This window comes from Elephas maximus, chromosome 7 (assembly GCF_024166365.1).
Source record: "Elephas maximus indicus isolate mEleMax1 chromosome 7, mEleMax1 primary haplotype, whole genome shotgun sequence".
Classification (NCBI taxonomy): domain Eukaryota; kingdom Metazoa; phylum Chordata; class Mammalia; order Proboscidea; family Elephantidae; genus Elephas; species Elephas maximus.
In genome coordinates this window covers 136454343-136595329 of record NC_064825.1, presented here as the reverse complement: position 1 = coordinate 136595329, position 140987 = coordinate 136454343, and the positions used below count along the sequence as shown (strand labels likewise).

The 140987-nt window shown below is 54.8% G+C and overlaps 1 protein-coding gene across 21 annotated transcripts; it reads left to right on the top strand.

The window, feature by feature from the left end:
* The first annotated feature begins 55738 nt into the window (after nt 1-55738).
* On the top strand, nt 55739-138303 carry BRSK2 (BR serine/threonine kinase 2). Of its 21 annotated transcripts, none has more exons than XR_007518313.1 (23): nt 55739-56026; nt 107419-107513; nt 110458-110543; nt 113619-113759; nt 114661-114777; nt 116018-116051; nt 116211-116279; nt 116772-116918; nt 118765-118796; nt 119149-119313; nt 119898-119995; nt 120093-120243; nt 122242-122307; nt 123405-123428; nt 124033-124093; nt 124895-125102; nt 125668-125716; nt 130577-130700; nt 132125-132305; nt 132391-132480; nt 132642-132736; nt 135579-135626; nt 137111-137146. XR_007518313.1 is itself a non-coding variant. In XM_049892860.1 (23 exons), exons 3-23 carry the CDS (start codon nt 107508-107510, stop codon nt 136890-136892), a joined length of 2109 nt encoding a protein of 702 aa, XP_049748817.1. In that variant the 5' UTR covers nt 94364-94656; nt 103429-103466; nt 107419-107507; the 3' UTR covers nt 136893-138303. The 21 variants fall into 21 exon arrangements, 17 of the variants coding, with proteins under 17 accessions (XP_049748825.1, XP_049748812.1, XP_049748815.1 ...); XR_007518312.1 differs by lacking the exon at nt 137111-137146 and adding an exon at nt 136681-136715; XM_049892860.1 differs by lacking the exons at nt 55739-56026; nt 132642-132736 and adding exons at nt 94364-94656; nt 103429-103466 and having other exon boundaries at nt 136681-138303.
* Nucleotides 138304-140987: the final 2684 nt, after the last annotated feature.

Genomic DNA, 140987 nt, shown 5'->3' with positions numbered 1-140987 from the left:
GGAGTTTCTTGGTTAGAAAATCAATAGTATCAGGTATCAACCCAAGACTAGAACACTGGGTGTAGCAATCAGAAGTCAACCCAGACAGGGAAATTAAAAAAAAAAAAAGCAAGATTAAAAAAAAATGCTCAAAGCAGGGTAACAGCGATGTTATTATATAAAAGAAGACAACATTAAAACAATAGAGGGACTAAGAAATATAATCATAGATCTTCCATATGGAGAGGAAGATGTGGTGATACAAAGAAATAAAAGTTAGGCTTAAATTGAGAAAAATAGGGGTAGATAACAAGGCAACCACAAAGGAGAAAAACTATCCTACTCATCAAAATAAAATACAAGGGAAAAACACAGACTCAGCAGAAACAAAATCAACAACAACGAATATGAGGAAAGGACAATATATAAAGATAATCTACTCAGCACATAAAATTAAGTGGGAAAAAGAAACTGTCAACAACACACAAAAAAAGACATCAAAATGATAGCACTAAATTCATACCTATCCATAATCACGCTGAATGTAAAGGGACTAAATGCACCAATAAAGAGACAGAGAGTGGCAGAATGGATTAAAAAACAAGATCCGTCTATATGCTGCCTACAAGAAACACACCTTAGACTTAGAGACACAAACAAACTGAAACTCAAAGGATGGAAAAAATATATCAAGCAAACAACAAGCAAAAAACAGCAGGAGTAGCAATATTAATTTCTGATAACATAGACTTTAAAGTTAAATCCATCATAAAGGTTAAGGAAGGACACTACATAATGATTAAAGGGACAATGTACCAAGAAGATATAACCATATTAAATATTTACGCACCGAATGACAAGGCTGCAAGATACATAAAACAAACTCCATCATTATTGAAAAGTGCGATAGACAGCTCCACAATAACAGTAGGAGATTCACCACACCACTTTCGTTGAAGGACAAGACATCCAGAAAGAAGCTCAATAAAGACACGAAGATCTAAATGCCACAATCAACCAACTTGACCTCAAAGACATATACCGTACACTCCACCCAACAGCAGCCAAGTCTCCTTTCTTTTCTACTGCACATGGAACATTCTCTAGAACAGACCACATATCAGGTCATAAAGCAAGCCTTAGCAGAATCCAAAACATTGAAATATTACAAAACATGTTCTCTGACCATAAGGCCATAAAAGTGGAAATCAATAACAGAAAAAGCAGGGAAAAGAAATCAAACACTTGGAAAACGAACAATATCCTGCTCAAAAAAGACTGGACTATAGAAGACATTAAGGATGGAATAAAGGAATTCATAGAATTCCTATCAGAGCCTTTGGGACACCAGCAAAAGCGGGGCTCAGAGGTCAATTTATGTCAATAAATGCACACATCCAAAAAGAAGAAAGGACCAAAATCAAAGAATTATCCCTACAACTTGAACAAATAGAAAGAGAGCAACAAAAGAAACCCACAGCCACCAGAAGAAAACAAATAATAAAAATTAGAGCTGAACTAAATGAAATAGAAAACAGAAAAACAGTTGAAAGAATTAACAAGACCAAAAGCTGGTTCTTTGAAAAAATCAACAAAATTGATAAACCACTGGCCAAACTGACAAAAGAAAAACAGGAGAGGAAGCAAATAACCCAAATAAGAAATGAAATGGGAGATATTATAACAGACCCAGCGGAAATTAAAAGAATCATATCAGATTACTATGAAAAATTGTACTCTAACAAATTTGAAAAGCTAGAAGAAATGGATGAATTCCTAGAAACACACTACCTACCTAAACTAACACAAACAGAGATAGAACAACTAAATAGACCCATAACAAAAGAAGAGATTGAAAAGGTAATCAAAACACCCCCAAGAAAAAAAAAGCCCTGGCCCAGACGTCTTCACTGCAGAGTTCTACCAAGCTTTCAGGGAAGAGTTAACACCACTACTACTAAAGGTATTTCAGGGCATAGAAAAGGACGGAACACTACCAAACTCATTCTATGAAGCCAGCATATCCGTGATACCAAAACCAGGTAAAGACACCACAAAAAAAGAAAATTATAGACCTAGATCCCCCATGAACATAGACGCAAAAATCCTCAACAAAATTCTAGCCAATAGAATTCAACAACATATCAAAAAAATAATTCACCATGACCAAGTGGGATTCATACCAGGTATGCAGGAAAAAAAAAAAATTTTTTTTTAATGCAAGGATGGTTCAACATTAGAAAAACAATTAACGTAATCGATCACATAAATAAAACAAAAGACAAGAATCACAAGATCTTATTAACTGATGCAGAAAAGTCATTTGACAAAGTTCAACACCCATTCATGATAAAAACTCTCAGCAAAATAGGAACAGAAGGAAAATTCCTCAACATAATAAAGGGCATTTATACAAAGCCAACAGCCAACATCACCCTAAGTGGAGAGAGCCTGAAAGCATTCCCCTTGAGATCGGGAACCAGACAACGATGCCCTTTATCACCACTCTTATTCAACATTGTTTTGTGGGTCCTAGCCAGAGCAATTAGGCTAGATAAAGAAATAAAAGGCATCCAGATTGGCAAGGAAGAAGTAAAATTATGCCTATTTGCAGACGACATGATCTTATACACAGAAAGCCCTAAGGAATCCTCAAGAAAACTACTGAAACTATTAGAAGAGTTCAGCAGAGTATCGGGATACAAGATAAACATACACAAATCAGTTGGATTCCTCTACACCAACAAAAAGAACATCGAAGAGGAAATCACCAAATCAATACCATTTACAGTAGTCCCCAAGAAGATAAAATCCTTAGGAATAAATCTTAGCAGAGATGTAAAAGACTTATACAAAGAAAACTACAGTACACTTCTGCAAGAAACCAAAAGAAACTTACATAAGTGGAAGAACATACCTTGCTCGTGGATAGGAAGACTTGACATTATGAAAATGTCTTCTCTACCAAAAGCGATCTATACATTTAATGCAATTGCGATCCAAATTCCAACAACATTCTTTAATGAGATGGAGAAACAAATCACCAACTTCATATGGAAGGGAAAGAGGCCCCAGATAAGTAAGGCATTACTGAAAAAGAAGAACAAAGTGGGAGGCCTTACTTTAGCTGATTTTGGAACCTATTATACCGCCATAGTAGTCAAAACAGCCTGGTACTGGTACAACAACAGATACATGGACCAATGGAACAGAATTGAGAATCCAGACATAAATCCATCCACATATGAGCAGTTGATATTTGACAAAGGCCCCAAGACAGTTAAATGGGGAAAAGACAGTCTTTTTAAAAAATGGTGCTGGCACAACTGGATATCCATCTGCAAAAAAATGAAACAAGACCCATACCTCACACCGTGCACAAAAACGAGCTCAAAATGTATGAAAGACCTAAAAAAAAATCTAAAATGATAAAGATCATGGAAGAAAGAATAGGGAGGACGTTAGGAGCCCTAATACATGGCATGAAGAGTACACAAAACATTACTAAGAATGCAGAAGAAAAACTAGATAACTGGGAGCTCCTAAAAATCAAACACCTATGCTCATCCAAAGACTTCACCAAAAGAGTAAAAAGATTACCTACAGACTGGGAAAAAGTTTTTAGCTATGACATTTCTGATCAGTGGCTGATCTCTAAAATCTGCATGATACTGCAAAAACGCAAATACAAAAAGACAAATAACCCAATTAAGAAATGGGCAAAAGATATGAACACACACTTCACTAAAGAAGACATTCAGGTAGCTAACAGATACATGAGGAAATGCTCATGATCATTAGCCATTAGAGAAATGCAGATCAAAACTACAATGAGTTTCCGTCTCACTCCAACAAGGCTGGCATTAATCCAAAAAACACAAGATAATCAATGTTGGAGAGGCTGTGGAGAGATGGGAACACTTATACACTGCTGGTGGGAATGTAAAATGGTACAACCACTTTGGAAATTGATTTGGCGCTTCCTTAAAAAGCTAGAAATAGAACTACCATAAGATCCAGCGATCCCACTCCTTGAAATATATCCTAGAGAAATAAGAGCCTTTATACGGACAGATATATGCACACTCGTGTTTATTGCAGCACTGTTTACAACAGCAAAAAGATGGAAGCAACCAAGGTGCCCATCAAAGGATGAATAGATAAATAAATTATGGTATATTCACACAGTGGAATACTATGCATCGATAAAGAACAGTGATGAATCTGTGAAACATTTCATAACATGGAGGAACCTGGAAGGTATTATGCTGAGTGAAATTAGTTGCAAAAGGACAAATATTGTATAAGACCACTATTATAAGAACTTGAGAAATAGTTTAAACTTAGAAGAAAACATTCTTTTGTGGTTACTAGAGGGGGGAGGAAGAGAGGGTGGGAGAGGTGTATTCACTAATTAGACAGTAGATAAGAACTACTTTAGGTGAAGGGAAAGACAATACATGGGAGGTCAGCACAACTGGACTAAACCAAAAGCAAAGAAGTTTCCTGAATAAACTGAATACTTTGAAGGCCAGCGTAGCAGGGGCAGGGGTCTGGGGACCATAGTTTCAGGGGACATCTAAGTCAATTGGCATAATAAAATCTATTAAAATATTCTGCTTCCCACTTTGAAGAGTGGCATCTGGGGTCTTAAGCAAGCAGCCATCTAAGGTGCATCAATTGGTCTCAATCCACCTGGATCAAAGGAGAATGAAGAACACCAAGGACACAAGGCGATTGATTAAGAGCCCAAGAGACAGAAAGGGCCACATGAACCGGAGTCTACATCATCCTGAGACCAGAAGAACTAGATGGTGTCTGGCTACAACCGATGACTGCCCTGACAGGGAACACAACAGAGAACCCCTGAGGGAGCAGGAGAGCAGTAGGATGCAGACCCCAAATTTTCATAAAAAGACCAGACTTAATGGCCTGGTTGAGACTAGAAGGACCCTGGTGGTCGTGGCCCCCAGACCTTCTGTTGGCCCAGGACAGCAACCATTCCCAAAGCCAACTCTTCAGACATGGATTGGACTGGACAATGGGTTGGAGAGGGATGCTGGTGAGGAGTGAGCTTCTTGGGTCAGGTGGACACTTGAGACTATGTCGGCATCTCCTGCCTGGAGGGGAGATGAGAGGGTAGAGGGGGTTAGAAGCTGGCGAAATGGACACGAAGATAGAGAGTGGAGGGAGACAGCAGACTGCCTCATTAGGGGGAGAGTAATTGGGAGTGTGTAGCAAGGTGTATATAAGTTTTTGTGTGACAGACTAACTTGATTTGTAAACTTTCACTTAAAGCACAATAAAAATTAAAAAAAAAAAAGAAAGAAAGAAATCAAAAGACCCATTGCATTGGGCAAATCTGCTCCAAAAGACCTCTTTAAAGTGTTGAAAAGCAAAGATGTCACCTTGAAGACTAAAGTGCACCTGACCCAAGCCAAGGTGTGCTCAGTCACGTCATATGCATGTGAAAGCTTGGCAATGAATAAGGAAGACCAAAGAAGAATTGATCCCTTTAAACTGTGGTGTTGGAGAAGAATATTGAATATACCATGGACTGCCAAAGTGTTAGCAAATCTGTCTTGGAGGAAGTACAAACAAAATGCTCCTTAGAAGCAAGAATGGCAAGACTATGTCTCACGTACTTTGGACATGTTATCGGGAGAGAACAGTCCCTGGAGAAGGACATTATGCTTGGCAAAGTAGAGGGCCAGCGAAAAAGAGGAAGACCCTAAATAAGAGGGATTGACACAGTCACCGCAACAACAGGCTAAAGGCTAAAAAGGATTGTGAGGTTGGCAGAGAACGAGGCAGTGTTTCGTCCTGTTGTGCTCAGGGTTGCTGTGAGTCAGAATTGCCTTGATGACACCTAATAACAACAACTATATATATGCATTACATGAAATGTGCCACTTTAAGTGTATAATTCAGTGGCGTTAATTATATTCACAACGTTGTGCAAACATCACCACTATCTATTTCCAAAACTTTTTCATCACCCGAAAAGGAGATCTGTAACCATTAAGCAATAACTCCCCATCCATCCCACCTGTCCTTGGTGACCACGAATCTACTTTCTGTCTCGATGCATTTGCCTTTTCTAGATAGCTCACATAGGTGGGATTGTACAGTACGTGTCCTTTTGTGCTTGACTTATTTCACTCAGCATAACGTGTTCACGGTTCATCCATGTCATGAGATGTACCAGGACTTCATTTCACTTTATGGCTGAGTAATACTCCATCATATTGTTGGACCACGATGTGTTTGTCCATTCACCTGTTGGTGGACTCCTGGGCTGTTCCCATCTTTTGGCTATTGTGAACACAGGTGCTGTGGATATCGGTTTATAGTTGTCTGAGTCTTCTTTGATTTTTGTTTCTCTAAACTTCTCAGGTGAACAGCACTTAGAGTAGAGACAACACGGCTTAATACTTAATTTTATCTTACCTCAAAACTGCTGTTTTATTTATTTGTTTTATCTCCTTTCAGGGCAGGGCCCATTTTAAAGCTAGCATTTATCGTGCACTTACTGTATGCATAGCGCTGTCAGAAGCTATCTTACCTTTTCAGTGTACCTGTCCCTGCCCTGGATGGTTATGGTTGTGTGTCAGCTTGGCTGGGCCATGGTTCTCAGAGGTTTGGCTGTTATGATGTAGCTTCGCAGTTATGCAATAGTGTAATTTGGCAGTTATATGATGATGGTAATTAGCTCCATGATGAGATCTGCTATGAACAGCCAGTCAGTTGAAAGGGAGATTCCTTGGGGATGTGCCCTCCTCCAATATATAAACAGATGTTCCAGCAAGGCTCTCACTCTGGATCCTGCACCCGGCTCATCATCATCTGACCTCCAGTTCCTGGGACTTGAGCTAGTAGCTTACAGGCAGATCTTGGGATGTGTCAGCCTCCACAGCCTATGAGCCAGAGGCCTGTGGTCTGAGCTGCTGATGTTGGATTTATCAGCCCCTGCAGCTACGTAAGTCAGGAGAAGCCTCCAGCCTGATGCCTGACCCACAGACTTGGAACTTGCCAGCCTCTACAACTACATTAGCCATTTCCTTGAGATAAATCTCTCTCTCTGTTTGCTCTCTCTCTCTCCCTAGATATAAAAAAATCCAAACCCGTTACCATCAAGTCGATTACGATTCATAGTGACCCTGTAGGATGGAGTAGAACCGCCCCATAGTTTCCAAGGAGCACCTGGTGGATTCAAACTGTCAAACTTTTGGTTAGCAGTCATAGCACTTAACCACTATGCCGCCAGGGTTTCTCTCTCTCTCTTTCCTTTATGATTCATAGGGTTTTCATTGGCTGATTTGTGGAAGTAGGTTGCCCGGCCTTTCTTCCTAGACCATCTTAGTCTGGAAGCTCCCCTGAGCGACACTCACAACAACACTGAAGCCTCCACTGGCAGACAGGTGACGGCTGTGCCCGAGGTGCATTGGCCGGGAATTGAACCTGGGTCTGCTGCATGGAAGCTGAAACGTCTACCGCTGAGCGACCAATGTCGCCTCACCCGACACATTACTGTACTCAAAATGTTAACTGTCACCAGTTTTATTACGGTGACTAACATATGTCATTAACTTCCAACTTGCGATCTCCAGCCCGATCTCTCCCCAGGGTCCAGACTCACCTCCCCCCACCCTCAATCTCTGTGAAGGAACCACCGTCCACCCAGTTATTTACACAGAAAGAAAGCTGAGAATTGTCCGGAACTCTGCCCTCTCCCTTGTCATCATTTCCAATCAATTTCCAGGGGCTGAGCAGGTGAGTGGCACCACCTGAATCCTGCATTTCTGCCAGGCGATCAGTTGAGATTCCTTCGATAAAAGCCCAAGTCCTGCCACGCCCTGTGGGAACTGGCTCTGCAAGCCTCTCCCGGCTCCTACACGTCTGTCACCTTCCCCAGGATGCCCCGGCCACAAGGCTCCTTCCTGCTCATCCAGCAGACTGTGGCGGGGGCGGGGGGGGTGCGGTCAAGGGCAGTCACTGGCACCCCTCCTCCCTACGCACAACCTGAACCAGTGAAAACTCAGACCAGACAGTGAGGGTGTGAGGCAGAGCACCACCCACAGTCAGCGGCGCCCACACCTGGGTGCTGGAGGGTGAGTTGCACCCATGACCCAGGGGGGTTGTTTATCGCTTGGGTAGGCAGAGCTGGCTGGTAGCAAAGGAAGGGCAAATGTCTCCAGGTTGAGAGCCCCTCAGAAAAGCCCATCCCCTCTACTCAGGATTGAGCTGTGTCCCCAAAAAGAGACGTGGAAGCTTTGGCACCCGTGAGGGTGATCTTGTGTGGAAACAGGGTCTTTGAAGATGTGATCGGTTGAGTTAACATCAGGCCACACTGGAGAGAGTGGTGCCCTTGTAAAAGAGGAGCTGAGACCCAGAGACACAGAGGGATGGCAGCCATGTGACATCAGAGGCAGAAAGTGGAGTGATGCAGCCACTGGGTTTGCCGAGGACCGCCAGCCGTCTCCAGAAGCTGGAAGAAGCAGAAACAGGTTCTCCTCAGAGCCTCAGAAGGAACCAGCGCCCCCGACACCCTAAATTCAGACTCTGGAACTGTGAGGGAATGAATCTCTGCTGCTTTAAGCCCCCGGTTTATGGTGCTTTGTGAAGGCTGCCCAGGACACTTACATGCCCCCATCTGCCCTGCCAGTGCTCAACCTCCAAGGCCCACCCCACCTGGGGCCAGCGGGTGCCACTCTGAGGGCACACGGGCAGTTTGCAGTTCTTCCCATGGGGGTGGCCGAGCCCAAGTGAGCTCCCATCTGTTTGCTGCACCTCGTGGGCCCTGGGGGGTCTCAGGGGGCCTCAGGGGTCTTGGAGGGCCTTGGGGGGGCCTTGAGGGGCTCAGGGGCCTTGGGGAGCCTTGGTGGGCCTCGTGGGCCTGGTGACTATGGTGTGGACAGCTCTCCCTTCGCAGAGTCTTCAGGTGGGGAGGCCCATGCAGCCCGGTTCCCCTCGCCTATTGCCTCCTCTAATCTGCGGGCCTTTCCTATTAGAATGTAAATGCAATTCAACTGGATGGATGATTTATGGCTCTCTCTGGGCCTAGAGTACAAAGACCCCTGAGTCCCTGGGAGCTCCCCACCTGCTCTGTCTGCCTGGGGCTCCACTCAGGAGATGTGAGGTAAGGATAGCTGGGTGCCCCAGCTGTGGCCTTGTTCCCTTCGTCCCTTCCCTCCCAGGCTGTGGGACTCCCTCCCAGGCCTCTGGGACCCCTCCCAGGCTGTGGAACCCCCTCCCAGGTTTCTGGAACCCCCTCCCAGGCTTCTGGAACCCCCTCCCAGGCTGTGAGACCCCCTCTCAGACCTGTGGGGCACTAGGGCTGGGCCAGGCCAGTTTAAAATGACACTGACCCAGGGCAGTGGGCAGCCTCTCAGGTAAAGCCACCTGCTGGGGACCCTAGGCCTGTCCTCGAGGAAAGGGGCTTTGTGGTCCTGAGGGCGTGGGGCAACTGGCATTTGCTGGTATACAGTGGGGGGTTTCCCTTCTCCCCTCAGCCCAGCCTCCAGGGTGAGAACCAGGCTGCGGTCCCCGGGTGAGTGTCTGTGTGTCCCATGCCTTCAGAAGGAGCCCTTGTGGCCCCTCCTCTCCCCCTGCCTCCCTCCCCCAGGCCATCCAGGGTGACTTCCGTACGGTGGGCATTCTGAATTAGAAGCCTCTCTGCCTGGTACCGTATGGTGGGCATTCGGAGTTCAACCCATCTTTGAGCCAATACTTGCCCCAGGGTCCCCTGGGAGCTGGGGGCAGTTGCCAGGGGACAGAAAGTTGAGCAGAGGCAGACGGTCCCACCCTCAGGAGAGGGTGTGGTCAGGAGGCACACTGCCCCTGGAGCTGGCTCCTGGACCCTACCCTCACCAGGCCCCACCTGGTGCCCTGGGCACAGGTGGGCTGTCCTTCCACTCGAGGGCAGGAGCCCCTCGTTCTCTTCCTTGTCTGGCACTTACCTGCACTTCAGCTTGCAGCCGTTTCACACCTGAGGCTTCCGCAACCTTCTCTGGGTGTTCTGATCTGCCCCCTTCAGGAAAGGCCAGGCCTGGGCACCGGCCCCTGAGTTCAGGTCCCTTAGTCACATTGCTCACCTCAATGGGTGAGGGCTGTAGTGGGGAGAACTGCGGCCCCAAAGATATGTCCACGCAACCCTAGAACTGGGCACGTGACCTCACTTGGAAAAAGGGTCTGCAGATGTGATTAATGAAGGGTCTCAAGATGAGATCATCCTGGATTATCTGGGTTTGCGGGGGCGCTGAATCCACTGGCAGGTGACCTTACAGGAGGACAGATCTGATGCGCAGACACCGGCATGGGGTTGGGGCTGATCCACCTTTGCAAGCTCGAGGTGGTTGGGCATGACTCTGAGGAGCGGCAACAGCCCCCAACCCTGTGATCACTCTGGGTCGGAGACAGCCATCTGATATGAGAGGGGAGTGGCCTGTCCCCCCAGTGGCAGCACTTCCCCAAGCCCAATCCCCCCCACAAGACACACACTCTGCCCTTTCTCGCTCCGTTCCCTTCACCACCACCCCCCCCATGAACCTTCTGGGCCTTGGGATCTGTCCTCTCTCCTGGAGGGTTGTCCCCAGGGGGCAGACGCATTCCACAGTTCATCCAGCAAATGTTGACAAGGTAGGCTGAGCTCAGACCCCCTGCGGCTACCCCATAGAACTGGGTGTAATCCAGGTGACAGCAAGGCCCACAGAGGGACATCAGTGCACTTTCCAGTCTTGTCTGCTCCTGCCCACCCTTCTCTGGCCAAGAGTCTCTTTTCTGGAAGCACCCAAATCCTTCTCAACCCCTTCCTGAGCCTCTTGGCTGGGTGCCAGGGAGTTGGCCTCAGTGTGGCCTCCCCAAAGCCACTACCTCCCGGGGGTCATGGACGGTGGCAGGAGGGACCCCTGGAACCTGCCTTAGGGTTCGAATTCCCACTCCACCCCGTGGGGCCATGTGACGGTAGGTGTCTTTCTGTAAACTTGGGGAAATGATGAACCTCCTTCTCAGAATCTGTGAGGATTAAGTGAATTCGAACATGTGAGATGGTTAGAAGAGCCCAGCCCTGGCAAATGTCTCGGGAATGCTGGCCATGGTCATTTTACATTTTCCCCTCAGCCTTGTGTACAAAATGTTCCCAATTGCATGCTATTTTAACTTAATGCACCATAATTTAGTCAACTACTCCTCTATTGTGGGACATCTGGGTTACTTCCAATTACATTTATCACGATAGCTAATACGCTAACAGTCACCTTAAGCACAGAGTATTTCTCCCCTTTGGAAATATTTCCTTAAAATTTCGTCCCAGAAACTGAACTCCTGAACCAAAGGGTGTTGGTATTTTTATTACTTTTTTTTTTAATAATATTTATTGTGTTTTAAGTGAAAGTTTACACAGAAAGCTAGGTTCCCAATTAACAATTTTTAGATTGTTCTGCGACATTAGTTACATTTTTCACAAGTGTCAGTGTTCTCATTATTTCTCTCCTCTGTGTTCCCGTGGGATATTAGTCCCATGGGCCAGTTTCCTTGAGTCTTTGGTTTCCTTCATTCTCTATTGTTCCTGACAAGTAGAGACCAATAGTTGTATCTTAGACGGCCGCTCAAAAACTTGTAAGACCCCAGACCATACTCACCAAACTAGGATGTAGAGCACTGTCTTTATGAGCTTGTTGTTGTTGTTTTAGGTGCCATCCTGTCAGTTCTGACTCCTAGTGACCCTATGTACAACACTATGACACACTGCCCGGTCCTGAGCTATCCTCACAATCGTTGTTATGCTTGAGCCCATCGTTGCAGCCACTGTGTCAGTCCATCTCGTTGAGGGTCTCCCTCCACCTTACCAAGCATGATGTCCTTCTCCAGGGACTGATCCCTACTGACAACATGACCAAAGTATGTGAAGATGTATTCTCGCCATCTTTGCTTCTAAGAAGCATTCTGGTTGTACTTCTTCCAAGTCAGATTTGTTAGTTCTCTTGGCAGTCCATGGTATAGTCAATATTCTTCACCAACACCACAATTCAAATGCATCAATTTTCAGTCTTCCTTATTCATTGTCCAGCTTTCACATGCATATGAGGCTACTGAAAACACCATTGCTTGGGTAGGCACACCTTAGTAGCTTTCACTACTGTACGTTCAATAGTAAGTTTCGGAGTCTCCTCTGACATCCATTTTGGGCTTTTCTTTCTTTCTTGTCTTTATAAAAGTCCTTTTTCTTTCTTCATGTATGATGTCCTTGATGTCATCCCACAACTCGTCTGGTCTTCGATCATTAATGTTCAATATTCTTGAGATGATCTCTTAATTCAGATGTGATAAACTCAAGGTCTTATTTTGGCTCTTGTGGACTTGTTCTAATTTTCTTCAGCTTCAACTTGAACTTGTATATGAGCAACTGATGGTCTGTTGTGCAGTTGGCCTCTGCCTTGTTTTGACTGATGATATTGAGCTTCTCCATTGTGTCTTTCCACAAATGTAGTCGCTTTGATTCCTATGTATTCCATCTGGCAAGGTCCATGTATATAGTCACCATTTGTGTTGTTGAAAAAAGGTATTTCTAAAGAATAGGTCTTTGGTCTTGCAAAATTTTATCACGTGATCTCCGGCTTCGTTTCTTCACCAAGGCCATACTTTCCAACTATGAATTCTTCTTTCTTTCCAACTTTGATATTCCAATCGTCAGCAATTATCATTGCAACTTGATTGCATGTTTGATCAATTTCAGACTGCACAAGTTAGTAAAATCTTCAATCTCTTCATCTTTGGCATAATTTAGTGCATAAATTTGAATAATAGTCATAGTAACTGGTCTTCCTGTACATGTATGGATAATATCCTGTCACTGACAATGTTGTTCTTCAGGATAGATCTTGAAATGTTCTTTTTGACAATGCATGTGAGGCCATTCGTTCCTCTTCAATTTATCATTCCTGGCATAGTAGACCATATGATTATCAGATTCAAAAAGGCCAGTACCAGTCCGTTTGAGCTCACTAATGCCTAGGATATTGATCTCTAAGTGTTCCATTTCATTTTTGACAACTTCCCATTTTCCTAGATTCATACTTTATACATTCCAATTAGTAATGGATATTTGCAGCTATTTCTTCTCATTTTGAGTCATGCCACATCAGCAAATGAAGATCCCGAAAGCTTGACTCCATCCATGTCATTAAGGTCGACTCTACTTTGAGAAGGCAGCCCTTCCCCATGGTATTTCGAGTGCCTTCCAACCTGAGGGACTCATCTTCTGGACTATATCAGACAATGTTCCCCTGCTATTCATGAGGTTTTCACTGTCCAATTTTTTTAGAAGTTGATTGTCAGGTCTGTCTTTCCAGTCTGTTTTAGCCTGGAAGCTCCACTGAAACTCGTCCACCATGGGTGACTCTGCCGGCACTTGAGGTACCGGTGACATTTCTTCCAGCATCAGAGCAACACATAAGCCGTCACCATGTGACAAACTGACAGACGAGTGGTGCATGTGCTTTGTTAGACCTGTGTACGTGTTTGTGTGTGTTGCATACATGTTCATATAAATAATGTGCTTTATTATATGGAAACCCCGGTGGCATAGTGGTTAAGTGCTACGGCTGCTAACCAAAATGTTGGCAGTTCAAATCCACCAGGTGCTCCTTGGAAACTCTATAGAGCAGTTCTACTCTGTCCTATAAGACCTCTGTGAGTCGAGATCGACTCGATGGCAACAGGTTATTATGTATATGAATATATATGTAGCACACACAAGCATGTATGTATGTATGTTTACAGATACACCCATACATGACATTTTATTAGTCTTAATGAATCTTCCCAGCTTTGTCTTTAAAAAGTTGAGTCACTTTATCCTTGGGAAGAGAATGAGTAAGTCTATCATAGAGCCTGAAGAACACTAGTGTGTGTATAAATTATATACATGCATACATATATAAATATATATATGCCCCAATGTATACCTGCCAATGTTTACAAAAACAAATCCTAGAGTTAATATCCCCCACATGTCTGTCAGTTAGTTGTACTGTGGGGGCTTCTGTGTTGCTGTGATGCTGGAAGCTATGCCGCCACTATTTAGATATCAGCAGGGTTACCCACAGTGGACAGGTTTCAGCTGAGCTTCCAGTGTGAGACAGACTAGGAAGAAGGACCTCGCAGTCTACTTCTGAAAAGAATTAGCCAGTGAAAACCTTATGAGTAGCAGCGGAACATTGTCTGATATAGTGCTGGAAGATGAGCCCCCCAAGTTGGAAGGCACTCAAAAGATGACTGTGGAAGAGCAACCTCCTCAAAGTAGAGTTGACCTTAATGACATGGATGGAGTCAAGCTTCCGGGACCTTCATTTGCTGATGTGGCATGACTCAAAATGAGAAGAAACAGCTGCAAACATCTATTAATAATTGAAACCTGGAATGTACAAAGTATGAATCTAGAAAAATTGGAAATTGTCAAAAATGAAGTAGAACGCATAAATATCGATATCCTAGGCATTAGTGAGCTGAAATTGCCTGGTATTGGCCATTTTGAATTGGATAATCATGTGGTCTACTATGCTAGGAATGACAATCTGAAGAGGAATGGCGTTGCATTTGTCGTCAAAAAGAGTATTTCAAGATCTATCCTGAAGTACAGTGCTGTCAGTGATAGGGTAATATCCATATGCCTATGTCTTAGTCGTCTACTGCTGCTATAACAGAAATACCACAAGTGGATGGCTTTAACAAAGAATTTATTTTCTCACAGTAAAGTAGACTAAAAGTCCAAGTTCAGGGTGTCAGCTCCAGGGGACAGCTTTCTCTCCCTGTCGGCCTTCTCATCAATCTTTTCCCAGACTAGGAGCTTCTCTGTGCAGGGACCCCGGGTCCAAAGGACTCGTTCTGCTCCTGGCACTGCTTTCTTGGCGGTATGAGGTCCCCTGGTCTCTCTGCTCACTTCTCTATTTTATATCTCAAAAGATTGCCTCAAGACACAATCCAGTCTTGTAGGTGGAGTCCTGCCTCACTAACACAACTGCTGCCCATCCTCCTTCAATAATATCACTAACCCAGGATTTACAACATATAGGAAAATCACACAATACCAGGAATCATGGCCCAGCCCAAATGATACACACATTTTTGGAGGGACATAATTCAATCCATGACAGCCTACAAGGAAGACCAGTTAACACTATGATGATTCAAATTCAAGCACCAACCACTAAGGCCAAAGATGAAGAAATTGAGGATTTTTACCAGCTTCTGCAGTATGAAATTGATCAAACATGAAATCAGGATGCATTCGTAATTACTGGTGATTGGAATGTGAAAGCTGGAAACGAAGAAGAAGCCTCGGTAGTTGGAAAATAGGGCCTTGGTGATAGAAATGATGCTAGAGATCACATGATAGAATTTTGCAAGACCAACGACTTCTTCCTTGCAAATACGTTTTTTCACCAACGTAAATGGCAGCTATACAAGTGGACTTCGCCAGATGGAACACACAGGAATCAAATCGACTACATCTGTGGAAAGAGATGGTGTAAAAGCTCAATATCAACAGTCAGAAAAAGGCCAGGGGACAAGTGTGGAACAGACCATCAGTTGCTCATATACAAGTTCAAGATGAAACTGAAAAAATTAGAGCCAAGGTACGACATTGGGTATATCCCACCTGAGTTTAGAGATCACCTCAAAAATAGATTTGTTGTGTTGAACACTAATAACAGAAGACCAGACGAGTTGTGTAATGACATCAAGGCCTCCATACATGAAGAAAGCAAGAGATCCTTGAAAAGACAGGAAAGAAAGAAAAGACTGAAACTTCTCTTGAATGTCGAGTAGCTAAAGCAAAAGGAAGAAATGTTGAAGAACTGAGCAGAAGATTTCAAAGGGCAACTCGAGAAGACAAAGTAAAGTATTATAATGACATGTGCAAAAAGCTGAAGATAGAAAACCAAAAGGGAAGAACTTGCTCAGCATTTCTCAAGGTGGAGGAATTGAAGAAAAAATTCAAGCCTCGAGTTGCAATATTGAAGGATTCTATGGGAAAAATATTGAACAAAGCAGGAAGCATCAAAAGGAAATGGAAGGAATACACGGAGTCACTATACCAAAAACAATTGGTCGATGTTCAACCATTTCAGGAGGTAACATATGATCAGGAACCAATGGTACTGAAGGACGAAGTCCAAACTGCACTGAAGGCATTGGCGAAAAACAAGGCTCCGGGAATTGACAGAATACCAAATGAGATGTTTCAACAAATGGATGAAGTACAGGAAGTGCTCACTCTTCTATGCCAAGAAATTTGGAAGACAGCTACCTGGCCAACCAACTAACTGGAAGAGATCCATATTTATGTCTATTCCAAAGGAAGGTGATCCAACCAAATTCAGAACTAATTAAACAATATCATTAATACCACATGCAAGCAAAATTTTGCTGAAGATCATTCAAAAGCAGTTGCAGCAGTATATCAACAGGGAACTGCCAGAAATTCAGGCTGGATTCAGAAAAGGACGTGGAACCAGAGATATCATTGCTGATGTCAGGTGGGTCCTCGCTAAGAGCAGAGAATACCAGAAGGATGTTTACCTGTGTTTTATTGAGTATGCAAAGGCATTCGACTGTGTGGATCATAACAAATTATGGATAACATTGCAAGGAATGGGCATTCCAGAACCCTTAATTGTGCTCATGAGGAACCTGTGCGTAGATCAAGAGGCAGTTGTTAGGACAGAACAAGGGGATACTGCATGGTTTAAAGTCAGGAAAGGTGTGCGTCAGGGTTATATCCTTTCACCATACTATTCAATCTGTATGCTGAGCAAATAACCTGAGAAGATGGACTATATGAAGAAGAACGGGGCGTCAGGATTGGAGGAAGACTCATTAATGGCCTGTGTTATACAGATGACACAACCTTGCTTGCTGAAACTGAAGAGGACTTGAAGCACTTACTAATGAAGATCAAAGCCTCTGGTATGGATTACCTTTGGTATGAATCAACATAAAACAAAAATCTTCACAACTGGACCAATAAGCAACATCATGATAAACAGAGAAAAAACTGAAGTTGTCAAGAATTGGATCCACAATCAACACCTATGGAAGCAGCAGTCAAGAAATCAAAAGACGCATTGCATTTGGATAAATCTGCTACAAAGGATCTCTTTAAAGTGTTGAAGAGCAAAGATGTCACCTTGAAGACTAAGGTGTGCCTGACCCAAGCCATGGTGTTCTCAATCACATCACGTGCATGTGAAAGCTGGACAATGAATAAGGAAGACCGAAGAAGAATTGACGCCTTTGAATTGTGGTGTTGGCGAAGAATGTTGAATGGACCGCCAAAAGAAGGAACAAATCTGTCTTGGAAGAAGTACAACCAGAATGCACCACAGAATCAAGAATGGCGAGAGGTCAGGAGAGATCGGTCCCTGGAGGAGGACATCATTCTTGGTAAATTACAGGGTCAGTGGAAAAGAGGAAGACCCTCAACAAGATGGATTGACACTGTGGCTGCAACAATGGGCTCAAGCATAACAACAATTGTGAGCATGGCGCAGGACCAGGCAGTGTTTCGTTCTATTGTACGTGGGGTTGCTGAGTCAGAACTGACTTGATAGCACTTAACAACAACACCACCTCCCCAACTATCTGGCATGAATGTGTCATGCTAAGGCATTTAAGATATTTATTTTTTTTATTGCCTCCTGCTGCCAGGTCAAGGAGCCCTGGTGGCACAGTGGTTAAAGCACTAGACTGCTAACCGCAAGGTCAACAGTTTGAGCCCACCAGCTGCTCTGCAGGAGAAAAGATGTGGCAGTATGCTCCTGTAAAGGTTATAGCCTTGGAAGCCCTATGGGGCAGTTCCACTCTGTCACAATCAATGGCAGTGGGTTTTGGCCACCAGGTCGGGTTACCCCGATGTTGTCAATATAGTTAACTGGCATTTTGTCCTGTGGGAAGATCAAGATTGAGGCTCCTGAGCACTACGTTATGGCAAGGCAAGGACAATGGAGTTACGTGAACCCAGGTGCTTTGCCGTCCCGCCAGGTGAAAGCAAGCTTCTTTCTGGGGGTGCGTGTGGAGAAGAGGCTGATGAGAGTTTCCTAATAGAAGCTGTGTTGCTGTGCTCCTTTACATAGCACACATCTGGACGAGCAGCTGTCACTGGACCACCATCTGATGGTGTTTACAATTATCCTGTCATTCTCCAAACCCATCTGTCTCCCTCGTAGGCTGAGTAGGTGAGTTAAAAGGAAATGTGATAGGGGTCTGAGATATTGCCACAGGTGTGTACTGCAAACCTTCTCCTAGACTCCCTTGAGGACTACACAGCCACTTGGCAGCGTGGTTGTGTGCTAACCAGCATGGGGAGGATGATAGACAATGTCCCTGGGCTGCTGATGACTCACACTCTGACGGGCGGGCACTCATGGTGTCACAGTGTTTCAGAGTCCTTCCACAAAGGGAGCGGGCTCTCCCTTCTGGGGCTCTGGTCTGTGAACTAACTGCTCAGTTCCGGACATTGGGGGAGTGGTCGTGACTCTCCCACTGGGTTGATTTAGGTCTTTCTCTGATCATTGAACCTAAAGGTTTTTTCCACTTGTGGAAATCAATGAAAACTTTGGTAGTCTACTCATGTGTCAGTCCTGGGGGTACCATGATCAGTTAGCCACTGCCAGTGATCCTACACATACTAACCCCGTCCCATTACCAATTATGGTAATGACACCCATTGTGTGGTTGACCCTGCCACCTGGCTTCTGCACTGAAGGAGCCCCCTTCAATGAGAGCATCTTCCGCCATCATCCTCAGCCTACAGCACATTTCAAGGATGCTGGTGCTCCCCTACCAACATATTTCTCAATGCCTTTCATTCAAGGAGAAGTTGTTTGGGATGGATGAATGGGTCCATGTACTAAATCTCTCTAATAAATCAAGCCATGGCCTTTTCAACCACCTCATACGCAGGCAAAAGCTGGACAATGAAAAAGGAAGACAGAAGAATTATCCACGCATTTGAATTGTGATATTGGTAAAGAATATTGAATATGCCTAGGGCTGCCAGAAGAATGAACAAATCAGTCTTAGAAGATGAACAAGAATGCTACTTAGAAGTAAGGTTGGTGAGACTTTGGCTCACTTACTTTAGACATGTCATCAGAAAAGACCAATCCTAGAAAAGGACATCATGTTTGGTAAAGTAGAGGGCCAATGAAAATGAGGGAAACCCTCCACGAGGTGGACTGACACAGTGGCCACAATGGACTCAGGCGCACCAAGAGCCCCGTCTTGGCCGTCTAGTGCTGCTTGGCCGTCTAGTGCTGCCTGGTCGTCTAGAGCTGCCGTAACGGAAATACCACGAGCGATGGCCTTAACAAAGAGAAACTTATTTCCTCCCAGTAAAGTAGGCTAAAAGTCCAAATTCAAGGGGCCAGCTCCGGGGGAAGGCTTTCTGTCTCTTTCGGCTCTGGAAGAAGGTCCTTATCCTCAATCTTCCCATGGTTGAGGAGCTTCTCAGCTGCAGGGACCCCAGGCCCAAAGGATGCACTCTGCTCCTGGTGCTGCTTTCTTGGTGGTATGAGGTCCCCATCTCTCTCCTTGGTTCACTTTCCTTTTATCTCTTGAGAGATAAAGGGTGATACAGCCACACCCCAGGGAAACTCCCTTTACACTGGATCAGGGACCTGGTAGGGGTGTTAAAATCCCACTCCCATCCTCTTTAACATAAAATTACAACCACAAAATGAAGGACAACCGCAGAATACTGAGATTCTTAGCCAAACCAAGTTGATACACATATTTTTGGGGGGACATAATTCAATCCATGACAAGCCCCTTGGTCTCTGAAAACCATGCTCTCAATAGGCAATTCATTCCAGAAAAGTACGGTTGATAAGTTTGCTAGTAACTACACCCATGGACTATCTGTATCCTGTTTTCCACTGCTGATAAGGTCATTACTGACATTGAACTTGACCTGGTCTGATAACTAATCCCAGATTCACACCTTTGAGGTTCTACTTTACTGGAAACAGAGCTGCACCAGGGAAAGTCAGGAGGGGGAGCCTCATCAGTGTCTTAGGCTGGGCTCTCTAGAAAGGCAAAACCAGTGAAGCGTAGGTATATATACAGAGAGAGAGAGAGACAGAGACACAGAGAGAGAGATTCATCTCAAGGAAATGGCTCATGCTGTTGTGGAGACTGGAAAATCCCAAAGTCCGTGGGTCGGGTGTCAGTTGGAGGCTTCTGACTCATGTGGCTGCAGGGGCCGAGGAACCCAGAATGAGCAGGCCAGGCGACAGGCTGTTGGCTCACAGGACTGTGGAAGCCATCGAATCCCAAATTCAGCAGATGAGGGAACAGGCTGCTAGCTCAATTCTCAAGAATCAGAGGTTGGATGATGGATGATGAGCTGGAAGCAGAATCCAAAGCAAGCAAGTGAGCTTTCCCAGAACATCCATATATATATTGGGTGCAGACCACACTCCTGGAGAGATGGATTGGCTGATCAGATCACATCACGGAGATGATTGCATTATATCACAAGATGGAGGATGATTACATCAGATCACAAAATGGAGGATAATCATGTAATACTGAGAATCATGGCCTAGCCCAGTGGACACATAATACTAACTATCAAAGTCAGAAAAACTGAAGGCTCTCCAGGTATTTTGAGTAGAAAGGGATTTATTGTAGGGAGTTAGAAAAAAAACAAAAACAAAAAAACCCATTGCCGTCGAGTTGATTCCAACTCATAGTGGCCCTATAGGACAGAGTAGAAATGCCCCATAGGATTTCCAAGGAGCAGCTGATGGATTTGAACTGCCAACCTTTTGGTTAGCACCCAAATGCTTAACCACTGCGCCACCAGGGCTTCAGGGAGTTGGGGGCCTCCACAAATGTTGAGAAGTTTGGGGAGTAGAAGGTCATTTTCAGGAGCTGTGGTTGGTGACTTCAATGGCTAGAGCCCTGAAGTGCCCAGAAGCTGCCCCCAGTGTCCCCAGTCACCTGCAGCACCTCAGGAGCGATACTCCAGACTGGTCCCAGAAGCAAGGGAGATTGCCACGGATGACTACAACGGCCTCCCTGCAGCTGCCACTGGAGAATTAGGGCTCTTCCTTCCCCTCTGCCTCTCAAATCTTGCTCAAGCACCTCTCGCTGTCAGAATGTATACTCAGAAGGGGTTCTGGGAACTCCAGCACAGCCTGCTGTCCTGGGATGCAGAGGAGAATAGAAGGGAGTGGGATTATGCAGAATTACCAATAATCTGGCACTAAGCACAGGGCTTAGTTTCTAAATATATGAGCATTTTCTACTTATCTTTTCTTCCCTGGATTCTATTTTAATTCCGCTCTTGTCAAAGAACACGCCTTGTATGCTTTCAATCCTTTCGCATCGGTCAAGACTTGCTTTATGATTCAATACAGAGTTGTTGCTGCTGTTAGCTGAGGTCAAGTTGCCCCCAATTTATGGTGGCCGTGCGCACAACGGAATGAAACGCCACTGCCCCGTCCTTCTCCATCCCTGTGATTCATTACAGATCAGACCGTTGTGATCCAAAGGGTTTTCGCTGGTTGATTTTCAGAAGTCGATTGCCAGGCCTTTCCTTCTAGTCCATCTTAGTCTGGAAGCTGTGATGAAACCTGTTCGGCATCCTAGCAACGCGCAAACCTGCAACACGCAAACCTGCAACACGCAACCCTGCACTGACAGACGGTGGTGGCTGCGTGTGGGGTGCACCGGCCAGGAATCAAAACCAGGTCCCTCACATGAAAGGTGAAAATTCTACCACTGAACTACCACTGCCCGCATGCCGTTAGCTACATTATTGTTGTTGTTGTCAGGTGCCGTCGAGTCAGCTCCAATTCATAGCAACCCTGTGTACAACAGAAGGACGTACCGCCCGGTCCTGTGCCACCCTCACGATCGTATACTTGAGCCCATTGTTGCAGCCACTGCGCCAATCTATCTCATTGAGGGTCTTTCTCTTTTTTGCTGACCCTCTAATTTACCAAGCATGATGTCCTTCTCCAGGGACTGATCCCTCCTGATAACACGTCCAAAGTGTGCATATACGGATTAGTTTGTATTAACTATAGGGTTGGCTTTTGTAACTGTTACACGAGCTTGTAAAAAATGTGTACTCTCCGTCAGCAGGTGTAGTGCTCTCTCTACGCCCATTAAGTCAAAGTGATTATGTCTCGTTCACACCCTTACCGACGCACTAACTGATATTTTCTCTGCTTATTCCGTCAGTTACTGAGAATTTTGTGTTAAAATCTCTCACTGTGATTGTGGATTTGTCCACGTGTCTTGGAAGCTCTGTGAGTTTTTGTTTTATGCATTTTGAGGACATGTTATTAGGTGTGCAGAAAATTTAAAATTTCCTGTCTCTCTGGGGAAATAGACCTTTTGTCATTATGAGGTGGCCTCCTCATCTCTTGACATGTTTTTTTGTGTATGTGTGATAAATAATGAATGTTTGTTGTTGTCTGAAGCCACTAAATTTAGGAGTAATTTGTTACCCACCAGTGGTTAACTAATACAACGTATATTCCTTGATATGATCCACATATTTAAATGTATTAGGAAAGGTCTTGAGAAAAACCTTTAGGAAAAAAAAAAAGGGGGGGTAGAAAATTGGAATTTTCACTTCTTTTATACTAACATTTTTAAGTGTACAATTCAGTGACATTAATTATTATGAGTTCGAGCCGACTCGGCAGCACCTAACAACAACAGCAATTACATTCATGTTGCCCAGCCATCACCACTATGTACTTCCAAATATTTTTCGTTACCCCAAACAGAAACTCCCCGTAAGCAATAACTCCCTATTTTCTTGTCCCCAGCCCCCGGTCACCACTAATAAATTTTTGTCTCTATGCATTAGCTTGTTCTAGATGTTTCATACAGTACTTATCCTTCTGTGTTCTTCATCAGACTACTTATAAAATCAGTGTTCTAGGGAGTGAATTCGTGTCGTGACCACTGATTCTGTGCCAGTTGTTTGTATTTCCGTCATGTCTCAATAAAGCTGTAAGATATTAAGATAAAAATTTTGAAAGAATATGTAAAAGAAGCCAGACACGGACGACTCCATACAGTTTGATTTCATTTATAGGAAATTCAAAGACAGGCAAGACAACTCTGTGGTGATAGACTTCAGAATGGAGTCCCCGGGTGGCACAAACCGTTACACACTGGACTACGGTCTAAGAGGTTAGTGATTCGAGCCCACCCAGGGGTGCTTCAAAGACAGGCCTGGAGATCTGCTTCGAAAGGGCAAAAGCTTGAGAACCCTGCGGAGCAGAACTGGTTTTTTTTTTTTTTTTTTAATGACTTGGCAACGTTCCAGACCTTGATCAAGATAAGGTGTTGGTTAGGGTTACATGGTGCGTGCATTTATTAAAACCCATCAAATTAAAAAAATTGTATACGATTAAAATCTTTGCATTTCCTAATTCTCATGAATTCCTGACTTCCTAGAGCCATGAAGGTTGGATGAACCCCGAAACTATTGCTCTGAGTTAATCTTTAAACCTTAAACCAAAAATATCGCCTGAAGTCTTCGTAAAACCAAACAATAGTTTAGCTTAACTCATAAAAAATGTCTGCCTTGAGCATTATGCTTTTTTAAGAACTATCTCTATGGGATCAACAAGATGGATTGACACAGTGGCTGCAACAATGGGGTCAAGCATGACAACGATTGTGAGGATGGTGCAGGACCGGGCAGTGTTTCGTTCTGCTGTACATTCGGTTGCTGTGAGTCAGAACCAACTCGACGGCACCTAACAACAACAACGACATATGGGATCAAATTGGCAACAACAACTTGAAAGATTAGAGGACGGTGAATTTACGTCAAAGAGGAGGAACAACTCAGAAAAAAAGGGTAAGAATGGTTACGCAACCCAGCGAATGTAATCAATGTCACCAAATGGTACCTGTAAAACTGTTGAATTGGCATATGTTTTGCTGTGTATATTCTCAACAACAGCTACAAAATAAATAAATAAAATTATATTAATAAAAACCTCTGTATTTCCCTGTATATACATTTTTTCTTAATTTAAGAAACACTGATGAACTAAACGGAAAAGTAGGCAAATTCATATTTGCATTCGGGAATTTTAGCCCACTTCCCACGGTAAATAATAAAACAAGAAGAAAAAAATTAATAATTATAGAAGTTTTGACTCCTATGATAAGTAGACTTGTTCCCAGAAGCTACACCAACAGGACACCCCTCTTCTCAGGTGTAAGCGAACATTCAGCAAAACGCACTGCATTCTGGCCCGTAAAGCGAGTATCTATGGGTCTGAAGGAGCCGGCACCCCACAGAGCTCATTCTCTGAGCACAACCCGGGAAGGAAAAGGCAACCAGGACACACACAACGCCAGTTGCCATTGAGTGGACTCCGACTCACGGGGACCCTGTGTGTATCAGAGTAGAGCTGTGCTCCATAGGGTTTTCAATGAATGATTTTACAGAAGTAGATCACCGGGCCTTTTTTCCAAGTTGCCTCTGGGTGGATTTGAACCATCAACCTTTCCCTTAGCAGCCAAGAGTGCTTTTACTGTTCGCATCACCCAGGGGCTTCTCTGGATATTTGGAAATGGAGAAAAGCACTCAGCGCCAGGTTGCTGGTGTCAGCTCCGCATCTCACCCCTCCCTCCTTGCTCTCAGCCCGTGGTGTCCTTGCTCACCTGTGGACTCTGGATTCTATACCTGTCTGAGCCCTCCTGCCTCCACCTGGTCAGCAGCGTCCTTCTACACAGGGCTGGATGCTGAGTCTCCCCACAAACCTCTCCCCACCCCGTGTCCTTGCTTCCAGGCTGTGCCTAAGTGACCCTCCAGGTCAGCCTCGTTCCCTCACACCTCTGAGGAGTCTGTCCGCCCTGACACACCCTTGCGGCCTTGTCTGTGATTTTACCTCCCTGAACCCCACTGTTCTCACCTTTGAGTTGGAGGCAAGGATGCTTCTGTCTCTCGCAGGGCTGTTTTGAAGAGCAAAATAGTGTAAGAATGCTTTATAAATTCCAGTGCTTGTTCAAGTATACGCCTTCATCCCTGAGGCAGAAATGACAGAGTACCAAGTGAGACAGTGGTGTGTCCTGGGGGTCATGAAGCTTACAGACGAGTGTTGTTGTTGTTGGGTACCATCCAGTAGATTCTGACTCATGACAACCCCAAGTGACAGAGTAGAACTGCCCCATAGGGTTTTCTTGGCTGTGATCCGTATGGAAGCGGATCTCCAAATCTTTCTCCCGTGGAGCACTGGGTGGCTTTGAACCACCAACCTTCCAGTTAGCAGCCAAGCCCCTAACTGTTGTGCCACCAGGAATCAACATCAAGTTCTTAAAAAAAAAAAAAATTATTCAGCAACTATTTTTTAAAAATTTAAATGATGTATACCTCTTTAATGCATTCTTAACACATCTCTATCTTAGGTATCTGGATTACTCAGCTTCCTGAATGGACACCACGATGACAGCTTCAGTGGGGGTTATTGCTTTTTTTCTCCTCCCACCAATTCAACAATTTCTGCATGTACAACTCAGTGGCATTTTCACACCTTCAAGTCGTGCCACTTTCTGAATACCTTTCTCCTAATTATTTCACTGTCATCAACACAAACTCACTGTCCCCTAAGCCTCCCATCCAAACCTTCCGGTGGGTGCTGTCGATTCGATCACAAACAGATAATTCTTCAAAAGAGTGCAATGCTCAAGGCAGGCGTGCTTTTCTAATTAAGCTAAACTACTGCTTGGTTTAAAGATGACTTCAGGGGAAGTCTTGATCCAAGGTTTAAAGATTTCCTCAAGGCAACAGTCTCAGGGTCACCCAGCTCCAATGGCTTCAGAATTTGAAATGATGTTCCACATTTTTCTCCCTTCTGATCAGGACTCTTCCATAGAATCTTTGATCAAAAAGTTCAGGAATGGTGACTGGGCACCATCTAGTTCCTCCAGTCTCGTGGCAAAGGAAGCAGTCATTGTGGAGGCAATTCGACATGAGTTCCAGTTCCTTCTCCAACGTCCAACCCTGCCCTGCTGCTCCAGGTGAATACAGACCAACCGCTGTACCTTGGAGGGTTGCCTACAAGCCCCCACCACCCCAGCCCGTGACTAAGCCATCCATGACTCCACAACTGGGCCATCTTGGGCTCAGGCTGTAAAGTCCGTTTAACGGAGCTGTGTAATTAGAAAATAAATTGTATGAGTTCTTGGAGGAGGGGAGTTTGGTGAGGCCACCAGGTTGAAGAACAGCTGTTCATCAGTGAAAGCTTTGTCACAACCTGCGCTCTGATCCCATCTGCTAGGAACCCAACACCCGTTGGTTCAGTTCCCCCAGGCCCCAGGGGACATCCTCCTGGTAGGAGGTGGGGCCGGCAGCTGAGAAGCCCCCATCCAGAGCACGATGATCCAGCATGGGGTTGAGCTGGCTGCTGACTCCAGGACTTGAAGGATTTGATTTACAAGATTAGGTTGCTTCTTGAGTCAATATTTTTTCAGATATAAAAGAGAGAAGCAAGCAGAGAGCCATGGGGATCTCATACTATCAAGAAGTAAAAGCCAGGATAATAGTGTGCTCTTTGGGCCCTGGGTCCCTATGCTGAGAAGCTACTAGACCAGGGGAAGATTGATGACAAGGACCTTCTCCCAGAGCCAACAGAGAGAGAAAGCCTTCCCGTGGAGCTGGCACCTTGAATTTGGACTTCTAGCCTGCTAGACTGTGAGAGAATAAATATCTCTTTGCTAATACCATCCACTTGCGGCATTTCTGTTATAGCAGCACTAGATAACTAAGACACCTCCCCTTGAGCTTTTGGGACCTCTGGGTGGCCTCATCAGAGCGTCAGAAGGGACGATGAGCAGCTGTCTGTCTCTCTTTCTTTGTCTGTCTGTTTCTGCCCTCAACTGTCTCTTTTCCCTCTGTCTCTCAGTATCTCTCTCTCTTTGGCTCTGTTTCTGTCTTTCTTACTCAGTGTCTCTCTGTCTCTGTCTCTCTCTTCTTTCTTTCTGTCTCCCTCTTTCCCTCACTCTGTCTCTGTCTGCCTCTCTGTCTCTCTCTTCCTAACTCTCTCTCTCTGCCTCTGTGCCCCTCCTTTCTCCCTGTCTCTCCCTTTCTCTCTATCTCTTCCCTCTCTCTCTGTCTCTCTGTCTCCCGCTCTCTCTTCTGCTTGCTTTCAGAACCCAGCCACCTGCCCTGAGGAAGCCCAGGTTGTGTGAAGCCATGTGTCAGCTGACAGCTAAGTCCTCAGCCCAAAACCAGCATCGACCTGCTATCATGTGAGTGGAACCCTCAGAAGATTGCCATGGTCCCGGCCCCAGCCCTGGAGCCTCCCAGCTGAGGCTGCAAGGGTGGTAGACCAGAGATAAGCCATCCGCTGTGCCCTGCCCCAGTTCCTGACCCGAGGCTGTCAGCACAGCACATGGCTAGGTTTTGCCATGATATTTTGGGAAGGCTTGTATGCCGCCAGAGGACAGAGAGTTGGTGCTGAGACCACAGCTGCCGTTCAGTTCGGCTTGAGCATCGATGGGCCCTCTGACCGCCTGGCAGCCCGGGAGGAGTAGGGAAAGTAGGTCAGGGCCCCTTGTCCACCGTGGGCTTGCTGGGCACCCAGGGCTCTGGGGTATTAAACCTGGCCTGTGTGCTCTGGTCCTCCCAGCCCCCATGCTGGGCCAGGGGCATGTCAGCATACCTCAGTTCCCCCAGGCACAGGCAGCACAGAGGGATGGGGTCTGTCCCTGGAGAGGCCTTCTGGGCAGTGGGGCTGTAGGGGGCTGTGGGATGCAGCAGGAGCATTCAGCCAAGAGCCCACAGGGCCCCTGCCCAGGCCTGTCCTAGCTACCTGCCCCAGTCGCTCGTGGGGCTCAGGCTGCACCCACAATCTTCTTGCAACTGGCCTTCGTCCTTGATCACTGGGCAGAGCCTGTGGGGGTCCTGGAGGTGCAGAGAGACAGCAAGGGTCAGCCCATACACAGGCAGTGAGGAGCAGGAGGGAGAGAAGCCCAGGCACAGAGTGGGGTTGGGGGAGTGACTCCCAGCAGGGCCCAAAGCTGGCAGGATGGGCTGCAGAGGGCATGGCCTGGGCGGGGATGGTGCTGTGTTTACCCCAGGAAAGCTAGGGGCCCCCCACATCCTTGGGGGGCGATGCCAGCATGCCCTGAGGAGGCCTTGCCTTAAATACATCCTAGGAAGAACTGTCAGCTGCCCACAGGACAGCAGGCAGTGCTGGGCTGAGTGACCAGGGGAAGGGGAAGGCCGGGGCGGGGGGCTGTGCTCTTCAACAGCAGGAGGGGCCGAAAACAGGGGGCAACGAGACCCTCAGGCAGAGGTAGTGCAACAACGGCAAGGCCCATCTAGCAGAATTAAGACAAAACAGTGCCCCCATGCTCGACCTGAAGTCGGGGTCCCACAGCAGGTGAATGGGTCTGGGTGCTTCCCTTGAGTTTTTACTCCCCATCGAGCCCCCTCACCATTCCTGGCCCCTACCCTCACCTTCTTAGGCCGAAGAGCCTTTAATCTTTGCCATGGTGAACAGACCTCTCCCTGGCTTGCACTGTCTAAGGCATGTAAAAAACCGGGAAATCAAAAAGTTGATGGTTACAGAAAACACAGCATGGAGGGCTGGTGACCGGGTCTGAGCCTCGCTGCTTGGCTTCAGGACAGCGGGAAAGAGCTCCCTGGGCCCACCTTCAGCCCTGCTGCACTCCACCCACCTGGGCCCGGCCATCCACCAGGACTCCCCGGCTCCCTTATCCACAACAGGCAGTGTGGGGCGGGGGGAGGGGGGGCGCGGGGCAGACCTGGCCCAAGCTTCCAGGTCCCTCTCCCTGGTGCCGGCAGACCCCTCCTCAGTACAGAGGGTCTGTCCCCACAAGGAGAGCCCTAGACCCTCCCCGAACCCAGCCAATTGGTCCACACCCAGGGCCTAGGGAGCAGACAGTGCCGGGCATACCCTCTGTGGCTAGGTTACCCTGACCCCTTCAGGGCCGGACCCAATAGCCCAAGGAGGGAGCCTCCCAGGTCCTAGTGATGCCATCGTGGCCTAGAAATTAACCACCTCCCAGCCCCACACACACATGCCCCCCTTATCATGCTAGGGGACCCATGCCCCAGGAATTGCTACATCCCCCATTCCTGATGGGGAGGTGGGAGAAGAACGGGCCTCCCTCACTTGAGGGTGGTGGGTGGGGGTTGAATCCAGCAGGCTGGCCCTGACGCAGGGTACATAACCACTGGGAACCCTGCCTCAGCCAGCACCGTAAAGCCAGGAGCAGCAGGTCTGCCCCCCAGGGCACCCTGCCTCCATCCCGAGGTGCAGAGGCCCAGAGACCCCGGTGCCCCCACTGCTGGCGGCAGACACCCCCCACAGGGGATTTCTCCCCAGCCAGCTGACAGGCCTGCCATCCTTCCTCGTTTCTAATCTGTTTCAGATGAACTTGGAGGTTAAGGTCTATTAATCCCAGTGATTTCATTTCCTTCTTACCAGCGACTTATCTTCTCCTCGTTTAAACCAAATTAGGCTGCACCAGTGCTGGGCAGAGGGTCTCCCCAGGAGGCGGGGGCCTCCGTGTGGGTGCTCTCGAGCCCTGCTCTGGGTGAGCTGCCCACTGATCCTCCTCCTCCAAATCGGACCCCAGGGAGACATCAAGGCATCACTGGGTGGTACCGATGGTTAGTGTGCTTGCTGCTGACTGCAAGGTTGGAGGTTCGATTCCACCCAAAGGCACCTTGGAAGAAAGGCCTGGTGATCTACTTCCGAAAATTCATTCATTGGAAACTCTATGGAGTGCAGTTCTACTTGGACACGATGGGGTCGCCAGGGGCCGGGTCAACTCGACAGCAGCTGGTTACTGGCTGCGATGACATCGGGGCTTCGGTCAGGCCGGTCTGGCTGACCAAAAAGCTGCTACTAAGTGGCACATCTACTAGTGACAGAGGACCCTGCCAGAGAGGGCAAGGGCAGCTGCCATTAGTTTAGCATGGGTGATGTCGGGGCCAGGGACGGGGGGCATTATCTACCTTTCCAAATCCAGCCTGTAAATCTGGAAATAGCATGGCTTAGCAGAACCTCCCTAGCTGGACATCTGTGGCCAGCCTGCATCCCCTCCTGCATCCTGGTCTCCCAGGCCCCTGGCCTCTGTGCAGCACGCACCCCTCCTCAGTCTGCCAGCTCTGGAGGGCAGTGTCTCCAGCCACCTCTTCCTATGGCCCCTCCAGCACCTACCAGGCCAAACACACAGGAGGTCCAGTGTCCTCTGCATGCATGGCCTCAATGGCCACAGAAACTGAAGCTGTCAGGCTCAAGGCTGTGTCCCCATGGTGGAGTGCCTGCCCATAGGAGCTGATGGCTGGCTAGAGTTGAGTCTGGGGTCTGCAGAGAGGCCCTCACGTCTCAGGAGGTCCCTCTGTGGAATGGAGAGGGGAGAGATGCCCAGCCAGGCCCACCGTGCAGCCCAAGCCGCTCCAGCTCAAGGCCCATAGCAGGGAGCCTTGGGTGCACTGCGGCCACCCGCAGCTCTGGGTTCCCTAAGGGCTTCCTCTGCTAACCCTGCGTCATCGGCAAGGTGCCCTGCTCCACACCAGCCGCTCAGTTATCCACACTGTCGCCTTGGCTTCAAACGTGGCCTGGTGGTTAACAAACACAACCACGCAGGCCATATTGGAGGAGCTTCCGTTAAAATGAGAACGCTCTCCATTTTCTTTCTGCTCCGCTGTTCACTTCTTCGAGAAGGAAGATCAGACCCTCTTTGCTGCTTCTGTCGGCGGGGAGTGTTGCTGTTGGTGGACGTGTGGATCTAAGCCATTGAGGACAGTCGGGTTGGACCAGAAAGTGGCAGTGTAACAAGGGCCCCACATGAGGAAACCAGAACTGGGTCAGGCTGGACCCTCCACCTGGGGCTCAGTGGCCAACACACACCTGTCGCTTCCCATCTTGGGACCCAGTGCAGGGGATAGAGGAGAGGTGGGGCCCAAACCCAGAACACCACATGGGTGGACAAGCGGCAGGGAGAGGGGCCCTGAGGGAGACTGAGAAAGACCTGGAACAGAGGAACAGGAGAGGAGAGAGAGCATGGGGGTCTTGGGGCCCCAAGCACCGCAGGACGATGAGCAGAGTCCAGGAGCCAGGAGGGGTGGGGAGAGAGCTGCTGACCCCAGGGCCCTGCCCTCCAGGACAGGCTGGCAAGGGTGAATCCCCCCAGGTGTCAGCGCCATGAAGGGGCATGGTCTACACCTGGGTGCCCTGCCCCCACAGTGCCACCTGGAGGGATGCCTACCTTAGGGGGAGGAGCTGGGATGGGGGCTGGGGGGCTAGGGGAAGGATGATGACTCAGCTCTGTGGATGCAGCCGTGGGGGGGTCTCCCTAGCCCAGAGGCCAGCTTTAGGAAGGAGGCCCTCCTAGGGTCAACCCACTTAGAGCCACTGTGACCAGCTCCCGTTCCAGGTACTGGACTTGCAGGCCCCACCTCAACCTCTCCTTGAAGAGGGCTGTGTCCACGAAAGTGGCCTGGGGACTTATACAGGTTTCCACGCCACCAAGAGTGGCCTCACCTTCAGGTAATCAGAAAATTGTGACCAAACCCAACCCAAGGTACAGAGATTCCACCCCGGGGGCTGCCTGAGTCTCCTGGGGCTGCTGTGACAAAGGACTACAAATCGGAGGGTGGCTCTAAGAACTGACACTCCCACAGATTTGGAGGCTGGGAGTCCAGTCATGGAGTCTGCAGGGCCGAGTTCCCTCCAAAGTCTCCAGGGGAAGAGCCTTCCCAGCCTCTCCCAGCTTCTGGTGGCCCCAGCACTTCTTGGCTTGAAGATGTATCTTCCCACGACCACGTTCCTCTGTGTCTCCCCGCAACTCATGTTCCATCAGGGTTAGGACAGACGCTCCTGTGACAGGACCTTGTGCTAACTTACAGCATCTTCAAAGACCTTCATTCCACACAAGGTCTCGCTCACGGTACAGGGGTTAGGGCTCCAACATGTCCTTTGGGGACACAAGTTACATAACAGGGCCCTGCTGTATTGCTTTCTGAAAGTGTCTGACCTTAGAGCCCCTGGAGCTGCCTCTGAGAAGCAAGGCTACCACCCAGAGCCCCAGGACTCCCTCAGGGTGGGGAGGCTGGAGGACGAGCTGTGTGGCTCGTTCACAGAAAGGACTGGGGTCCAGAGGTCTCAGGGGTGGGGGGATAGGACTCAAGTTTCTCCACCTACTGTGTGTGTTTGTGAGTGTGGGGTGGGGGCAGAGCTCAGTCAAACCAACACACTGCATAGCCCATGACAACAATCCAGGCAGCCTCACACCCACACTTGATACTTGGAAAGTGGGTCAAGTCCAGGCCAAGTGATCGATGGAGGTATCAGAGAGGTACTGAGAAAACCAGGACGAATCCCTTATTAAACACAAGTTTCACAGGGAACAATAACAAGTAAAGAATGGAAATCTACCAGCTATTTACAGAGAATTGATGTGTGTGTGTGTGTGTGTGTATGGGGGGGGACTTGTGACGGAACAGGCAAATTCCAAGAAACATAGGCTCAATCCGTTGAACTACATTAACTTTAATTATTAACATTCAACATAATTATTGGATATTTTTCTTGTGCTGGCGTCGCAGGAAAGCTGTCTCCCTGCTTTGGAGACTTGTGACCTGATTCTGGGGCGAGAGAGTGTTTGATGTACGTCTCCTAATTCTGAAAAACAAATAACAACAGCAGTATAAAAAACAAATTGAACTCATAAATAAATGGTCTCATTAGGAAGTGAGGAAGGTCAGCACAACCCAGGCACCTCTGCTCCGGAGCAGTTCTAGGGCCGGGACCTTTCCGCGGGTCTCAAGAGCCATATTTCATTAAACAAGTAAATACAAGGACAGGCGTACTAAAAATTCATGGAATATTAAAGCCACAATTCATCGGAGTATAAACATCATTACGTCTTGCTGGACCGGTTATCAATCAGACGTGGAGCCTCCACGCCGTGTATTTTCTGCTCAATTGCGCCGGACTCGGTTTCTTTCTACATCAATTCTTTGCGGCGCTCCCAGGACCGAGCGGAAGAGAAAATGCGCATACCCCCTGGCGCTTCCAGCACCTGCATTTACTGCCTTGGCTTAATAAGTATAATTTCAAGCGTGGCCTCCTTCCGCCTTCCTCCCCGGCGGGTGCGGGGCGCATTGTGCCCCGCGCGCGCTCCGCTCTGGTTAACCTCGATGTGCGGCGCCGGCGGCGCGCAGGGAGGAGGGGAGGCAGCAATAGCTCGAGAAAGGGGATTAATGCTCCAAAAATATCCGGCCAGCGCCGGGAGTCGCGGCTCGGAAACAATGCCCAAGCCGCCCGCCCCGCACCCCCGCCGGCCTCGGGGCGTCTGGGCTGTGGGCCCTGCTCCCTGCGCACTGCGCTCCCATGTGGGCGCCGGGTCGGTGGGAGCCTGAGCGCAGGCCCCTGGGAAGTCCGAGAGGCTTGCTTCTAGGCCGGCTTGTGCAGGGGCAAGGAACAAAAGCCCGCTTTTAATAATGTACCCCCCCCGCCCCATTTTTTCCATCCATTTAACTTTCTTTCTTGTTCAAATGCTAATGAAGACACACCTAGGCCTTCCCAGCCTGGGCAGAAATGGGTTAGAGGAAGGCCATGGGAGCTCCCACCTGGACCCTGCAGCGGGGAAGGTCCCTAGCTGTCACCATCTGTCACTCCTTCGCTGCTCCAGCCAGTTTGTCGCCTTCCCCCTACCCCCCCCCCCCCATGCTGGGCCGGGAGCTCGATGCTTCGGGTTCCCAGGGAGTTGCTGGAAAGCCCTTCTGCGTTCTGAGGCCAGATCCACTTCGCTGGAAGTTGTAAGCCTTGGACTTGGGGTTACCCAGGCGCAAGGCTCCCCACCTTTCTCCCGCACTGCCCTCACTACCAGAAGGAGGCAGACACAGATGGTGAGCCCTTCCTGGCTTCCCTGTGCCCTTCCTGCCTGTCCTGCCACTGTGCCAGGCTATTGGGTCTTTGCCAGGAGGCTGCACCTGGGCCGAGGAGCCAGCCGTCACCCTTGGTTGGACTGTAGTTGTGGGGGGAAGTGCTGCTCTGCCCTGTCTGCAGTCCCCTCTCCAGGTAGGCAGAGGCATGAGGGAGGAGTGAGTGGAGGAACTCCCCCTGGAACACCCCCCCCCCCCGCCATGGGGCCAGCCAACCATCAGGCGGAACCCCTGGGAAGCTCTGCTGCACCCAGGGTGACACAGCCGGGGCCCAGCACTTGCTCCAGCCCCTTCCTTCACCACCACTCCCTCCCCGACCCTGAGCTCCAGCGGTGCAGTGGAAGGTGGGGCAAGGAACCAGCTAGGCAGTAGTGACTCATCTAGAAAGGTCCAGTGAGCTCTCCCTTGGGAGCCCTCCCTTGGGGTCACCCCCAGGGTGAGCCGAGGGGGCTATGACATAGGTGGGCAGGGCTGGCCTCTCCCAGATGTTATTTCCCAGCACAGGCAGCTAGCAAGGCCACCAGACAGACCTGCAGCTCTCTGCTCCCTTGCAGGGGTTCCCTCAAGACTCTGGTGTGGCAAGTGACCCACCAAGCTGAGCCCAGCAGAAAGGGGAATGACCTCTAGAATGCAGGACTGGCAGGCGTCCAAGGGCAGAGCCAGGCTTCAGGGACCCAGAGGCACAGGCCAGAGGGATGGCGCTCTCCCTGCTGGATGTCTTCTCCCCCACTCTGTGTACCCCACCCAGCCCTGTGCTCTCTCACCTCTGCACCCCTCGCTCCTCTCTCCTTGGGCCCTGACTTGGCCATCTTCCCCGGGCCCTTGGGGGCCAGACGCCCTCAGAGCTCCCAGCTGGTAGGTCCTCAGTGCAGATGAGCAGCATCGTGGATGGGCAGCTCAGGGACCCGGCCCCAGATGACCAGGAGGGACTTCGGTGGGCCCCGTTCAGGCATGCAGCACCCCTGGGACAACCAGCCTGGCCTAGTCCTAGAGTGGAGGACTAGTGACAGAGAAGGGCCCTAATTTGCAGAGACAGTCTTAAAGGACTCCACCACACTGGGGCATCACAGAAATGGCAAAAAGGCTTGATTGTACAAGCTTTTGAAGTGTGCGACGCAGCCCCACAAATGCTGAGACAAAATGGAAAGTCAACTAACGAGCCAGGAAAGAAACATTTACAACCGGTATGACAGACAGAATGAGTATCTCTTTTATGTGAAAAGGGTCTCACGATCAAGGTGAAAAACCTGAAGGCTGCCAAAGAAAACTGGGCAAAGGATGTGAATAAGTGGTTCATGACAGAAAAGTGCAAGCAGCTACACAATACACAGGGCCAGGAAGGTGGCTGGTCAGCACTCAGCGCCGATGGGAGTTTGAATGAGAAGGAGCCGATGGCAGTGAAATCAGCACGGCTTTTGCAGAGGGTGGCTTGTCGGGGGGGAACAGAAGCCTTATAAAACGTAGTACCCCTGCCCTACCCTAGCAGCCCTACACCGGGGAATTTCCCCTGGGGAAATAATCCAAGAGGCAGGCAAAATGTACAAGAACAAACGTACAAAACAAGGCAGCCTTGTTTATGCGTAGGAGGACATTACCTGTCTTAAGTGTCCACCAAGCATCTGTCAGCGTGTCAGATGTGGTAGCTTGCGTGTTGCTGTGATGCTGGAAGCTATGTGACCGGTACCTCAAATGCCAGCAGGGTCTCCCACAGTGAAGAGGTTTCGGTGTAGCTTCCAGACTAAGGCAGACTAGGAAGAAAGGCCTGGAGATCTATTTCTGAAAATCAGCCAATGAAAACCCTAGGATCACAATAGAATATTGTCTGATACAGTGCTGGAAAAGGAGCCCCTAGCTTGAAGGGCATTCAAAGTACACAGTGACCACAACAATGGACTCAAGCAGTGTTTCGTAACAAAGTACCACAGACTGGGTGGCTTAAAACAACAGAAATTCATTCTCTCAGGGTTCTAGAGACAAGAAGCCTGAACTCGGGGCATCAGCAGGGCCATGCTCTCTCCGAAGGCTCTACGGGAAGATTCTCCTTTCCTCTTTCTAGCTTCCAGAGGCTCCTGGCAATCCTCGGCTTTCCGTAGCTTCTAGATGCATCATTCCAACCTCAACCTCCGTCCTCACATGGCCTCCTCTGCTCTGTGTGTGTGTGCGTGTCTGTGTGTGTGCCTGTGTCTCTTCTTCTCTTTTATAAGGACAGTACTTTTTGGACTTAGGACCACCATACTCCAGTATGACCTCATGCTAACTTAACTGATTATCTGCAAAGACATTATTTTCCAAACAAGTTCATGTTCACAGGTAAATGGGGTTAGGACTTGGACGTATCTTTTGGGGGAGGAGGCACATTTCAACCCACAATACAAGCTATGGAAAAAAGAAAAAGTGGAGGAAGTGACAGGGATGAGTGTCTAGTTGGGGGGCAGTTTGCCATTTTCTAAGAAGATTGCCCATGGTGGGCCTCATTGAAAAGCCGACATTTGATGAAATATTAGCAAGCCCCAAGGGAGCAAGCCAAGTGCATGTTTAAGGGAAGAGCCTTTCAGGCCGAGGGAACAGCAGGCAATGACCTGAGGTGGAGCATCGAGAAGGAGCCCGGGTTGCCGAAGTGCTTGAGTCCACAGTTAGGACCTTGACTTTAACCCAGAGTGAGATGGGAGCCATGGGAGGATGTGAAGAGAGGTGGCACAGAATCTGACTTACATTCTTAGATAATCCCTCAGCTGCTGTATTTAGCCTGTAAGAAGTCAAAGGTAAGAGTCAAAGACTGCAAAAGAGCTCTTAAAAATGAATATACAGGTAGTCCTGGAGTTTTGGTGAGGTTCCGTTCAGGTAACTACCCTGTAATGCATAAGTCAGGGGCTACCTGTAAACTGTAGGCCAACAAATTAGATAATTTAGATAAATTGGACAAATTCCCTGAAAGATACAAACTATAGAAACTGACTCAGGAAGAAATAAAAAGTCTGAATAGACATACAACATGCAAAGAGATTGGCTTCGCTGATGAATTCTACTAAATGTTTAAAGAAGACTTAACACCAATCCTTCTCAAACTTTTCTAAAAAATAGTAGAGGGAACAGCTCCGAACTCATTCCACAAGGCTAGTATTACCCTAACACCAAAACAAGATGAAGACATCACAAGAAAACTACAGATCAAGACCCCTTATGAATATATACACAAAAAATCCTCAACGTGACATTAGCAAACTGAGTTCAGAAACGTAAAAAGGATTAAGTACCATGACCAAGTGGGCTTAATCCCAGGAATGCAAAATCAGTTGATGTAATTCACCACATTAACAGGATAAAAAACATGATCATCTCAGTAGATGAAGAAAAAGCCCAACACCCTTTTACAATGAGAATACTTAACAAACTAAGAAGAGAAGGGAAATTCTTCAACCTGATAAAGGACGTCTATGAAAAACTCACAGTAACATCACTGTTACTGGGTGCCGCAGATTGTTAATGGACTCATCCGTAACTGAAAAGTTGGAGGTTCAAGTCTGCCAAAATGCACCTCAGAAGAAAGACCTGAAAATCTAGTTCTGAAAAGTCGACCATTGTGAGCCATCTCACAGGCGCGGGGTCTCCGTGACGTGGGGATGACTCAGTGGTGACCGTTCTGTTGTTGTTTCACGTCACACTTAATGTGGAAACGTTCGATGCCTTTACCCTAAGATTTGGAACAAGACATGGATGTTTGCCCTTGTTACTCCTATTCAACAACGTACTGGAGATTCTAGCCAAGGCAATTAGGCAAGAAAAAGTTTTAAAAAGGCATACAGATTAGAAAAGAAGAAGTAAAACTGTCTCTACTTGCAGATTATGTGAACTTGTATGTAGAAAATTCTAAGGAATACGCTAAAAAGCTGTTAGAACTAATAAGCAATTTAGCAAAGTTGCAGTGTCCAAGATCAATATGCAAAAATCAACTCTTTATATACACTAAAAAAACACTACCAGTGAAAAATCTGAACATGAAATTAAGAAAATTCTATTTACAATACACATTAAAAAAAAAAAAAAAAACATTGCCATCGAGTGGATTCTGACGATGGCGACCCTATAGGACAGAGCAGAGCTGCCCCATAGGGTTTCCACAGGGTGCCTGGTGGATTTGGAACTGCTGACGTTTTAGTTCGCAGCGTAGCTCTCAACTGCTGCACCACCAGGGCTTCCTCACCATTGACAGAAGGGTTTATTTCTGGCCACTTCAGGTTCCATTGATCTGGATGTCTATCCTTACCCCAGTCCCACACTATCTCAATTGCTGTAGCTTTATAGTAAGTTTTGAAGTCTCCAAATTTAGTCTTCTTTTTCAAAATGTTTTGGTTATTCTGAGTCCTTTTCATTTCCATATAAATTTTAGGAAAAGCTTGTCCATTTCTGCCAGAATACCTTGCTGGGACATTGATAGGGATTTCACTGAATCTGTAGGTCAATTTGTGGAGAAATGTCATGTTAAGAGCATTGAGTTTTCCAATCCATGAACATGGGATGTCTCTCCATGTATTTAGAGCCTCTTTATCTCAGCAATGTTTCTATCACAATATTTTAACACTTACTGTGCAGTATTGTAACGGTTGCTTCCCCTCCCCCCTTTTTTTATTATCATAAAACATTTCCCTCAGACAAAAAGTTTCGAGTCACTCAGCTCGAGAGCTAGAACCTGGCAGATGTGACAGCAGCCCCATGTCCCCCTCACCCCAACACCCTTCTCTCTGTGCCCCAGGCCATGGCCAGCAGCCAGAATTTGAGGTCCATCATGCCCACACAGGTTTAGTACGTGCCCATAGATAACACAGGGTATCACTTTGCAGGTTTATACATTTTTGTATAAATGACATCATGAGGTTGGGATGTTTTATTCTCAGCATTGTCTCTGAGATCCTTTTATGGTGATCCTCTTCACCCTAAACCATTCACCGGCATTGCTGTAGGGCGTTCCGTTGAAGGGTGAGTTGTCCTTCATGAAACCGGGTGATGGAAATTTCGCTGGTTCCCTTGTTTTTCTTGGTGTTACTACAGCTCTGAAATGACCATCCTCACACTCAGCACCTTCTGCAGACATGTTAGTGGTTCCTTGAATGGCTACTGTTGTGTTCAACTGTGTCCCCCAAAAGATGTGTTCAAGTCTTAATCCCTGATTTGTGGTGAATGTGACCTTGTTTGGAAATAGGGTCTTTGTAGATGTAATTAGATGAAGTGCTTAGCAGTCTGAGCACAGAGCCCCCCAAAGACCCCAATCTGAGACCATGTTGTCCCTGGAGCCCCCGGTCCAGCTCTCGACCACCTTCAACCTCAGTGTGAGATCAGGAGCAGGTGGGTAGGAGCAGAGAGGACACACAGACTTGGTGGCCATCTGTGAGGCCCTGGCTGGATGAGGATGAGGTGGCCTGTATAAGACACCCTTGAGGGGTAGGATATCTGTGAGCAGGATGGTGGAGCACAGGGGAGAGTAACCAGGCTCTGCACCCCAGGACAGAAGGGCGACCCTGTGAGTGGGGAAGAAAGCCCAAGAGTTGAGTTGGATGGTCAGACGGCAGGAAAAGCATGAAGTTTCCCAATGTCCCCCAAATGAGGCTGGGAACCAGACAGCAGGCCACTTCTCTTCCCTCCCCCTGCACGTGAAGGGTCAAGGACGGGGCTGTGCAAAGAGTCCCAGGATGTGAGGTTACCAGAAGAGGGGTCACACACCATCCAGAGCACTGTTCCTGGTAAGAGGGAGGAGTGGGGCTGCAGGGAGCCCAGTTCTCACCAGCACAAAGGGGCACTGGACCGGGGAAGGCTAGGAGTTCTCTCTCATCCATCTCACAGCATACAGTGTGTGTGAGTCTTGACCAGGCACACTGACCGGTATGACCTATGCTATGCCCCAGGAGTATGCGCACCTGCTGGCCCTGAACGGGCCCCAGGGGCTCCCTGCCTGCCTCCCCCCACCCGCCCCCAGCTCTTCCCTGGCTGTGGGCATGTCTCCCGGCTCAGTGATGCTACCTGTCAAGGTGTCTGTCAGGATTAGTCAGCGTGACTGTCCACCAGATGCAGGGTCAGCAGCAGAGGGGCAGGGCCTGTGACACTATCTTTAAATTCTGGTGTCTAATGAACCTCCTGATCAAGAAGCAGTTGTTCGGACAGAACAAGGGGATACTGAGTGGTTTTAAGTCAGGAAAGGTATGGGTCAGGGTTGTATCCTTTCACCATACTTATTCAATCTGTATGCTCAGCAAAAAATACAAGAAGCTGGACTATATGAAGAAGAATGGGGCATCAGGATTGGAGGAAGACTCATTAACAACCTGCATTATGCAGATGACACAACCTTGCTTGCTGAAAGTGAAGAGGACTTGAAGCACTTATTGATGAAGATCAAAGCCTTCAGTATGGATTACACCTCAACATACAGGAAACAAAAATCCTCATGACTGGACCAAGAAGCCGTATCATGATAAATCGAGAAAAGATTGAAGTTGTCAAGGATTTCATTTTACTTGGATATACAATCAACATCCGTGGAAACAGCAGTCAAGAAATCAGAAGACGCATTGCATTGGGCAAATCTGCTATAAAGGACCACTTTAAAGTGTTGAAAAGTAAAGATGTCACCTTGAAGACTAAGGTGCGCCTGACCCAAGCCATGGTATTTTCAATCACATCACATGCATGTGAAAACTGGACAATGAATAAGGAAGACTGAAGAAGAATTGATGCCTTTGAATTGTGGTGCTGGTGAAGAATATTGAGTATACCGTGGGCTGCCAAAAGAACGAACAAATCTGTCTTGGAAGAAGTACAACCAGAATGCTCCTTAGAAGCAAGGATGGTGAGACTGCATCTTACATGCTTTGGACATGTTGTCAGGAGAGATCAGTCCCTGGAAAAGGACATCATGCTTGGTAAAGTACAGGGTCAGCAGAAAAGAGGAAGACCCTCAATGAGATGGATTGACACAGTGGCTGCAACAATGGGCTCAAGCATAACAATGATTGTAAGGATGGTGCAGGACTGGGCAGTGCTTCTTTCTGTGGTACATAGGGTCGCTATAAGTCGAAACCGACTTGACAGCACCTGACAACAACAATAATGAACCTGCTGGAGGGGGGATGAATGGATGGATAGATGGATGGACGGACAGACGGTTGGACGGATGGATGATTGGATGGATGGATGGATGTGTGGATTGGTGGATAGACGAAGGAATTCTTCAGTCTTCGGACTCAGGTAACAAAGGCTGGGACCAGGAAGCTGGGATCAGTGGGTGCCTCATAAAGAGGGGATGGGAGGGAAAGGGAAAATTAACCTGAGTGACTCTACTTCCAAAGGTGGCAGAATGTGACGGTGGGTGTAACTTATCCAGAGCTCCTTGAGGCTGAGGTGCTACACTTATGCTTCCCCCTCCTCTGGCAACCCCGGCCCCACTACCCTGTGCATGCTGGCAAAGTGTGTGAACCTCCTCTGACCAGCACGTTCTTACTGAGAGCTCTGCTGGGGGCAGCATTGCCTCGGGTGCAGGAAACTCCTAGGCTGGCAGTGGAGATGGGACATCCCCGAGACACCTTCCGTATCCTTCTCTTCCCCTAAGGTCCTCCAGGAAGTCACACATGCTGAATGGCTCAGCCTGTCCACTTTGCTTCTGCGTTAGCACCACCTCTTCCAGGAAGCCGTCTATCATTCACTCATTGTATGAGTTTACTAGGGCTGCCGTAACAAAGAACCACAAATTGGGTGGCTTTAAACACAGAAATTTATTTTCTCACAGTTTTGGAGGCCAAAGTCCAGATTCAGAGTGTCAGTAGGGCCATGTTCTCTCCAAAGCCTCTGGGGGAAGATCCTCCTCGTCTCTCCTGACTTCTGATCACCCCAGAAGTACCTTGGCTTGCAGCTGCAGTGAAACTCCATCTCTGCCTCCATCTTCACATGGACGTTTTTGCTCTATACCTCTATGTATCTTCTCTTTTATAAGGACATCACTCAGATGGGATAGGACCCACCTACTCCAGTACTACCTCATGTTAACTTGATAACATCTGCAAGGACCCTATCACCAAACGAGGTCATGTTTACGGTTACCGGGTGTTAGGACTTCATCATAAATGTTTGGGAACACGATTCAATCCATAATACCTACCCACAGCCTTTGGCCCCTGCATGGGCTGCCATAAACCTCTGGTGGCCACTTAACCATTACACGCATAGTCGTAGACCTCATGGTGGACCCTTCACCACCACACACATAGTCATAGACCTCGCGGTGAACACCTCACCACCACGCGCATAGTCATAGACCTCGCGGTGGACACCTCACCACCACACGCATGGTCATAGACCTCGTGGTGAAATCTGCACCACCACACACATAGACATAGCAAACCCATCTCAGATGTGGACTTTCCCTAACTGGACCATCGGTTCCTGCTATGGATTGAATCGTGTCCTCCAAAAATGTGTGTCAACTTCCTAGGCCATGATTCCCAGTATTGTGTTGTTTTCCACCATTTAGTGATCTGATGTGATTTCCCTATGTGTTGTAAATCCTATCCTGTGTGATGTTAATGAGGCAGGATTAAGGTAGTTATGTTAATGAGGCAGGACTCAATTTACAGGGTTAGGTTGTATCTTGAGTCAGTCTCTTTAAAGATATAAAAGAGGGAAGCAAACAAACAGGGTGGGGACCTCATAGCACCAATAAAGAAGAGCCAGGGGAGGAGACTTCCCTCTGGACCCGGGGTCCCTGTGCTGAAAAGCTCCTAGACCAGGGGAAGATTGATTACAAGGACCTTCCCCCAGAGCCAAGAGAGAGAGAAAGCCTTCCTCTGGAGCTGGAGTGCTGAATTCAGACTTCTATCCTCCTAAAATGGTAGAATAAATTTCTGTTTGTTAAAGCCACCCACTTTGGTATTTCTGTTCTCGTAGCACTGTAGAGCAGCGTTGGAAAACTAAGACAGCTCCCCAGAGCCAAGTTCATTTTCTTCTGGCCAGCTTTATCAAGGTATAATTCACCTACAACAAAATTCACCAATATCAAGTGTACAATTTAGTGAGTTTGACAAATACATACACTTACAAAACCATCACAATCATGACGTAGAACATTTCTACCATCCTAAAAGATTCCATTATGCACTTTTGCAGTCTTGAAATTCTGTCTCAAGACTGCAGTGTCAACTCCTGCCTGAGTTCCCAATCTGTGCCTGACCTACATATTTTGAACTTGCCAGCCCCCATAATCACATGAGGCAATTCTTTAAAATAAATCTCTTAATATATATCCTATAATATATCCTAGAGTTCCTGGTTAACATGCTCAGCTGCTAACAGAAAGGTTGAAGGTTTGAGTCCACTAGAGGTGCCTTAAAAGAAAGGCTTGGTGATCTAGTTCTGAAAACTGAGCCATTGAAAACCCTGTGGAGCACAGTTCTACTCTGACACACGTGTCTGACTCAACCGGAGTATAATGTATATTGGTTATAATTATAATGTATCCAATTGGTTCTGCTTGTCCAGAGAACCCTGACTAATACAGATGTTGGTACTGGGAAGTGGGGTGCTAACTAAAAATGTAGAAGTGACTTTGGAATTTGGTAATAGATAGAGGCTAGACGAATTTTGAGGCATATAATAAGAACAACCTGTAGCTAAAGTGAACAGAAGAAATGATGAAGTAAAAGAGCTGAACAGAAGATTTCAAAGGGCATCTTGAGAAGACAAAGTAAAGTATTATAATGACATGTGCAAAGATCCAGAGATAGAAAAACAAATGGGAAGAATATGCTTGGTGTTTCTCAAGCCTAAAGAAAAAATTCAAACTTTGAGTCGCAATAGTGAAGGATTGTACGGGCAAAATATCGAACAACCCAGGAAACATCAAAAGAAGATGCAGGAATACTCGGAGTCACTGTACCAAAAAGAATTGATCGACATTCAATCACTTAAGGAGGTAGCATATGATCAGGACCAACGGTACTGAAGGAAGAAGTCCAAGCTGCACTGAAGGCATTGGAGAAAAACAAAGCTCCAGAAATTGATGGAGTACCAACTGAGATGTTTCAACAAACGGATGCAGCCGTGGAAGTGCTCACTTGTCAATGCCAAGAAATCTGGAAGACAGCTACCTGGCCAACCGATTGGAAGAAAACCATATTTATGCCTATTCCAAAGAAAGGTGATCCAACAGAATGTGGAACTTATCAAACAATATCATTAATATCACACACAAGTAAAACTTTGCTGAAGATTATTCAAAAGTGGTTGTAGCAGAGCGTTGATAGGGAACTGCCAGAAATTCAAGCCGGATTCAGAAGAGGATGTAGAATGAGGGATATCATTGCTGATGTAAAATGGGTCCTGACTGAAAGCAGAGAATGCCAGAAAGATATTTACCTGTGTGTTACTGACTATGCAAAGGCATTTGTCTGTGTGGATCATAACAAATTATGGATAGCATTGTGAAGAATGGGAATTCCAGAACACTTAATTGTGCTCATGAGGAACCTGTACACAGACCAAGAGTCAGTCAATTGAACAGAAAAAGGGGATACTATATGGTTTAAGGAAACCCTGGTGACGTAGTGGTTAAGTGCTATAGCTGCTAACCAAAAGGTCAGCAGTTCCAATCTGCCAGGCGCTCCTTGGAAACTCTATGGGGCAGTTCTACTCTGTCCTATAGGGTCGCTATGAGTCGGAATTGACTCGACGGCAGTTTTTTTTTTTTTTTTTAAATATGGTTTAAAGTCAGGAAAGGCGTGCATCAGGGTTCTATCCTTTTGCCATACTTATTCAATCTGTATGCTGAGCAAATAATCTGAGAAGCTGGATTATATGAAGAAGAACGGGGCATCAGGATTGGAGGAAGACTCGTTAACAACCTGTGATATGCAGATAACACAACCTTGCTTGCTGAAAGTGAAGAGGACTTGAAGCACTTACTGATGAAGATCAAAAACTATAGCCTTCAGCATGGATTACAGCTCAAAATAAAGAAAACAAAAGTCCTCACAACTGGACCAATGAACAACATCATGATAAATGGAGAAAAGGTTGACGTTGTCAAGGATTTCATTTTATTTGAATTCACAGTCAACACCCATGGAAGTAGCAGTCAAGAAACCAAAAGACACATTGCACTGGGAAAATCTGCGAAAGACCTCTTTAAAGTGTTGAAAAGCAAAGATGTCACCTTAAAGACTAAGGTGCACCTGACCCAAGCCATGGTGTTTTCAATTGCCTCCTATGCATGCGAAAGCTGGACAATGAATAAGGAAGACAGAAGAAGAATTGATGCCTTTGAATTATGGCATTGGCAAAGAATATTGAATATACCGTGGACTGCCAAAAGAATGAACAATCTGTTTTGGAAGAAATAAACCCAGAATGCTCCTTAGAAGCAAGGTTGGAGAGACTACGTCTCACATACTTTGGACATGCTCTCAGGAGGGACTGGTCTCTGGAGAAAGACATCATGCTTGGTAAAGTAGAGAGTCAGTGACAAAGAGGGAGACCGTCAATGGGATGGAGTGACACAGTGGCTGCAAAAAAGGGCTCAAGCATAACAACACTCATGAGGACGGCACAGAATTGGGCACTGTTTCGTTCTGTTGTACATAGGGCTGCTGTGAGTCAGAACCGACTAAACAGCACCTAACAACAACATCATAGGAAAAAGCCTAAATTGTCTTGAAGAGACTGTTGGGAGAAAATATGGATATGAAAGGCAATCTGGTGAGTGCTCAGAAGAAGCGTGAACTAAGAGACAGCTTCTATCGTGTTACTGTTAGGAGCCGTCGAGCTGATCTTTGACTCGTAGTGACCCCATGTAGAGCAGAACTGCCCCATAGGGTTTTCTTGGCTGTAATCTTTATTGAGGAAACCCTGGTGGCGTAGTGGTTAAGTGCTACAGCTGCTAACCAAGAGATCGGCAGTTCGAATCCGCCAGGTGCTCCTTGGAAACTCCGTGGGGCAGCTCTACTCTGTCCTATGGGGTTGCTCTGAGTTGGAATCGACTCGATGGCAGTGGGTTTGGTTTTTGGTTTTAATCTTTATTGGATTAGATTGCCGGGTCTTTCTCCCATGGAACCACTGGGTGAGTTTGAACTGCTGACCTTTCGGTAAAAAGCTCAAAGCTTAACTGTTGCACACCAGGGGTCTTTCTCTATTGTGTTAGAGAATCGGTATATTGTCATGAACAGAATGCTGCTATAAATATGAACATTGAAGGTGCTTCTGGTGAGGGCTTAGGCAAAGAGGAGGAACATGTTATTGGACACTGGAAGAAAAAAGATCCTTTTTATAAAGTGGTAGAAACTTGGCCCAATTGTGTTCTGCCTTGGTTAGGAAGTAGAACTTACAAGAGATGAACTTGGATATTCAGCTGAGATTTCCAAACAAAGTGTTGAAGGTGGCCCGGTTTTTCATCGCTATGAGAGAAAATGCAAGGGGAAAGAGATAAATTGAGGAATGAATGCTCAGCGAGAAGAAACCAACACTCGATGACTTGGGAAATTCTCAGCCTGTCCAGATAACGAGCTCTGGAGACCAGGCCAGGGGCCTGGACAGCCACTCGGCATGTGACTGATGGATCCACTCAGCCATCTCAGCAGAAGCCAGGAGTAGAGGTAGGGTTATCCAGGAAGGACCTGTGGAGGACCTTGTGTCCAGTGGTGTAGATTCCCCCAACACCCACAGAAGACCAAAACGGCTTTTGAGAATTGTATACCAACAGAAACACTGCCAGCCTGGACTGACAGGGACAGAAATGGGACAAGATGGCTCTCAGGGGCAGGACCAGAGATGGTTCTCCAAGGGCAGAACCACATGAGACGAGCTGAGAGGGTGAGAGGGCCCAGAGGGTGGGGCACTGAGTCACAGATGATTACCCTCAGGCCCTGAAACCTGATGGAATTGGCTCTGCTGGATTGAGCACTTATTATTAGGTACCATTGAGTGGGTTCTGACTCATAGTGACCCTATGCACAATGGAACGAAACACTGCCTGGTCTTGTGCCATCCTCACAATTGTTGCTATGCTTGAGCCCATTGTTGCAGCCACAGTGTCATTCCATCTTGTTGAGGGTCTTCCTCTTTTTCGCTGACTCTCTACTTTATCAAGCATGATGTCCTTCTCCAGGGACTCATCCCTCCTAATAACACATTCAAAGTACGTGAGATGTAGTCTTGCTATCCTTGCTTCTAAGGAGCATTCTGGCTGTACTTCTTCCAAGACAGATTTGTTCATTTTTTTCAGCAGTCCACAGTATATTCAATATTCTTTGCCAACACCGTAATTCAAAGGCATCAATTCTTCTTTGGTCTTCCTTATTATTTGTCCAGCTTTCACATACATAGGAGGCAATTGAAAACGCCATGGCTTGGGTCAGGCACACCTTAGTCTTCAAGGTGACATCTTTGCTTTTTAACACTTTAAAAAGATCTTTTGCAGCAGATTTGCCCAATGCAATGTGTTTTTTTATTTCCTTTTTTTTTTTAATTTTTATTGTGCTTTAAGTGAAAGTTTACAAATCAAGTCAGTCTCTCACACAAAAACTTATATACACCTTTCTACATACTCCCGATTGCTCTCCCCCTAATGAGACAGCCCGTCCCCTCCCTCCACTCTCTCTTTTCGTGTCCATTCTGCCAAATTCTAACCCCCTCTACCCTCTCATCTCACCTCCAGAAAGGAGATGCCAACATAGTCTCAAGTGTCCACCTGACCCAAGAAGCTCACTCCTCATCAGCGTCCCTCTCCAACCCATTGTCCAGTCCAATCTCTGACTGAAGAGTTGACTTTAGGAATGGTTCCTGTCCTGGGCCAACAGAAGGTCTGGGGGCCATGACCACCAGGATCCTTCTAGTCTCAGTCAGACCATTAAGGCTGGTCTTTTTATGAGAATTTGGGGTCTGCCTCCCACTGCTTTCCTGCTCCCTCAGGGGTTCTCTGTTGTGTTCCCTGTCAGAGCAGTCATCGAATGTAGCCGGGCACCATCTAGTTCTTCTGGTCTCAGGATGATGTAGTCTCTGGTTCATATGGCCCTTTCTGTCTCTTGGGCTCGTAATTACCTTGTGTCCTTGGTGTTCTTCATTCTCTTTTGCTCCAGGTGGGTTGAGACCAATTGACACATATTAGATGGCGGCTTGCTAATGTTTAAGACCCCAGACACCACTCTCCAAAGTGGGATACAGAATGTTTTCTTAATAGATTTTATTATGCCAATTGACTTAGATGTCCCCTGAAACCATGGTCCCCAAACCCCCGCCCCTGCTACGTTGGCCTTCGAAGCATTCATTTTATTCAGGAAACTTCTTTGCTTTTGGTTTAGTCTAGTTGTGCTAACCTCTCCTGTATTGTGTTGTCTTTCCCTTTACCTAAAGTAGTACTTATCTACTATCTAATTAGTGAATACCTCTCTCCTAACCTCCCTCCCTCCCCCATCTCATAACCATCAAACAGTATTTTCTTTTCTGTTTAAACTATTTCTTGAATTCTTATAATAGTGGTCTCATACAATATTTGTCCTTTTGCAACTGACTAATTTCACTCAGCATAATGCCTTCCAGATTCCTCCATGTTATGAAATGTTTCACAGAATCATCACTGTTCTTTATCGATGCGTAGTATTCCATTGTGTGACTACACCATAATTTTTTATCCATTCATCTGTTGATGGGCACCTTGGTTGCTTCCATCTTTTTGCTATTGTAAACAGTGCTGCAATAAACATGGGTGTGCATATATCTGTTGGCGTAAAGACTCTTATTTCTGTAGGATATATTCCAAGGAGTGGGGTTGCTGGATCTTATGGTAGTTGTATTTCTAGCTTTTTAAGGAAGTGCCAAATCAATTTCCAAAGTGGTTGTACCATTTTACATTCCCACCAGCACTGTTCCAGTCTCTCCACAGCCTCTCCAACATTTATTATTTTGTGTTTTTTGGATTAATGGCAGCCTCGTTGGAGTGAGATGGAATCTCATTGTAGTTTTGATTTGCATTTCTCTAATGGCAAAAAAAAAAAAAAAAATTTTTTTTTTTTTTTTTAATGGCTAATGATCGTGAGCATTTCCTCATGTATCTGTTAGCTACCTGAAAGTCTTCTTTAGTGAAGTGTCTGTTCATATCTTTTGCCCATTTTTTAATTGGGTTATTTGTCTTTTTGTAGTTGAGTTTTTGTAGTATCATGTAGATTTTAGAGATCAGGCCCTGATCGGAAATGTCACAGCTAAAAACTTTTTCCCAGTCTATAGGTAATCTTTTTACTCTTTTGGTGAAGTCTTTGGATGAGCATAGGTGTTTGATTTTTAGGAGCTCCCAGTTATCTAGTTTCTGTTCTGCATTGTTAGTAATGTTTTGTGTACTGTTTATGCCATGTATTAGGTCTCCTAACATTGTCCCTATTTTTTCTTCCATGATCTTTATCATTTTAGATTTTGTATTTAGGTCTTTGATCCATTTTGAGTTTGCTTTTGTGCACGGTGTGAGGTATGGGTCTTGTTTCATTTTTTTGCAGGTGGATATCCAGTTATGCCAGCACCATCTTTTCCCCATTTAACTGTTTTGGGGCCTTTGTCAAATGTCAGCTGCTCATATGTGGACGGATTTATGCCTGGATTCTCAATTCTGTTCCATTGGTTTATGTATCTGTTGTTGAACCAGTACCAGGCTGTTTTGACTACTGTGGCGGTATACCCACCCACTGCCGTCAAGTCGATTCCTACTCATAGCGACCCTATAGGACAGAGTAGAACTGTCCCACAGAGTTTCCAAGAAGCACCTGGTGGATTTCAACTGCTGACCTTTTGGTTAGCAGCCGTAGCACTTAACCACTATTCGACCAGGGTTTCTATGTGGCGATATAACAGGTTCTAAAATCAGGTAGAATGAGGCCTCCCACTTTGTTCTTGTTTGATTTCTTGACTGAGTTGTCTTTGTTGTTAGGTGCCATCGAGTTGAGTCCGACTCATATCAACTCTATGTACGATAGGATGAAACAGTTTCTGGTCCTGCGCCATACTCACAATCGTTATGCTTGAGCCCATTGTTGCAGCCACTCTGTTAATCCGTCTCATTGACGGTCTTCCTCGTGACTGCATAGTCTTCCAGTATATGGATGTTCCAAAGTGTGTTTATCCATTCAGCCATTCAAGACTCTTTTGGTTGTTTGGCAATTAAAAATAAAGTTTCTATGAATATTTGTGTACAAGTCTTTGTGTGAACATAAATTTTCATTTTTTTTTTTTTTTTTGATAAAAGACTCTGAGTAGGATTGTTGGGTCATGTGGTAAGTGTATGTTTAACTTTGTAAGAAACTGCCAAACTGTTTTCTAAAGAGGCTGTACCATTAGGCATTCCCACCAGCAATGTGCAAGTGTTCCAGTTGCTCTGCATCCTCACCAAGACGTGCTGTTGTCAGTCTTTCAAATATTAATCATTCTAATGGGCGTGTATGGAAACCCTGCTGGCGTAGCGGTTAAGAGCTACAGCTGCTAACCGAGAGGTTGCAGCTCAAATCCGCCAGGCACTCCTTGGAAACTCTATGGGGCAGTTCTACTCTGTCCTATAGGGTCACTATGAGTCGGAATCGACTGGACGGCAGTGAGTGGAATGGGTGCGTAGTGGCATCTCGTTGTTGTCTTACCGTGAGTGTCCCTGACGACTAATGAAATTGAACATCAGCGTTCTTATTTGCCATTCTTATGTCTTTTTCTTCTTTCCTTTTTTTTTTTTTTTTAATATGCCTTCTTGGTTGAAGTGTTTTGCCCATTTTTTTTATATTAAGTTGTTTGTGTTCTTATTATTGAATGATAAGAGCTCTTTATATCTTCTAGGCACAAATCTTTTATCAGATACATGTTTTGCAAATATTTTATCCTAATTTGTGGCTTTTTGTTTTCTTAACAATGTCCTTTGAAGTGCAAACGTTTTGATTTTTAATGAGGTCCAATTATTTTTTTTAATTTTATGTTTTGTGCTTTTTGCATCTTAGTTAAGAAATCTCCGCTTAACCCATGGACACAAAGAATTCTCCTGTGTCTTCTTCTAGAAGTTTTATACTTACAGCTCTTACATTTAGGTGCACCATCCAGCTATGGTTACTATTCGTTAATTAACTAGTCAATCTTGTTGATATTTTTCTATGGTGTGAGGTAAGGTTTGAGGTTCTTTATTCACATATGCACGTCTCATCGTTCCAGCGCCATTTGACAGGAAGTTAGGCTTTCTCCACTGGATTGCCTTTGCTGAAAATCAATTGCCATAAATGTAAGGGTTTATTTCTGGACTCTCTAATCTTGTTCTTTGATCTATATGTCCATGTTTAAACTGATATCATACTGTCTTGATTACGGTAGCTTTACAATAAGTCTTGGAATCAGGTATGTGTGTCTCCCAACTGTGTTCTTGTTTAAAATTGTTTTGGCTTTTTTCCTAGGTCCTTTGTGTTTCTTTATAAATTTTAGAATCAACATTTCAATTTATTTTTTTTAAAAAGTCAGCTGGGGTTTTGATTGAAATTGAATTGAATCTATAGATAAATTTTGGGAGAATTGACATCTTAACAATATTCAGTCTTGGAATCCATGAATATGGGATAACATATCTATCTCTCCCAGCAGTGTTTTGTAGTTTTCTGTGTATAGGTCTCATGAATAATTTGTTGTATTTCATGGTTTTTTACTCAATTTGTAAGTAGTATTGTTTTTACAATTTCAACTTCCATTTGTCCATTGTTAGTACACAGAAACCCTGGTGGTGTAGTGGTTTGGTTTTGGTTATGGCTGCTAACCGAAAGGTCAGCAGTTGCAATCTACCAGGCGCTACTTGGAAACCCTATGGGGCAGTTCTACTGTGTCCTATAGGGTTACTACAAGTCAGAATCAACTCGACAGCAACGGGTTGTTGTTGTTTTTGTTGTTAGCTGCCTTCCAGTCAGTTCCCACTCATAGCCGCCCTATGCACAACAGAACGAAACACTGCCCAGTCCTTCACCATCCTCACAATTGTTGCTATCCTTGAGCCCATTGTTGCAGCCACTGTGTTGATTCATCTCATTGAGGGCCTTCCTCTTTTTCGATGACCCTCTGCTTTGCCAAGCATGATGTCCTTCTCCAGGGACTGATTCCTCCTGACAACATGTCCAAAGTATGTGAGTTGCAGTCTCACCATCCTTGCTTCTAAGAAGTTTTCTGCTTATACTTCTTCCAAGACATATTTGTTCATTCTTTTGGCAGCCCATGGTATATTCATGGCATATTCATGAATATGGGGTTAGTACACAGAAACATAGGTGATTTTTATCCTGTAATCTTGCTAAGCTCACTTACTGGTTCTAGGAGTGTTTTGTAGCTTAGGACTGTCCACAGACAATACAGCGTTATGTTGAAAACAAAGCTGGTCTCATTTTTTCCTTTCCAGTTGATGTAACTTTTATTTTCCTTGCCTTACTGCACCGGCTAGGCCCTCTAGTACAAAGTTGAGGTAAAGTGGTGATAGTGGGCATTCTTGCCTCATTCATTATCCTAAGGGGAAAGTATTCAGTCTTTTACCACTATGATGTTAGTTATAGGTTTTTTTGTTGTTGCTTTCTTTTTGTGGTTTTCCTTTATCAAGTCAAGGAAGTTCCCTTCTAGTCCTAGTTTACTGAGAGTTTTTATCACGAATGGATGTTGAATTTTTTCAAATGCTTTTGCTACAGCTATTGGGATGGTCATATGGTTTTTGTTTGAGTCTGCAAGTATGGGGTATTACTCTGATTTTGAAATGTTTCACTAACTTTTCATTCCTAGAACAAACCCCAATTAATCGTATGTATTATTCCTTTCTTTCGTTACTGTATTATTCTTTTCATATATTACTGGCCTTACTTTGGTAATATTTTGTCCAGGATTTCTGTGTCTAGGCTCATGCAGGATATTGAACTTTAATTTTCTTGTAATGTCCTCATCTGGGTTTGGTACCAGGGTTATGACAGTCTCATAAAAGGAGTTGGGAAGTATTGCCTGCTCCTCTGTTTTCTGAAAGCACTGTGTGATCCTGGTGTTATTTCTTCCTTCCATGTTTGGTACAGTCCACCAGCAAGGCCATGTTGGCCTGGCCTTTTGGGTGGGACAGAGCCCTTGTCTAAGGCTGAGCCTGTTCTTCCTGAGACATCTACCTTCTGGCCGGCCCTGGCAAAGCTCTTGCTGACTGATGGTGGCAGAACTCTGGCTCTGAGAGCCTTCCTCGTGCGACCCCTCCTCCTTCAAGCAGGAGCATCGCCCCCTCCCAGTGATGGTGACTGAGCGCTGTGGCAGCCACAGTCATGAGCACTCTCAGCTGCACCCCCTCCCCCAGTACACCCCTTTCTGGAGCGTCTCAGCACCAAGGCCAGCACTGGAGCCTGCTGGGCAGAAGCTGGCCATGAGGAGTGAGTGCTCTCAAACTCACGAAGACAGGGTGGAGAGACGTGGTGCTCTGCTGTGGACTTGTTAAATTGGACAGGAGGGCACTGGTCATTTCAAATCATCCCAAGGGCACTAACATAAACTCAATGCCCCCCCCGTTATGAACCAAATTGTGTCCCCGAAAAATGCATATCAACATGGCTAGGCCATGATTTCCAGTATTGTATGGTTGTCCACCATTTTGTGATCTGATGTAATTTTCCTATGTGTTGTAAATCCTACCTCTATGATGTTAATGAAGCAGGATTAGAGGCAGTTATGTTAATGAGGCAGGACTCAATCTACAGGATTAGGTTGTATTTTGAGTCAATCTCTTTCGAGATATAAAAGATAGAAGCTAGCAGAGAGGAGAGTGACCTCATTCCACCAAGGAACAAGAGCCGGAGCAGAGTGTGTGCTTTGGACCTGGGGTTCTTGCGCTAAGAAGCTCCTAGACCAGGGTAAGATCGATGACAAGGACCTTTCCCCAGAGCGGAAAGAGAAAGCCTGGGTCTGGCGCCCTGAATTCAGACTTCTGGCCTCCTAGGCTGTGAGAGAATAAATTTCTCTTTGTTAAAGCCATCCACTTGTGGTGTTTCTGTTATTGCAGCATGAGATGACTAAGACACCCCTAAGCAAAAACTTCCCTTCTCTCCCTGACCCTGTAACCATTAGTAATCTTTGATTTCTATATGTTCGCTTGTTTCATGTAAGTGAGATGATATGGTTTATTTGTCCTTCTGCAACTGACTTCTTTCAGTATGTTTTCAAGGTTCATCCGTGCTGTGGCATATCCATGAGTTTTAACAAGTGAGTGGGAAGGGAGGGAAGTGACAGGCAGGTGTGGAGTGGGGTGGACAGTGGTTTCCAGGGCCGAATGCCATTCCTGGGCTGGGGGAGGGGAAAAAGAAATGCAAACAGCCCACAGAGCGCTCAGTTCTCGCTGAGCCCCCGCAGGGAAGGATACTGGAACGATAAGGGGTCTCTGGGGTCCACGATGGTTCTCCAGAGGGTGGGCAGAGCAGGGGTGTCCAGAACAGGGCAGGACAGCCAGGGCTGTGCCCAAGAGAACCTTCCAGTGACCCACGGCCGTCCAGAGAGTGATGGTATATCCCGCACCAGCCACAAACCCAGTGCCCTGGGGACTCCAACGCTGCCAGGCCCAGACGCCGACTTGTAGCAGACCCCGCTGCCGGCCCCCACTTCTCTCACTCCCCTCTGCAGCACTAACTTACGGAAACACCAGCGTTTTCCCGCAAGAAACAGGAGAGGTGCCTCCAGGTGCCCTTCTCTCACTCCCCTCTGCAGCACTAACTTACGGAAACACCAGCGTTTTCCCGCAAGAAACAGGAGAGGTGCCTCCAGGTGCCCTGCAGACCCGCCTGGTTTCATTAGAGATTCCAGTGGCTTCTCTAGAGTCCTCTGTGCCCATCTCGCCCCCTCCCCAAGCTCCGTCCCATGAAGGGTCTGGCGCAAAGGCCTGGGAACACCATGGGATGGGGAGACCAAGGCGTGTGACCCTGGGTGAGCTCCTTGACCTCGCCGACCCCCGGGGAATGCTGCCCCCCTACTCCCCGCGGTAGCCTGAGCGGAGAGCAGCGTCTCAGGGCACACCCCTGGAAGCGCAAGGTCACGGGTTCCAGACACCGCAGCCTCGTGCAGGCCCCGCGCCTCTTCCTGCAGTGCTGAGCGCCAGGAGCGGGAAACTCTTTTTTGAAAGCCGGGTGGACGGGGCCTCCGGGGACGGTGCGGAGGGAATCGGTGGCCCGGACAGTCCTTCCCACCCCTGGGCCAAGGCGGCCTTAGAGCTGGGAGTGGGGGCCCGCCACCTGCACCGCTCCGCGCCCGCCCGGCGCTCACAGCGCGCCCGCCCGCTTCCCGGGATGCGCTCTAAGGCCCGGCCGGGCGGCGGCGGCAGCTTGGCCCCGCGCATTCCGCGGCCTGCGGGCGGGTCGCGAAGCCCTCGGGCCGCGGGACCGCGGGCGGCGGGGCGGACTGGCGGCCTCCCGGCCTCGCCCCGGCCTTGTCCGGCCGGTCCTCCGGAGCCGCGCCGCCCCCGAGCGCTCTGGGTGCCCCCGGGGCCCGGGGGCGGGCACTGGCAGGGGCGGCGGGTGCGGACGGCGCAGATTGGCCAGCGCCGCTGATTGGCCACCGCGCGCGCCAGTGGCCGCCGAGGCCCGGCGCTTCCGCCCCGCCGGCTGCGCTCGCTCGGGCTCGGCTCGGCTCGGCTCGGCTCGTGCGCGGCCGCGGGCGGCGGGCGGAGGCGCGGGGGGCGCAGGCGGGGGCGCGGGCTCGGCGGCGGCGGCGGCGGCGGCGGCGGCGGCGGAAGCCTGGTGCCCCGCCCGCCTGTGCTTTCCCGAGCGGACGGCATCGCCGGCCCGGCGCGTCCGGAGCGGGGCGCGGGGGGCGGCGAGGAGCGCGCCCGCCGGGCCGCTACCGGAGCATCGCGGCGCTCACGGACCCACGGACGGACGGACGGCCGCGCCGGCCCCTCCCTGCCGCCCGCCCGCCCGTCCGGGGCGCCACTCGCGGCCGCGGGCCCGGGAGCGATGACATCGACGGGGAAGGAAGGCGGCGGCGGCGGGGCGCAGCACGCGCAGTATGTGGGGCCCTATCGGCTGGAGAAGACGCTGGGCAAGGGGCAGACAGGTGCGTGCGCGGGCCGGGCCGGGGACCGCGCGGGGTCCGCTGACCGCGCGCCGGGCAGGGGGCGCGCCGAGCCCTGGCCTCGCGCCGCCGCGGCTGCCCGGGACCGCGAACAATGGGGGCCCTGCGGCCCAGAGCCGGCTCGACCCGGGAGTCCCGCGGGCGCGCATCCGAGGGCGCCGGGGCGCGGCCCAAGGACACGCGCGGGACTCCAGGTGCGCGGCCCGGAGGCTGCATTGTGCGCGGAGCCGGCCGGGCCATTGTGCCGCGGAGGAGGGGGCCGACGGCGCCCATCTGCCGTCTGCCGCGGCCGCTAATAAGCGTGCTGCCCGAGCAGCTGCGCCCCGGGCCGTGGGACCCCGGCCCACCCCCACCCCGGCGCGCGGCGACGTGTGCAGGTGCGCCGGCCTTGGGGCTGGGAGGCCGCGGCCGCCGTGCGCGTCCTGCCGGGGCCCCCCCGACGCCGCTGCCTGCAGCGGAGGTGCCCGCGGCCCCGCGGTGCCACCCTCCAGAGGCTGGGGCTCCGTGCACTGGTGGGGGTGGGAGATCGCTGGGACTGGCTGGAGGGTTGGGCAGCGCCTTCCTCTGCTCCAGCCTCAGGGCCGGAGCCGGCTGCGACACCGCACTGGAAGCACCCAGGGGAGGGAGACAGTGGCTGGTGCTGGGCCTGGCGGACGTGGATCCCTCAGCCGGAGGCGCAGAAACCAGGCCTGCGGGGGAGGAGGAGGGCACTTACCGGCTGGTCCGGGCTGTCCATCCTTCGGCCATAAGGTTAGGTGCCTGCAGAGGCCCAGCCCAGGCTGGCGGTGACCAGGCTGCCCTTGCATTTAGCCAACTTTTCCGGCCCAGCCGCCGGCCAGCCCCCTCATCTGGTCAGCCAGCCGCGTTGACAGAGTTGCCTTTGTCGGAGGCTGGGCCTCAGCCATTTTCTTTCTTCTCCAAGTTCGGGCCTCTCCTGGCAGCTGGGTTGGTTGGGCGCTTGCTGCTTCTCTCCTTCTGGGGCGGGGGGAGGAAGTTCCTTAGACCCTGGGCAGCAGGGAGCCTAGGGAGGGGAGACCCACTGGAGGCGGGTATTCAGTAAGGAGGCACACTCACTGATGATGCTGCAGGCCCCGGCTCTCCCTGAGCCCCGAGGTGGCCTTTGGGAAGAAATGATGGCCATGCTGGGTTCTTGAGGGCGGCGTCGGTGATGCCACTGAGGCTGGATGTTGGGGGGGACTGGGCTGGGGCCTCGGAGCTGCCCCTTCCCTGCCCTGAACTCGGAGCTGTGTGTGCCTGAGCGAGTGCCAGCCGATGAGGCATGGGGGGGTCCCTGATAGTTCCTTGTGGGAGTGGCGTGGCGTGGGCTCGAGGAGGTATCCGACAGCCCGTGTTCAACTGAGTTCAAAACCCGAGTGTTTCCTGGGAAGCTCAAGTTGGTGAATCCCACAGCGGGGGAAGGGCTCAGGGCAGCGGAATGCAGGAGACAGAAATAATCTAATTGTCTCACCAATAAAATGTTACTATAAGGCAACAACCCTGAGTAAGCGATGACAACAACGAATTAGGTCCGGTGCCCATCTGGGGCCCGGGGCTGGTCTCCGTACTTCTCCTGGGCTGTACGGTTTACAGTTAATTACAGGAGGTTTCCACTGTAATTACCAATAATGAGTACAAAAGGACATGTGTGTGTCAACAGCTCCACAAGGCTCGATACGGACTCAGAGCCCACAGCCTGGCTCCTCCAGGGACCTGGAGGCTGTTTCCCCTTTGTTTACCTGAGACCCCCTCCTTGTTGGTGCGGCCTGAGTTGTTTTTGGCCTCATTAACCGCTTTGGAGTGCTACCCGGCGATTCCAGGGTGCTGTCTTCCAGGAAGGCCTGGGAGAAGGCCCATCCTTGTCTCTTTGGCGTCTGACTCTCCAACATTTCTGAAGGGTAATCTGGAGTTTGGTGGCTGTGGGCTCTGAGGGTGCAGGGCTTGGTTTGGCTGCTGGCTGGCTGGCTTGTTTTTGGCACCACCTGCCGAGTGAGTTTCATTTCCCAAGCCTGCCCTCCACCCCAGAGATTCTCTTTCGACCTCATCTGGGAGATAGGCACTCTGCCAGAAGGCCTGTGAGGAATGTGAGCTGGACTTCCCTCCGCACTGCCCCTCTGGGTCTCCATCCACTGCTGGACTGGGTATGGCGGGGCCCCTGGTTTTGCACCTCAGTGCCGGGTAGGCTCTCCTTGTCTTATGGGCTGACAGCTCCTTGCCCAAATCTTCCCTGTTCTTCTTGACTTCCTCTCTGCCTGGGTTTTTTAAAAGGGAGGCTGTTCCGCTTGAGTTGGGTGTCGAGAGTGGAACGATCTGGGTCTGAGCCCAGCGTGAGTCTCCCACCCCATTTGAGACCGTGTGCCCAATGTAGGGGTCTGCTGCTGGAAGACGGCCTCTGATCTGCTCACACTATGCCCACGGGATCCTGGGTGGGCCGGGAAGCTGCTGGGGGTGGACAGCACCACCTCCCCAACCCCTCGGGGCCTGGGTGGACCTGCTCTGAGAACTTTGTGCATCCTGTTGCATCTTAGGGTCAGAATTCGGCTTTTGTAGCATTGGGCCCAGTGGGTTGGGACTTGCAACTTTACACTGGTTTGGTGGCGCCAGGGTCTCACAGCCATCTTCCCTCTGCTCAGTGGCTGCTCTCCCTAGCTACACTTGAGGCCTAGGGTGTTGGCTTTCTGCGGCCAGAGCCCCCCAGGGTGGCCCAGGCGAGGTGTGGAGCAGGAGCCTCCAGTGGCCCTGGAGCCTCCTCGAGGGCCTATGTGCGTGGTTTCTGGCGACTCTGTGGCAGGAATGGGCAGGCGCTGCTGTGGGGGTTGGGCTGCCTGATTGGGCTTTCCCCTGACTCCAGAAGTGCTCATTAAGCCCCTCCCTGGGCTTGGCTCCCTGCAGAGACTCCATGGGAGGCTCCTGGCCAGGGAGGCGATACCCTGGAGCTGGGAACGGGTGTGTCTGGGTGATGCCAGGAGTGCAGGTGGAGCCAAGGGGGTCTGGAGGTGGGGATGTTGCAGGGCCTCCATCCCTCCCTCCCTCTGTCCAGGGGCCTGGGGAGCCCATGAGATGCAGGAGCACCTGGAGAAGTCCAGGGCCCCGGGCTCTGCTGAGGGCACCACAGTAAGACGGGGGTCCTGCTCTGGAGACTTTCATGTACCTGGCCAGAGACCAATGGGGGCGGCGGCACGGGGCTCTCAGGCCAGGGTCACTGGAGCCAGGGAGGAGACACCCTGCAGCACACCTGGCACTCAGGCTGGCATCGAGCAGGTGGGTGGGCCAGGGGGAGGAGCCTGGGCTGCCACATGGGGGAGCTGGAACCTCCCCTCCAGGTTCAGAGAGAGGAGGCAGTCACTGGGGTGATGGAGAAGGCCTTGGTGTCCTGGGGTGGGAGGGGCCACTGATGATGGGCCAGGTGAGAGGAGGAGAGGTAGGTGACCAGAAGGAGAGTCCAGCCTTGGAGGATGAAAGGTGGGGGGTCTAGGGGGTTGGCAGGCGGAGCTGTAGACCCCCAGTCTGGTCCCAGGTCCCTGCCACGAATTGGAGCACATCCGAGCATCGTCTGCACATGGGAAGGTTTGCCCCAGTCTGAAGCCACTCCATGCCCAGGGGGTCCTTGGAGAAGGGGATGTGCCCTGCAGGGCTGGGGATCCTGGGCACGGGCATGGAAGCAAAGGGAGCAGAGCGGGCAGAGGTGTGGAGAGAGGGGACCTCCAGGGAGCTCAACCCGCCTGTGGTCATGCTGGAGGCCATCCTGATGTGCAGTTAGGCTTCATGATGGCGGTAGGAGAGCAGGCTGGGCAGGGAGGCCTTCTGGAGTCATCCGTGGCTCGTCTCTGCCCCAGTGTCCGCCTAAGCTGGGACATCAAATCTAGAACCAGGGCCAGGCCAGGCTTGCACTTGAATGGAAGGCTCGGCCAACACCCGCTGACGCTGAGCCTCCAGAATTGTTCCTGACTGACCCTCACACAGAGCTCCCAAGGGTCCGAGTGACTGCCACTGGGCCACTGGTGCCTGACTGGACCCTGCATCCTGGTTGCATTGATGAACAGGGGCCTCAGGCTCTGAGGGCTCCAGGTCTTGACTTGCGAGCTCCATCCTACCCTGTCCAGCCTGCTTGTGAGGCCCTGTCCCTTGTTCTGAGGGTGGCTGGGGCTGGCCTGGTCCTCACTGGTGGTTGGTGGGCATGTCTGGCCACTGGCTGCTGTGAGGGTAGGTGGTATGGCCTCAGGCTTCCAGGACCGGCTGCCCACTTGGCCCTTGTCCCTGACCAGCCATCTCAGGGACCACGTGGAGCCCCTGAGGGGCTAGACCACAGGATGCTGGCACTGGCCTGGGCCACTTGTTGGCATGCCGATCCAGGAGTCCCAGTGGGTCTGAACAAGTGTGTACCTTCCCCAGCGGGGACAGTGGCGGGAGCTGGCAGGAGGAGCTTCCACCCTTCTTGGGTCATTTCTTCTGTTTTTCCCTCGGGCATTTGTCTTTTGAGTGACCCCAGGGCCCGAAGTAGTGGGGGGGAGGGGGAAGGGGACGGGGTGGGGGGAAGTGCTTCTTGGGACACAGCACCACCCTGTTCCTCACTTTGCCAGGCAGGAGCCCCATTCTAGCACCTTCTGTGGCTTTAAAACAGATAGGTCCTCCACATGCCAGCTGCCTGGTGGATGGGTCAGTGGCAAGACACCAAGGATGGCCAAGTCCACTGTGCTGCCCCCGTCTGCCAGCACCTCATCAATGGCCGATGTGCCTGGGGCTGGCACTCAGAGGCGCGGTTAGGGGCGCCTTAGTGATTACCTGGGCTTCCGATTCAGAGAGCACCTTTGCCTTCAAGGCCTAGCTGTACACCTCGCTTCTTCTGGGCCCAGGGAAGATGGGCCTGCCCCTGGAATCAGTGCCAGGAGAGGAGGCTGGCTGACCGCTCTGTCCTCCCACCCCATGTGGGGCTGCACCTGGGTCTCTGTGGGCCTGGGGCTCCCCAAAGCCTCTCCGGCCCACTGGGCGGCACTGCAAGTTATGCACGGCCCCTACCTGCCGGTCCTGGTGCCAGCTTCCCCCCGTGGTTGGGAGTGTTACCCTGTGGTCTGTCTGCCCACATGGGGATGGGGGTATTGGCGTTCGGTGTGGGGAACCGGGTCTGGTGACGTGCCAGCTCCATTGAACAGGGTTGTGTGTTCACACCAGGCCACTTGTGCTTCATCCTTTGTTGGAGGGGGTGCTGTTGCCAGACAGACAGGGAGCTCCATAGTGGCCACATGTGGCTCTGGGCACGACACGTCAGGAGAGGGAGCCTGGTGCTGCCTGCCTTGTGGCCCCCTGTCCTCCCTGTGTCCCCCTGTGTGGACTGGCCCCTTCAGCCACATGGGCAGGGCCCTACTGGCTACTTTGGACTTAGTGGGGGTAGCCCTGTGCCTGCGCCTGACCCCAGAGGCACTTGACAGCCCAGAGACAGTGCCCAACTCTGGACACTCGGTAGCCAGGGGGCTTTGCATCTCAGGCCCTCTGTCTGCAGATGGGGCTTTTGAGGAGCTTTGTAAGGCTGCCACACGGAAACGGACATTGGGGCACATCTGCTGTGGGGGTGGGGAGGGCAGCACGCTAGCCTTTGTCGGGCCTGTATTGGGGCTCTGGGGACGGGAGGATGACCCCAATTCCACGCTGTCGGCAGCAGAGGTAGCGGACCTGGGGCCTGTCTGCTCCCTGCCTGGGTTGCCCTGGGCCCCCGCCCCAGGGAGTCTGCCCAGCTGGCTGCCCCTGGCCACACGCGAGCTGCCCAGGCCAGCTGCCTCTGACCTTGGACAAGATGGAGGCTGAGCTGGGTCCGAGGCCGCTGTGTCAGGGGTCACAGGGACAAAGCAGGGATTGTGTGGGCCTAACTGCTGCTAAGAGCCCAGCCCACCCGGGGCAGGCCTTCTTCTGCCACCTCTGAGGGCCAGTGTTCTGGGCCTGGCAGCTGGGGCCAGCACCCTGCCTGCAAGACAGAGTCCCCCATCCTGCAGGAGAGAGCCCCCCAACCCGAGGGATAGAGCTCCCCCCACCTGTGGGTCACAGCCCCCACCCTGTGGAACCAAAGCCCCCAAGTCCACATGCTCTTACAGGGCAACTCCCCTTTCCTTCTTCCCAGGCCTTGCCTTTCCTTCTGTCTGTCCCAGGGCCTAGGCCACAGCTGGGCCTCAGTTTCCCCCTGTACACTGGCTGGTGATAGTGACCACCCAGGAGGGCTGTGAGGACCATGTAGGCTGATGTGGGGCCCAGGGAATGGGGGAGGCCAGGTCCTCTCTGCCCCAGGTACCCACGACAGCACCCACACACCCATCCGAGGGACTGGGACTGGCTGCCCACACCTGGGCCTCCTGCAGGTCCTGCCTGGGGCCTGGTTAAGGGTGAATGGGAGGCTCCAGGCTGGTGGGGAATGGATGAGTGTGGGGAAGGGCTAGGGCCCTGTGGCAGCCTTGGGCCTGCAGTGCTCCATGGCCTGTGCGGGGGGAGGCACGCTGGGCACTATGCCATGGCCACCCACTCAGGGCTCAAGCTGCACCCCAGCACCCTGGGGGCAGTGGGGTGGGCAGCCCCAGTGACGCAGCCTGGCACAGTCACTGCAGGGGTGGGGCCGTACTCCAAGGAATGTGGGATCTGTGAGGCGCCCCTGACCCAAGCTGCTGGGCGGCCCCTTGCTTGGGAAAGGAGCCAGAATGAGAGGGGATGGGCATGGCTGCCTGAGGGCCCAGGGTCCCTCCCCACAGCTGCCTTGGCCTTGACTATAGGCTCCTTTGAGCAGCCACCACAGGGTGTCAAGGGGGGAGAGTAGCCACCCAGCTCGGAATTCAGCCCTGGTGGGCCTTCTGCGGCCAGTGAGTGCACCCCTCCTCCATGCAGGCTGGGGGTGGGGCAACACCAGCATGGTCCACCCCCACAGGCCAGCCAGGGGTGACCACGTCAGTGACCTTAGCCTTCCACGTGGCTGGGCGGGACCTGGGGCGCTGAGGGCAGCCCTGAAGCCCTGCAATTCTACTCTAAGACCTGGGGCTCAGCAGCCAGGTTGGGGAGTGTTTGCAGCCTCCTCCCTGGTGGCCCCTTTATTGCTCCCCTGGCTGGGGGTGGACCCAGGTGGGCAGAGGCCATGAGAAACCCCCTTCTCTAGGCAAGCTGCAGCGCCTGCTGGGCAAGCGCCCCATCTAAGGGTGGGGTCGGGAGCCCTTGTCCCTCTACTGCCCACCTGGGGGGAGGCCTTCAGCCCAGGGCTGGGCGGGGGCCTCAGCTGAGGGGAATGAGGACCTAGTGAGGGGCTGAGGTGCTCTGCCTGGGTGGTCCTCAATGGGGCATGATCCCCATCCTGAGGGGCAGGGACTGGAGCTTGGTGGGCTCTCCAGGACACAGGCGGAGCCCTAGCCCAGGTGGAAGCCAGCATGACCTTGCCCTGTCCCCGCCTGTCCCTGCCCACCCAGGGCACACAGGCACCTGGTGGGGAAGGCGCTGGGCAGGCCACTACCCTAGGCCCTGCCCCAGTCCTACCCGCCCCTGCCCTAGGCCCCACCTCTGCAAAACCCCAGGTTCAGTGGCTCAGTGGGGCATCTGGGGGTCTTGGGTCAGGACTTCCAGGGGGCCCCACCCGCCAGGGTGTCTGGCAGCAAATCTTCATGTTTAGGAGAGCAGACAGCACAGTCGGACCCTCACTTGTGCCTCAGCCTTGGTTTCCCAGACTTTAAAGTGGGGTACCTCCTCCTCTGGCCTGTGGAGCAACGGTAGGGCATTTGCCATGAGGATACAGCTTGCTCCAGGCTGAGGGCAGGCTGGCCACAGGGGGGTGGGTGGGTGCTGCTGCCAGGCCAGTGTCACCCATGGGGCAGGGTCTCTGGCTGAGGGATGGCTGGGTGGCCAGGCCCTGGGTATGGAGTCCACGGTGCTGGGCAGTGGAGCCTTGTGGGGGGTTATGGAAAAGCAAGGACAGATGGAGTCCTGGTGTCTGCTCCTCCCCTGGAGTTGATGGGGTTTTCGGGGGCTCTTGTTTTTTTGTTTGCAGGAGCCTGAGCAGAGGGCTGAGGAGGTTAAGGCAAAGCTGGGCTGGGCCAGCTATGATGGACGGGGCCCCAAGTGTGGGGCCTTGGGAGGGCTGGTCAGTAGCTCCAATGCTTGCCTGAGGTCTGCACCCCTGGCTGTAGCGTCTTAAGCCCTCTGCTGGGTTTCCTGACTCCTCGCGGGTGTCAGCCCCCTGACCTCTGGTCACTGTCATTCCCATCCTAGGCCCAAGGCTTGGCCCTCCCGTAGGGTGTCTCCTTCCTGCTGCCTCCCTTCTCCCCACCCCCTCCCCACTAGAAGGGCGGCTCCTGTGTCCTGCAGCGAGTCAGCCTGTGAGGTGCCACTGCCCGTGTGTGTGTGTGTGTGTGTGTGTGTGTGTGTGTGTGTGTGTGTGTGTGTGTGTGTGTGTGTGTGTGTGTGTGTGTGTGTGTGTGTGTGTGTGTGTGTGTGTGTGTGTGTGTGTGTGTGTGTGTGTGTGTGTGTGTGTGTGTGTGTGTGTGTGTGTGTGTGTGTGTGTGTGTGTGTGTGTGTGTGTGTAGGGGGGTTTGAGTGGAGGGTGCCCTCAGCCAGGACCTCCCAGGCCTCAGGGACTGCACAGGGAAGGAGGCTCACGTTCGTACAGGCGCGATCTGTGTGTGGTGGGATATGTGTGCAGGCGGGACCCGTGTGCAGCAGGATATGTGTGCAGGCGGGACCTGTGTGCAGTGGGGTATGTGCGCAGGTGGGATACATGCATAGGCGGGACCTCCTGTGACCAGCACCCACCTGCAGGTGGGGCCCCTGTGCAGGCAGGATCTACGTGCTGGTGGTAAGATACAGGCTGTGTGAGGCGCAGACCCAGGCCCAGCACTGGTGACTGCCCCGCCCCGTGGACTCCGGGCTGGCAAGTGGGGTGGGTGGGGCGGCACTTACTCTGTCCATTCGCTTCTGCCACGTGTGAGCCTGCAATGACACAGATGCGGTCTAGCTTTGCCTGCATTGCTGGGCGTCCACCTCTGCCTTCTAGAGGTGCATGGGGCGCCTGGGGCAGGGGGACACAGGTCAGCCCTGGGCCCCCAGATTTTCCTGCCGCCATCTGGCCCTGGGCCTCTCTTGGCCTCAGGCTTCCCTCCCCCACACCCTGTCCCTGGGCTGGGGGTGGGGTGGGGCGCTGCCTGAGCTTCACCATCACGGGCCTATGGCTCCTCCAATTACTCCGTGCTGGGTCTTCGCGATCACGGGCTGTTCACACGTAGACAGAGGGAGAGCTGGAAGAAGCCGCCTGTCCACTCAGCAGCTGCAGTGCACAAAGTAGAGTCATTTCGTTTCACGCCTTCCCTGGGTCATCTGGAAACAGTTCCCAGGCGTTGCTAGCTAGAAATGTTTTTGCATGTGTCGCAAAAAGATACTCCACAAAAAAGCCGTATTTCCTGACCTGAGACCCAGAGATGGTCCCCTCTGCACTGCGGCTTTTGGCCATTATCACCTAAAACCTGTGCTACTTTCTGAAAGCAGCAGGAGGGAACCAGTCAGACACTGGATTTTTTATACTTAAAGTGCTGTTTCCTGGAGCTGGAACCTCGGCTGCCAGGCTGCTCCCTCTGCGTCCTGGCCCTGGGGCTGCGGGAGCCTGTGGCCAGAGCAGCTGGCCCCAGGCTGGAGTCTGCCCCTCCCCAGGGTTGTCAAGGGCCAGGTGAAGCCAGGCTGCTGTGCTGCTCCGGTTCCGACCCAGCTGGCCTGTGTGGCCTGGAAGTTTTGTGTTTCTAACCAGTTTGCCAGTTGGGACCCCCATGTGAAGAACTGTGGCTCTGGACAGGCAGGGTCAGGAAGGAAGCCATGGACACATGCCTTGTGCCTGTGTGGTCTGGCCCACTTCTGTATTGACAGAGGGTCTGCCACAGCCTTGGGGAGATGGTGGGCACAGCCCTTCACGCAGGGATCCTCGTTCCTTGGTGCCCAGTGCTGCCCACAGCAAGCCCACAGACCATGCCCTCCCTGGGCTTCTGGGTGCCCATTTCAGAATGTTCTCTGCATGCACACACACACACACACACAAACACACACACACAGGGACAATCTCAGTGGTGGCAAATGCTGACCTGTGTTAGCCCTGCTATGCAGGGTAGGGTGGGGATGGTGGGTTTAGAGAGCCCGGGAGGGGGGTCTTGAGGCGTGGTCACTGGCCACAGGGCTCAGGGTAGGAGCGTGATGGCCAGACACTGCTGTGTGATCAGCACACCAAACCTTTTGCAGAGGGGCCATGTGGCTTGCCCTCGATCCCCTTTCAGGATGGGGTGGGAGCCAGCAAGGATGGAACGAGTGTGGCCATCTGGTCTGGGAGCCAAAACTTGGGGTTCCTCATGGGCTTGGGTCCTCCCAGTCCAGGCTGTGCCCACCCCTGGGAGAAAGGCTGGCCCCTCGGACGTTTAACCTAGCCCCACTGCCTGGGCCTCCCAGTGTCCTCTCCTTAGGCCCAGCTTCTGCTGGACAAATACCAGGTTGTGACCCCCTGCGGCCTGTCGCCTCCTGCCAGTGATCAGTATCCACTGCAGAGTTCAGGCGCCCCGAGGGTCTGGAGCTGAGTGGGGGACCCGACAGCTAGAGCCCCTGTGCACTGTGCCCAGGAGCACTTCTCCCCAGGGCCTGCCAGAGCTGTGCAGCCACCTACCTTCCCTCAGGGTGGCCTGGCGCCTGGGGCTGCACCTTCCTGAGGCCACGCCAGGGCAGCTGGTAGCCGGCCCTGAGACCTCAGGGTAGGAGAGGACCACCGACCCTCCTGCCCCTGAGGCAGGGAGGCTGAGGGACCAGGGTTCTCTCCGAGGAAGAGGCAGAGGGTGGGGAGCTGTCCACCAAGCCGTGCTGAAGTCCTCGGAGCCTGCCGCCCTGCGGGAGGCTGCCTGCAGCAATGAAGTCCTCAGACCTCCTTCAGGCTGCAGAGAGCTGAGTTAGGATGAGGGGTCTTTGTCAAGTTCTGAGTCTTCCTGCTGCCCATGGCTGGGCGCTTTGGTGGTGTCTGTGCTGACAAAGGGGCAGATGGGGCACTGGGTCTGCTCAGTTCCCACTCTGAGGGAGGACCTGACCCCCCACAAAGAGGAAGAGCTCTCAGGGAGTGTGCTGGAGAAGGGGTGGGGAGGGGACTGGGCCCACAGAGCTAAGTGAGTGAGTGCTACCCTCCTTGGCTTGGGGACTGCCCACTGTAGGGGGCTGTCTGTGGAAGAGAGTAGCGCCTCGTGTATGGTTAATTTGGGGTGATGTTTGCCCGATATCTTTGAGGGTGGGCACCAGGATGTGGGCACCTGGCCCAAGCTTCCTGGGATCCACACTCTGTCGGGATGCCCTGAGGGAGGGGCTCCCTGGGAGGAGAGTGGGGGGCTCACGCTCGTGATGATAGCTCTGGGAGACCTGGGGGGCTTCTGGTCCCAGCATGGGGTAGGAGGAGTTTGGGCAGAATGCTGAGGGGTGCTGTGGGGCAGGTGGGGGTCAGACCGAGGAGAGGCTTTATGCCACCAGCTCTGTCCATCTGAGTACCTGTGCTCTCCCTTTGCAGGGAGGGGCAGAGCCACAGAGGGTATGTGAGTACTGACCCCTGGAAAGGTGCTGCCCTGCCCAGCTTTGATACTTCCCGGGCCAGCTTGTCCTTTTGGGGTGACCTACATCTCTCCTGGCTCCTAGAACCCCTCTAGCCCCCTCCCTGCCCTGGGCCGGACACAGGGAGCTGGGGGAGGAGCGGGCAGAGAGCCCCCACCTCCACCAGGTCCTCCCACCCAACTTGCAAAGCCGCCATCCCAAGCAGACTCGGGGAACATGGGCTGGAGCCAGGGTGGCAGTTGGAAGGGAGAGAGGAACCTTGGAGGCCTGGTCCTGGCCAGGGAGGTAAGCCAGGGGTTCTGTGTGGTCTACCTCTGAAGAGACGGGGCGGGGGGGTTGCTCTTCTCAGGCTGGGCATGTGCTGCCTCTCAGCTCCTGATCCCAGGGATTTATGACTGATCTCATAGGGCTCTGATGACCCCTCCTCCAACACAACACCGTGCAGGTGGACATGGATGCAGGTGGTGTGGGTGGCCCGGGTGCAAGCAAGTGGTCTCCTCGTGTGCCTGGCCAAGGATGTGGCGAGCTTGGTCAGGGGTCAGGGGTGCAGGGTTGGTGCCAGCCAGGTGACACCACAGTCCAGAGCCTGGCTGGGATGCCCATCAGCAGAGGCACGTGGTGTCCTCAGTGCCCAAGAGCACCTGCCTGCTGCCCATGGCATGAGGCCTGGCCCCTTGTCTGAGGGGTTTTGAGCCCTTCCCATAGGTGGCTTTGGTGGGTCCCTGGCCATGGGACCTCACTGCACGGCCTTCTGGCTGGCACACCCCTGGGTGTTGTGACTGCCAGTAGGGTGGGACTGGTCAGCTTTGTGGTCTGGGTTGGGAGCAGGGAGCCCAGTCACTCGGGGGTCAGGGACAGTCCGGCCTCATCCAGAGGCCCCAGGAAATGGAATGGAGGCTAACTTCTCCCCCGGCCCTGGAACCATCTGTCCATTGGACCCCTGTAGGCACCGTGCATAGCTCCTGGTGGGTGGAGCTGGGAATGCCCCACTAGGAGGCTGGTCTGGGGAAGGTGAACAGACAGCCAGCAGAGAGGCCTGGGCAGCTGTCTGGGGAGGGCCTGTGGGGGGGTCTGTGTTGTGGGGTCTGGAGGTTTCCAGGTGAGCAGAGGACATGTATCGAGAGCCTTATCTGCTCCTGTCCCAGTCCTGGTCTTGGTCCTGGTCCTGGGCAGTGATGGCAGCAGGACAGGCAGTGTCTGTGGGACTCGGTGATATGAGCTGCTGAGAGTCTCTGAGATCAGGGCAGGGACTCCAAGGCAAAGCTGTTGAGGCAGGGGCCCCGGGGCAGGGATGCCAGGGCAGGGAGTGCTGGGGCGGGGCCGGAGGCTGTACACTGGTTGCTGGTCAGCAAGTGGAGGGGCTGCCCCGTGGAGATGGGCCCCCAGGCTCACCACCAGATTGCCCCCACACCTTGGAGACAGCCGGCGTGCCTTCAGTGTGACACACTGGCCATGTGGGCCTCTGCAAAATCCCTGGCCAGTGGTCTGTGTGGGCTTCTCTGGGCGGGTGCTGCACCGGCCCTTAGAGACATGTTGGGAGCGTGCGTGTCACGACTTCTGCCAAAACAACAAAACCAAGAAAGGATGAGGCAGTGCTCGGAGTCCAGCCCAGACCTGCGGGTTTGGACCCCTTGGGAGGGTGGGCGGGCATCAGGCATGGGCAGAATGGCTCTTCCAGTCCTTTCAGCCTGGCCAGTGCTGGGAGCCGAGGTCACATCTGTCAGAGAAGTTGGTCCTTGGAGCGCAGGAGCTGGTGCCCCAGCCTGTGTCCTGGGCCCCTGGAGAGCAGAGGCTCTGTGGCCAGTTCCAGCCTTTCCTTTCTGCAGCCACCCATGACCCTAACCACCACAGGGGTGAGGGGAGGCCTGCCATCCTGCCTCGAACCCCTCCTGAGCTCCCCTGCAGGGGCTGAGCAGGTGCAGGGAGGCTCCTGAATCTGGAGGACTGTGAGCCCGATCCTCCAGCAGCTGAGCACCCCACCCCCCTCTGGCTTCTGGGTTTCCTTGGTGTCCTGGCCCCTGCTTTCTCCACGTCTCCCCTTTCCCTGCTGCCCTTCACCTGGGTAGGCCCTTGGGGGTCACTGTCTTCCTGTTACCATGTGCCTCCTCTTCAGGGCCCCCCAGTGTTGTTGACCTTGGGGTGTGGGGGTACATGAGGGGCCTCCCTGACACGGGGTATAGGGCTGTGGGGGTTTGTGATGTAGGGGCAGAAGGTTCTGGAAGGTCCTGTTGGCACAGTTCACAGCTTCACTGTGTCTGATGTCACTCACCCTACTGCTTCTGGCCCTGGTCCCCACAGCCGGAGGGGGGGGGACCCCAAGGGAGACCCCACTGAGTGCCCACTTCAGGGAGTGGGGAGGCTCTGGGGGGGCAGAGATGGAGTCTGGCCAACTCCGTGGCAGTGGATGGCTCCAGGTGCCTTCAGGAAATAGCCAGAGCCCATCAGGTTGGGGGATCCTGGTGTTTGGGAGGCCCAGGGAGGCAGTGTGAGTGGTGGGTCTGTCCTCCCTCTTTTCCCTCTATCCTTTCAACAAGCTGCCCACTGCCCACTAAGCGGATTCTGTTATTACCCTGGGCTAAGAGATCATGCATCCACTCTCAGGGCTGGGGTAGGGGTGGGTGGGCTCCACAGAGCTGTGGGGTTTATGGTGGGTAGGGTATCTCCAAGGGTCCAGGTCTGCTTGTCTCTTGGTGTCCTGGTGAGTGATGTTTTGGGGGGTCACCTGCCCTCCTGGCCCCCATGGCCCACCTCCCCCTTCAAAGCTCCCTGCTAGGATTTCAGGCTCACTGTGTGCCTGTCTGTCTGGGGAGCAGACCGCTCAGAGGGACCTGGACAGGTTGGGCTGGCCCCCTGCAGTGGACCTGGGAGGTCCCAGCCAGCTGCCTAGCCCATGCCTGGTCCTGGGCTCCAGGACGCCTGGCATTGCTAACACAGCACCGGGCCTGTGGCGTCAGTCTCCTGCCGAACAGGCTGAGCTCCCTGAGGCCATGTGCAGAAAATGGCCAGAGGGCCCCTGCCAAGATACTCAGCCCCCACCCGGAAGTAGTCAGTGCCTGTGGCTGGGGAGGGGGGGCTGTGTGGGACCGCCCCTTCTCTGTACTGTGTAGCCATGGCTCTCCAAATGCGAGTGGTTGGTGAGTTGGCAACTGCCCAGCCCACCATTGTACAGATGAGGACCCTGCGACTCCTGCAACCATCAGCCAGCCTGCCAGCTCCCGATGCCCAAAGTCCTACCTGGAGCCTCTGATGGGGCTTGGGGATGGCCTTCTTCAGAGGAATCCAGGGTAACGTGTGACTCTGTGGTGTCCAGGAGAGCTGGGGAGGCCACGTCAGAGGAGGGCGTCAGGTCTTTGTCCTCTGCCTGCCCCCACCCACGGACCCCGAGCTCTGGGCTGGCCCAGGGTGGGTGAAGCACCCGCCGTCCTGCTGTGGAGCTGCGTCAGCGTTCTTTCATAAGCACGTGGGGATGGTTGGATAGCAGGTCTTGGTAGCGGGGGAGCGAGGCCGCAGATCTGCACGTCTCTCACAGCCCAGCGGCACCTCCCTTGTGACTTTTTTGGAGACAGAGCTGGGCAGCCCTCCCAGTGCCAGACTACAGGGGTGCATTGGGGACCTGGTGGCGGCAGGTGAGATCCCCACTCACACAGGCCTGGATGCGCGTGCAGTCTCTGCCCTCGAGGGGCCTTGGCTGACAGATGGTGGATGGCAGGAGGCTGCCATGACCTGCAGCTGTGGCTGGGAGGGGTGTCTGCTGAGGTTGGTGTGGGAAGACTCCAGGGCAGGAGGACTGGGGTGACCAGGCTGGGGCGTAGGGAGAGGGCACAGGGTTGGTGCCCCTGACTCCCAAGCGGGTGCCGCCAACTCCCAGCTGGGCCACTATGATGGGTACCACGTCCATAGGGCACAGAGAGGGACACTGAGGCCTCCGAAGCAAGCCATCTCCTGCTGTACTCTCTGTCCCGCTGGGTGTGGTGCCTGTAGGTCTGTGCATATGCCTGTGAGTGTGTATGCACATGTCTGTGTATGTGCGTGTGTGCAACTGTGGTACCTGTGTGTGTGCCTCTGTGTGCATGCACATGTCCGTGTGTGTGCATGCAGCTGTGTGTGCGCCTGTGAATGTGTGCACATGTCTGTGTGCAACTGTGTGTGCACCTGTGAGTGTGTGCACAAGTCTGTGTGTGTGCACATGTGCAACTGTGTGTGTGCCTTGTGTGCACATCTGTGTGTGCATGCAGTTGTGTTTGTGTGTGTGTGCACATGTCTGTGTGCAACTGTGTGCATGTGGCCATGAGTGTGTATGTGCACGTCTGTGTGTGCATGTATGTAGCTGTGTGTGTTTCTGTGAGTGTGCACATGTCTGTACAGCTGTGTGCATGTATGCAGCTGTGTGTGCCTATGACTGCATGTACCTGTGAGTGTGCGTGTGCACGTCTGTGTGTATATGCAGTTGTGTGGGTACACCTGTGAGTGTGCCTGTACACGTGTCTGTGTGTGCACCTGTGAATGTGTGTGCAGCTGTGTGTGCATCCATGAGTGTGTGTGTGCCTGTCTGTCTGCCTGCATGTCTGACTGCACACGATGGCAGGTGGAGGCTCCCTTGGGCTTCCCAGGAAGGCATCCCCAGCCTCATCACCATGGCAACCCCGCTGCCCCTCCCTGGGGCCTGCGGGGCAGGGCTGGCAGGTGCAGAGCGGAAAGAGCCACAGCTTGCTCTGCTCTGCAGGCGTTCGGGAGCTGTGTCTGCTATTGAGCCCCCTGGGCCTGGACAGCAGGCTGCCTGCCAATCCCCTACTCCAGGCCTCATGGCCAGGCCTGCGGGGACTGACTCTGAACTCTCCCCTCAGCCACCTCCCCTCCAACCACCCTTCCAACTACCACTCCATCCACCCACCACTCTGCCCATCCGCCACTCCATCCACCGCCACTCTGTCCATCTGACACTGCATCCACCCACCACTCCAGCCACTGCCATTCTGTGCGCCCAATGCTCTGGCCACCACTGCCTGCCCCACAGCCAGCATGTCCTCCCCAGGGCCCAACCCCCAGCTGTGCCTGCTCTGTTCACCACCATGCCAGGGCAACCACAATGTGACCGTGGCTGAGTAAGACCCTTGTGCCTCCCCTTGGCATAGGGGAGGCTCCTCTGGTTTTCACACCCACCACCCCTACCTCCACCTGCCAACATCGGACTCTGCACACCAGGTGTGCACATGTCTACTCGTGTCGCCGTACCTCCTTGCCTGAGGCTTGACCTTGCTAAGGAAGCCCAGGCATCCCTCCAGAGACCCCCTTCTCTTCCCTGGGCCTCCAGCCCAGTCCCCACTTCCCGTCCCCCAGCCCAACAAATGGCTCGGTCACACACAGACTTAGACAGACACCCTCAGGCAGACACACAGACCTGCCCACACCAGCACCCTGGACACGCCATCAACCTCTGTGTCAGCCTGGGACCTGGACCTCTACCCCCGACTATGCCCCTCAATTCTTAAACTAGGACACCAGCTTAAGGGAAAAAAAATAATTTGTCAGATTGAATTACTGAACAATTACTGGATTCAATCAAAATATTTCATTGGGCTAATTTTACAGTATTGAATTGCCAAAACCAGTTACTAATAACAATCTAATGTGATCCCCTGGCACCACTGGAGTTGGAGATGTGGTCCCCACTGGCTTTGGAAGGCCTGAGCCCCAATAGGTATTTCCCACTATGTGGGTGAGGGGCGGGGAGGGCAGCCAGGGTGGGCCAGTTGGCCGCTTTGTGGCCAAAACTCTCTGGAGCCACTCTCAGACTGATGGCTTCACAGCACTGCACCCCTCCCCCGCCGACAGGGTACTCCTGAAGGTGGCCCATGTCTCCTTGCATCCAGGGCCCAGGCCAGCCTGCGGCTGCCTTGGAAACCAACCCACCTCAAGGGCCTGGCGGACTCATCCACTTCTGGGGGGTGGGCACAAGAAGCCCTGCTCCCTCTGCCAACCCAGCAGTGGGCACCTGGGGCTCAGGGGGATCTCCTGAACCCCTCCTCATGCTCCTGTGTCTGCGGCTGCACACAGTGGGTGGATAGCACACCCTGGGGTCTCCGGCGGGGAGGATGGTGCCCATGCAGGGTAGGTGGCTGGTTCAGGAATCCTTGTGCTGCAGGAGTCGACCCTGGGGGTAAGTGGAGTCCCAGTGGAGCTTTGGCTAATGAGGGGGAAGCTCAGGTGGGGGAGAGGCTGCCCACTGAGCCGCCCTGCCCTTGTTTCCCCCCTCTCCTCCCTCTCCCGTTGCATCCCACCCAGAGGTAGCTTCTCTCAGCTGCCTTCTCCAGTCACCATGGCAACCAGCTGTGTAATTCCTGAGGCTGATCCAGCAGGAGGAGGAAAGGGGGAATCCCCACCTCACCCTCCTGCAGGCTGTGACGCCCGCCCACCTGCTAGAGGAGAGGGGCTGGGGCTGCCCTGTCAGTTGTGGGGATGCAGGGACTTGTGAGGGTCACTTAGTGAGCCCCAGGTCCATCTGACTCTGGACCATCCCCGGGGTCAGGGTGGGGAGGGAGGAAGGCCCCATCTCTCCTGGGTCTCCCTGCCCCTGGCCTGGCTGTCTGCCTCCCCAATAACAGTGAGCAAGGCTGCTCTGTCCCAGGGGTCCCATGGGAGTACATTAGAACCTGGGCCACCAGGGAGGCAGCCTGGTGGGCTAGTGTCCTCAGCTCCTTCTGTCTCCTACACAACTCTTCCTCCAGCCCCCACCTGGCTTTCTGCCCACCACCATGCCCGAGACGTGGGAGGGCTGTGCCAGGCTGCGGTCAGCCCCGTCGCACTTACACCCTGCAGGCCCCTCAGATGCCTTCCAGGCTCACCTCACAGGTGGACGTGAGCATGAGGTGCCGTCCTTGGGACAGGCTGGTAGGAGGAGAGAGGAGGTCCCAGTCTTCGGGCGAATTCCATGGACTGTGAGACTGAACCTTTTTCAGGAGATGTTACCATCTGCATTTCTTCTGAGCGTTGCCTGTTTATGTCCTTGGCTGATACGCATGCAGTTGGAGTGCTTGTGGCTTTTTAAAATTAGTTGTCAGGACTTTTTACGTATGACGGGACCATCGGCTGCCACGGGTCCCCAGTTTGCCCTGGGCCTCTCGCTGAGTTTACGTCGTATTTGGAAGCTCGGAATAACTTCTGCATCTGCCTCTGAGTGGTGTACGTGAGCGGTGTGGCGTGTGTACAGGCGGCTGGCTGTCTCTGCACTACCCGGTTCCGTTTATGTAAAGTTTAGAGAGTGTGAACTACCGGTCCACCAGGACAGACAGCAGGCCCGGGGTTGCCTGGGGAAGGTGAGAGGGACGCACAGGGGCACGAGGACATGTTTGGGGCTGGTCCCGAGGGTGATGGTGGTTTTACAGTGTCCACTTGGGTCGAAACCGAGCCACCTGCACTCTTAATCAGGTGGCATCTGCAGTATGTAGATGACCCCTCGGTGAAGCTGTTGAGAAATAGCTGAGATAGGACGGCTGTTGGTGGAGCCGGCTTCAGGGAGAAACACCAAAGGCTCCCACCGTGTCTGTCACTGTGTCCCACTGTGGTGGCTTGTGTTGCTGTGATGCTGGAAACTAGGCTACCACTATTTCAAATACCAGCAGGGTCCCCCATGCTGGGCAGGCTTCAGAGGAGCTTCCAGACTAAGACAGACTAGGAAGAAAGGCCTGCAGAGCTACGTCTGAAAATCAGCCAATGGAAACGCCATGGATCACAGCAGACTTCCGTCTCAGTCACTTGCTTGGCCACCAGGAGGGATCAGTCACTGGAGGAGGGCATCATATTGGTGAAATAGAGGGCCAGCAGAGGGAGGGAGACCCTTGGTTCCATGGGCTGGCACAATAGCCACAACAATGAACATGCTGATGGTAGTGAGGGGGACACAGGATCAGGCCACGTTTCTGTTGTACGTAAGGTCGCCACGAGTTGGAGTTGACTCGATGGCAGCTACCTACCACAGGCTCGAAAAAAGAAAAGATATGAGCACAGGTCCCAGCGAGGGCTCAGTGCCCTCCCGTGCCACGTCTGCCACTAATGCACTGTGCAACTTTGGGCAAGCCACTTGGCCTCTCTGAGCCTCAGACTCGTTGTAAAGGGGGTACTCATGGCATCTACCTCATAAAGTTGTTCTGAGAATCGAATGAGTCGATGTTTATCAAGTGCCTAGAAAAGTATTGACGCCACCAAAGTGCTGGCGGGAGGGGCCGCGTTGTGTGCGTTTCCGTTGCTGGGACGCTGAGCTCTGCCTGCCTGCACAGAAAGCCCCCAGCTTCTCAGCACAAAGGGGCTGTTTTGCTCTCTCCAGGATCTGTGTCCATCTGGAGTTTATTTGAGGGCAGGGTATCCCCAGAGCTGATCACCTACTCAGCACCACCTGCTGGCCAGCGACCAGAGCTTTCCTGGTCCCTTGGGGATGGGGGGTCCTGTGTGGATGACTGCTCCTGATGGGGGGGGACTTTTCCCGTTGGACTGGCAGACGGACTGCATTTAGCCAGGCCCCTTGTCCTGAGGGCACAGCAAGGGAAGCCGAGGGAGCCCTGAGGCGGGTCAGGGTCCCAGCAGCTACGAGCCAGGCTCTCCACGCAGGTCAGGCCCTGCCCTGTGCAAGCAAGGTGACTAGAGGAGCCAGACGGGGACTCCAAGGGCTGGCTATGCAGAAGGGAGCAGGTCTCTGAGACCGTGGCCCGACACTGGGAGCCGGCTGGCGCTGCAGTCACGTCTTCTCTGAGCCCATGGCCCAGCTGACTGGAACAGGGGAGGGGGAGGGCTCAGGATGCTGCCTGCCTCTGCGCTCCGTCACCATGGCAACAGATGGTGGTTTGGCAGGAATGAGGAGGGGGAGGGCTTTGTAGAGGCGGCTCAGGGTTTGGAGACCAGCTGGGGAGCCTTTGGGATCTGGGGGTGGGGGCTGTGACCACCAGGCTGAGCAGGCCCCTCCCCCCGGCCACAGAGCAGGCCCAGCTCAGAGCTGAAAGCCAGTGGGTGGGAGGGTGAGTTTCGGATGCGGCCTGGGCCCCTGTCTCTGGAGCCCCTGCCTCACTCCCTGCCCCCACATAGCCCACTGCCCCCCTCCCTCCCTTCTCCGCTCCTCCTCACTCCTGGACCTCAGTGGTGGATTGGAAGGAAGCCAGTGCCCCCCAGCTGGACGCCCGACAAACCTGGACGTGGTGGGGGAGGGGCTGCACTGGGCAGTAGGCTCTGCTCACCACCCCACCCCTGGGCCCTGGGATGGGGGAGACTGCCTGCCCTGTGCTGGCCACAGGAGGGGATGAGGTCCCTGCCAGCCCAGGCCCTGGGTCCACCGCTTCCTCTATCAGCTCCACCCTGGGTCAGCTCTCCCTTTGCTCCCCTGGACCTGGGGGCAGCCCTCTGAAGGGGCAGGGTGGGCTTTACAGAGTAATGGCCTGGGCAGCTGAGCCTGAGCCTGTCTACTCGCCCCTCCCTTCCCACCGCCAGTCCTTCCCCACTCACCCTGTAGCAGCTTTCCTTCCCACAGACCCAGCTCAGACAGCCCTCAGCACTCTCTCCCCTGGGCATTTCCCTGTGTGTGTGCCTGAATGTGAATTCGTGTGTGTGTGTATGTGTGCATAAGTGCGTGTGTGTGTGCATGGGTGTGATCATGTGTGGATATGGTTGTGTGGATATGTATCAGTGTATGAGTGTGCACTACTGTGTGTGCGATCACGTGTAGGTGTGAGTGTGTACACTGGGGAGAGAATTTAGTGGCTGAGGGTGCAGACCTCCCTGGGACTGACCTCCTGGCCCTGCTCCCAGCGGAGTCTCCTCTCTGTGACCCTCAGTAGGTGGCCCCACTTGGGCCTGGCTTCCCAGGTCCCACTGTCTCTCCATGTTGGGATGGGGGCAGGACGACAGCAGCTAAGGGCAGAGGCACCAGCTGGCAGAGGAGCAGCCTTTTCATGGCCTGGACAGCGTCCCTGCTGCACCCTCGCCTCTGCCCTGGGGCCCATCTGTGCATGGTGACCACCATCAGGTGCAGCCACTCCCATACTCCAGGGAGGCCAGCTGCGCAATTCCTCCCACTGGAGGCCTGCGCTGGGTCCTTGGGCCTGGCACACCCTCCCCACAGTCAGGAGGCCCCGTGACTGCTGGCTGCCGGTCAAGGCTTGGGTACCCTGCCTGGGGCATGCTGCCCAGGGGGCACAGGAAGCCCTGCCGGTCACCTCGCCCCACCCCACAAGAAACCTTGGCCTTCCCCCACCTCTCTGACTATGCCAGGGACAGGCAGACTCAGTGGACGGGGGCGGGGGGTGCCACTCCCACCAGCTCCAGGGACCCATATGACACCCAGTGTTGGGAGCCGATGGGGCGACCTCTGTGGCATCTCATGGCCCCCAGAGCTCAGGCCTAAGTGGAGCCTTGGGCTGGAGCAGGTGGCAAGATGCCCCCAGAGTGGGCTTTGCTGGCCCCAGCTGCCCGTGAGCATCCCTGTGCCAGTAGGACCCCATGATCCATCAGGGACAGCCTGACAATGCCCCTGCCCCCTCTGCCTCTCCCAGGTTCCCCCCGCCTCCCAGCCTTCAGCCTAGAAGGCCCTTCAGGATATCCTGAGCCCCTGGAATACACCCCAGCCTCACTGTCCATCATTCCCTGGGTGCACGCCCTGACCCCATTGTCCGCTCTCATCCCCTATGAGCCCCGCCTCTGTCCCCTGCTGCTCCTGTCTCCTGGCAGTCCTTGCTCGGTGCGAGGGGACAACCAGGCTCCAGGGCCGCTGACCCTTGAGGTTCTCACAGGGGTGATTTTGCAAGACTCTGGGGTTCCTGTGGAAGGCCTTTGAATAGGGCTGCGGGAGGGAGCTCCGCCAGCCCGATGGCTTTTCCCCCCAGGGCCCAAATGTCCTTGAGCTGCCCTTTGAACTGGGCGGGCACCCCCACATGGCAGTGGCTCTGGCGCCCTGTGTCCTGGACCGGGAAAGTAGGCTCTCTTGGGAGCCCCCGCCCCCTCCTGTTGCATGCTGACTGGTGACCCCTCCTGCTGTAAGCTGACTGTGTGCTGACTGGTGCCCTGACCTCCCGCCGTGTGCCAACTGGTGCCCCCTCCTGCTGTGTGCTGACTGGTGCCCTGACCTCCCGCTGTGTGCCGCCTGGTGCCCTGACCTCCCGCTGTGTGCTGGCTGGTGCCCTGACCTCCTACAGGAGGGTAGGTGGCAGGTGTCAAAGCCATAGGATTGGCCTGGCCCACGTGGTCCCTCCCTCACTCCTACCCAGCACTAACCATAAGAAGAGGCATGGAGGAGGAGGAGGGAGGGCAGAGTAGAGGAGAGCATGAGGGGAGGATTGGCTGCAGCTAGAGGATGACCTGATTCCCATCTCCCCTGCAGCTGCCTGGGGGATGATAAGATGCCCCATCTCACACCTCCAGGCAGATGGCCACTGAGCAGATAAGTGTGATCTGTCCTTGGGGGTTGGCAGTTTGTTGGGAAGCTGGCCTGTCATCTGAGGCCACCTATGGGCAGAGAATGCTGGGTGAGGGCTGGGGGACTCTTGAGGCCAGGAGCCCTCTACACACCAGCAGCCCCCTTGTCCTGGGAATGCCCTGACAGGGTACCCACCTGTTCCTGGGCCAGATGCTACTCCCTCTGGGCTCCACGGCTGAGCCCTGGGGCAGGCTGGAGGGAGGAGCCGTGGGGTGGACCTGAAGGGTCTACTGGGAGGACAGCGTTGCCTGCTGGGTGGCAGAGAGCCCGTGGGACCTGGGTGGGAGGGCATGGAGTCAGCTCCAGTGGCTCCCAAGGCTGGGGCGATGGGGCCAAAGGAGACCCTGGCCCAGGCCAGTCTGGCGGGGTGCAAGCATTTCCCTCATTCTCTCTTCTGAGAAGGTGATCACAGGCAATGCCCCAGGCTGGGGGAGCAAAAGGAATTTCATGGCTTGCTTGGTGAGATGCTTGCCTTCCACGGACGGGCTTAGTTTGACTGTTTTCTGTGGAAGAAAACCATCCCCAGGAGGCAAGAGAAGGTGGCTGGCTAGCGGCAGAAGAGGTTTGATGCAAGAGTCTAGTAATGGGGGGCCGCCAGGGGGGGTTGGGTGCCCAGAGCATCCTGGGTATGTGGGGAGGACTTGGGGACCAGGGTGGGCACTTGGGGACCCCCCCATGCAGCGCCACAGGGTGCAGGACAACAGGGCAGTGGGTGTCTTCCTCTCAGCGAGCTGGCACCCCCTCCCCGTGTCTCCTACTCCCAAGTCTGCCAACACCTGCGCCCCCAGCCCAGAGTGTGAGTCCTGGCTCCAGGGTCCAGATCGGGGCCTCTCTTCAAGTCAGGAGGGAGGCAGGCCTGGGGCGCCAGGGACCTGGGGTCCCCAGGGCTTGAGCGAGGGGCTGAGCATGTCTTCTGAGCTCTCTGAGCCACCCCCCTATCTGCCCCCTTTGCCGGGTCATGAAGTCTCCATCAAACCTTCTCAAGCAGAACTGGTGGGAGCCAGGGGTGGGGCCCAGGACAGAGTCCCGGGCGGGTTGAGGGGGCCTGCCATGCTCCCCTCACTCCTGCCAGCTCCTCAGTCACCCTGCGGGGGCACCAGTGGGTGGAATTGGGTAGCCCATGACCCTCCCAAGAATGCGCAGGGATATCCCACCCCTGTGCGCTTGGCCACAGGGCAGGAGGAGAGGAGAAGGTGGGCAGCCCAGGCCAAGGGAGACGTGGCCAGTAGGCAGACGTCCCGCTGAGCACTAGAGGCCTGGGCAGGGGACCCGTGTGAGCAGGGCCAGGCCAGGCTGCCCAGGGCTCCCACCACCCCTGGGCAGACCTGGGGAACTGGCCCAAGGCACAGAGCCCCAAGGAAGGGGCACCCCTCTCTGGGAACCAGGCATCCACTGCCAGGAGCAACTGGGGCGTCTTTGATCCCAAAGCAGACTTCTTAGCACCCCTTCGCTTTTGTTGATAATCAGTTAAAGCTTCTCTTGATCTACTCTTTAGCTTTAAAACAGTTGATTTAAAAGACAATTATGTTACTTTAAAGAGATGAATAAATGGAAAGATTAAAGCACAATAATTCTCATATGCAGTGAAATTTACATTTTAAAAGAAATCCCACCTTGCAGTTTTCATCATTTAAAATCTTTAACACAAATGGAGTTCACAGAACTACAGAACCCAGGCGCTCAGGTCCTGTTCCTTCGTCTTCATTGTCTGCTGTTCAGGTGCAGGACCACACAGCATCTCAGGGGTGAAGCCATCCACTGCCCCGGAGCGGACTCGGACGATCCCTGAGAGTTCGGAACTTTCTCTCGAAATGAGTGGGTGTAGCTGGGTTTGCGCCTGTCAGAGCCGGCTGATCCATTGGGAGTTCTTGGAATTAACATCTATGCAGAATGCTTGTCTGAAAGGATGTCTTGTTGTTAGCTGTGTGGAGGCGTCCCCTGAGTCATGGTGACCCCATACACAACGGAACAAACGCTGCCCAGTCCTTCACGGTCCCCATGGTCAGTTTCAGATTGGACCGTTGTGATCCATAGGGTTTTCGTTGACTAATTTCCGGAAGTAGATGGCCAGGCCTTTCTCCTTCATCTTAGTCTAGATCTCCACTGAAACACACAGCCTCCACCAATGGAGGGGTGGTGGCTGTGTATGAGATGCTGGGAGTCAAACCCAGGTCTCCTGCATGGAGGTGACAGTTCTACCACTGAACCACTAAAGCTACTTTAAAACGTGTCCGGGTGAAGCTTGTATGTTGTTAGTTGCTGTCAAGTTGGCTCTGACTCGTGGTGACCTTACATACAACAGAAGGAACCACTGCGCGGTCCAGCGCCGTCCTCACTGTTGTTGGTATGTTAGCATCTGTTGCTGCGGCTGTTGTGTCAATGCATCTCAGTGAGGGTTTCCTTCGTTTTCCCTGACGCTTTACTTTATCAGCTGTGAAACCTGCGCAGGTGTTTCTAAAACTCAACAGTGAAGCAATTTTTTACAGCTTAGACCAAAGAAAGACTGAGTTTCGGGGAGAGAGGGATTATTTATTTTATCCCTGACATTGTTTAGAATTGTAGGCGCAGACTGGTAAAAAGCAGACTGACTCTTTATCGGTGTTGTTCTGTTTTAGCCTCCATAGACAGGGTACCCCGTGGTGCCTGCCCGCCTCCACAGGTGAGGCTGCTCCCATGCCCAGCACCCCCCTCCCCCGGCACTCCACACTGACGTGGCTTCTTGCTCTTTTCCTCTGCAGGGTAGAGGATTCCCGGGCTTCCATGGAAAGGTGTGTGACATGTCTGTGATGCTCTAAGGGTGGGCCCTGGTGGGGTCTCAGGGGCCTGGATGTTCCCCTGAGTTGCGCTGTGCCCCGTGGCTGCCTAACACTCCCCTCATCTGCTGTCTCCTGGGAAGGAGGCCATGGAAAGCCCCAGAAGACCCAGCCTTGGCCAGTCCTGTGCTCCCAGCAGTTCTGTGAATTGGTTTTTACAGATTTGGGGAAGTCAAGAGTTTCCATGTCCATTGCCAGCTGGGACCCAGAACCAAGCAAGATGGACAGAGTTCATTACTGGCTCCTGTGGGAACCCCAGGCCTCGTCTGGTGCAAAGGACCTCACAGTGGCGAAGGGCGGGAGCAGGGTAGAGTGCACTGTGGCTTCAGATGGGCTGGAAACCAGGCGGCAGGCCAGACGGGAGAGGTAGGCCAGAGGCGGACACCTGTTTGGGAGGCCTGTGCTCTCACTGGGGCAGAGCCCAGAGGTGCTGCAGGGTCTGTGGCCAGGGGCCTGCAGGGAGATGCCAACTTTCTGGCCAGACACCCAGGAGGCAAGCCAGCCATCCTGGGGGCTGTGGTGGTCTGTTTAACACTCTAGATCCTGCTGTACTGGGGTTTGTCTCATTTTTATCCAGGCGCCATGGTTACAAATCACAAACAGTAGAGAACAGTGCTTCCCAAGCTCCCTGTGGTGAAGGACAAGTTTTTGAAATTTCTGATCTAATACTTCAGTAAAATATGACAAAAAATATTTGCCACAAAGTGAAGTGGAGGGAAAAACACCCCAAAGCCTCCAGTAAGACAAGCCCAAATGCGTCACCAGTTTCATCAGACCTAGGATTGCTCGCTCGGTCAATTGCTGTGCAGGTTTCCGGCGCCTGGTCTCCATTCCTGCAGCACTTTGGTTGCGGTAACAGTGTGCCGGCACCTGGTCTCCATTCCTGTAGCACTTCAGTTGTGGTAACTGTGCCGGCGCCTGGTCTCCATTCCTGCAGCATTTTCGTTGTGGTAACAGTGTGCTGGCCGGCCTGGTCTACAGGCCACACGCGGGGACAGGTCAGAGGACACGGTGGAGAGCTCACTGTCCTGCCCAGCCCTGCACCCTCCCACTCCCAGAGGCCACTCCTTTTTTAAGTTGGGAGGAAATTCACGTAACATAAAACGCACCCGCCCTCACAGTGTCGTACAGCCACTGCCCCTGACTACTTCCACAACATCTTCATCACCCCAGGAGGACACCCCAGGGTTATAGAGCAGCGGCTCCCCATCCTTTCTGCCTCAGCCCCCGGTAACCGCTAATCTGCTTTCTGCCTCCATGGATGTTTCATGTGAATGGAATCACACAATATGTGACCTTTCGTGTCTAACTTATTCCACTCAGCATGTTTTTAATGCTTATCCATGTTCTAGCATGTATCAGCACTTCATTCCTTTCATGGCTGAATAATACTCGGTAAAAACAGCTTGGGGGCAGTGTCTGACCTCCCCCGACTTCACGAGGGGGAAGGAGAATCGGGATCAACAGCCCAAGGCTGCTTCCTATGAGGCAGAGGTCAGACATGCCTCCTCTCTCCGCATTCTTTACCAATTCTGACACCAACCGTCCGTCCGTCCGGCACTCTCTACTTCTCTTCCGGGTTGGATAATTCATTACAGTGGCTACCCAGAACCCACAGACCATACTCACGATTATGGGGCTATTACAATTCAGGGTCAGGATACAGTTCTTCCATCAGGACAGCCTCTTCCCAGCTGTGCTCACAGGCACACCTCTGTCTGGCCCCACGCCCTCTGTCCAGCTCAGGCAAGTGTTACAAAGCTCGTTTAGCTCTGCCAATAAATGCCCAGAGGCACACCACTCTGCCAGTAAACCTAAGCCCCAAGATGCTCAGCTCTCTCGCTCCCTAGGCAGGGAAGGCACCGAGCCCTCTCCTGTGGGTCTCTCCTGCCGCCGTTTCTCTACCACCGCTTCTCACTGTCTTCAGTGTTACAGCCCTCTGACTCCTCAGCCCAGGAGCTTCTCAGTGCAGGGTCAGGTCCAAAGGAGGCAGCGCTGGCTCCTGGCTGTTCTTCCTTTGTGGTGGTGGAGTCCTCTCCTTCCTGCCTCTGGGGTCAACTTGGTGGGCCACAATTACCCTATTTGCACAGTCCCACCCAATCACTTGGGTGGGAGTTACAAGACCATGGAGAGAGAGGCCACACAAAGGTGCTCCATCACGGCGCATAGTCCGTGGTATGGATGGTCCACGTTGTGTTCACCCATCCATCCGTCCGTCGATGACCATTTGGGTGTTTCCATCCGTTGACGATTGGAGTAGTGCTGCAGTGAACATTGGTGCACGTGTATCTGTTTGCATATCTGCTTTCAAGGATCTTGGGTACACACCTAGGTGTGAAATTGCGGCGTCATTTTTTTTTTATGGTAATACTGTGTTTAATTTTTTGAGAAACCACTCAATTGTTTGAGGCCACTTCTGTTAACCATTTCTAGTGTAATACTTTTGGTGGTAAGTGCATATCTCAGTGCCTTGATTGGTCATCTTTAGGCAATTCTGATTGATCTCTGATACGAAAAATGGGAGTCAGGCTCACCCGTCTCCATCTCTCCCCCACCCCACCCCCATGGTAGGTATATGTAGTTCTTTTTAGGTCTTCCTTTGATTTCTTTGTGCCTCTGAAGAACACACTGAAACTTCTAGTTGCAATAGTACCTTTTCTGTGCGAGATGAGCCTATTGATGTCCCTGCCTCTCTCTCTATCAGCTACACTTTTACCTTAACTTTTTAAAGAATAGCATTTCTGTATGTCCTTCTGTTTGCTCATTGGTTGACTCTCAAAAGTGAAAAATAATAAAGGGGGTTTACATCATTGAGTACTGAAACGCTGTTCAGTACTGGGCCAAGTAGTGTGCTAGAATTACCTCTCCTTGTCTGTGGGGTCGGGTTCATGTGACTCACTCCAAGGCAGCTCTACCCATGTTCCTAGGGTTCTGCACCAAGACCAGGTTTTTATGGATTTGGGGAAATCAGAGGCTTTGAAGTCCGTTGGGTGGATTCTCTTTTCTAACATCCCACAAGTTGTTTACATTCACGACACATTCCGCTTGCATCGCCATGACTGTCTTGAAGAGTTCTTTGGTTTTCCTGGAGTTTGAAATTGCCTTTTTTTTTTTTTTGCATTGTTTCCCTCTTTGTTATAAACTTCAATTTTTTTTTTTTTTTAAATTCGGATATGCCATCCGTTCTTATTAAGTCCCTTTTCCTTCATGGATGGCCTCCTTCCCAGGGCCCTCCGAACTCCTGCTCCAAACTGGCCTGTGGTTCCCTAAGAGATCTCCACTGCCCTCCTGTATTGGACCCAGCACTTCCTTCTGGTTTACTTCCTTATGTCGTCAGGTGCCTTCCTAAGAACAGTTACAGGGGAGAGGGGTGTTCCTAGTCTGTTGTTGCTGTTAGTTGCTGCCAAATTGGTTCCAACTCATAGTGACCTTATGTATAACAGATGAAACGTTGCCCAGTTCTGTTCCATCTTCATGACCACTGGTACGCTTGAGTCCATTGTTGCAACTGTGTGTCAGTCCACCTCATCAAAGGCTCCCTTGTTTTTGTTGACCTTCTACTTTACCAAGCAAAGTGTCCTTTTCTAGTGACTGGTTTTTCTTGATGACATGTCAAAAGTAAGCAAGACAAAGTCTCAGCATCTTGTTTCTAAGGAGCATTCTGGCTATACTTTCTCCAAAACTTTTTTTTTTTTTTTTGGCAGTCCACAATTTATTCACCAACACAATTCAAATGCATTGATTCTTCTTCAGTCTTCCTTATTCATTGTCCAGTTTTCACATGCATATGAGGCGATGGAAAAGGCCATGGCTTGGGTCAGGCATACTTTAATTGTCAAAGTGACATCTTTGCTTTTTAACACTTTAAAGAGGTCTTTTCCGGCAGATTTTCCTGGGCTAAACGTCTGAGAATCCCTTCTGTCTGCACTCACATGTACATAGGAAGGTCTTTCCGCCAACACTTGGGACGCTTTGCTCCATTAGCTTCCAGCCTCAAGTGGTGCTGACAGAAGTTGGATTTAGTCTGAGTCACCTGGCTGCCTTTTTCCTTGCCCACTTTTACATCAAAGCTCTTCAAAAATGTTCCTTTTGTTGAACACACACCCTCTCCCTTTCTTCCTTGACCTCGCCACCCTACTGAAAGGACCCACCGTGACTGTCACAGTGCCAAGTCAGTGGTCAGTTCTGTCCTGGATCCATCCACAGCATTCGACACCGTTGAGCATTCTCCTTGAAGGCCTCTCTGCGCTTAGCTTGTGGAACTCCACATTTGTCTGTTTTTCCTCTGCTCTGCCATCCATTCCCCTCTGTCTCCTTTGCTGGACTCTCCTCATGCTGCCAACCTCTCCGTGTGAAAGTACCAGGGTCTTGGGTCTTCTCTGCTGATACACACTTCCTGGGTGGTCTCATCCAGCCCATGCTGCTTGGCATTTGCATGGTAGATCTTTTCCATCCTCTACCTTCAGTCTGTGTGTCCTTTATTTAAAATATGTCTTGTAAACAGCATATAGTCGGGTCTTGGGTTTTTTTTTTTCCCCCAGTTTATAGTTTCTTTTAAACAGAGTATGTAGGTTATTTGCATTTAATGTAATTTCTGATATAGTTTAAGTCTACCATCTTTTCTATTTACTCCCTCTGTCAGTTGTTCATTTGTTTCTCCTTTCCTGTATTCTTTTGCATTAAAACCAAGGAAAAACCAAACCCACTGCCTTCAAGTCAATTCCAACTCATAGCGACCCTGTAGGACAGAGTAGAGCTGCCCTATAGGATTTCCAAGGCTGTAATCTCTACAGAAGCAGACTGCCACATCTTTCTCCTGTGGAGCACCTGGTGGGTTCAAAATCATATACATATATATATATATATATATAAGATATCATGTTGTTGTTGTCGTTGTTAGCTACTGTCAAGTAGGTTCCGACTCATAGCGACCCTACATACTACAGAACAAAACACTGCCCGGTCCAGCGCCATTCTCACAGTCATTGTTATGCCTGAGTCCACTGTTGCAGCCACTGTGTCAGTCCATCTCCTTGTGGGTCTTCCTCTTTTTTGCTGACCCTCTACTTTACCAAGCATGATGTCCTCCTGCAGGGACTGATCCCTCCTGAAAACATGTCCAATTTAAGATGTAGCCTCACCATCCTTGCTTCTAAGAAGCATTCTGGTTGTAAATGCAATGGCAGAGAGAAGGGATTTTCAGATATTTAGACCAGGAAAGTCTACTGCAAAAACTTCTTCATATGTTATATATATATTTATTTATATTGGCTTTTTAGCAATACTTCTTTTACTATTTTTTTAGTGGTTACTCTAGAGGGAGCTTTAGACTAGGGACCCCTTGGGTCCCTGAGATCCTTTCAGGAAAGTCACGAGGCCAAAACTGTTTTCATAATATTATAGGGATATTATTTACCTCAACTAACTGGATTTTTGCAGAGGCTCATGATATGTCTTCTTTTAAGATGGATATTGAAGAGATTTGCAAAGATTTAAAACAATGCTTCTCTTCTCACGAATTCTTTGTTTTGAGAAATATGACTATTTTTCATAAGAGTGTAATTTATATAAATGCGTAATGGGTTTATTATTTTTTAATGGATTAATAAATATTTTTAAAATTTCTCAGTTTTAAATTCTAATGCAATAAACCTCGATGGATATAACTCACATAAATAAAAGCTTTCTGGGGTCCTCAGTAAGTTTTTAAGAGTATAAAGGGGTCCTGAGACCAAAAAATGTTGAAAACTGCTTATTTGGAGATTGCAACACACATGCTTACATATCCTGCTTTGAGGTAGCATTGTCCCGCTCCACAGATAACGTAAGGACCTCACGCTAGTGTCATCCCATCCATCGCTCTGTGCCCTTGGTGCTACCGTTGTGCATGTTATAAGTCCTGCAGTACTTTCTACTGTGTTCATGGAATTGATCTTTTTTAAAAATAGATTTTCATTTGTATTTGTGTATTAACCTTTTGGTCCATTTCATTCCTTCCTGTGTTTCTGGGCTTCCATCTGGGATCATTTCCCTTCAGCTCGAAGACTTTAATTTAGTGTTTATTGTAGTGTGGATCTGTTAGCAACAAATTTCTCTCAGCTTCTGTTTAACTAAAAAGTTTTTATTTCACCTTATTTTGAAGGATACTTTTGCTGGGTATAAAATTCTGGGTTTTGTTTATCTCTTAGAAAGTGTTATATCATCGTCTTCTGGTTCTGTTGTTTCTGGAGAGAAGTCAATCACTGATGTTTCCTTGAATGTAATATACACATTTTTTCTCTGGCTGCTTTGAAGATTTTTCTTTTTACCTTTCAGTTTCATCAGTTTAACAGAGATATACCTTGGTGTGATTTTCTGTGTGTTTGTCCTGCTTGAGGTTCAATGAGCTTCTCAGATCTGAGGATTGAATATTTAATACATTTGGGAAAATTCTTTGCTATTTTATCCTAAAATATGTCCTCTGCTCTACTCTTTCTCCTCTTTTCCTGAGACTCCACTTACAAGTATTTTAGACTGTTACTGACTGTAGGTTTCTTCTGTGCTGTTCGTTTTTTCATTCTTTTCTCTCTGTGTTTCAGTTTGGATAATTTCTACTGGCCTGCCTAAGAGTTCACTAACCCTTTCTTCTGTTCTGTCCATTTGGCTGTGAGGCTCATTCAATGAACTATTTTTGCTTCAGATATGGAATTTTCATTTAGTTCCATTTCTTTGCTGAAGTCTTCTCTATTTTAACCTGTTTTGTCCATCATTTCCTCTAATTAAAATATATATTTATAACATTAGTTACCAGTTGTCATTGAGTCAGTTCTGATGGATGGTGAACACCCATGTGTGTCAGAGTAGAACTGTGCTTCATAGAGTTTTCGATGGCTGATTTTTTTCAGAAGTAGATCACCACACCTTTCTTCCAAGGTGCCTTTGGGTGGACTTAAACCTCCAAGCTTTCAGTTAGCAGCTGAGCACTTAACCATTTGTGCCACTCAGAAGCTTTATATTTATATTAAAAAAAATTTATAATAGTTATTTTAAAATCCTTTTCTGCAAATTCTAATGTGTGGGTTATCTGTGGCCTTCTTCTATTGGCTGTATTTTCTCTTGAGAGTAAGGCATATTGCCTACTTCTCTAAAGTTGTTGTTGTTGTTAGGTGCTGTCAGGTCAGTTCCAACTCAGAATGACCCTGTGTGCAACAGAATGAAACCCTGCCCAATCCTGCGCCATCACCATGATCATTGTTAAGCTTAAGCTCATTGTTGCAGCCACTGTATCAGTCCCTCTCTTTGAGGGTCTTCCTCTTTTTTGCTGACCCTCTGCTTTACCAAGCGTGATGTCCTTCTCTAGGGACTGGTCCCTCCTGATAACATCTCCAAAATATGTAAGACAAAGTCTCACCATTCTTTCTTCTAAGGAGCATTCTGGCTGTACTTCTTCCAAAACAGATTTGTTTGTTCTTTGGGCAGTCCATGGTGTATTCAATATTCTTTGCCAGCATTTCAAAGGTGTGAATTCTTCTTCAGTCTTCCTTATTCCTTATTCATTGCCCAGCTTTCACCTGCATATGAAATGATTGAAAACACCATCGATTGTATCAGGTGCCCCTTAATCCTTAAGTGAGATCTTTGCTTTTTAACACTTTAAAGAGGTGGGAAACTATGGGTCTCTATGAGTCAGTTTGGTTTGGGGGTTATTTTTGCAGCAGATTTGCCCAAGGTAATGCATCGTTGGATTTCTTGGCTGCTGCTTCCATGGGTGATTGTGGCTCCAAGTAAAATCAGATCCTTGACAACTTCAGTCTTTCCTTCTTTTATCATGATATTGCATATTGGTCTAGTTGTGAGGATGTTTGCTTACTTTATGTTTATGCGTAATCCATACCTAAGGCTGTAGTTTTTGATCTTCATCAGTAAGTGCTCCAAGTCCTCTTCACTTTCAGCAAGCAAGGTTGTGTCATCTGCATAACACAGATTGTTAGTCTTCCTCCAGTCCTGAAGCCCTGTTCTTCATATAGCCCAGTTTCCGAGATTATTTGCTCAGTTTACAGATCGAATAAGTATGGTGAAAGGATACAACCCTGACGTATACCTTTCCTGACATTAAACCACACAGTATCCCCACGTTCTGTTGGAATGACTGCCTCTTGATCTATGTACGTGTTCCTCATGAGCACAATTAAGCGTTCTCTAACGTAGGTAAAGTTTTCCCCAGAAAAAGCTAGCCCTTTCCTCTGTTAGGCATTTAGGGTTGTGGCTGACTGGTTTGATCTGAAAAGGAGTTTAGCTGAGTCAGGGCTAGGTGACCACTTTAGTAAGTTTCTGCTTCAAGTATCGTAAAGGTGTGAACTCCCCAGACTTTGTTTTCTGTTTTTATTTTTCCTGTTGTGTCTTGAGTACTTGTCAGTAATGTTGTTGTTGGGTGCTGTTGAGTCACTTCTGACTCATAACGACCCCATGTGACAGAGTAGAACTGTGCCATAGGGTTTTCTTGACTGTAATCTTTATGGGAGCAGATCACCAGGTCATTCCCCCACAGAGCTGCTGGGTGGGTTTGAACTACCAGCCTTTCGGTTAGCAGCTGAGTGCTTAACCATTAAGCCACCAGGGCTCCTCCTACCACTAATAGAATCTCCATAAATAGTTGTAATAGTTGTTGAGTGAGTGGATGAGTGAATGAATGACGTCAGCTCTTGGGATCTCAGTTTCAAAAGGCTGTGTCCAAGAGTGAGCCTATTTGCCGTCAGTGGCCTAGGCAGCCCATGGGCCCTTTTGCTCCAGATGGTCCATTTGCTTTGGGACATTATTATTTCTTGGGTTATGTCCCCTGTTTCTATCCTTTCTCAGGTACTCTCATTAGTCAAATGTTGGACTGCCTGGGTTGAACATCTACATCTCTCATTTCACCTCTTCTTTCTGTCCCTTTTGCTCTGCATTATTGGACTTCCTCTTTCTCTCTTTTTTCCCTCATTCTTTCTTATTCCAGCAGTTCTTTAAAAAATAAGAGTTCTTATTTTCTCATCCTTTTTGTCAAATTTCTATTCTTGTTTTATAGATGTAGCAGCTTACCAAATCTTTTAGTAAACTGGTTCAATAAACAGTAAAAGAACTTTTTTAATACATGTTTCCTACAGGGTCAGTGCTTCTGTTTCTCTTGGACTTTCTCTTTCAGGCCAATGGCTCTTTTTATGTCTAATAACGTGTGGTTGTCTGTGTATCCAAGAAAGGAGGGCTGGGTGAGTGGTGTGGTTCTTCCCTGATAATCTGGAATGCTTCCTCCTCTAGGTCCCTCCCCTGAGTGGGACCTCAGCCTGGAGCTCAGGTGTGCATCTGTATGTGGGGGGGGGGCATGCTGATGGGCAGGGCGTGGGGCATTGTTACTACGCTTGCCATCGAATTTGCTCTGACTCATAGGACTCCCGTGTGTGTCAGAGTGGAACTGTGTTCCACAGGGTTTTCAGTGGCTGATCTTTTAGAAGTAGCCAGCAGGCCTTTCTTGTGATGCACTTGTAGGTGGACTTGAACCTGCAAACTTTTGGTAAGTCCTGTTGGACAGGAAGATTTGTTCCTGAGCATCCTTCTGCCCCCACTTTGCCGGGATAGGTCCATCTCTCAGAGCAATCTCACTCTGTGCCCACTGTTTCTCCATCTTGGCATGGAGGGAGGAGATGCACCCTCAACCAATGCCCCCAACACATATGCAACACCACCTCAGGCCTGCCCTCCACCCCCACGAGTCTTCCCCAAGAATTCTCTTAACCCCTCACCGTCTCCCCAGAGCTCCAGTACTTAAGACTCCTCCATTGCCTAGGCACCCAGGGCCTCTTGGGACCTTCCTCCTCCCTCAGACTCCCTCTCTGATTCACCATTTTCACAGGTCTTTGGAACCCAAGACCTTCCTTGAGGCTTGCCTAGTGGCAGCCTCGGGGCACCTCATGCCCAGAGGTATGTTACTGTTCTTAGCTCTGGTTTCAGAGGCTGGTATGTCCCACCCCATGCCCCCCAGCCCGGTTGCCCAGTGCTTGGTGGCCCCCCTGGCTTTCAGCACGGCCCAGGCCACGTCTTGCCCCTTCTCAGCTTTTAAACACCGGAGCCTTACCATCTCTTGAGGGAGGAGGGTCTTGTCCCCAGGAGGCCCCTGGCCCACCTTAACCCTCTGATTGGTGCTGGTGAGCGAATTCTAACTCCTGGGGAACCAGAGCCTTCAGAGCACTCCAATTGGTGAGTACCATCTAGATTAAGTGCAGAAGTGAGGGTGCCTTGTGGGAACCACAGGGGTGAATGTCTTCAGCTTTTTAGGGGGCTCAGGGCCTGAAAGAGTTCCAAGGCCCTGAAGGCAGCCTTTGGGTGCTTGGCATGGTAGGCCCCACCCTGGGCACCCAAGTCATGCCAAGGGTTAGAGGTTTGTCACCCACCCTCAACTGGACCTTTTCACACATGCAGCCCCGGGCACCAGGCAGTCCCTGGAGGAGGAGGGAGCAAGTGTAGGATGCCTTGAGGGGGTGGGCACTGGCCAGAGATGTGTGCGGGGTCCTCATTTAATCTTCACAGCAAGCAAAGGAGCCTGGGAGGCTCACCGAAGCCCAGGCAGAAGGGGCTGGAGCTGGGCTTCAGGGCCTGGGTCTTGACTCCTGCCCTCCCTGGTCCATTGCTGTGGCCGCAGAGCTGGCTCAACTCCGCCTTGGAAGGGCACTCGGGGACCAGAATGGCGCCGGAGTTATGTAAGGAGCGCTGGAATAGGGACGGCGGGAAGGAACGCGCTGGGGTGCGGTGGGAAGCGTCGCCTCTTTCCCTCCCCCCGCGGCCTCACCAGTCCCTTGGGTCCAGGGCATCTGGTGCGATGCAGGCCGGCCCCGGGGTTTCAGGTCCCCATAGGCGAAGAGCCCCACCCCCGTGTTTGGGTGCTGGGGATGGGGAGGCGCAGTCGCGTGGCAGAGGCGGCCAAGCGGCTGCAGAGCGTGTGAAATATTTCAGGGCTTAATTAATTTAATTTGAGAGGTTCCTTTTCAGAGCGTGAACAGTTTTCTCCCAAGAGACGCGAGCTCCCCTCTCCCCCTCCTCTCTGCCTGGCGCCGGTGGGCGGAGGGAGAAAGAGAGGTCTATATCAGGAGGGAGCCACACTGTCGGAGCCAGCCTTTCGGTGCCGAACCTGTGCGCCCTCCTCCTCCATCCTTGCCTCCTCCGGGGGCCCCCCCGAGCCGGGGGAAGCCCCACCCATCCAGGCTTCCTCCTCTCATCCCCTGGAGGAACGTGTGTCCGCGCGTGATGGTGGGGTGTGGGGTGTCACGTGGGTGCACCCGAGTGGAGGCGGGGAGAGAGGGATCCGGGCGCCCTCCTTCCTCAGAGGAAGAGGAATTTGGGGGCTTAAAGCCCTAGACCTAGAAGGGTGTGGGGAAAGGCCAAGAACCCCCGCGCCCACTCAGCCTCCTGAGTACTGAGGCGGCGGAAAGGAGGCGCGGGAGGGGAAAGGAGGTCGGGGCACTGGCGAGGAGGGTTGGTGGGGAACGCGGCACCAGCCAGCTAATGAGTGGAACGAGCGGCGCTTTGATAGCTGCAACTTCAAAGGGGCCGCTGTACCCCCCCCGCCCCCCCCCCCCCCGCACCGTCAGTCAAAATCCCGCCGAGTCCCTGCTGCTGGGCTGGGGCAGTGGGAGGAGTCTCCGAGCCAATTTGGCCTCGGAGGCCCCGGGTGTCTTCGAAGTGGGCCGGCTGTGCCGGGCCTGGGCGCCCCTCTGGGCCGGGACCCAGGAGCCTGGGGTGGGAGTGGGGTGCTCCCAGAGCCCGGGAATCAAATCCACGGGGCACAACTCCCCCTTCCCGAGACCGGGTCCCGTCCTCTCCTGCGAGGAACGGACGCGTGCGCGGTGCCCTTGCTGTCCCTGCAGGCAGTGCGGCAGCTCTGGGACAGGGCCCGGGTACGGAGGGGGGCGGAGGCCCCGGATAGCCCTCCTGCGCCCGAGGCCTGGGGTCCCTGCGTCTGGGCGTCCAGGCCAGTCTCCGCTCACGGAGGGGCCACTCTTGGGGCCCCAAGGGCCCGCGGGAACAGGGTAGGGCCTGCGCCGCCAGGCCCCCTTTTGTTCCCCACGGTCGATACCCAGTACGTGCCTGACCCGTTGCCCGGGCCACATTGCCTCCAGCCTAATCGCGGGTTCCCTCGACCCCAGGGAGCGCGCGGTTGGGGGAACTGACGTCAAGGGATCCGCTTCAGCTGGGCGGAGACCGGGGCTGGCAGTCGGGGGCGGCCTCAGCGCAGCTCTTGGCTCACACCAGCCCCGGGCCCAGGAGCAGCGTGGACCTTTTTCCACACCAGAGCCCTGGGCCTGGGCTGGCTCCACCTGGGCCCCGCCCCACCTGACCTGCCCTACCTGAGCCGCGCCCCCTGAGCTCCGCCTGGTTCCACTGGGATCCTGCCCTGCCCCGCCCCGCCCCGCCCTTAGGCCTGTTGTGGCACCCGCGCTTGCGCAGTGAGCCACCAGCGTCACCCCCCCCCCCCGTCCCAGCCAAGTCCCTGGGACTCTCCTTCGCCCCGGGTCTCCCCCGAAGGATGGGGGTTCCTGTGGCGCCCCCCCCACCCTGAGGGTGGACTGAGGTGCGTTTCCAGCCGCTGACGAGCCGTCCGTGCCCCCAGGACCGGACTCGGAGTGGAGGGGCGTGGGACCTCCGGCCCGACTGCCCTGCCTGCGCGGGGCGGGCGCTCAGCGTCTGGTGGCCAACACCCAGAGGCTCCTCCCGAGGCCTGTTGGTGTGCACGAGGGGCTGTGCGGAGGGGCTCGCGGTGCATGCACGCAACTCAGGTGGGAAAGACCCCTAGACCTGACGCAGGAATCTTCCCCGGAGCTAGGCTGAGGATGGAGCGGGGTGTGGCCGGGGCAGGCGCCGGGAGTGCTGACGACCAAGTCCAAGGGCGCCCTGGCTCTGAGCTTCTGGGGCCCGCTCCGCTACCCACGGGCTGTTTGGCCAGGGCGGGTCGGCACAGTCCAGGCATGGAGCGGGCTGTGGAGGGCGGGGCTTCTCCGACGGGACCCCACCCTGCTCCGCCCTGCGCCTGGAGGTCCCTCTGCGCCAGCGGCTGCGCGGTCCCTGTGGGTGATGCTGGAAGAGCCACCTCTGCGGGCCCCTGGCTCGGCCGAAAACCCCGCGGCCTCGGACGCGCCCCTCCGGACCCGCCCCTCTGCGGAAGTGGCTTCCCCCAGCCCCACCGCCCTAGGGAAAGGACACGTTCCTTTTTCGGCTTAGCTCCGCCCCTTTACCCAGCCTGGCTGAGTTCCCAGGCTTGTCGGGGAGGGGAGTAACGCAGAGCTGTGCCCTGCCCCCCGGGAAACTCACTCGCTGGCAAGATGACCCTGAGTGACCAAGCCTTGCTGTGCCTCAGTTTCCCCTTCTGAGGGAGTGGGGCTGTCCCGAATATTTAGGCTTAAGTGGAAGGTGCCTGGGGGAATGTAGCTCTGGCTAGACAGTGGCCTTGCTGGGTCTGGTGGCTACGTCCACTTACCACCGGCCAGATCCCACCTTCCCCAGGCCTGGGCCCTCACAGCCCCACCCCTCCTTTCTCTAGACAGAGCTGTGGCTGCTGAGGGCTGGCACTGGGGAAAGGCACCAGGTGTGCCCACCAATCTCATCCTTGATGTGGGGGCGGATGGTTTGGGAGGTTCCGGTGTACACACATAGAGGAGCAGAGGGTTGGAGACCTCCGTGCAGGCCCTGCCCAGCCTGAGCAGCTGACTTAAGCACAAAACTGGGCTGGGCTGGGGCAGGGGGCTCGAGTTACAGGGAACCACCTGAAAATACGTGCTTGGATTAAGTAATTGTAGAATGAACAGAAAGTCCCTTTTGAACCATAGAGGACGTGTGTGATTAAAGGAAACTTGAAGCAAATACCTGTGTGAGCTGGAGAGGCCCCAGGGGGGCCCCGTGGGATCTGCAGCTTTTCACTATGTCTCCTGCCCATGGACTTAAGCTCGAGGCACGTGCAGTGAGAGCTAGTTCTGAGGCAGGGGGACAGAAAGCTTTTAGTGGAGGCCCCCTGACCCTGCCCTGGACAGATGAGTCTGTCCAGGTGTGGGGGGTGGGAATGGGGAGATCCAGGCAGGGCTGAAGTGTACAGTAACCTTTAAGACTGCTTTGTCCTTGAGGGGTGGTCTCCAGTGGAGGGACTGTGTGTCAGGGGAGGAGATGGGTCAGCGTGGTGTGCAGGGGCCAGGGGAGGAGATGGGGCGGCGTGGTGTATGGGGGCCAGGGGAGGAGATGAGTCGGCGTGGTGTGCGGGGGTCAGGGGAGGAGATGGGTCGGCGTGGTGTGCCTGGGTCAGGGAGAGGAGACCCCTTTGTGGGCCGAGAACTTTTCCAGTGTTTGGAAGGAGAATGATATAGACCCCAAGGAGCCTGAGGTTGCAGTGCACCCTTGAAGGAACAAGGGCAGCCACGTGTCTCCTGCATACCCCATGGCATCAACTGTCCCCTCTCACCTCCACCCCTCCACCCTGTCCTGGGAGGCATTAGCCCTGGGGAGCCAGGTGGGCCCTTGCATTCCACCATGGACTTTCTCCCTGGCACATGAGCTGGTGAACAGGCTGGGGTGTTAGGACAGACCAGGGAAGAGGTTCTGGCCCTGGGCCCCCAGGTAGGCTTCCTGGAACCAGCTGGGCATGAGTTGGGGCACGGAGAGGCATCCTATGGGCCCACCACCTCTGGCTGCCTGCCTCCGACATGCCTGCCTTACAGATCTTCCCACCCAGGACAGGCTTTACATGGCCTCCTGCCTTCCCTGTGGGCTGCCGCTGCCCCCAGTGTCCTCCCCTTTAGTTCTGCCTTTAGCAGCGGGACCCCTGCCTTGAGCCAGCCATCCTCTCTCACCCACCCCCTCCTGTCTGGAGATGGGCTGAGGGCCCAACGCCTGGCACGAGAGTCCTGCCTTGGGCATGGGGGTTGTGTGCCAGGACAATGACCAGAGGCAGTGACCTGTGAGGTGTCCCGAGCTTGCCCCTCAGAGGAGAGCCTGTCGAGGCTCTTGGCCCGTGATGTCTCAGGGCAGCCGGCCTTAGGGGCTCTGAGCATGGTCCTGCAAGGACAGTGTTGGCTTTTCTGCCAGGGTGGCGGGGGGGAAGGGAGGTCCTTAGCCCCTTCTTACCCGAGGCCCCATCTACAACATTGATGCTGCTCCACGCTCCCCACCCTCTGATCTTCTTCCCCATCACCTGCCGTGGGCAGCCGAGCTTGGAGGATGCAGGTGGGGTTCAGGGAGGCAAATGGGGCTCATCAGCGTGGCGCCCCCACCCACCCTCCTCCAAGGGCGACCTTCGCAGTAGGGTCTGCTCGGTTCCATCCACCCCTCCCGCAAGTGCAGCCCCCAGAAGGAGGCACAGTGAGGTCTAGGAAAACAGGGCAAACGTCCGCTGGGGGAAGCTGGGAACTGGGCCAGGTGAGGTTGGTTTGGGCCTGGTGGTGTGGTGATGGAGAGGGGGCAGGGGAGGGACCTCCAGTGCTCCAGAAATATCTGCGCCAACTCTGATCTCTACTGAGGAGTTATGGGGAGGTGGGGGCACTGCCCCCCTACTGTGTTCTGGGGCAGGATGGTTCTCCCCACAGCTCGAGGGGTCCAGGGGCAGGGGTGAGGGTGGGGCTTCAGCCCCAAAGGAGGCACTGTTGTCAGGTTGTCTGTGTGACCAGGTCCCCCGCGTGCTCTGCACAGCCCAGGTGTTCTGCAGGCAGCAGGGTGGTGCTGGGGGCCTGGGGCAGGTGAGCGTGAGCACACAGACAGAAGAGTTCCCCCCATGGAACCTATTTCCTGTTTTCTAAAGACCTAGGTAAGGAGTCCTGGTAGCACAGCAGTTAAGAAGTCTGCTGCTAACTGAAAGGTTGGCAGTTCCAACCCACCCATCAGCTCCTTGGAGGAAGACCTGGCCACGAAACCCTATGGGGGCAGTTCTACTCTGTCACATGGGGTCTCTGTGAGATGAAAACTGACTCAATGGTACCCAACAACAAGGGCCTGGGGTTCGGGGCACCCTTAGAGGACCAGGCCTCGCTGCCACCCCACTGACTATTTCAGCACCGAGGACAGCTCCAGACATTCTCAGGCAACCCCTGAGCTGCTGTGTTTTTTTTCTGGCTGCCTGGAGGCCTCCGCGCCACCCCCCTCCCCAGCTGGGGAGATGCTGCGTCTCAGAGACTCCAGGGAGCCAGGTCCTCCCCCCAGACTCTGTGTTCCTCAGCTGCCCACAAGAGTCTTCATGATTCAGTCCCCTGGTTGTCCCTTGGGGGCAGATGAGTGTGACTTCCATTGTTTTCTTTCCCTGTCTCCCATCTCTGAATTTTCACCTCTCCTAGGGGAGGGGGCAGAAGCAAGGGTTGGGAGGGTCCCCAAAGGGACCCTGGGCTGGTCACCATGGGCAGTAGGCAGGGCCGGCTGCGAAGTGTGGAGAGGCTGTGTGTCTCTGCAATGGCCCTTTTGACACCTCCAAAACCAGAAAGCCAACCAGCTGCTGTGAAGTCCATCCTGACCCCTGGCAACCTCATGAGTGTCAGGATAGAATGCTGCCCGCTCTTCCTCCACCGCTGGCCTTGCCTGGGGTGAGGTGGGCTATTCAGAAGGAGCTCAGAGCCCACCAGCCAAGGGCGGAGTGGGGTACTCAGGTGAGATGTTGCACAGCCACCTGGTGGTACAGAGCTTCAAGGGGGCCTAGGCCTCGAGGGAGGGGGTGGGCGCTCTGGGGCAGCACTTGGCTGTGATGAAGAGGACCAGCCTGGTGGGTAGATCTGCCCAGAGCTGCACCAGTGCCCCAGGTGCTGAGCTGCCTGCTCACGGCAAGTGGTAGAGGGAGCACCCAGGACTGCAGAGGGTCAGGGCTGGGGACAGCTGAGCACCGGGTCACCGGGAGGTGGTGCTGGCACTCGGCCATCTCCATCCCTACCACTCACACCTGAGTTCCCTGACCTGGAAAGGGCCCGGAGCACCCCTGAGCCTGAGGGAGGGCAGAGGCTAGGGAGAGAGCAAGGTCTCGAAGCCACTCTGTGAGAAGCACCACTGAGGCATGTGGCCGTGTCTAGTCAAACATCCCATCTTATCTTGGTAGGGAAGGGTCTCCGGGCACCTACCCACCCCCATACACCACCTGCCCCACAAGTGACCCCACCTCCCCCCACAAGCCCCCACCCATCCCCACCTGCCCCCATAACCCCCACCTGCCCCACAAACCCCTGACCCTACAGACCCCTTGGGACCCCCTGCAGGTCTGAGAATGTCAGGGTCTGCCTTGAACCCAGACTTTTACACCTGCTCTCTCCACTGTTCCCTCAAAGCCCCTGGGACCTTTCAGTTAGGGCGTCGTGAACCAAAGCCTGAGCCCCACCTGCCTCCAGGAAGCGCCCAGCCCCTGGCAGCCTCCTGCCCAGCTCTCCAGCTGCCTCAAGGCCCCAGAACCCCTCACGCTGTGGGAAGGACCATCCTGGCCTAGGCCTCCAGCCCGGGTGGGGAGGACGGCCCATCCTCCTGGGGCCTGGGTAGAGGGTGTGCTCTCAGATCCCCGGAGGCCAGCTGAATGGATCACTGCTGGCCAGGCTCGGGAGCTGTATTTGCTGGGAAGAGGGGAGAAACCACTGGGAGGTGGGCAGCTGTGTTCTTGCATGAGCCCCTGGGGGCAGCCCTGTGGGACCCAGTGCCCGACCTTATGCCTGCGCCAACCCTGGGATGCCCCTGGACTGTGTTGCCAGCAGCCATTCCCCCTCTGTGCCCCTGCCGTGTTCTGGGTGGCCCGGCTCCACTCCCCTCTTGCAGAAGGCGGTGCCAACCCTGGAGCTGGCAGAGCCCAAGGCTCCCTGCCTGCTGCCCCAGGCCCTGCCTAGTGGAATCCCCCCGTACAATTATCCATGACAAGATATACTTTGCTTGCCTTGATGGGAGCCTGTGTTTGCTGTAAAGACAATAATTAGAGATAAAAGTCACAATTGGAAAATAAACCTCTGCTGAGTTGGAGGGCTGGGTAATTAAGGGCCATTGTGAGCTTCCCAGCAGAAACCACAGCCCCCCAGGCCGCTGTCCAAGTCATGGGGCAGGAATGGTCGAACACTTGTCGGGCCTCACAGGACCGTGGGATGCTTCACCGAGGAGGGACACCTCCGTGCTAGGCCTTGAGGGGTGTGTAGGAGTCTGTGGGGCATAGTAATGAGGAGAGGACTTTCCGAGAGCAGGGAGGGTGTGCCCAGAACTCAGGACACTGCCCAGGGCAGACCCCTGCCACCTCCTATGCAGCCTCGCCTAAGCCACCGTCAGACATGTTTGTGGGCCATGGCCAGGAGGTGCCCGGTGGCCACTGCCTCTCCCCCGGTGGCCACTGCGTCCCCCGTCTGTTCATCCTTCGAGAAGCTGACTGCCCCGGCAGCCCTGAGGATGTGCGTGGGCTGTCAGTGGTACAGCAGGCCTGGACCCTGACACAGGGTCCCCCACCCCCAAGGAGCCTCATTCAGGGAACACATGGGCCTTGTCCAGTGTACCCCACTCTGTGAGGGCCCCGTGTCCTTCCAGCCTCACGAGGACAAATCACTGACTACTGAGCTCCTTTGTAAAGTGGGGGTGACCGCAGTCCCTCCTAGAGCAGCAGCATGCATAGTGGGATAGTCAGCTCTCAGCCGACAGGGCCGTCACTGTCGTCATCACCATCACTATCCGCACGGGCGGTGGCCGTGCTTCCAGAACGTTGTCAGAACGCTGCTGTGCCCACTGTGGTCTTCAGACCTGCTTTCTTTCCTTCCTTCTGGAACCAGGACCCCGTACCCCACCTGCGTCTTTTGGTGCCTGTCTTCTAAGGCCCCTTTTCTTTACCTGTTTTCTTTCACAACAAATGTCTGCAACGTCTATAGCGAGAGAGGTTTGTAAAGGGATTTGACAGCATCTTCTCTGCACCTTTCTGTGTGGATGTGCCCATGTGTGTTTGTGGTTGTGCGTGTGGGGGTGTGAGTGGATGCACACATTTGTGTGGGGTGTAGGTGTGTGCTCACTGGGTGTGTGTGTGGTTGTAGATGTGGGGATGTCTGGGATATGCATGCATGCGTGTGTGTGGTGTGTGTACCGGGCGTGTGTGTGGTGTGTGTGGCAGTGGATGTGTGCGTGCACAAATGTGGGGTGTGTATGTTGGGGTATGTATGATCTATATATGTGCACGAACAAATCTGTCTTAGAAGAAGTGCAACCAGAATGCTCCTTAGAGGCCAGGATGGCAACGCTGCGTCTTACATACTTTGGACATGTTGTCAGGAGGGATCAGTCCTTGGAGAAAGACCCCAGGCTTGGTGAAGTAGAGGGTCAGCGGAAAAGAGGAAGACCCTCAACAAGATGGATTGACACAGTGGCTGCAACAATGGGCTCAAACATAGCAACGATTGCGTGGATGGCACTGGACCGGACACTCATTTTGTTCTGTTGTGCATAGGGTCACTATGAGCCAGGACTGACTTGACAACATAACTGTGCACACACAGGTGTGCGTGGGTGTGTCAGTGTGTGCTCATGGGTATGGGAAAATGTGTATATTTTTGTGCAAGGTTGTGTGCGCACGCGTGTGTTGTGGGTGTGGGTGTATATGTGTTTGTGGTGGGTCTGTGTGTGCATGCTGGGTGTGTGTGTGCAGGTGTGGAGCCTCTGCGTAGGTATACACGTGTGTACATGTTGGTGTGTTTTACCCTTCTAGAGTGGCTGCGGGCTCTGTAGCCACTGTTCCCCGCTGCCGTCCGGCAGGCACACTCCTTCCTGGGCCTGCGTTCAGGTCGCCCAGTTGTTGAACTGTCTGCATGGACCCTTTGCCATAATTACTTGTCGAGCCTCCTGTTTGGGGACACTCAGGCTATTCCCTGCATCACACTGAAATGATCAACCATGCAGCATGGGGCTGCAGGTCATGTGCGCCTGTCCCCCAGCTGCACAGCCCAGGTCCCCAAGGGCATTGACCCAACACCCCATGTCCTGTCACCAGCCTGCCTGTGGCTGCAGCCTGGGGACAGTGGCAGCGCTTGTTCTTTGAGAGCCTCGCTCTGGGCGGTGGTCTGGGGGTCGTGAATGTCCTTCCTTTGTGACCTGTTCCATGCTCTTGGCATTCGTCTTTTTGGCCCCTGTGGAATGTCATGAACTTGTCCCCCTTCAGGGGAGGAACCTTTCATCACTTCCCACAGCTGTTCCCCGGATTTCTCACTCGCCGTTCAGCCTTGTTTTGGGGGCTCTTTGCTGGATGGAGGTTTTGCTTCTAAATTGGTCTTGCCCTTCTCCATCTCTGGACCCAGCGTCCTGCTGGGCAGGTACCTCCTGACCTGGGGTATACTGAGCCCCTGTGCCTGGGGGGGACGGGGTGGCAGCTGGCTAGCCAAAGTCCAGGCAGTGGGGAACCCTGAACAGGATACCCTCAAGGGGGTGTCAGGAGCAGGGAGGGTGCCAGCCTCCCTCCTGGAGTTAGGGGGAGAGTTGCTGGCTCACGGCCCTTCCTGCACCCTCAATTATAGATGACAGCACTGTCTGTCTCCCTCTCTGTCTTCCCTCTCTGACCTGGATCACAGGGCTCCCGCGCGGGATCAAAGGCAGCCAGCGAGGGGTGGCCCTTCCCGGGCAGGAGCAGCTGGGAGTGTGGCTGGCATGGTGCACCCTGCTGAGACCTGGGCCCCATCTGTCCTTGCTGTCAGCACAGGGAGCTGCATAGAGACACCCCCCTCTTCCTGGGGTCCTCTGCTTCACCTCTCCTGCCTCAAGAAGGCACAGCTTTGTCCCCCGGGGTCCCAGGCCTCAGGACAGCCTTCCTGTGCCCAAGCCTTGCGTCCAACCCCTGAGCTACAGCAGAGCTGCTGTGTCTGCCCCGCTAGCAGAGCTTGAACCCCAAGTTGGTCTCTACCCACGTGCAGCTTCCTGGTGGGTGCTCATCCTCTCCCAGGGCCTGTGTGGGGCTGGTCCCAGTAGACTACCAAGACCCTTCTAGGCACACCACTGTCGGACCCCTTCAGCAGGAGTGAGTCCACAGTCCAAGGGAAATCAAATTTGGCCACTGGGTCTTTATGATGGCCCCTCTGAGAAGGTGGTCAGGGCTAGCCTCGAGAAGACTGGCCACAGCAGGTGGGTGAGGGCCTCGGGACCTTGCAGGCAGCAGGGTCAGGAGGGTGGCCGATGGAGTGGGGGGCGTGGAGGTCCAGACAGGGACGCTTGGGTCAGGATGTCATGCAGAGGCAGGCTGGCGGGAGGGTAAAGCTGTCCGTCCCCGGAACGCTGTGGGTCATCTGGGCACTGTGCCCAGATTCATAGCAATCCCATTTGACAGAGTAGAACTGCCCCATAGGGTGTCCTAGGCTGTAATCTTTACAGGAAGGAGCCCTGGTGGCACAGTGGTTAAGCGCTCAGCTGCTCACCAAAAGCTTGATGGTTTGGACCCACCAGCCGCTCTGCTGGAGAAAGGTGTGGCATCCTGCTTCCATAAAGATTTACAGCCTTGGAAACCTTATGGGGCAGTTCACCTCTGTTCTGCAGGGGAGCTATGAGTCGGAGTCGACTGGACGGCAATGGGGTTTTTTGTTTTTTGTTTTTGTTTTTAATTTTTACAGGAGCAGATCATCAGGTCTTTCTCTGGTCGAGCCGCCAGGTAGGTTGGAACCATCGACCTTTTGGTTGGCAGCCCAGCGCGTCATCATTGTTCCGCCAGGGCTCCTTCACATAGCCAATGAGTATCTGAAAGGATGTTCAGTGTCATGAGTAAGGAAATGCCAGCTGGTTTAGCAGCGGGGCCCGGGCCACAGCTGATGAGGGGCAGAATCCTGCGGCTGACAGGACCCTGAGCAGAAGTGTTCATGGCTTCGGTCAATAGGCACATCAGCCACGCTGTGAGTGACCACCGTACTGGCTAGATCTGGGTTGTGCTGCCTTGTCCTGGGGCACCCTGAGCTGCTATAATGGGACACGGGACACCAAGATGGAGTGGTTCACAAAAAACAGAAGGGAAGCAGGCGACCCAGAATCCCAGAATCGCGATGGAGCGAGCACTCCTGCAGATGACTGCTGCTCCGTCCTGCTGCTCTGTTCTTCGGCTGCCAGCTGCTGGGGGGTGGGCCGGGGCAGGTGGGGTGGTGTTCTGGTTCCTGACGGCAGGGGGCAGGGCCAGGATAGGTGGGGGTGGGGTTCCAACTCCTGAGGGCAAGGAGCGAGGGGCAAGTGGGGGCTGGGTCTGATTCCTGGAGGCAGAGGCAGGGGACCCGACTGAGGCCCATTTCTCTCCTTGGAGCTCGCTGTTCAGAGCGCGTTTGGCAGCCCCACAGTGTGCGTGTCCCTCCCCATCATTGTGAGCCTCCATTCATGATTGGGGTGTCTGCTGGACCCAGCAATGACCCAGCTCCAGGCTGTAGGAGGTAACTGTCCCCCACCTGGGGGTTCCTGGAACCCCCATGGAGGTCGCCCATCAGACAGCAGACACGTGTCGTCTTGAACGCTGGCTTTGGTGTTTAAGAGGATGTTGGGGTAACCCGGGTCCCTGCCACACTCGGCAGGTTTACAACACATTCTGTGCATGTGGTGCGCATATGAGAGCTTAGGGAGAGGAGCAAGCGGCAGCCACCCAGGTGGTCACCCAGGGTGTGAGTTCCCCATGGCTGCTGGAACAAAGCACCACAAAGCCGGTGGTTTACAAGGACAGAACTTGATTCTTTCACGGTTCTGGAGGCTGAGAGTCCAAATCAGGGTGCCGGCCATGTCATTTCCTTCTGGAGTCTCTGAGAATCTGTTCTCCGCCTCCCTTCCAGCTTCTGGTGGCCGCCAGCAAACCTTGGCGTTCCTTGGCTTGTAGACACATACCTCCCATCTCTGCCGCCATCTTCCCTCTGTCTGTGTCTCTGTGTCTGTTTTCTTATAAGAACACCTGTCATTGAATTAGGGCCCACCCTACCCTGGTAAGACCTTATCCTAACCAATTACATCTGCAAAGACCCTGTTTCCAAACAAGCTTACGTTCTGAGGAGATCTGTTGGCATAGTGGTTAAGCGCTCGGCTGTTGACCAAAAAGGTTGGTGGTTCAAACCAGCTGCTGTATGGGAGAAGCTGTGGGAGTCTGCTTCTGTACAGATTACAGCCTTGGAAACCCTAGGGGGCAGTTCTACTCTGTCCTGTAGGGTTGCTGAGAATTGGAGTCAACTCAATGAAGTGGGCTTGGTTTCTGATTTTATCCACCCCGCAACCTTCAGGCTCCTTTTGCAGCACTGCTTGCTGCAGCTTTGGTGTTGGTGTTTACGAGGCACAGGCGTTATCACACACCCACCCTCTGAGCCAGCCCTTGTGTCCTCCAGGAGGTCAGAGGCTCTAGCCATCCACACACGGACCATCAGCACTGCCATGGTGGATATGAAGTGGGGAGGAGAGTGACGGGTCATGGAACAGCCCATAAAGTTGTGAGTGCAGCTGTGACCTGCCGTGCCTGGCGTGGCAGTGCAGGTGTGTGCACCTGTTTGTGGAAGAGCGGGGACAGGACTGGGGGGCACTGGTGACCCTGCACCACGATGGGGGGTGTTGCTGTTGGGACCACGGTGTTCTGAAAACAGAAATGGCTCTTGCGGGAGTTTGAGTGAAACCTTCTGTATCTATTAAAATCCAGCAAACTTGTTGCTCAGTCTCTGGGGTGCAGCGCTTAAGACGATCATTCCACCCACGTGCCTGGACACGGGGAGATTGAATTGCGTGGCCTGTCATCTGCATTTTGCCAGGCGCTGCCCCAAAATGTCAGAGGGGACCCCCACCACTGTGAAATCCAACCCCCAGCAAACTCCCAAATGCCCCGCCGGGAAGAAGGATGGCAAGCAAGTCTTGGAGAAGTCTGGTGTGGGGGCTCGGGTGGGAAGTGAGGCAGTCCAGCTCCAGGGCAGCTGCTGGCCCGAGTGGGTGACCGTCCTTGAGGGAAGGGCTCATGGATGCGAGGGTGAGCCCAGGTGCCAAGGTGGCGGCGACCAGCGCGGTGGATCTTTAAGGAGTTTGGCCGCAACCCTGTGTCTTGGTTATCTAGTGCTGCTATAATGGAAATACCACAAGTGGAGGGCTTTAACAAACAGAAACTTATTTTCGCACAGTTTAGGAGGCTAGAAGTCCATATTCAGGGTGCTGGCTCTAGAGAAAGGCTTTCTCTCTATATCGGCTCTGGAGAAGGTCCTTGTTCCTTGTCTCCTTGGAGATTTCCATGTGGCTTGGCATCTCTCTTCCCTCATCTCTGCTTGCTGGCTTGCTTGTTTAATCTCTCTTATATCTCAAAAGAGATGGGCTCAAGACACACCCTACACTAATCCTATCTCATTAGCATAACAAAGACAACCGATTCCCAAACGGGATTATAACCGCAGGCATAGAAGCTAGGATTTACAACACATATTTTGGGGGAACACACCTCAACCCATAACACCCTAGGAGGTGGAGGCTGTGGGGCTGGCCAGGCAGTGGCCGTGGGGTTGCCCTGGTGTCCTGGGGAGCCATGTGTGCACGTGTGTGTGTGCATGTGTGTGTGTGCATGTATATGTGCATGTCTGTGCACATGTGTGAATGCACGTGTGTGTGTGTGTACACGTGTGTGCACGCATATTTGTGAATGCACTGTGTGTGCCTGTGAATTCACATGTGTGCATGTGTGTATGCGTGTGTGTTCATGCATGTGCGTACATAGGTGTGATGCACTGTGTGCATATGTGTGAATGCATGTGCGTGCCTGTGTGTGAATGCATGTGTGCCTGTGTGTGAGTTCACATGTGTGTGCATGTTTGTGCATGCATGTGTTCGTGTCTGTGTACATATGCATGAATGCACCTGTGTGTGCATGTGTGAGTGCATATGTGTGTGCGTGCATGTGTTCGTGTGTGCGTGCATGTGTGAATGCACGTGTGTGCGTGCATGTGTATACATGTGTGTGCATTCGTGCATGTGTATACAGGGAGCCTCTGTCCTGGTCTGCATGGCTGGGGGGAGGAGGGTGGGTAGGAGAGGCCTAGCAAGTTGGGGCTGCTGGGTGGGCAGAGAGTTGCATCCTGGCCCCAAAGACACCCTGGCTCCCAAGCTGCAGACCTAGCGGAGGGCTCGAGTGCCCGAGAGACCACTGTGGGTGTCAAGGGCCACGTAGGCCTGGGACCCACGCCAGGAGGGCAAGAGCCCACCAGAGGCCCGAAGGGGCCAAAGGGGAGGTTTGTGGGAGGAAGAATGCTGCTGGGGTGGAGGCAGTTTAGAGTGACGCACAGCCACCCAGCTGCTCCGGGCAGTGACGGGGGAGGCAGACAGTGGCTGTGGGCAAGCGGCAGGCTTGGGCAGGCGGGCACGGAGGGGCATGGGGAAGGGGGTGCTGACGGGAGTAGCACCCAGGGAGGGGGAGTTGGAGCTGGACCCTTCCCTAGGGTTCTGAGCGAGGGGCCAGACCGGGAGCAGGTGGGGTCCCAGGGCTGTGGGGAAGGAGGTCGCGGTTGCCCCAAGTCAGGAGAGCTCTATGCAGCTAGGGGGCTGCCTGAGGGTGGGGGGCTGCATCCTGGGGGCGGTGTCGGGTGCCCCATGGGGTCTGAGCCACCACCCTCTCTCCTCTGCAGGCCTTGTGAAGCTGGGGATTCACTGTGTCACGTGCCAAAAGGTCGCCATCAAAATTGTCAACCGGGAGAAGCTCAGCGAGTCTGTGCTGATGAAGGTGAGAGGGAGACCTGGCCAGGCTTGAGGACAGCACTGGTGGGGGTAGGGCCAGGGCTCAGGGGTAGGGCCTGGGGGTTTGTTAAGTGTTCCGCAAGTGGTTCTGCCCCTTTCTGCTGGACACCGATAGGGCTGCTTCCTGGGCTTTGCCCACTGCCCCTCCTCTGCTGGTGACCCCGCCAGGCCTCTGGTCAGCTGCAGCCAGGTCCCCCTATTTTCCTGTGGATATGAGCCAGGCACACCCTGGCATGGGGGTACAGGCCCACGAGGTGGGTGGCAGGAAGCCTGTGGCCCAGTGTTGGTGCTGCTTGGACCTACTGGGCAAGCTGGCTGGGCCTCAATTTCCCTAACCAAAGTCTGGAGGAGCGCCTTGCCTCTGAGGGTAGAAAAGAGGAAATGAAAAGACTGAAGGACTCCACTCAGCCTCCTCCCCCCTCCCTGATATCTCTCTCCTTCCTACTATTTTTGCCTCCCTCCTCTTCCCTCCCGCTAGAGGGCAGACTTGGCATCGAGGAGGCCCAGCCTGTCCCAACTCCTCCGCTGGGGCCTGAACTCATGTGATGGGCAGACCACAGATGGGATGGGGACTCCTGGAGTCTGCCCAGACTCCATAGGGAGGGACCTTTAGGGCTTCTGGGGTTCCCAGTCGGCAGCCCTGCTCCCCTCACCCTGGCACCTGGGCTTGGGGTCAACTGAGACCTCTACAGCCTGGGAAGCCCCCCTGCCCCGTCTCCTCCAGGGGCAAGGAGGCCGGAAGCTGGCCTGACCTAACCTGGCCCTCACTGCCTCCCTGCTGGCAGAGTGGAGGCTCTCCTGAGCCCCCTGCCCTTGGGGACAGTGCATCCCTGATTGTTCTCTCTCCCAGGCAAAACTGGGGAACCAGCTGGCTGCAGAGACTAGTGGGGGAGGGGGCTGTTGCTCTGTCTAAGGTGGGAATGATGTCCTCTGACTGCTGGGGACAGGGATAGACTTGGGTGTGCCAAAGATGGGAAGCTAGGCACCCGAGGGGAGACAGGCAGTTTTAAGAGGAGGTGACAGTAACTTGGATGGGGTGGGGGCTGTGTAGGTGTGAGGGGCAGGTGGGTTCCAACTTGGCCTTGAAGCTGAGGTTGTGGTGCGAGAAGGGGGGGTCAGGGACAGTGCCTGGCTGGGGGGACAAAGGGAGGGTCTGCCAGGGGGTGGGGGACAGGGACTCAGTGTTCAGTGGGGGTGCTTCAGGTTCAAGATGCTACGAGGGACCCAAATGGGGAGACAGGAGCTTGATGGGGGGCGGGGGGAGGTAGATACGATGGGAGTGCCCTGCGAAGGCCTAGAGGCATGAGGGGCTGCAGCCAAGACCCACGGTGTCCCTGTGTCCCTGTGTCCCCGCTAGGCTCCACCATGACTCACGGGGACTCCTGGGCCTGGCCCCTCTGCAGCGACTGGCAGGGCCACTGACCCAGTGATTAGATTGGGGGCTAGGGGCATGGTGGAGTCCTCTGACTGCTGGGCACAGGGATAGACTTGGGTCTATCAGCTCCCACAGTGGCCTGTTGAGAAGTAGGACAGTCATTTGGGTCTGAGTGTCCTTGGTCCAGGGTGCTCCCAGAGGCTGGGGAAGGGCAAGGAGGCTGTGCTTGGGGCCACTTCTGCCCCCCGAAAGGTCCTGGGACATGCTCTACCCTCCCCCCTCAGGAGCAATGCCAGCTGGAGGGCTGTGGATTTTGGGGGGGCACACACTGAAGGGTCTGCCCGTGCCCTCACACCCTACAGCACACTCGCACACGTGCATATGGGGCCCCACATGGGCATATGCCCTCACACGTGTACACACGCACAGACACGGGCACACATATGTACACATACATGCATGTACACGTACATGAGCACACACATATATGGGCACACATAGGTACACATACACGGGCCCACACAGGCATACACACATACACAGGGACACACATATGCACACACATACGGGCAACCCACACCACACCAGCACACTGCATGCCTGCAGCTCTGCCTGAGGCTTGGCCTCGCCCACAGCTGCTCTGAGCCAGCCCCTTGGTCACCAGGCCAGGCCAGGCCAGGCCCCTGCCCTCCCTGGCTCTTGTACAAAGCGGCACTGTCCAGCATGGCCTCCTTGGCTGTCCTGCTTTATGGAGGGAGAATGCACCCCATGTCAGTTGGCAGAGGAGCTGCCCTGCCCTCTGGCGGGAAGCCCTTGGAGACCACCTCCCCAAATCTCTGGGCACAGGCGCTGAAGCCAAGACTCAGATGTGAGGGGCAGCTCAGGGTGGCTCAGGCCCAGGGTCTGGGGACGGGACAGGCCACCTGGCTAGCACCAGGCTTTCCTCATTTCCGGGCAGGTTAGTGTGGTGAGGGGCTGTGGCTTCAGGGGCTGCCCAGACCCCACCTGTGGATGGCCTGCCAGCTGGGCATGGAGCCCTCACCCAGGCCTCACCACTCTCTCGGTGGTAGAGGAAGGCTGCAGGCAGGCGTAGCCCTGGGGCCCTGGGGCCCTCCTCAACCTCAGCCCCTGCAGGGTTGCACTGCATCTCTGTCTCCTCCACCAAGTGAAGGCCCTGTGAGGGCAGGACGAATGGCCCATGTCCCTCTCTGTTCCCTCACACCCCACACCCACATGAAAGTGCCCCACCTGTGGCCCTGGCAGCCATGCCCCTACACCCACACCCCTCCTGCTGCACCCCTGCACCTGTACCCTGGCTGCCACATCCCTGCACCCGCACCCTGTTGGCCATGATCCTGTACCCACACCCTGGCTGCCACGCCCCTGCACAGCACCCTGTTAGCCACGACCCTGCGCCCACACCCTGGCTGCCACGCCCCTGCACCCGTGCACTGGGCCCCTGCACCTGCGTCCTAGCCGCCACACCCCTGCATCCCTGCCCTGTGCCGTGACACCTGTGTCGGGCTGCAGCCCTGAAGCTCTGCTCTCTCTGCAGGTGGAGCGGGAGATAGCCATCCTGAAGCTCATAGAGCACCCACACGTCCTAAAGCTGCACGACGTTTATGAAAATAAAAAATATTTGTAGGTATTGCTGGGTTTGGAGAGCTGGGGTGGCCGGAGGTGGGGCTGCTCAGATTGCTGGGTTTGGAGAGCTGGGTGGCCAGAGGTGGGGCTGCTCTGACGGGGGAGAGGGGCTGGGGCAGGCAGGCACTGGGTCAGGGACTGCAGCCCCCACTGGCAGGACCTGGGTCTTGGAGCACCCACTGCTGGGGGCAGGGCTGGTGAGTGGTATCCATGGAGGGCCGGGGCAGGGGTGGAGGGACTCAGCAAAGGGGACGGAGTCTGATGGGTGAGCACCAGTCTGCACCGGTCCCTGCTTCTTCACCAGACCCCTGGCCTGCTCTATTGAAGCCTTGCAGAGCCACCAAGGCTGGGAGCTCCCTCCCACCACTACTGGGTTGAGAGGCAGGGGCCACCTGGGCACACCTGGCCCCAGAGAGCCTTCTGGCCCTCCCCCCACTCTCCCCAGGGCTCGTACTGGAGGTCCTACAGACCTTCCCACACTTCCACTGAGCCTGTGCGCCCTCTGCCCTGTCTGTTCCTCTACCCTCTGGCTTGGGGTCCCTCACCCCTGTCTGAAGTCCTGCACACCTGCTGGTCCCACCTGGGGACACCCCTGCTTCTTGGCTTTCGCCCTGGGCTACTGAGCCAGCAGAGGCCAGTGGGACATATTGCCTGCCCCCTTCCTGGCAGGACTAGGGGTTCAGCAGGCATGGTTGAAACCCCAGCTCCACCCCCTGCTCCCTGTGTGTTTCCAGGCAAGTCACCTGATCCAGTGGCCTTGGTACTCACTCTTCTGGGAGTGGGGTGGCAGTGGGGGAGTGGGATCACAGAGCAGGAATGCACCCCAGCTCTGCCAGGACTGTGTGTGTGGCCTCAGCAAGGCCCTTGTGCCCTCTGTGTGTGTATGTGGGGGTGGGGGGGTGGGGAGGAGCGGATTCAGGGGTGACTGAGTGAGTGAGGAAAGGCACACAGAGTGCTGCCCTGGGAGGCCCTCCTGGTCCCCGACTCCAACTCCTGTCGCTCAGCAGGAAGCTTGGCCAAGGGTGGCATTCTTGATTTCTTCAGTGCCAGAGTTCTTGGGCCCTAGGGTCTTCTGTAGCTTGTGTCCTGAGCCCTTGAGTCTGTGAGTCCTTGAGTCCTGGGTCCTAGAGTTTTTGGGTCCTAGGATCCTTTGATCCTTAGGTCCTAAAATCATGGAGTCCTTGGGTCCTTGGGCCCTAGAATCCTTTGTTCCTTGGGTCTTTGACTCCTTGAGTCCATGGGTCCTTGAGTCCTTGGACCCTAGGGCCCTTTGTTCCTTGAATCCTGGGGTCCTTGAGTTCTTGGGTCCTAGGGTCATTTGTTATTTGTGTTCTTGAGTCCCTGGGTCTTAGGGGCTTTAGGTTCTTGAGTCCTGGGTCTTAGGGTTCTTGGGTCCTGAGCCCTGGGTTCTAGAATCCTTTGTTCCTTGGGTCCTTGGACCCTAGAGTCCTTTGTTTCCTGGGTCCTTGAATCCTTGGGCCCTAGGGTTCTTTGTTTCTTGGGTCCTGGGATCCTTGAGCTCTTGGGCCTTGGGGTCCTTTGTTGTGTCCTTGAGTCCTTGGGTCTTAGGGTCCTTGAGGCCTTTAGTCTGTGGATCCTTGAGTTCTTGGGTCCTGGGCCTTAAAGCTTTGTTTCTTGGGTCCTAAAGTCCTTTGTTCTTTGGGTCCTTAGACACAAGGCTGAGCTGCCTGCCTTGCTCGGTATCAGTGGCCAACACCAATAAGGTGCCTGCTGTGCCACGCAGGATAATATTACCTCAGTGGGGATGAGGATGCATGCTAGCCTTGTCTTACAAACCAGGAAATGGGCAGGAGCATTAGGACTAGTAAAGGGCTGCGCAGCTGGTTGGCACTGAGCAGGGCAGATGCTCAGCCTGGGCTGCCTCTCAGAGACACCCCAGGGGAACCTGGCCCCCTCTCCCCTGCTGTTCCAGCTACACACAGCAGGGCTTTGCTCTCACCCTCTCCCCTCCCTGGATCCCTGGCAGACCTGCTCAAGTGTCACCTCCCAGGCCATTCTTGGCCCCCACCTCCTGAGCCCCCTGTCTTGAGCTGCTGGTTGGGGCTCCCTGAGGGCTGAGGGTGTGTCTGATTCAGCCGGTACCCAAGAGCACAGCCTGGGCTGGTGTGTTAGTCGCCCAGTGCTGCTATAACAGAAATACCACAAGTGGATGGCTTTAACAAAGAGAAGTTTATTTTCTCACAGTAAAGTAGGCTACAAGTCCAAATTCAGGGTGTCCGCTCCAGGGAAAGGGTTTCTCTGTCGGTTGTGGAGGAAAGTCCTTGTCCTCAATCTTCCCCTGGTAGAGGAGCTTCTCAGGCACAGGGACTCCATGTCCAAAGGACGCGCTGTACTCCTGGTGCATCTTTCTGGGTGGTATGAGGTCCCCGCTCTCTACTTGCTTCCCTTTCCTTTTATCTCTTGAGAGTTAAAAGGTGGTGCGGGCCACACCCCAGGGAAACTCCCTTTACCTTGGATCAGGGAGGTGAGCTGGGTAAGGGTGGGGTTACAATCGCACCCTCATCCTCTTAACATAAAATTACAGTTGCAAAATGAAGGAAAACCATTCAGTATTGGGAATCATGGCCTAACCAAGTTGACACATATTTTGGGGGGTATACAATTCAATCCATGACAGCTGGCTAGGGAGGGGCTTGTAGGGCAGAGACAGGAGGTGGGCCAGTGACCTCACTTCTCCATCAGCAATGACAGGGCCTGGCACTTTCATCTTTTCGTCTTTGGACTGGCTGTTCCTTGCTCCCAGGCCCCGGGCACTCATAGGACTCCTCTGCCGCTGCCCTGCCCCATCCTCCCAGGACAAGTCCCAGGGACAGGAGGGTGCCAGGATGGGTGGGGTTAGGACACCTCACAGGCTGTGACAATGTGGAGGTGGGGCAATGGCTCTTTGTACTGGAGGCTGGTGGGTGCTGGGACGTGGTGACATGAGGTGTTGGGGTGGGGGATGGGGTAGTGGCCGTAGCCTCTGGCTGGCACTGTGCTGGCTGGTGGGACGACCTTGAGAAGCTGCGTACCCCGTGTGCACCAGCCTGATGTGCCTGCTGTCTGTCACAGATACCTGGTGCTAGAACACGTGTCTGGTGGGGAGCTCTTCGACTACCTTGTGAAAAAGGGGAGGCTGACCCCCAAAGAGGCCCGCAAGTTCTTTCGGCAAATCATCTCAGCGCTAGACTTCTGCCACAGTCACTCCATATGGTGCGTGCCCCCAGGTGCTCCCATCCCCTCTTGCCCCCTTACCTGCTAGGTGTTCCTTGTCCCCCACAGATGCCCCATCCCCTGATGGCCCCCAGGTGCCCGTCCTCCTAGGTGCCCACTATTTGTGAGATGCCCAGTGCCCCCTTCCAGGTACCCCCCATCCTCCCAAAGTGCCCCCTCCCTTCTCCAGTGTCCCCCCAGCCTTCCCGGGTGCTGTCTTCCCCCCAGGTGTGCCACCTGTCCTCCCCCCCCCCACCCTGACCCTGTCCTCCAGCCTGCTTGGAGCAGTGCCCCTCCCCCCGACCCCTCTCCAGGTGCAGGAGCCCCCTCTCAGCTTTTACAGGAGGCCAGGCCAAGGAACCCACTCCCGAGTGTCTGGGGGCCTCAGCTGTCTTTTGGGGCAAGTCAGGTGTTCTGTGAGGCCCTGGGCCACAGCAGGGCAGGCGGGGGAGGCGGGCGGGGGGAGCGCAGAGAAGCCCTGCGTTTCAGGCTGAGGAGGGCAGGGTGCAGGCCCACCAGGCCGGGGAGAGAGCCGGAGCCACTGGGGAGGGCGCGGGAATGCAGGGCGAGCCAGGAGGCAGGAAAGCTCCTGCACCCGTTTCATCCCCAAAAGACCGAAAGTAGAGCCGGTCCACGCCGGCAGGCCACTTCTGATTGGCTGGCTGTGACATCATCAGGCTGGGCTGCTATTGGCCACTTCTTTGTGTATATGGAGTTGGGGGAAGGGGAGGCAAGCTCTCGCAATGGTGCGGGGAGGGAAGGGGGTCGCCCTGGGGCTGTTAGAGTCAGGCTTTGAGCCCAGGGCCCTTGGGGCAAGGGGCATCTCCGAGGCCCCGGGGCTGCGGAGGGAGAGGCCGACACGCCCACCCGTGACGCAGCTTCAACCCGCCTTCCTCCCCAGCCACAGGGACCTGAAACCAGAAAACCTTCTCCTGGACGAGAAGAACAACATCCGCATCGCCGACTTCGGCATGGCGTCGCTGCAGGTTGGCGACAGCCTGCTGGAGACCAGCTGCGGGTGCGTGGGTGCGCCCGCTCTCTGCCCGGGGCCAGCCGGCTGACCGCTGAGAACCTGCGGAGTCTGCCCGCGTGGATGGGCAGCCACCCGTGGCCTCCCCCTCCTGGCCGCTGCCGGTGCTGCACCCCGGGTCCAGCCGGGGAGGAGGAGGTGGACGTACGGTCCAGTGCTGCTGCTCCCGCGGATCGCCCGTCAAGGCCAGGGCTGCGGGGCTCGAAGCTCCCAGCCCAGCCCTGGGGATGCCTCTACGAGACGGGCGGGAGGTGTCCAAAGCCAGATTGAGAAAGCTGCTAGTGGCTTTTGCAGCCAGGGAGACCCTGGGGCCTTTACTGCCCGCCCAGTCATGGGGCCCTGAAGCCAAAGGCCACCTTCTAGCCAGCCTGACCTCACTGGGGTTGGAGCTGGGGCTTGGACCCCCTTCCAGCACACAGCCTGGGCTCTGAAGCTGGGGGAGGGAGATGGGCCCGGCGGATGCCCTTGCCAGCCCGGACACCCTCGATCTCTTCCCCAGTTCTGCAAGGCTACCCTGCCCAGGTCACTACTCGCCCTGCTAGGGAGTGAGAGCTGGCGTGTAGGCACCCGCTCCGTGCAGACTTCTCCCTTCCTGAAGGCCCATCCCCTCAGGGCAGGCCTCTCCTCCACGCATGCCCCAGCCCCTCACATAGGCTCCTCCCCTCCGTACAGGCCCCTCCCTTTGCAAAGCCCCCCACCCCATACAGGCCCTTCCTTCAGCAAAGCCCCCTCAGGTGTCTGCTCTCAGTTGTGCCTGCCCCTACCCAGTCCCCATGGGATTAGGACCCAGGACAGCCCAAGAGAGGTCTGAGCAGAATGCGGACAGCCTTGAACCCTCCCGTCCCACTCCCCCCTCCCCAACTCAGGCATCCAGGACATGGTCTTCTACGAGCATGCAGGGGGTTTGGGTTGTGGTGAGTTTGGTCCAGAGTCCCTGAGTGCATCCTGGGCAGCCGGCCTTCTCGGGGTCAGCGGGCTCGACGTCAGCCCGCGGCCCCACACTGGCGCATCCGCCCGGGGGGAGCGTGTGGGGGAAGGTGGAGGCTGGGGAATGGGCAAGAGCAGCACAGGGCCAGGGAGGGGCTTCGGGAGGCTGTGGGGAGCAAGAGGCACCCTCTTGTCAGTCTCCGCCCAGGTGGTCCGGGGGGTGGGCCCGGAGGCCCAAGCTGGAGGGTGCTGGAGAACGAGTCCTGCGCCTCGGCCGCTGACCTGCTGCTTTTGTTTTCAGATCACCCCACTACGCCTGCCCCGAGGTTATCCGGGTGAGTAGCTGGCGGCCCCAGCCCTGCTCCGGCCAAAGGGGCCTCCCCGCCCCCGGCCTGGGCACTCAAGGGCCCTGCCCCACCCGAGCCCACCGCACCCGCAAAGACCCCAGGCTGGGCCCTGGGCCCCAGCCAAGACTTGGCGGTTGCCGTCCGCAGGGCGAGAAGTATGACGGCCGGAAGGCGGACGTGTGGAGCTGCGGCGTGATCCTCTTCGCTCTGCTGGTGGTGAGGCTCCGCCCGGTGCCACCCGGTCCTGTTTTTCTCTTCCTCTTCCTCTCTGCACCTCACGCATTCCTTCTTCCCCCACCCTGCCCCGTGCCCGCCCTCCACCCCCTCCCCGCCCTCCACCCCCTCCCCGCCCTCCACCCCCTCCCCGCCCTCCACCCCCTGGTCCTCTCTTCTATCGCACTTCTTCCCCCCCACTCTTCCGCCCCGTCCCCCTTCTCCGCTCCTCCGCCCCCTTCTTCCCCTTCCCTACCTTTTCACTTCCTCCTGGCCCCTTTTTTCCTCTCCTTTCCCTTCCCGCCTTCTCCCCATCCCCTACCCCCTCCCGTCTCTGTCCTCTCCCCGCCCCGCCCCGCCCCCGCCCGCCCCTCCCCCGGTGGCCCGCCCCTCCCCCGGTGGCCCGCCCCTCCCCCGGTGGCCCGCCGTGCGCGGAGCTGTCCGCGGTGCTGCCCGCAGGCCGGTCCGCGCTGACGCTCCCCTCGCCGCCCGCAGGGGGCGCTGCCCTTCGACGACGACAACCTGCGGCAGCTGCTGGAGAAGGTCAAGCGCGGCGTCTTCCACATGCCGCACTTCATCCCGCCTGACTGCCAGAGCCTGCTGCGCGGTATGATCGAGGTGGACGCGGCGCGGCGCCTCACGGTGCGTGGGGACCGCGCCGCCCCGGCCCGGCCTGCCTGGCCCTCGCCGGGGAGCCCCCTCCTGCGCCCCCGCGCACAGCCTGGGCCCGTCCGCGGTGGGCGCTCCTGCCTCGCCCTCCTCCCTGCCTGCCGCTCCCCTACACGACCCACCCAGCTCAGCCTTTCCCGGCGCTCCGAAGCCTCCCAGGGCCCCCCCCCCGGTGACAAGCGCAACTGCCACCGTCACCGGCGCCTTCGCCCAGGCACCCTCCTCGGGGGAAAGGACTTCTGTGCCTGCGGGCAAGGGGCGGGGAATGTTGGGGGTGTGAAAGTGTGTACCGCTGGGCGCAGGGCAGGCCTCTTCGTGCGGAACAGGGGAGATCATGATGTGTGCACGTGTTTGCAGTCGTATACACAGGTGTGTGTGCAGTTACGTGTGAGTACACAGGTGGGCGGCAGGGCAGACCTGTGCCTGAGTGTGGAAGAAGGAGAATCACGATAGGTGCACAAGTGTGTGTGCACATGTCTGTGTGTATAGGTGTGTGTGCACGTGTGTGTCTGCATAGGTGTGTGTGCGCATAGGTATGTGTGCACGTGTCTGTGTATAGCTGCGTTGTACATGCAGAGGTGTGCGTACGTGTGTGTATACGTGTGTTGTACATGTACAGGTCTGTGCACATGTACAGGTGTGTGAGTGCACGTGTGTGAGTGCACAGGTGGGCAGAACAGGTCTGTCCCTGTGAGTGTGGAAGCAGGTGGATCATGATGTGTGCACGTGTGTGTGCACTCTGCATGCATAGTGTGTGCACAGAGCAGGTCTGTGCCAGTGGCTGTGGAACAGGGGTCATGATGTGTGCACTGGTGTGTATGTACAGGTGTGTGTGCGTGTGCACAGGAGGGTGATAGGCCCATGCCTGTCACTGCTACAGAGGAGGTCATACACAGGTGGTGGCACAGGTATGCCCAGAGCTCTGCGTGTGCACGGGAGGCATGTGTCCACCATCCAAGGCCCAGGTGTGATGAGGCTGCCTGTGTGGTGTTCTGGTGCAAGCCCTCCATAGTCCCTACAGCCGTGAGCGGGGCATTGGGGGAGGGTTTGAGCGAAGCCACCAAGGCAGGGTTTACCCCACTCACACCCCGCCAGATAGGCTGGGGCCAGGATATTTGCCACAGGCTAAGGGCTCCCTGTGGGCTGGCCTTTCCGGGATGTGGGAGCTCACTTAGGGGCTGCCCTCTTCCCCCTCCCCAGCTGAGCTGGCCCTGTTCAGGGAGGAGAGGATGTGTCTGTGTGGCTGGGGCTGCCCTCCGAGCCTCCTGCTTGCACCTGCATTTTGGCCCCCGCCCTGCACACAGGTGGACCAGGCCCTCCTGCTCCCTGCCCTCCTCCCTCCAGGCCTCTCCCCCAGGACCACCAAGGGGGAGGCCAGGCCTGGCAGCACAGCAACCCCAGGGAGAGGTGCTCCTGCCTCCTGCTGCTTCCCTCCCCTCCTTATGGCCCCTGCCCTGCCTGGAGCCCTGCCCCCAACCCCTTTCCTTCTCTAGGTTTGCTTTTCCTCTCCACTGGGGGATGCTGGCCTGGAGCCTCTGGGAGTGCAGCCACTCCCCAGCCTTCTCTCTCCCACCCCATCCCCTCTTCAGGCTTCTCCCTCTCACCCTCCTCCCTTCCCACCTTCTTCCCTCTCTTCTCCTCATTCTCCTCCCTCCTCCTCCCCACCCTCCTTCCCCTTCCCTCCTCTCCTCTCTGCCCTTCTCCTTCCTCCCCCTCTGGGGCCTCCTCCCCCCTTCCTGCCCCATCCTCCCCCTTACACCTTCTAATTTGGGCTCCTGTCCTTCCTCCGTACTAACTCCCTGTTTCTCTTTCCTTGTAGCTAGAGCACATTCAGAAACACATATGGTATATGTAAGTAGCTTTTCCACCCACTAATAGCTTGCTTTGCCTGTTGCTGTGGCCAGAGGACCTGCTAGGAAGGGGGGAGGGCACTGGCCCAGGGCAGGCCCTGTCCTGGCCCCCTGGGCTGCTGGCAGTGCTCAGAGGGACCCTCGCTGGCCTGCAGTGGTGCGGGCAGGACACAGGAAGCACGGGCAGGACACAGGAAGCACGCAGGGGCCGGGCACAGGGAGACCAGCAGGACCCCGGGTCCCAGGCCAGGGCCGGGCCAGGCCTCCCACCTTCCCCAGCCGCCTCAGGGTAGGGGTGGAGAAGTTGTGGGGGCCCGGGGGCAGTGACCATGGCGTCACCCTGTCGTCCACAGAGGGGGCAAAAATGAGCCAGAGCCAGAGCAGCCCGTCCCCCGCAAGGTGCAGATCCGCTCGCTGCCCAGCCTGGAGGACCTCGACCCGGACGTGCTGGACAGCATGCATTCCCTGGGCTGCTTCCGAGACCGCAACAAGCTGCTGCAGGACCTGTTGTCAGAGGAGTACGTGGGGGGGTGGGGGGGCAGGACCCGCTGTGGGGAGTGAATCTGCAGACGCAGGACCAGGACAGGACAGGCTGGGGTGGTGGGCAGGGCCTGCCATTGAGGAGTGTGTCTGCAGGTGAGGGGCCACAGTGGGTCAGGCTGGCCAGGAGGGGCTCGGGGGCAGGACCTGCTGTTGGGGAGTGTGTCTGCAGGTGAGGGGCCACAGCGGGTCAGGGTGGCCAGGGGTGGGGGGCAGGACCTGTTGTCCGGGAGTGCGTCTGCAGGTAAAGGGCCAGAGGGAGCCAGGAGGGCTGGGGCTGTGGGGCAGGACCTGCTGTCTGGGAGTGCATCTGCAGGTGAGGGGCCACAGCAGGTCAGGCTGGCCAGGAGGGCTGGGGCTTGGGGGTAGGTCCCGCTGTGGGGAATATGTCCAAGGATGACCCGAAAGCAATAGAGCAAGGGGGCCAAGCCGCATCTTCTGCCTGTGCGGACCCTCCAAGAGTCAGGAGGAAGAGGCCTGGAGAGCTGGGGTGTGGCCCTGGGAACTGGGAGCCCACCCACCACCACCACCCTCCTCCCTGGTGACTTTCTCTCTGCTGCAGGGAAAACCAGGAGAAGATGATCTACTTCCTTCTCCTGGACCGGAAGGAGCGGTACCCGAGCCACGAGGACGAGGACCTGCCCCCCAGGAACGAAATAGGTACGAGGTCCAGGGGCAGTCCGTGGCTGGCCCACTGCCTACACCCAGAGCCGGGTGCACAGGCTGAGGGTGCGGCCTGATCCCCATCTGTGCACAGACCCCCCCCGGAAGCGTGTGGACTCCCCCATGTTGAACCGGCACGGCAAGCGGCGGCCGGAGCGTAAGTCCATGGAGGTGCTCAGCGTGACGGATGGCGGCTCCCCCGTGCCTGCTCGGAGAGCCATTGAGATGGCCCAGCACGGTCAGAGGTACATGCTCCTGGGAGGCCTGGCTGGGTCTGCACTGGTACCACCCACGGCCAAGTTGGTCACCGGCTGGGCTGGGCTCCACTGGCTCGGGGTCTACTAAGGCCAGCATGGAGGGGCATGGCTCTGGAGGGTTGGGCCGAGCTGAGCCGGGTGGGCTAGGCTAGGCTGGTCAGTGCTTGGCTTTGTTGGCCTGGTTTAGCTGGGCTGGGCTGGGCTGGGCTGGGCTAAAAAAAAAAAGGCTGGGGTATATAGGGTCAGGCTGAGCTGGGCTTGGCTGCACTGGGCTGGCCAGGCAGAGTGGGGCTAAGTTGGACTATCTTTGCTTTTTTGGCCTGGGTTGAGTTGAGCTGGGTTTAACTGGGCTGGCCTCGGCCATTCAGTGTAGCCTTGGGCTGGGCTAGTCTGGCTGTGGCTATTTTGTTGGGAGGCCTGGGCTGAGCTGGGTTGAGCTGGGAGGCCTGGGCTGAGCTGGGCTGAGCTGGGAGGCCTGGGCTGAGCTGGGCTGAGCTGGGAGGCCTGGGCTGAGCTGGGCTGAGCTGGGAGGCCTGGGCTGAGCTGGGCTGAGCTGGGAGGCCTGGGCTGAGCTGGGCCGGGTGGGTAGACTGGCTAGTTGGGCAGGCTGAGCTTCACTGAACTGGGCTGGACCAGTTCTGTTCTGCCTGGACCCCATGAGTGGCCTGTGTGTCCCTGGGATCCAGAGCAGCTGGCCAGGCAGGGCCACCCCCACCCCAATGCCATTCCTGCCTCTGGGTCACTTAACGTGGTGTGGGGCAGGTGGAACACAGCATGCTGGGGGAGTGATGACAGACCCACTGGGGAAGGCAGGGTGTTTGCCCCACAGAGCTTCCAGACGGATTCTGAGCAGGGCTGGGGACGGGTGAACCTGGGTTGGCACAGGCCCTCCTCCCTGGCCGGTGGCTTCAGTCACTCTGAGGACACAGTAGCCGCTACCTTACCCCCGTACCAGGGGCTGGGGTGCAGGATCAGGCTTGCCCCTAAGAAATTTGTTGGGAAACTCAGGGAGCCACAGGGCACTGACCACCCTCACAACAGCCAAGAGTGCTGGGTCCAGCTGCCTTGGGCTGGATCCTGATCCTCAGGCCTGTCCAGGTGGCCCCAGACCCTTCCCAGGGAACCAGGCCATGGCTCAGGCCACCCTCGGCTCCCAGAATGGGGCAGGGACACAAGGGGACCGGGAGGAGGTCCCTCCTGAAGCATTCTGGCTCGTGCCTGTCTTGGGCCCTGTGGGCCCCAAGGAGGCACCCGCCCAGCGACCCAGGCCCATCCTGTAGTGGTCTGTAGACCCCAGCTCCATTTCCAGAGCCTTTTCTGGGGCTTCTCACTGGACCCCAGCAGTCAGGTCAAGTGCTGGTTCTGAGCCCCTCCCCACAAAGGCACCCCCTGCCACACCCACCTGCCGGGGGCTTCAGGGCAGGGGGACAGGAGACCACACTGCCCAGGCCCTGGCCCCCTGTGTGACCTCTAACCACCAGTCCCCTGGCTGCCCTGATCTAGTCTCCAGGCCCCATTGCTTCTAGGGTATGTGTACTGGTCTGGAGACGGGGTGTAGACCACAGGCTGCAGGCTGACCCTAGGCTACGGCCCACCCTGAAAACCTCTCTGTTTTGGTCCATCCCACCAGAGCTCCTCCCGAGTTGCTTTGCTTCCTCCTGGTTCGACAACATGCAGCTCTAGGTCCCCTGGCTGCCCATGGACGGCCACAAGGGGCCACCTACAGGGGCTGGGAGAGGCCCAGGGGCTGATGGTAGCGCTGATCATCTTCCAGGCCTGGCCAGCCACCCTGCCCGACAGGTCCCCCGTGCAATGCCCTCTCTCTACCCAGCTCCCTCTTGCCATCCACCGGCCTGGGGTCAGGTGGGCTCTGCCCCCCACCCCACTGCCCCTCTCAGCTGTCCCAGCCTCAAAGCCCTGGCCCATCCTAGACTGCCCGGCGTGGCTGCGTTGTAACTCTGTTTTCTCGCTTTGTCCCTGCTGCAGTAAAGCAGTGTTCAGTAAAAGCCTGGATATCGCTGAGGCCCATCCCCAATTCAGCAAAGAAGACAGGTACACACCCTGCCCACCCACCCCCACTCCCTGCCCACAGACGCTGTCCTGCTGCCCGGCATGGTGCAGCAGACGCGGATGGTGGGGGCTAGGCCCGGGGCCCCTTCCTGCCCCTCCCCCTCCCCCCTACAGCTTTGGGTCTGGGGTCAGGAGAGCTGAAGCCGAGGACCAGCCCGGGTGAGGGACACCCACCCCATGGCCCCCACAGCCCAGGGCTGGAGACCTGTACGGCTCTCCCTGCCCAGGACCCCACATGGCAGAGTACCCTTGGGGGCGTGGCTGTGGTCTTGGGGTCATCTTGAAGGGCAGCCCAGGCAGTTCAGTGTGACCTGTGGCTCCTGAGAAGGGTGGGAGGAGGGGGACCAAGGGTCTTACTTGGGCGATGGTGCTGATGCCTGCTCCTCCGGCCACTGGCAGGCCTCCCGCTGCTGGCAGTGGGGTCCTACCGAGCTCCCTCTACCTCCCATGCCTGCTGCCCCCCTCCCTGCCCTTCCCACCTGCGCCTACAGCGTAGAGTCCCAGGGCCACCAGGCAGACAGCGAGGGGGGGTTGTTTCCCACCCCCTCTTCATCCTGCTCCCCACATTGCCCTCCCTACCTGGGCCTACAGCTTAGAGTCCCAGGGCCACCAGGCAGATGGCAGAGGTGGGCGGGGGGGGCACTTCCTACCCCCTTTTCCTCCTTTCCTTTTCTGTTTCATGGAGGTCAGTGACAGGCTCCTGCCTCGGGCCCTGGGCGGCTGGGGGCTTCTTCTCAGGCCCCCACAGGAAAACCACAGGGCACTCAGCCACCCTCAAGACAACGCATGGGGTCCGGCTGCCCTGAGCTGGCTCCTGGCCTCCGGGTCTACATTGGGAGCTTGGCCGAGGGCTGAGGGCCCCTGTGATCTGCAGCAGGGTGGGCGGGGGTCACTGCCTCCTTCTCCAGCCTGCATGTTGGGTAGGGAGAGGTGTCACCCTTGGGCAGCCCACAGGGGCCCAGGGTTCTGGCGTGGATTCGGGGGCCGGGACGCAGTGGGGGCGGCCCGTGGTGCCGATCACGCTCCTCTGTCCTCTTCTCTCCCACGGCTGCTGTGGCCCCTCCTGCTTCCTCTCTCAGGACAGCGGGTGCTGGCACCCAGGGGTGAGCAGACACTTGCTTCTGCTCCTCGCATGGCAGAGGGACAGCATGCCCAGGTCCGGTCTGGGTGTGCCTGGCCCCACCGTCCTGCCGGCGCCCACCAGCTTGCCCAGGCTCAGCCCAGGCTTTCATGGGACAGACTCAGGCGGCCATCGTTGGCAGCTTCGGGTGGGGGCGGGGTGCCGTGGACGTGGTCGGGCACCAGGATGTGAAGACTTGGGCCCTGGCCAGGCTCAGGGGCCAAGCTCGGGGCAGCAGGCTTGGGGAGAAAGGGTTTGGCCTGCCTGGACTGGACAAGGCCCATGGGGGGGCGGGACCTGCCTGGGTCCAGTGCACAAGCAGCCCATGCCTCATCCTGGGTCCTTCTGTCCATCCTGGGCTTTTGAGTGGGGGAGGAGGGAGCCAAGACTGGCCATGCTTTGGGGGGCTCTAATAGCTCCTGTATGCCCCGGGTGCTGGTGAGACTGGGGCGTGGCCAGGGTTCTGGTTGGCCTCGGGGCTCTTGGTCAGGGTTGAGGCCTCCTGGAGGATCCATCTGGGAGGGGAGGAGGCAGGAGACGGCTGCCCTGCGCTCCCCCTGACATAGCCTCTCTGCCTATACCCCCAGGTCTCGGTCCATCAGTGGCGCTTCCTCCGGCCTCTCCACAAGTCCGCTCAGCAGCCCCCGGGTGAGTGACCCGACCCCCAGCAGCCCCTCAGCGTGCGGGGTGGGAAGGGACCCCAGGTGCCGTCACCCCATGACACTTCCCCTCGCCGGGGGATCCCTGGCCCAGCCCCCACGCACAGGCAGGCAGGGCCTCCACACCCCTTGCCCAGGCCTGGGACAGCCTGCGCGTGCTGCTGGGGGCCCCCCTGGCTGCTGTTGCTGCATCCGCGTGGAGCTCTGCTAACTGCACGTTCTTTTGTTTTGTTTTCTCGTGTGTCTCGTGTTTTTTGTTGCACACCCGCCCCCGCCTGCCCTCCCTCCACCACTTGTCCCTGTGCTTGGGTTCCTCTGGTCTCCGGCTATGTGTTTGCATGCTGGTGCACGGGCATGCGGGCGCGCGCGGGCTGCTCGCGGCGTGGGCCCCCCTCGTGCCCCTTCGCGTGGTTCCCTTCCCCCGTAGCCTGTTAGGAAATTCCTCTTGCCCCTCCCGACCCCTGATCCGCCTCTCCTGGCTTGCCCCCTGGCCGCCTCCGCGGAGCCCGCAGCCTGTCGGAGCACCTCACGGCCCGGACGCGCCCCCCCAGCACCGACCCCGCGGCCTAACCCCCGGACTCAGACCCTGCCGTGCAAGGGCGCGCGTACCGACCGGCCGCTGCAGGGCGCCAGGTCCCACCCGCCCCCGGCCGGCGCCCAGGCTCGGCGCCCCATGGCCGCCGCGGGGCTCCTCGGGCCCCCGCCGGCCCCGCCCCCCGGCCCGCCGGCCCCCGCCCGGCTTCCGCCGCCCAGGACCGATCCAAATGCCAAATCTGTCCCTGCCATACAGGTGACCCCTCACCCCTCACCGAGGGGCAGTCCCCTCCCCACCCCCAAGGGGACGCCAGTCCACACGCCAAAGGAGAGCCCGGCGGGCACGCCCACCCCCACGCCACCGTCCAGCCCCAGCGTCGGGGGCGTGCCCTGGAGGACGCGGCTCAACTCCATTAAGAACAGCTTCCTGGGCTCGCCGCGCTTTCACCGCCGGAAACTGCAAGGTGGGCGGGGCTCGGGGCGGGGCGTGGGCGGGGCCCATGGCCGTGCACCTTCCCCAGGTCCTGGTTGTTGGCCCTGGGCCAGCTGTCGTCAGCGCCCTCGGTGCTCATGCGTCCCGGGGTCCGTGTGAGCGCACAGCAGAGCTGGTCTCCAGGGGCGCGGCGAGGCTCTCCCGGTCCCTTGACTCTTCTGCCCAGGCTCCCTCGGCTGCTGAGTCCGGGGGGTGGGGGGTGGTGTGGAGAGTCGGGAAGCCGCAAGGTCAGGGCAGCGGTGGCTAGGGGCCCACCGGCACCACAGCACGGCGGACTGGGCGCAGGGGACGCAGCGGGGCTTGTGCCTAGGGGCCAGAGAAGGCTTCAGCACCGGGGACGGGACAGCTCCATGGCCCCAGGCTCCTGCAACTGGGTCTCTCTGCCTGGACTGGGCGGGCTCTGCAGCAGGGACTGGAGGGAGCCTCTGGGCCAGTCAACCCCCAGCGTGCGGGGGTGGGGCCGGTGGGTGTTTTGGTCAGCCCCCGCAGGGTTGGCAGTCAGCACGCTTCTCTCTCCCTGCCGGTCCCACGTGCAGTCCCAACGCCAGAGGAGATGTCTAACCTGACCCCGGAGTCGTCCCCAGAGTAAGTGCCCCTGGTCCGCTGAGCCTGGGTGCCTCACTGGGGTAGGGGGGCATGTGGGCTTACACTGTGCGGGCTGAGTGGTCAGCCGAGGGTTCTGAACAGGGGTGGCAGTGCCTCTTCACAGCCCCTTACCTGCCCTCCTGGGTCGCTCCCTGACACCTCCCCCCAAGGCCAGCTGCCCTGTTGCTTGGTGGGATGATGGGGGTGGGGGAGCAGCAGGGTATGCTGTGGGAGGGAGGTGCTCAGGGGGGGAACGTCTGTGCTCCTGTCTCTGCTGAGAAGCCATGGTCCTGGTGGGGGTCCTGGTGGGATGCTTGGGGTCATCTGAAGGTGGGTGAGGGGAGTGCAAGAGGAGGTGCTGGGGGAGGGGAGGGAAGTGCGTGGCGTGGGGGGTCCCTCACAGCCACACTTCCTGATGCTTGTCACACACACCCCTGCTGTGGACCCCGGAACCCCAGACCCCAGCTGGCAGAGCTGTGCTGACCTCCAGCTCTTCTGGCCAGGCCTTCTCATTTCCTTCTCGGGACACACACACAGCCAGGAGGTGGCACTGTCCAGACTCACTCGGCGTGAAGGGACCTGCCTCATAGGGCTGCTGCATTTGGCTTCCTGGAAGGGTTCTCTGGGCAGAAGCAGAGCCCCCCGGCTTCCTGAGCCTCGGGGGTCGGCAGTGGGCTGAGGGGAGGGAGTTCTCAAGGTGAAAACATAGTCCTGCCTGAGGAGGAAGAGCAAGTGGTACACTGCCCAGGAAGCCCGGCACAGACAGACAGCCTGGCACGGAAGAGGAGCTGCCCAGGAAGCCCGGCACAGAACTGTTCAGGAAACCCAGCATCAGCAGGAGGGAGCCCAGGAAGCCTAGTACCAACACTGGCAGAGAGCTGCCTGGCATGGACACAGAACCACCAGCAAGCCCAGAACCAGCACAGAACCACCAAGCACTGGCACAGAGGAGCCCAGAGAGCCCAGCAGGGACAGTGTACAAGTGAGGGTGACCTCGGCAAAGACGGGTGTAGACGGAGCCATGGGCCAGGAGACAGTGCCGCCTTCTGACACCCTCAGCTCCCGAATGTGCAGGAGAATAGGAGGGCCACAGGAGACCTGCAGTGATGGGGACACAGGGCTGCTCTGGGGTCAGCATCTGCCATCTGGGGTCCCACACCCGGCCGCTCTAGGGCTGGGGGGGGGTCTCATCCCCACAGGGGGCCGTCATGCGGATCAGAGTTCCCCATCCTGGAGAGACACTGCTGAGCACAGCCTCCCCCGCCCATAGTGGCCTCTGTAGGTCAGTTGGTGTCCTGGAGGGTGATGATGCCAGGGCCAAAAGTCCAGTATGGACACGGGGCAGGGGGACAGGTGTGGATTGGGGAGCTGCAGGGTGGGGCTGCAGGGGCGAGGGCAGGCGGGGAGCTGCCACAGCCATAGCCAGCTGGCTCTCAGACGGTGCTGAGACCCGTCTGCAGCTGAGAGAGAGCGGGCCAGGAGGTGGACCCAGCCCAGGTGCCTGTCCATAGGGGACGGACAAATGAGAGGTGGTCCATCGACACGATGGAGTGTTACTCGGGCATCAGAGAACTGAAGTGCCGACACACACCACGCTATACGTGGACCTTGAACACGTGCTGAGGGAAAAACCAGACGCAGAAGGACAGATGGTGTGAGATCCTGCTCGTGGGTAACGTCTGGAATAGACAAACGCATCCGGACCAGCATCACTAGTGGTTACCAGGGGCTGGGGGCAGCGGCAACGGAGATTCAAAAAAAGCTTTTTAGAGAGGAGTGTGTCGGAGCCATGCGGAAGCAGCCTGCTCCACACAAGCCCACCAAGCACGGCATCTACAGCCTGGAGCTTACACGCTCAGGTTCTCCCCCGTGGCGATCCCACCCAGCAGAGCATGCCTGTTGCCTGCCCTGTGACCTAGGTTCAGGGAACTGTTTCAATCCTGCTCTCGCTGTTGCCGGCTGCCACCGAGTCCACCCCAACTCATGGGGACCCCATGCACAATAGAATGAGATGCCGCCCGGTCCTGCACCAGCCCCATGATTGGTTGTGGATTGGACCATTGTGATCCGTAGGGTTTTTGTTAGCTGATTTTCAGAAGTAGATTGCCAGGTTTTTCTTCCTAGTCCGTCTTAGTCTGGAAGCTCTGCTGAAACCTGTTCAGCATCCTAGCAGCACGCCAGCCTCCGCTGACAGACGGGCGGTGGCTAGGCATGAGGTAGATTGGCCGGGAATCAAACCCGGGTCTCCTGTATGGAAGGCAAGACTTTACCGCTGAGCCACCACTGCCCCAATCCTATTTCGAATGTCCCTTGTTGTTGGGTGGTGTTGAGTCAGCTCCAACCCATAACGACATTACGTGACAGAGCAAAACTGCCTCATAGGGCTTTCTGGGCCATAATTTTTATGGAAGCAGATTGCCAGGTCTTTTCTCCTGTGGAGTTGCTGGTGGATTTGAACCGCTGATGTTTTGGTTAGCAGCCAAGCACTTAACCATCGTGCCATCAGGGCTCCTTGACGGTCCCTTAAATTGCAATTTTCTGCTATTACCGAAAGCTTTTGTGAATACAATTATTGTATTCTTCCAAAACGTTAAAAAACAAAAAAACCTTGCAGTGGTAGAGGCCAGTGGGATTTGCCTGCAGCCTTTTCTCCTTTTGGTTCTGATCCTTGAGATCCTGCAAGAACTTGTTCTGCTCCTGAGGGGCCTGGCCAGCTCCTGTCCACAGGTGTGGGGTGGCCCAAGGCCTCCTCCTCACTTCAGTGTTGCTCCCATGGCCACTGGCAGCCCTGTGACTGCTCCCCATGGGCCTGTCTGCTGGGGCCACCCAACCAGGGTCCCCAGCACGGAAGCCCCGCTCATCAAGCTCCGACTATTTCTGTCCTTCTCCAGGGAGGAGAAGCAGAAACACCTCATGGTTCTCAAAAGCACCTGACCACCCCACCACCTGTCAGCAGACATCCCTGAGCACCACCTGGGCTCCAGCTCCAATGTGGGCATGGGATGTGGGGAGCAGGTTGGGCGGGGCCTGCCCCCCAGAGTGTAAGACACAGGGCAGGTGCCTGGAGCGAAAGCTAGCAGGGCGCTGGGAGAGCATTGGGACGGTCAGGGTTCGGGGGGACCTCATTGGTGCTCCTCGGCCAGGATGCCAGGGCGTGTGAGATGTCGGCTGATCCGGGCAGAAGGGCTTGGTCGGAAGGCTGCGGGTGGCTCACGAACGGCCAAGGTGGCCAAGGAACCAGCCCAGGTGGTGGGCAGGAATCAAGGGACTTTACCAGCCAAGAAAACTGCCAGAACTATGGTTCAGAGAGGACACCCCGATCGTCAGACCCTGCAGCACCAGGCCCAGACGTCACATCGTGGCTACGCTCTCCTGTCCTCCACCATGAGGGCACATCTGCCTGGGGAGCTGGGGCATGTATCCACACCCTAGCTGCGAGGGAAGAAGACAGAGGCCGCCTGGTTGTACAAGTCATCTCCGCTGCTGCATAACAGATAGACCCAGTGACGGCTCACGTTTCTTTGGATCAGGGCCCAGTGGCGCACCTGGCCACTGCTCAGTCTCACGGATGGCCATCAGTGTTGGCCTGGCCCGCCACCTCAAGGTCCAGTGTGACTGTTAGCCACGTCCAGGTCCCTGTGGCCCCCGCATGTCAGCTTCATCAAACCACAACAGAGAAGCTGCTCAGTGTAGTTGCTGTCAATAAGTTGTACACCTGTAAAAAGCTGAATAACAAAACTACCACTGAGAGAGTCCGCCAGCCAGACAGAAGCCACCACCTTTGGTAACCCAGACCCAGAAGTGACACCCTCACCACCACGTGCTCTGTGGGTTGGAAGTGAGTCGCAGGCCCCCACACTCAGGGTGGGGACCACACAGGGCATCAGTCCTGAGATGGGGACCAGGGTCATCTCAGGAGCCTGCCTCCCACGCTGGCGTCTCCAGCTTCTACAGGGCAGGAGGGCTCCCCTGGGGATGTACCAGGCTTGGGGAGGGCAGGAGGGCTCTCCGGGGGACATTCCGGGCTTGGGAAAGACAGAAGGGCTTCCCTGGGGATGTACCAGGCTTGGGGAGGGCAGGAGGGCTCCCATGGGGGATGTACCAGGCTTGGGGAGGGCAGTGAGACCAGCAGCATGGCTGAAGTGGGCCTGCCATGGGGTGTGACCTAGAAGGAGGCGGTGTGCCCAGCCAGAGGGTAACAGAAGTGGGGTCAACAGGGGCGGCTCTTCTCTGAGAGCAGCCGGGGGCGCTGCCAGTACCTAGCAGCCTTGGGTGACATAAACACTGCTCTGCTGTGCTAAACGGAGAACAGGATGTCTGTCCCAGGAAGAAGGTAAATCCCTGGAGTTAGGGCTGAAACCAGCTCAGGCCCCATGCGGGGAACCCGCTGCCAGGTCATCAGGGAACATGGTCAGTCTGGGACCCCCCAGCAAGGTCTGACACAGCCGGGGCGGGGGGCATCTGTCTGCATCCACAGGTGATCTCTGCTGGGGCCGGTGGGCACAACGTAGCTCTGTGTTCCGAAGAGTGGGCCAGCGCAGCCCACCTGCCCACCCAGGGCTCTCTGTGCCCTAGAGGTGGCGGGGCTGTGGGTCCTGGTCCTGCTCTCGGAAGCCGCAGCCTCTCTTATCTCTGCTGCCCAGAGAATCACCAAACGCAACGGCTCCAGTGGAGGGGGTGGGGGGGGGCAAGAGGGCAGGGAGCCCCCACCCTTTGTTCTCGCCTTCCCCAGAGGGCACTGCCCAGGCACAGCTGTGGTGCGCAGGAGGAGGGGCCGGGCCCAGAGGGAGGCAGAGAGCTGGGCCTGGGCCCTGAGGACCGCCCTGAGCATAACCGGCCGCCCTCCCCGCGTGCCCCCAGGCTGGCCAAGAAGTCCTGGTTCGGGAACTTCATCAACCTGGAGAAGGAGGAACAGATCTTTGTGGTCATCAAGGACAAGCCGCTCAGCTCCATCAAGGCCGACATTGTGCACGCCTTCCTCTCGGTGAGCCCCGGCCCTGGGGACTCAGGACACCGCCAGGGCACAGGCGGGATGCTCAGGCCCATACCGTTCACGTATTTAACAAGCACACGACTGCCTGGCTGGGCAGCCCAGGAGGCCCCAGGCCCTGGAAGGAGATGCACTTGTGCTCGTTAACATTCGCTCACATTCACTCCCTTGCTACTTGTGGCTGGGAGCCCTGTTACCCTCCTCGAGGGTCCTCCTGCAGCCCTGGCTCCGGGCCCCCTCCCCACCCTCAAGCACACAGGCCAGGCTTGCTGCATGCTTCCGCTCATTCATGCAACCTCTGCTCCCTTGTGATCCCTCGAGCCACCACCACCCCTGCCCCCCACCTTTAGTCCCCAAGATGGAACCTGTGCTGGGACTGGGGCAGAGCTTCATACCCCAGACACCTGCCCTGTGTCCCCTCAGCCACGCAGCCTTCCCTCGGCCACCTCCCCCGCCACAACAATCCCATGCTGGGCTCCCTCCCAACCAGGGCGCCCATGCCCCATGCGTAACCCCAGGGCATCTTTGCACTCTGGACTCCCCCACTGTGGTCCGCCCTGTACTGGGGCCTTGCTCAGCGCAGCGGCTGAGCCAGGGGCAGCGGCTTCTCAAGCAGCAGAGCCCCTCCTGGGGGTGATGCCCTCAAGGGCAGAAGCTGCTGCCAGCTGTGTGAAACTCCCCGCACAAGCCCCCATGTAACTGGAACACAGCAGGGCCCACACGGCACAGGCCTGAGCTGGCTGTTCAGACGCTTCTGTTAATCAGACCAGCCGGAAACGGGGTTCAGACAACTCCTGGGTCCACAGTATCCAGAACCCCCAAGCTGGCCTGCACTCCCTAACCCACAGAAAACGCCTGCTATCCCTGTTCCTCCACTGGCTCTCAGGGCCTATGTCCCCACAACCTGTTCTTGCTCCTCTATGCGCGCCCCTCCCTTCTCCGCCCTGATGTGTACGGGTCCTTGATCACAAGGAAACCCTGGTGGTGTAGTGGTTAAGGGCTACAGCTGCTAACCAAAAGGTGAGCAGTTCAAATCCACCAGGTGCTCCTTGAAAACTTTATAGGGCAGTTCTACTCTGTTCTATAGGGTCACTATGAGTCGGAACCAACTCAGCGAGAACAGGTTTGGTTGGTTTTGATCATGAGCCCCACCTGCACACCTCGTTCTCTGTCGAGAAGCCAACGAGTAGGGTTTCCCTCAGCTGGTGGGGGCCTTGGGTGGGGGGCTGAGTGCTCTTCTCTCCCACCTTGCTGGTTTTCATCTGGCTTGTGCCCATTTCTCAGATAGCAAGCTGAGGCTTGGGGCTTGCACTGCTGGTGCACGGCAGAGCCGGCCTGTCCTGGGCCACCTCTGGGGGGGTGTGGGGAGCCAGCCTGGAGCCAAGGCCATGACTCAGCCCGCCTGCCACTCCCACCAGATCCCCAGCCTCAGCCACAGTGTCATCTCCCAGACGAGTTTCCGGGCCGAGTACAAGTCGACGGGGGGACCAGCCGTGTTCCAGAAGCCGGTCAAGTTCCAGGTGGACATCACGTACACGGAGGGTGGGGAAGCACAAAAGGAGAATGGCATCTACTCCGTCACCTTCACACTCTTGTCAGGTGGGCCAGCGACGGGCGGGCGGGCCAGCGACGGCGGGTGGGGGCCCAGGCGGCCTGCGCAGTGTGACCTCCACTCTGTCCCCAGGCCCCAGCCGGCGCTTCAAGAGGGTGGTGGAGACCATCCAGGCCCAGCTGCTAAGCACACACGACCAGCCATCTGTCCAGCAGTTGTCAGGTGAGTGGGTGCGGCGTGGCATCTCTGTGGCCGGCGTGGCTCCGATGGGGGGGCGTGAGGACCTGGCCCCCTCAGGCTGCTTCGGGCCTGGCGGCCTCTGCACACCCAGGGGCGTGAGGCTCAGCTGCTCGAGACTGAAAAGAGCCTCTTGTCCACTGTAGAGACGCCCCCGCCAGCGCCAGGACTGAGCTGGGGCGCTGTGCTTAAGGGCCAGAAGGTGGCCACCAGCTACGAGAGTAGCCTCTGACGCTGGCAGGTAAGGTTCCAGCCCTGCCGCTGGGCGGGGAGGGCTGCGGGCAGGTCTCTGGCCCGAGAGGTGCCCTGTGCCTGCGCCACGTCCTGTGCCAGCTCCAGCCCTGCACAGGCTGAGCCCCAGACCGCCGTCTGCTGAGCCAGCCGCCCACAGGTGCAGCCTAGCCCGGCACCCTGCCTCAGAGCCCGCCTGCCGGCACTCAGGCGCCCCACGCGAAGCATCCCCAGGGGCTGTGGGCCGACGCCAACGCTAGCTCCACACTCTGATCGTCTTTTTCCTGATGCTGGAGCCCCACCTTGGGCAGGACAGAGGGGGCACTTGGGGCTGCCCGGCCTGAGCTGTGGGAGGCCCAGACCTAGAGCCTAGGGCTCGTGAAGTAGCTTCTGGGAGGAGAGGGCTGCACACATGTGTGGGCCCTATGTATTGAGGGGCACCAGGCTGTCGGGCCTGCGGGACCGTGCGTGCACGCCTTTTAGTGAGGGCCAGAAGGACAGGTGCCTATCTGTCTGCATGGACATGGCTGGGTTTGGGGACACGAGATGGCGCCCAAGCCCAGTGTACTGAGCCTGCTGCCCAGGTTACAGGAGGCGGCTCGTCAGGGGCTACCGGGTGCTGCTGTGTGGGGTCCTGGGGGCCAGAGTGGGCCCTGCCCTGTCCACCCTCTGCTTCAGCCATGCTCGTTTCATTGTGTGCGTCACCCACCCCACACTTCATGCTCCTCATCACCCCATCTGCAGGCAGGGGCTGGGGCCCACTCTCCTGGGAGTCTGGTGTGGGGACTGGGAGAGATGCACTCAGGTGGGCTCAGGTGCGCTCAGGTGCACTTAGGTGGGCTCAAGTACATTCAGGTGGACTCAAGTGTGCTCAGGCGTAGCACTTAACAGGGTAGGAGGAGCCCTGGGATAAGGACACACACAGGCCGGCTGCCACTGCCCTGAGTACTACAGGGGCTGTGGGCACCGGGGTGCCACTGTCAGGCCTTTGGCAGTCTCACAGGGCCCCGAGGCCTCCTAAGGCCTCCATTGACTGGCCAGGCCTCTCCCAGTCCCTGGGAAGAGCTGGGCAGCCTTGTCAGAAGCAAGGCTGGGCAGCCTTGTCAGAAGCAAGGCTGGGCAGCCTTGTCAGAAGCAAGGCTGGGCAGCCTTGTCAGAAGCAAGGCTGGGCAGCCTTGTCAGAAGCAAGGCTGGGCAGCCTTGTCAGAAGCAAGGCTGGGCAGCCTTGTCAGAAGCAAGGCTGGGCAGCCTTGTCAGAAGCAAGGCTGGGCAGCCTTGTCAGAAGCAAGGCTGGGCAGCCTTGTCAGAAGCAAGGCTGGGCAGCCTTGTCAGAAGCAAGGCTGGGCAGCCTTGTCAGAAGCAAGGCTGGGCAGCCTTGTCAGAAGCAAGGCTGGGCAGCCTTGTCAGAAGCAAGGCTGGGCAGCCTTGTCAGAAGCAAGGCTGGGCAGCCTTGTCAGAAGCAAGGCTGGGCAGCCTTGTCAGAAGCAAGGCTGGGCAGCCTTGTCAGAAGCAAGGCTGGGCAGCCTTGTCAGAAGCAAGGCTGGGCAGCCTTGTCAGAAGCAAGGCTGGGCAGCCTTGTCAGAAGCAAGGCTGGGCAGCCTTGTCAGAAGCAAGGCTGGGCAGCCTTGTCAGAAGCAAGGCTGGGCAGCCTTGTCAGAAGCAAGGCTGGGCAGCCTTGTCAGAAGCAAGGCTGGGCAGCCTTGTCAGAAGCAAGGCTGGGCAGCCTTGTCAGAAGCAAGGCTGGGCAGCCTTGTCAGAAGCAAGGCTGGGCAGCCTTGTCAGAAGCAAGGCTGGGCAGCCTTGTCAGAAGCAAGGCTGGGCAGCCTTGTCAGAAGCAAGGCTGGGCAGCCTTGTCAGAAGCAAGGCTGGGCAGCCTTGTCAGAAGCAAGGCTGGGCAGCCTTGTCAGAAGCAAGGCTGGGCAGCCTTGTCAGAAGCAAGGCTGGGCAGCCTTGTCAGAAGCAAGGCTGGGCAGCCTTGTCAGAAGCAAGGCTGGGCAGGGATGGGGCTTGTCTAGGGAGGCCTGGACCTGGCGTCTACTCAGGAGGCTCTGGGTGAGGTGACCACCTGGCATGAGGCTCCTTTGCTCCTGGCCAGCTGTGGCCCTACTCCCAACCCGACCCCATGTGGTGTCTGGCCGTCCGTCCTTCAGCAAGGACCGCTGTCCCAAGTCTTGGGCCCCACAGTGACCAAGGTGGACATGGCCCTGTCCGCAGGGCTCCATCCTCCAGCCGTCTCTCTTCCCCAAAACAGGGGATGCCGTGCCGGCCCTGAGCCTGGTTTAGCCTGAACTGCTGTCCCTGGAGACCCTTGAGATCCACCCCGGCCTTGAGCCTGTCTCCCCAGCCTCCTTCCCCAGGAGTGCAGAGATGTGGGAGCCCAAGCCAGGGCCCCGCTCAGCCCAGCACCCTCCTCCTACAGCCCACAGCCCTCCAAGGGACTGGGGACCTCTCCCGACAGCACCCCCAGCCTGCCCAACAAGGGGAGGCTGAGAAGCCCCAAGCAGAAGGTGGAGAGCAGGAGAGGAGATACATCCCACACTGCTGAAGCCCCCACAAGGGCCTGGAGGGGCAGCTCCCACCCCCAGCAGGAGCCCTAGAGGGTAGGGGTGCCAGGGTGAGTCACAGAGACCCTGAGCAGGGAGTGAAGGGGCAGCACCCAGGTGAGGACTTGGCCAGGGCAGACCCCAGCTCAGCCTGTGTCCTGGGCCCAATGAGAGGGCCAGAGGGGAAGCAGGGCCAGGCCTTGTCCTGTGGACGGCCGGTAACAGAGACATCGCGCCTGCCGCCTGCCCCGCCCCCCCGCCCCTGAAGCCGTTCTCATGCTCTGCCCTCCTCTCTCCACCTGCGTCCAGACACCACGCACTGTACGGATATGCTGAAGGGGAGGCTTTCTAAGTGCGGTAAGAGCCCCACGCTCACCTCCCACACCAGCGCCCGCACCGTATTGCACCCCGCCCCCACACGCAGGCACACCGCGCCTCACACGGCACCGGCAGCAATTCGCACTCGCCCGCTGGGTGGTGCCAAGGGCCACCCTGCCAGCCTAGGACCCTCCTTCCCCCCTCCAAGTCCTATCACCCCATCACGCACCCAACCCGCCCGCTGGGCTTGATGCTGGAGGTGTGCACATGCTCACATGCCCCAAGTCCGGTCTGGCCCCAGAGGGACCCCCAAGCCTCAGAGAGGAGGGGTCCCCACACCCTGAGGGCCCATCTGTGGCCCTGGCTGGTCAGGGTGAGTCCTGGTTGTAACCTCCCAGTGTGCCCTGCTCAGTGCTCAGGGGGGTCTGAGAGGAAGTAGAGCCAAGGAGCCACCTGCTGGCTCACCTGGGCAGTGAGCACAGCAGCAGCTGCCCCACCCGGGCTGTCCCCCCACCCTCAGGACGTTCCCTCTGGGACCAGGGCCACCCCCCACTGCCTCGCCCACCCTGCCTTCATGCCTGCTCACCCATTTGTCATCTTTGTCTGTGCTGACCTCTGTCCAAACTGCCTGCCTCGCTTCCCTGGGGGATTGAGGGGGCTAGCAGCCATGCCCTCTCCTGCCTCTGGGTGGGGCGAGGTCCCAACTGCCCCGTGGCTCGTGGCTGGCCCTGGTCTTGTTGCCCATCTTGGGGGTTGGAGTCAGCCTGGCTGTGGGGCTGGTATAGGGAGCCTGGCACGTGACTGGGGGGACAGGGCCTTCGGGGCCTGCCGGTGAGGGGCAGGGGGCCTCATCACGTGCCCATGTGGTCATCTCAGAGGCCTGGGGACCCCGAGCTTCCTGCTGCCCGCTACCCCACACACGCCCTCCACCTCCCTGGCCTCCCTGGTCCTTCTCACCAAGGCCTCTGTTCATTTCTGTGTTCTTTCTCTCCTTCCCTCCCTGCCTCTTTCTTTTTTCTTTTTGTCTTTTGTTCTGTGTACCCAGGCAGCCCATTGAGTAACTTCTTTGACGTAATTAAACAACTTTTTTCAGACGAGGAGAATGGGCAGGTGGCCCAGGCCCCCAGCACGCCCACCAAGCGCAGTGCCCATGGCCTGCTCGGTGACTCGGCGGCCGCTGGCCCCGGCCCCGGCCCCGGCCCCGGCCCCGGCCCCGGCCCCGGCCCCACAGGAGACGCCGAGCACCCGAAGGGCAAGGATGCGGCCAGGACGGGGCCGCCCGCCACCCGCCGCAAGCAGCCCTAGCCACACTAGCCCCCCGCACAGCACTGACCGCGCCGCCTGCCCGCCCACCGCTGCCGCCCCGTGGACCCGGCTGTGCCGGCTCTGCCCCTCTAGACTGCTGTCTCGGAGCCTGGGAGGAAGGAGAGGGGCGGGCGGCACGCCCTGCACCCTCTTCCTCTCTTGCTGTCTCTGTCTCTGTCTGTCTCTGACGCCGTCGCTTGTTTCCGCTCTGATACCAGGAATTATCCCGAAAAGTTAACATGTCACCTCCACGAAGCCACCCTCTGCTCCACGCTGGACACTTGTGACGGAAGGCAGCTGCTGCGGACCCTCCCTCCTCTCCTCTCCTGCTGCTGCCGGCTGTGTGGCGAGGCCCTGACCTGCCCTCCTGCCCACCTGCCTGGCTCTGCTTGACTCACATGGCAGCCCGGCTCTGGGACACCTCCATCCCACTGGCCCCAAGTCAGACTTCTGGCAGGACTGACGGCCCACAGTGCCGAAGCAGCAGAGACAGACCTGCCCCACCTCACCGTGCCGGAGCAGCAGACAGGCCCAGCCAACCGCCACACCATGCTGGAGCAGCAGAGACAGACCCTGCCCCACCTCCACACCGTGCCAGAGCAGCAGAGACAGACCCGGCCCGCCCCCACACCATGCCGGAGCCGCCTCGCCTCCGCGTTCACTGTTGCTTTGTTCCAGCGTGTGCCGGAGCCACCTGCCCCATCTGGTCTGCGCCCCATCTTCCTGCTGCCTCGTTCTGGGGTTTGGAGGTGGCACCTGGTTTGACGATCTTCGTGGCAGAGGTGGAAAGAAAGAGACCTGGAGGTGCTAGAGCAGGAAGAGGGCGGCACCTGCCCACCAGGACCCCGCCAGCCAGACGCCCGTCCGTCACCCAGGGCCCGTATCCTCCTCCCTGGCGGCCGTGCTTCAGGCGGGCTTGACCAGTATTGCTCACTCTTGATCAGAGTTTCTTCCCTGTCAGGGAAGGGGCAGAGCAGCACCCTCCTGCCGTCTATCTGTCTGTCTCCATGTCACTGGCGGGTGGGGTCTCAGGCCGTGGGGCCTTGGCGGCCGGGCGGGCAGGGAGGCAGGCCGGTGAGCGCAGCGCCGGCAAGCTACTGTAAACTTTAAAGAATTCCTGCAAGATATTTTTATAGACTTTTTTTCTTGGTTGTTTTTGGAAAAGGGAGCGGGGGTGGGGAGCCGCTGGGCAGGACGGATTTGCGTTTCAGTTCCCCCCCGGTTATTTCTATACGCACATACATATATATATATTTAAAAGAACGACGCGGTTAGCTCTCTGGGGGTCCGTTTCGTTGCTGCGTAGACACTTCTCCAGCCCCCGCATAGGGGTGGGTAGGAATGGCACCGCCGGCCGCTCTGCCCAGGCACAGGCTGGGGACGCGCTTGGTTTCGTGTCCAAGAGCTGTGGGGAGGGATAGGGGGAGGCCAGGGCACCGCGGAGTTTTTTTTATTAAAATGACAAAAAAAAAAAAAGAAACTTGAGGCGCCCCTCTGCAGAGGTTTTTCTCTTGTACATAGCAGGCCACGGGCACTGCCTGCACACCTCCACCTCCGGCTTCTGTTCACGTTCCTTTCTGTCGGCACCGCGGGCCCGGCTGGCCACCAGGTGCCCTGGTGCACACCTGGGGGTGGCGGGGGAGGCAGGGCTGCAGCTGGTGGTCTCACCTGCGTGCCCCTGCTGTCCTGCCCTGTTGCCCGCCGCATTTTAATGCTTCTGTTACATTGAACCTCCACCACAGGCTGGATCTCGATCCCAGAAAGTTCCACGCCTGCAACAGTGAGATCCACGCGGTGCAAGCAGGAGGGCTCACCCGCAGACAGGCGCTCCCGCCCGAAAGCAATACCTCCCTTTAGCCTTCCTCTTTTGTACTTCGGATACACACGGACACCACGAAGCAAACGGACAAGCCCCACCCAGTGTACCCTTGTCAATAACTGTGAGCAACCTGAGTTCCGGAACAATAAACCCCTTCATAAAGACGCCCCATGCACAGTCTGCGTCCGGGCGGGCGGGCTTGGGGGGACCACTGGGCCGGTCTCATCCCCAAGGGACTGTCCCTGCTGGGGTTGGACGTGCACCTTCTGCCCTGGCTGAAGAGGACCCCACACAGGGTCAGAATCCATTCTCAGTGTGTCGGAGCTGTCCCCCCAGGCAGCCCCAGCCTGAGCCAGGATCACATTTAGGGCTGGGGCTCGGGCCGGATGGCAAGGCCAGGGCGCACTGAGGCCCCAGAGTACTGCAGGGGACAGCAGGCAGGGCAGGACAGAGCCTCCTCACCACAGCTGCCGCCACCCTGAGATGTGCGTGGGATCACCCTGGCAGGGGTTTGTTCCTGAAGGACAAACCTGCTCTCTGCTCCTTTCTTGGGAAGAGGCTGATGGGCACCTGAGCCTGGCCCTGGAAGCAAGGGGCCAGGGTTTTGGCTGGGCAGCTGGAAGACAGCGAGGATGGCCTTGTTCGTGCCCCGTGCAGAGGAAGCCCATGGCCCTCAGGGCTCTGGATCCTCTGCTTCAGCCCCAAGAGCCACAGGGCCCCAGCCCCCCCATTGTGTGAGAAGCAACCTTCCACGAGGGGTCTGAGAAAGACCCTCTCCGTGCCCACAAAGCCCACCCGTTGGCCCAGCTTGCTGTCATGCACAGACACAGGACCCCTTGGCTGGGCTCTCTCACACAAGCACAAGGGTCCTCATACACACAGACGCTGAGGCAGTGTGGTCCCACGGCCCGTGGCAGTGCCAGACTTTGCACCTGACCGTCCATCTCTGCGGTGGGGTTTCTGCCCCCAGCTCCACTGGCAGTGGAGCTGATTTCTTGTGTTAGGGGCTGTCAAATGTCCCCGTGTGGAGAGCCTCTGCTCTGGAGCCAAAGGAGAGCCGAGTGCCCCACGCCTCTGGCTTCCTCACAAGCAGGAGGCTTCACCAGAAGGGCAGCTGCTCAGGTTCAAGACATGGAGGTCTGCTGAGGTGAGGCCAGGCTCCTCCTCTGCCCATCCTTGAATGTGGCCCTGCCCTCAGGAGGTGGATTCCCAGAGGTACTGTGGAGGGCCAGGGGACAAGGGACCACAGAGTTGCACCACAGTTTTCTAAAAATAGGTCGAAGGGTAGAATCTGGCTGCTACAGTCCAGCCAGGCACATGGTTCTCTGGTACTTGGGGTCCCAGGCTGATAGCCATGGGGAGAAAGAGCTCTTGACCTGCTTTACTGAATGAACACATGGCATACAGAGACCTCATCTTCCTCTATTTGGCCCTCTAAATATTTGGAGTCTAAAATGTCAGCTTTAATGGGCTCATGATTATAGTCCCACAAGAAAACAGAAATGGTTTGCCCAGTAGACCTGCCAGCTCCCTGCCTGTCCACCATCACTCCTCTTTGGCTCAGGAACTTCCATATGACGGACAATTTCTCACAATCCCACTTATGACACCAAGCTCTTGCTTGGCTATAAAGTAACAGAAACCAAAAACACACACACATAAGGGCTTACTATGTGCCAGATACTATTCTTAGCACTTCACAGGTATTGAGCCAACTGGTCCTTAGACCATTCCTATGGAGTAGGAACTAAAATGGAGGCTTTAAAAAAAAGGATAAGGTAGTGGGTCCAGATGCCCAGTTAAGAGAACAAACCTCTCAGCCCCAATTTTCAGTCCTGCGTAGCTAAATGACTGGCCTATGAGCTGGGTCCTGGGGGACAGGTTGACCTTGGTGCACCCACTGATGTAATCATGGGGATGGGTGGTGGAGGAAGACGATCTGACACACATTCCCACAAGGGCTCTGAATGGTGGCAGGTGATACAGGGCTGATTCAGGGCACACACTGGAGGGAAGAGACAGATCAGAAGCAGGCTGGCCTGAGCTCTGCTCTACCAGGAGCCTGCCCTGGGCCTTGTCCATGGCATCAGCTGATGGTGGAGGCAGAGGGTCCCACAGACTTGCAGGCTGTAAGATGGGGCAATTCCTGGAGTCATGAGGCTGCAGAGCTTGGGGGAAGGCCAACTCCAGGGTGGATGCTGCAGCAACCTTGCTTGCACACCTCTTGTACCAGGGAGCACGCCAGTAGAGAAGGCCCCATCCCTGCTGACGGTGCT

What these genes read in the sequence shown, in the direction of transcription:
- BRSK2 (XM_049892855.1), top strand. Translation starts at nt 55,927, where the DNA reads ATGACATCGACGGGGAAGGAAGGCGGCGGCGGCGGGGCGCAGCACGCG. An exon ending in CAGAAACACATATGGTATAT is followed by an intron (nt 118,797 to 119,148) that starts GTAAGTAGCTTT and finishes TGTCGTCCACAG; the next exon opens with AGGGGGCAAAAATGAGCCAG. An exon ending in GGGGAGGCTTTCTAAGTGCG is followed by an intron (nt 135,627 to 136,680) that starts GTAAGAGCCCCA and finishes AACTTTTTTCAG; the next exon opens with ACGAGGAGAATGGGCAGGTG.